Genomic DNA, 143,633 nt, shown 5'->3' with positions numbered 1-143,633 from the left:
TGTGGTCCTAGGTGTTTAAGGTGAATGTTGCTTATGTTGTCTGGTCCACAGGCAGATGAGTGCTTGACGTTGTTAATGATGTGCTTCGTCTGGTTGTAAGTAAAAGGTGCGTAGTCTGGGTCTGTGGGGAACTGTCTCTTACGTCGGATGATACGTCGGTCTTCGGGGTGGGGCTTTAGATGGCTGACTTGTGAAAAGTAATTGATGAGAGTGTTTGCTTGTTGTTTGTTTGAGGGTATGGTGTCTGTTGTTGTGATGGCAGCGTGTGATTGTGTGGTGTTACTGTTGGAAAGTGTGATGCTGTTTAGTGTTTTGTAGAGTTTGCTGATGTTTTTGTGGTCAAGTGTTTGGAGGTAATGTTTCCAGTTTAGTGTTTGCTCTTCTGATATTTTATTGTTTATCTGAGTGTTGAGTTCTTGTATTTGTCGTACGGGGTCTTGTGTATGGGGTGTTGGGGAGTGTCGCAGTGTGTCCCGTTGTCGGATGAGGCCTTGAATTTCTGGTGTGAAGTAGGGGTTGTCTCTCTTTCTGTTGCCTCTAGGGATGTGTCTTTTGTCTGCGTTTTGTATAATTATATTGAAAGTGTGCACAGCGGTGTTGATGTTTGTGATGGATGTACTGTTTAGTGTTTCGAGATGTTCTGTTTGTTACAAAGGCCTCCCAGTTGGCTCTCTTATAATTAGTGTATGTGTGTTTGTGGCCAGCTGGGATGATTCTGGTTTTGGTAGTGATGATGATTGGGAGGTGATCAGAACCTAGGGTTTTGACCACTCTCCATGATGTAGTGGGGGCGAGGTTTGGGGAGCAGAAGGTGATGTCTGGAGATGATGGGAGGGAGAGGGCTTGGTGTGGGATATGGGTATGTTGGTCTAGACTGTTTAGTATGAAAAGGTGATCTGTCTGGGATTGTAGTACCAGCCCTCTGTCTGTGTCAGGGTTGTTGACATGCCAGGCCGACGACTTGGCGTTGAAATCACCACCCAGGATGATGATGGGTATGTTAGTGATGTGGTGTATCTGTGAAGAGTAATTGTGTGGTACTGTGGGGGACGATTGGGGGAGATATGTATGTGTTAGCGATTGTTGTGTAATTTGTTGCCAGTGCATATTTTAATTGATTGTATTTCTGTTGTGGTGTCACGTGGGGGGAGAAGTGACTGTGTGTGTGCACTGGTATCTGCAAAGTTGATGGATTTGTGTACCAGGGTGATGAGTCCACCGCCACCGCCGTCGGCCAGGTCTTGTCGAATGGTGGTGAAGTTATGAAATGTTTGCAAGTAACTTGGCCATGTGGAGAGGATGGAGAGTGTGACTAACGAGGAGAGTGTATGTGAGTGAGGAGGAGGGGACTAAGCATAACAACAGAGAAGGTAGAAATATAATAGACTGGCTTCCATGTGTGGTGTAGTAAGTTTGTTACCTACATCCTATCTATCTCTTAATTGCCATACGCTTTAATCCCGTTTGGGGTGGCCACAAATAAATCGCCTCCACGTCACCCTGTCCTCCGTCATTTCACTGCCCTGCTCCCAACTCACACCCCCCTCTCTTATATACCTCTCCACCCCATCCCTCCTCCTCATCCTTGGCCTCCCCCTCCCTCTTCCCCCCTCCACCTCACTCACAGACACTCTCTTCGTAAGTTTCACCCTCCATCCTTTCCACATCCAATATTTTGTAATATTTTAATACACAGTGGCAAAATTACAGATCAAGGCAACACCCCTTATGGGATTGTAAGGGATTATCTTGATTTATGCAGCAGCTCGTGCCATCACAGAACACCATTTCACAACAGAATCACGTAGCACAACTAGGCACAGAAAATCACACCCATACAATCATTACCAAAGCCTTTTAAGCAACATAACACTTCCAGACACTCCTATACAAACAGTATACCCTATAGTAATTTACTGTACTCACCCACTTCACATGCTGGGAAATACGCCTCGATTAGAGCACTATACTATAGTATGTAACAAGACCCCCTCAAGTGGTAAGTGGTGGCAATCATCATCCATTCACTTCATGTACGGTACCGGTAGTGCTTCCCACTTCTTCCTTTACCTCTGCCATTCCATTTCTGTGTCTTCCCTTCTCTCATCCTACTTCTCCCTTTCCTGTAATTTTATTCCTCTTCCTTCCACTCTACGTGGCTCTACACTGAGTGACAAGTCTAATGTTTCCTGCAGCCCAAGAAACCATTTACAATGCTGGGTGGTCACCATATATCCAGGCAACATGGTGACGTGGAGCCTGCTATGGTGCCCCTGCTAACCAGGTGGAGATGCAAATGCAACATCCATCAAAAAACAAAACCTCCATACTTTTCCCAATGTCTTGCTGTTGCAGGGAGCTGTCAAATGCAAAGGAACCAGTTCACTGCACAGAATGACCTTACAAAGGTGTCTGGTTCCTTGCAGCTGATAGGTCTGCTCAGCCACATTGACCGGGGTTGATCAACGACAAGATCTCTCAAAATCCACCCATCAAAATTATCATTAAATAAAGATGACCGAGTTCACCTGGCTATGCTTAGATCAGGTCACCACTCAGCCCTCCTGAGCTACCAGCTTACTGTATATCTGGGTAGGGTGAGGTCACAGACAACATATGTACCACTTGTAGGTATGACACATATGACATGATACACATAATGAAGCACTGCACTGCACATGATACACTAAGATACAGATATAACAACAACAGCATAGGGAAACTATGCCCCCAAAAGGACAGTTGATTCTCTGTGATCAATGGGTCTGCTCATGCAGACATACCAGGGTTAAACAACAATTACTTGTTATGCACTGCAAGGATAAATATTAAAAGAGTAACTAATGTTGCTTATTTATGGTGGCATATCAATCTCTGCACAAAACTGAACATTTAAAATTCACTGCATGATTTACAAATCATCAATTCATATTCACAAAGGATATGTGAACAGATTTCATGTTATTAAAATACCATACAGAAACTAAACTGGTCTGATATCAGGACACATGAATGCTAAGTTGACAAAATCCACTGAACCTAATAATCAATTTTGTTAAACCACACTGATCTAGAAAAAATAATACACATGTGGTTTATTATGCTACTACAGTACAAAAATATCATAAATATACAGTGAGCAGTGTATATTTGTATAGTCACACTTAAGAAAGGTATAAATAAAACATAATTTTAAAGTATTTAATGATTATATACCAAAAGCCTTTGGTATAATTTACAGTACTGATTTTCAGTTTCCAGCATGTGCTGTTGGGACTCCCATTTCCACTCATATCTGTAGGCTGCATACCAACTTCCTACGCCCATGAGAAGCACTAACCTATAATGACAGCGAAGATAAACAGAGCACAAGTTTTCATGACATACATTAATGTTATTTTCATATCACCACATTATATAGAAGACCCTCAATTTAATGGAACTCAGCTGACCAGATATCGGACTTAATGGACGCTACGGAGGCCACCTGATATCCCTCAGCCATGACGAAATGTCCATTAAATGGGTTGCAATGGGCTCCAATACATGTTTCCAACCCTTTTTATCCAACCTGGCCTGAAATTGCCCACTCCCCACCATGACAGCTGAGTTGTCATAACAGACAAGAGCAATACTAGTAATGAAGAAGTGTTATGACAAGGATGTGAAATAAGCTGCACAAGGGCAAAACAGTGTAAAATTGGCATAGTTTTCAATCTTAGTACTAGAATAGGCTGCAGCCAAGCTTGAAATTCTACCTCGGAGGGGACCATCGGATACAACAGATTATCGGTGTCATTGGATCCAGCTTCCCTCATTAGTCCATTACAGCCAGGGTCTACTGTACCTATATACTCATTCTAGTTACACAGCACTGTAAACCTGTGCATTAGTAGTGTAAGGACTGCAATATTAAATACTGGGGCTAGTTAGAACATGTGTGGTTATGTACAGGGTAGATTTTTTCCCCCCTCCCTTCTAATTTCCAGATCTGACAAGGACTACAAAAATAAATCCAACCCTGTACAGTATATACTAGCTATCATCATACACAAGCCTGACAACATTATATACACATACTTGTACTTTAATGCCACAACTGTTTATTTCATTTTAATGTTATCACAGATAATATATTGTGACATTAAAAAATCCCTATTAAGCTTAAGTAAATATAGGTCATATCATAATGCAGTTCTAAAAAAAAAAAGGACAGAGATGCACAAAGATTAAAGCCAGTTCACAGTTCTCCCAATATTGTAATGCATATATTGCAGATCTTCCAACACTATCCATCTCCCTATCTTAAGAAAAAAATAATAATCATCATCATCATCCAATCCTACGTTGCCCCATGAGGAGTGTAGGAGCCCGGGGCTAGGCAGTTGGTCCTGACATTTAAGATGAGAGTGACCAGCCTCACTCATCCCTGAGTGGCATTAGGTGAGCAACAAATCCCAACCATCCCTTGGATATAAACCTTCACCGGCTCAATCTGATTGGAGCACAATAATTACCCACTAAACCACCAGGCGCCAAAATTGGGTTATATGGTTACCACCCAGCATAGTAAATGGTTTCCTGGTGTACAGGAAACCATTTGGCTTGTCACTCAGTGTTGAGTCACCCACAGGCAGAAGGATGAGGAAAGAATGAAGGAATGAAAGACAGAAGAGGGAGTGCAAAGTCACCCATAGGCAGAAAGAGGAGGAAAGACTGAAGGAAAGAAAGACAGAAGAAGATGGAAGGAAAGAAGGATGGATAATAAAGTTAAACTTAGAAAAGACTTTTATGCAACTGAGATAACTTTAGCAATTTCATACTTATATCTACTTCCTGTGACTATGAAAACTCTACCTTCCACGAGCTCAAGAAGTGTGGCTTTTTCTGGATGGTAAAAATACCTAGATACAGATATTTACAATCTTGTGGATATCAGTTACAGAGCAATAACATTATGTAGAAAAATTGTTCTCAAAAGTTTGTACTACAATTATATCTGGCAAAGAAGAAGCACAGAGGATGATCAACAATCATTCACCTTTACTTGCATATTTACACTTTGTATGTACACTGGATTTACGACAAACACAAGATAACCCACATGTGACTAACCTCTTCCACTCCCCTGAGCAATTTTTCATGTAGTGTAGGGATGACCCAGTCAACCCATCAATGTCTAACCTGCATCAGTGTATTCATTTCCCTCTCCCACTGCACCACCCACACCCATATCAGCAAACTGAACCATTTCCACAACATATAAGATACCATCAAATGAGTGTTGAGTGGAGCACTATTCACAGGCCACCCTGTACACATCACACTTTTCATAGTACAAGAAACACAAGGTCACACTATTCAGTTGTATGTATGGTTGCATCTTTGTAGCCATGTCCAAGAAGGTACCGTACATAAGAAAGCCTATTATGACAAGATCAAAGGCAAAATGGAAAATACTGTACAAAGGTTTCTATGTGTTCTATCAAGACTGGATTCAGTTTAATATTGCACAGAACTACAGTGATGTACTACTGACTATTTTTACCTTATGAAAATGTATTCAACTAAAGAGAGACTGTTTCAGACTGGAAGGTTTAGAGTTAGCTCTTACTGATCCACTCAGTAATGCCTTTCAGGTTTAATTTGAAGTTTGATAATAAATTCAAGGGTTTCACAGTAGCAAAACAAGCATATATATATATATATCATCATCCGGACATCTTTTCCCACCCTAGGGCTGTGTGTGTGTGTATATATATATATATATATATATATATATATATCTAGAAGGTACCGGTATGATTAGAGAATGAAATATTGATGACATGCAGTCTGGGTTTGTGCTAGGCAAAGGGACCACTAATGCCATATTCATTGTTTGACAGCTTCAGAAAAAATATATGGGAAAGAAACTGTAATTTGTTTTTGTTGATCTGGAGAAGGCCTTTGACAGTATCCCTAGAGAGGTGGTGAAGTGGGGAATGAGAAAGCTTGGTATCGAGGAGTGGCTGGTTAGAGTGTTTATGGCCATGAATATGGGTGCTCGCACCTAGGTAAGGGTGAATGGAGATTTCAGTGATGAGTTTTCCATGCATGTTGGTGTGCATCAGTGGTCAGTTTTGAGTCCCCTGTTGCTTATCATGGTACTTGACGCCCTCTCACGTGACTTCAGAAATGGACTCCCGTGGGAGAAGTTGTATGCTGATATTTGCTGTTGATTACAGAGAATGAAAGGGAGAGGGAGGATAGATTTAGGAAGTGGAGAGATAGTAAGGGGCACAAGGGCTTAAAGGTAAATGCAGATAAAACAAAAGTGATGGTCTCTAGGGCTGGTGGCGGTACTGTCAAAGGAGAGTGGCCATGTGTGATTTGCCACAAGGGCGTGGGAAGTAATTCCATCTTGTGCAATGTCTGTGATAAGTGGATGCATAAGAGATGCAGTGGTATTAGAGGCAGACTGCGAGACAATGCTGATTTCATGTGTGCGGTGTGTCAGGGAGAGCAGGTGGAGATTGTCAGGCGTGAATGGACTGAACTTGCTGCTGAGTTTCTTGAGCGTGAGGAAGAGTTCTGTTATTTGGGAGACATGTTATGTGCTGGAAGTGGGGCTGGAGCTGTCTCTGTGGCTAGAGTGAGAAGTGGTTGGAAGAAGCTCAGGGAGCTGTTGCCTCTCCTGACACTGAGAGGGCTCTCCCTCCGTGCTATAGGATCTTTGTATGCAGCATGTGTTAGAAGTGTAATGCTGCATGGCAGTGAGACTTGGGCAGTAAAGGAAGAGGATATTCGCAGGCTCAAAAGTACAGAAATGTCAGTGACTAGGTAGATGTGCAATACGTCCCGGAGTGTGGGGCCTGGGAGGGGGGGGGGGTAGGTTTACGATGGAAGAGTTGAGGAGTAGGACGGGACTGGTGTGCATTGTTGTAATAAGGAGAGGTAGACTGAGATGCTTTGGGCTTGTGGAGATGATAACTGGGTGCAGAAAGTGAGAAGTGTTAAATTTAGGGGTAGGGCTGCAAGGGGCAGACAGAAAAAGGCCTGGAACGAGGTCATTGAGTGTGACCTCAGGGATATGGGACTGAATAGGGAAGCTGCCAGAGATTGAACAGCATGGAGAGCCGTCATTAGGTGACCAAGGCTGACGCATGCAAGCATGTTGGAGCCTTCATTAACGAATGAACAAATATACACGCATGCATGAACGCATGCATGAATGTACGCATGCATGCACACACACACACACAGTAAACTGTATGAAGTACTGTGGGAAATCAAGAACAGTCAGAATGATATGGAACACTAAAACTCAAGGCATGACTCTGAGCACCTTCCTGCACACTGGCACCATTGTCAAACTCTACTGGTATGTAATTTTTGTCCAGATCTGTATCTCACTAACACTTTACATGGTTCCTAGAAAACACCAACTGTATGTTTGAGAAGATCACTGAGAAATTATATGTCCAGCATGAGAAATACATTCTCATTAAAAAAATAAAGTAACTGTAAATGTGATTTGTTTCAACACTGATCATTCACTGGACATCATGGTGTGCTGTGTGAAAAGTATTTCCAGGTTGGGTACCAGTTTTACTGTGAAAAATGTGTTAAGTTAATATGGAATCACTGTAAACTTATGATTTACATTACATACATCAAAATAATAAAGTTATTATTTCAGAACCATGCACACAAATTAATTATTATACAAATTATGTTGGCTAAATAAATATAGTAATCTACCTCTTATTACAAAAATTACCTAATACCGATACATAATAGTTCCATCCATCCATCATCCAGTCCTACGTTGCCCCATGAGGGGCGTAGCAGCCCGGGGCTAGGCAAGTTGGTCCTGACATTTAAGATGAGAGTGCTAAACCTAAAAATGCTCTTTCAGGAAAAGTAACTAATGGTGCAACCCTACAAATGCAAAAATTTTCCAAAAGGGCAGCAGCATTGTGCACTTATATATGTACAGTATATAAAGTTCACCACAACTTGCAAATGGTGATATTTCTGTTTTGATTATCTCTGCTTATGCTGATGACAAAAGGCAACACAATGTCATGAATGATAAACATAAGAATAGTAATTAGCCATAAGTGTTACATTCATGGATCTACAAAAGCACATACTGAACTATTCAAAATGACACAATCCTATTATTTTTAATAATCACAGATTCATCAAAATATCTCCTCTGCATACCTCAAACACTTGTTTCACTATTTCTTTAGGGCATGGCATTTAAAACAACTGGTTACCCCAGTAAGTGAAGCTGGTCATGCAACACCAGGAAAACTGTCCTGGGTAGCAGCCAAGTGATTCAGTGTATGTAAAAAGTGCAAGGCAGAGTTCCTGATTACATGCCAACCTTGAATATCATTACGAGTATGTAGTTCAATGACAGTACTTCATGGAAGTACTTCTACACTATTTACAATTCACATAAAAATAAAGTGTGGTTGGATTTCACTGTGAGGTGGAGCAGAGATTTTGAAGCTGTGAATGATAAATGAAAGTGCATGGATGTGTGGCCCATTTCACTGGGCACTGATGATACTTTAAAGTTTTCATCCTATTTCTGGATCCTATCTGCTTCATATTTCTAAGGGAAATAGGGTAAGAGAATGGTATAAAGTCTGTTCATCATTAAGTCAGTTAATTATGACTGAGGACTCTGTGGAAAATAGTCTGGGGGAATTTTGTTTTCAGCTTTAAGGTGGCTGAACATTTCAGCAGATTTCTGGAAGTCCCACCCATTCTGCTCCAAGCACCTGCAACAAAATATAAAGATACAGTGGCACTACTGTATTTGTAGCAATCATGTGTGCATGCTTTTATTTGTTTATTTATTTATTTATTATGACACCATTACAAAATCACACTTCCTCTCCCCATCCACCTTCCTTTCTCCTTTCCAATCTCTCTTCCATACTCTTTCCCTCTCCCCTTTTTTACCATTCTATCCTTCTGTCTGAAGAAGCCAGCAATAGGGCAAAACATTACACATAAGAATATATAAGCCCTTACCTCTAAATGGTGCTCTGATTAACCACTTTGTCAGGCATACTAGATACAACATCAAAAAGATTAGTGTAAAATAAACAAGATGAACTGGAATGAGGTTAAAGAATTATCGTATGTACAAAAGCAGAATGAAAAAGAATGACTAACTGAACCACACTAACACTGTACATAGGTAACGCGCATTTTGTTCAGACATGGGGTCTATTACTAGGTTTCTATTACTATTACTTTCAACTGTTCCCCATTATATTACTATTACTTTAGTTGTTATCTATTGTATTACTATTACTAATACTTGGTCATCTATTACTAGTACTTTTAATATACTATTTGCAATAACACTAGTTATTTAAATTGAAAATGGTTATCATTTACATTATTGTTGGGAGGCTGTATCACGTAATGCACAAGTATATCTCGATCATTTGATGGCTAGTAGGCCACTCTCCATTCTGCATGGTCTCCTGTGGTCTACCTGCATCATGGAGAGCAGCAAAAACTTAGTGATATTATTAGCTCTGTGCATTAACTTTGGGTGTGTTATGTAACCTGTAGTTGGTTATTGTTGTTGTGGGAGATGCAGTTGCCAGACAGCGCTGTCTTTCATTGATGTTGTGGGAGATGAAGTTGCCAGATAGCCCTGTCTTAACTCAGTATCAATAGGTTGACACTGCATAAATAATTTATTCTGTTGACACATGAAGACTATGTAAATGTCTGTAATAGGAAAGTCCATCCATCCATCCAGTATCCAATCCTACATTGCCCCATGAGGAGCGTGGGTGACCGGGGCTAGGCAGTTGGTCCTGACATTTAAGATGAGAGTGACCAGCCTCACTCATCCCTGAGTGGCATTACATGAGCAATCAACCCCAACCAACCATTGGATATAAACCTTCACCGGCTCAATCTGATTGGAGCGCAATAATTACCCACTAAACCACCAGGCGCCAAAATTTGGTTATATGGTTACCACCTGGCATAGTAAATGGTATCCTGGTGTACAGGAAACCATTTAGCTTGTCACTTAGTGTTCAGTCAGCCACAGGCAGAAGGAAGAGGAAAGAATGAAGGAAAGAAAGACAGAAGAGGGAGTGTAAAGTTACCCATAGGCAGAAGAACATGGAAAGAATGAAGGAAAGGAAGACCCTTCGATGGAAGGAAAGAAGGATGAAGGAGAGGAAAGGGCAGACACCCAAGAGCAGTACTACATCGAGTGAGTGGATGGTGAGCTCCCCCACCTACCACAAAAAGGAAAGTAATATACAGTACCCTCACGTCCAACACGCGTTTGTCCAGAACGATTCGCATCCAGCACGGAGAGCAAAAAATTAGTACAATTTAATACGATTTAAGAACTGTAAAACGGGTGCTAAGCATAACAAGGACGGAGCTCCGAGAAGTGGGCGAAATCCACAGAGTTCGCCTCTAGCACGATCACCCCTGGTCCAACACGGTCATACTGGACGTTCCCGTGACGTTGACAGCCAATCAAAACTTCCGATCAAGTAGCCTCCCTCGCCTGCTATCGTGACGAGATCGTGATGTCGCCCAATGAAAAATGCTTCTGCTCTCCCATGATGTTTTGTTTAAATTTCTCCCACCACAGCGCCACTCAGTCACATATTTCACATTGGATGGTGCTTTTTTCTTGCTGCATTTTCTGCCCTTGCTACTGCATTTTACTCAGCTCATGATGCCTAGGAAGCCTTCTGAGAACCCCGAGAAGTGGCTCAGGCCACCAAGCTAGAATTCATCGAGAGGCAGAAGAAAGGGGAGAGGAATTTCGAAGGATTTATGAGGGAGGATGAGGAGAAGCAGCAGCCATTACCCACTAGTGATGCCAGCAGGCATCCTCCGGGGACCCAGTAGGACTACCTACATCCGCAGATACCACCTTCCATTCCCAACAAGCCCACCAACACTATCCTAAAAGGTTAGTTATCATTCATAGTACAGTACCATTCATTATAATTACAGCAGTACTAATATATGTATAGGTATATGGTATGTATATAAGGTGACTTTTCCTAGGGTTGCTGACATAATTCATTTTTCCCCATAAGCTCTGTTGTTTGTCCAACACGTTTTTGGTCCAACACGGGACCCATGCATGACAATATTACCATGTTGGACGCGAGGGTACTGTACTATTATCTATAACTCTGCCTTCTATTACTATAACAGCCTTGATTTTTAATCTATTACTATTACTATTACTCTGAAAACCTTGTAATAGTCTATTACTATTACTATTACATATTACTATTAGCCCAAATCTGGTTTTGTTACAGCCACTCTACGTAATACAGCAACTCTTAGATGTCATCATCATCATCATCACTGTCACTCACCATCACCTTCATTATACCAATCCTTATTCCAACCATCACCTTCATCAACATCCCATTCCCTATTCCAACCACCACCATTGCCGCCACATCCACATCCACAGCCGCCGCTGCTGCTGCCACCACCACCACCACCACCACCACCATCATCATTGTCCCAACCCTTATTCAAAGCTTTACTTACATCTGAGAGTACTGAGGCAGCATTCCAGAAGCCTCAGAGAACTTGATAATCATCTCCTGTTTGACTGCCTCACTAGGATCACTTGCTGCTGCTGTTGGCTCCGCTGCCGCATGTGTGACTGATCCCAATGCCACCGCTGTAGCTGGTGGATCTTTGAATGCCCTCTAAAAGTACAAAAACAAAATTCTGTTAGCATATGTGAAGTCTTTATGAAGTCTGCTGTTTTATTAAGTTTTCAGTCATGAACAATAGTTGCCAAAAAACACTATACAGTAATGTAATTCACTACAATACAAAAAAACACATGTCTGTTGTCAAAATGCTCTATGGCAATGGGCTGTACGCATGCCTACTGACTGCTGTAATTTTGTTCATTCATTCATTCATTCATTATCTAATCCAGTGTTGCCCCATGAGGAGCATAGGGGTCCAGGGCTAGGCAAGCTGGTCCTGACATTTAAGAGGAGAGTGACCAGCCTCACTCATCCAAGTGGCATTACTTGAGCAATAAACCGCAACCATCCCTTGGATATAAACCTGCACCGGCTCAATCTGACTGAAGCGCCTTAATTACACAATAAACCACCAGGCACCATAATTTGGTTATATGGTTACCACGCAGTATAGTAAATGGTTTCCTAGTGTACAGGAAACCATTTGGCTTGTCATTCAGTGTAGAGTCACCTGTGGACAGAAGGAAGAAGAAAGAATGAAGGGATGAAAGACAGAAGAGGAAAAAAGGGAGGAAACAGCAGGCACCCGAGAGCAGCACTACATCAAGTGTATTATATTGTATTAAACCATTCTTTTTCTAATTATCTTTCAGGTGTTAAGTACAGCACTACGGATGCTGAAAATACACATTATGCACATTTTAAATATATGAGGATGAGGGCAGGATGCTACGATTTGGAATCATTTAAGCTGAAATGTCATGTAATAATATGGTCCTCTGAGGCCAATTCCCAAATTAATTATCCCATTATGTTAATAACCCCTTCAACCTAATTTCTTTTTTTTACCTGATACAAGATCATTTTATTCCCTTTAAGTTGGACTTTCTGAACTGAAGAGGTTTGATACAGTATAACCTAAATAACTACTCTACTAATACAAATTCTTCCTGAAGTTTAACAAAATCATGTATCTCGACAGCAAATAAATAAGTAAATAAATAAATAAAAATGCACCACTGAATGGAAGGGGGTTACATACAATCTGTTAATTTTTAAGTAGTTTTCTCAGGTCCCCCAAACCATGCAAGTGGCAGTCTACTGTGCTCTGATTATCTCTAAGATTTAAATTCAAGGGCATAAGAGGCCAAAATTGGGGAGCAGCAGATAAGCATATGTACTTGTGACCCGTACCTTCCTCAAATCAGACTGAAATGCAAAAAGAAGTCTGTTGGTCAGCATGAGAGGAATACACTTTCTGTAATGGATTCTTTTTCCATATCCACAGGCTGTTAGTCAAGCACTTCTTAGCACAGAACATACAGGGGGTAATGTATCTCCTTAATAGTATGGTATGTGGATTAATACTCTATGAATTTCTCTCAATACGGACAATGCTTGGATGACTAGTCAGACTGACAGAGAATTATTTTTGTGTTTGTCATTTTCCTTATATCATTCAAAGCTGATGCTTTTCAGAGGGAGATGCATCAGTTATTCCATGTTATTCTTAATATCCACTGGCAATAATTCTACAGACCTAAATACCAATGTACTGTATAAATGCTACTGAGTAGTAACCAATGTGAGGAAGATGTTGACATCATGATGGCTGAGAGATGGGGTGATTGTGATTAGTGTAGATAGAATAAATGAACAGCTGCCTGACTAAAAGTTGGAAAAAAGGCCATGACTGTTCTCGGTATAAGCACCAGTGTAGTACGGATGACAGAGAACAGGAAAAGATCTATGATTGCTTAAATGAGAGTGTGGTAATGATAAATGAGGAGATGACAGTGGTCACAGGTGACCTATAAGGAAACGGCCACATGTGCAAGTGCAGTAATAGATATAAAGGTGTAAACGGAGGTTTCGGTTATTGCAAAAGTAACACCAAGGGTGTAAGAATTCAAGAATTTGGAGATGCCATGGAAATGTGTGGAGATATAACAGACATACAACACATCAATCAGGAATTGTACTGGCTAAACTGACTGTATAATTCTGAATAAAGCTGACAAGTTGGTTGATAACATACTTTGACCTGATCCACAGTTGCAGTTGTAAGGTACAGTTGTTCATTAGCAATACACAAGCCGGACCCCTCTGGGACGATGGTAAGGGTGCGTGAGAAAAAGCGGACAGGTGGTGCACGATCAGCTAACTGTCTAAATACACCACTGACCACTGCCACCATCAGCTGAGCCTGGGTTGGGTAACATAAAAACTGGTCAGTACACAAAAGAAAAATTAGCACTACACAAAACATGGACATGAAAAACTCATCACTTAAGCAATAACCACTCATAAATATATGTGAAAATACTGTAAAAGACTTATTTATCTATTAATAATATAAAATGCTGCAAAGCGGCTGCAAAATGGAGAAGCAGCTGGGGTTGATGATGTGTATGCGGAGATGATTAAGTGTAGTGGAGAGGGCGGAATGCAGTGCTTCTTGGAGATATAAGAAGGCATGGACGAGTGAAACTGTGCCAGTAGAGTGTAAAAAGGCAGCAATTGTTCTTCAGTACAAAAATAAAGGTGAGCAAAGTGAGCACAAGAATTATCATGGCATAAGTCTACTGAGTGTTGTAGGGAAGGTACATGGAAGAATTATTATAGAGAAAGTAAGAGAGATATCTGAAGTCCTAGTGAGTGATAAACAGGGTGGCTTTAGGAGTGGCAAAGAATGTGTGGATCAAATATTTGCAGTGAGAGAGAGAGTGGAGAAGGCTTGTGAGAAGGACTATAAGGTGTTTATGGCATTCATGGATCTGGGGAAGGCATACAACAAAGTAGACAGACAAGGATTGTGGAAGGTTTTGCGCATGTACGGTGTACCTGGTAAGCTGCTAGGTGCCGTCAAGAATTTTTATGACGGTAGTGAGGCACATGTAAGAGTACATGGGCATCTAAGTGAATGGTTCATGAGCAATGTGGGCGTGCAACAAGGTTGTGTGATGTCCCCATGGTTGTTCAATGTATACCGTATATGGATGGGGTGATGAGGGAAGTAAAACCACGTGTAATGGAGATACAGATGGCGTTGGTAATGAATGGTGATGGATGGAATATCTCAAATTTGTTGTATCCTGATGTTGCAGTACTATTTGCAAATACCAGACAAGAGCTTGGTAGACAAGTGCAGCGTTTTGTATATGTCTGTGAGACCGTGAGCATTGTGCCTTGAGAGTAAAGGTAGAAAAGAGTAAAGTGATGGTTACTGACAGAGAAGGTGACTCCCACTGTGATATTAGAGTGAATGGAAGAGACTGGAATTGGTGAGAGTTCAAATACCTGGGTAAAATGATAAAAAAAGAGAAGAAAATGTGCAAAAGAAGTGGAAAATAGAGTGAAAAAACGAAGGAAAGTAGCTGGTGCTATGAAAGCCTTGATATGAAACAAAGGGCTTGAGTGTTGCAGCTATGTGAGGCTTACATGAAGAAGTGTTAGTGCCAACTTTAACATATGGATGTGAGACTATAGTGTGGCATGAAAATAACAAGTCAAGAGTAAGAGCAGTAGAGATGGGACTGCTGAGGAACATACGTGGAGTGCAGAGAGTGGATAGGATACGGAATGATGTGATTCGTGAAAGATGAGGAGTGAGGAAGTCTGTGGACACCAGAATCTAAGAAAGTGTACTCAGATGGTATGGTTACCTGTAGAGAATGGATGAAGAGAGTTGTGGAAAAGGTATATCTGAGTGATTCTGAAGGAGGCGAGGTAGACAAAGAAGGTGGAGGGATATGGTGGATGAATGTGTGAGGAAGGGAGGTACGGAAGTTGGTGAGACTACAGGACAGACAACAGATCGAGCTGGCTGGACGAATTTTGAGAGGGAAGTGCATAACCAGGGATTTGGCACCCCTCTCTAACATGACAGTGTTCAGATTGGCTCTACCAGATAGGTATATGTGATGCTACAGAATGTGGTGAAATTTTTTTGACCTATCTGATGAAACCTGAATTTTGAGCACTTGAATGATCAGTGAATGGAAGCCTGGCCCACTGAAATGGACAAACCTGGGCTGTCTGGACACTGCTACCCCCTCACCCTGCCATGGGGTGGGAAAGGAGGTCCAGATGATGATGGTGATGATGATTATAAAAACCTCCATAATATGTAAAGTACAGTAATCCCTTATTTTTCATAAGCTTTTGGATATTTGGTTACTCCCCCCCCCCCAAGGGAATTAAAAATCTCACGCCACAAAAGTTTCTGGGCCAAGCTGCAAGGTGATTCACATTCACTTCATCCAAAACTGATCTTTCACAAGTCGCCCTATCGTGAGCTCTTAGTCCAGTACATTTCACATCACCATCACAATATCATCTCATCTCATTCCGTCATGTTAGCATCTCATTATCATCTCATCAAATCATATGCATCACCATCTCATACAATCATCACATTAACTGTCTGAGAAAAAGTAAAATTTACTGGCAGGGGATTAATACTTCTGATTTGCACTAAGTTAATCAGCTGATCATGTTAGTTTTGACAGCTCTGTTTACCTCCAGACTGCTCAGTTTTGTGTGTCCCACTACACAACTTGCTACATGCGCTTGTGACTGCTTGCATACACTCGTATAGTGACACCACATGTGGAGCGTCACCAGTTTCCTTCACCATTTCAAGATGTCTAAATTTCCTACAAGTACTTCTTGAATCTCAAAGACCAAGATGGTATATCATACCTTGTGGAGGAAGATGATGATCAAAATAAATAAATAAATAATAATAATAATAATAATTTTCCACAGAAGGACCTACAGGCAATAAGAATGGCTTGTTATTTATTAAAAACAAGGGTGAGGTGCACAACTGGGAATGAGTTGAGTGGAAAGCAGAAGACTAGTTATGTACACAATACAATGGAGACAAGCTGACGTCACCTGCATGTGGAACAGTGGAGTGCTGTACCGAAGGGCCACTGTTGTAGTGCAATTAATTGACTAGTCCAGCTGTTTAAATTTACTCTTATATATCTGTATATATTTTTCTATTAACATTTACTTAAATTAAGCACAATAAGAGATATTCCATGTTTATTTTTTTGAGGCTGTTGTCTCTCCCATCTTTTTTCCCATTTAAAGAAATACTGTATAAAATGCTTAATAGTCTAGTACAAGTACAGTATCTCAAGGTTTCTACTTCGTGATATAAAGTGCCTATTGTACCACATGTTGATTATGTACTCCCATGCTGCTGTACCATACTGTTACTGTATATCCATTTACAGTAAAATGCCTCTTACTCAAGAGTCTTTCAGTTGGAAATACAGCTAAAAAAAATATTCATGTAAAAAATAGCTTTGAATTTTGACAAAATACCGAAAAAGTCAGAAAAAGTACTATTTAGTCAGTAGTGTGCCATCTATTGGAGATCCAAACTCGGCAAGGCATCAAGCCACTGCGACGCAAAACTTCTCTTGTTCTAACATTATGCTACGAAATAAGTTGGCAAGTCAAGTCCCTGTCCCAGTTCTGCCCTTGCCACTGTACGTGACACATCACTGCCTCACTTGCTCGTGATTGTGACAAAGTGTTGTTCATTTTTTAAGTGTTTTAAATTTTTATGCTTCATCATGAGGCACTAAAAATTAAAGGAAAAAATATTATTTCTAACAGAGAAACCTTTCATAACTTTTCAAACCAACACTTCTCATGGAAGGGTTGAAATCTGAATACTGAATACCAAGTGCTTCCTTCAGTAACTTCGAAGGATTCCAGTTGATTAAAAATCTCCCATGAGTAAGCTATAGAGAAAGTACTATAACTGAAGGTCTTTAGTAGAAATGGAATCTCTTCAGATCACACAATGAAAACTAAATAAGTGAACAGAGAAACAGAGTAAAAATCTGAATAACTTGGGGCCATTGATGGCTACTACTAACCTCAGCTACAGGAACATCAACTGTGAATGATGCTATGTCATGTGTGGTGAGTGGGAGGTTAGAGAGTGCTGCAGCAACTGCTGCCCGCCCCTGCACCACTAGTTTCTCACGCCGCTCACTGTTGCTCACACGACGCAGATTTCGGTTCTCGCTCATGTACAGCCCAATATATCTGGAGGTGGGTGGTAAATTAGTTGCAATTATCAACTCTTCACTCCAAATTACATGAAGCTGGAGAAGAACACTTGCCTGTGGTGGCACCGACACATTTAGGTAACTTCACATTCTGGTTATACTAACTTGCCTCACTCCTTTCCCTATCCCCTAAAAGTTGAATGTTGCAGGGGAATGGGGAAAATTTAGCCTGCAGTCCACTGGGTCTGCATTCAGGTAAATCTTAGGTTACAACAGTATACTACTAGTACTACTTCAAAAATATGGTTTTTCACTTTATTCAGCCTACCACCAGATGATTCTGATCTAGTCAGGAATGAGATCTACAAATGAATGAAAAGTATGCCTAACCCCTCCAATTCCAAACACCTTTCCTACATTTAATAAAACTGCCTAGTGGTAGCAAGAATGAAATATAAAATATGTCACTGGATGGAGGCTAGAGAGAGATCTGAGAGGTGGAGGAATAGGATAAAAGAAGAGAGACTGAAAGTAAATATAATTATACTGATAAAACAAGGCCATGGTGAGATAGTGTGAGGGTGGTAATATTGTGGAACCAGGTGTGTGGCCTTGTATAGTTTTCAAAAAGGGAACTGAGAGAATTCTATTGCTACTGTGAACAACTTGTATATATCACAATCTTTGTTTGCTAAAAGCCACGACGCCTGGGAAATCACCAAACAATATGGTGTTTGGCTTTAACGTCAAGGGTCTGGTACCAACTAGTTCATTATACTGAGGGTGAACTGTGTATATAAAATTACTACAGTATACTCCTTTCACTCCATCCATCCATCATCCAATCCTACATTGTCCCATGAGGAGCGCAGGAGCCCAGGACTAGGCAGTTGTTTTCGATATTTAAGATGAAAGTGACCAGCCTCACTCATCCCTCAGTGGCATTACATGAGCAATCAACCCCAACCACCCCTTGGATATAAACCTTCACTGGCTCAATCCGACTGGAGTGCAATAATTACCCATTAAACCACCAGGTGCCAAAATTTGGTTATATGGTCACCAACTTGACCTGAAACTACCATCTCTCCACCTTCATTTCCAAGCAGTAGCGATGGAGTAACGAAAATAATGCTAGTCGTGAAAAGGTGCAATGAGAAGGATGCAGAGCCACGGCATTGACCTTTTCTGCCATTTAGTTACATGAAGCAAGCTCCAAAAGACCAAAACCTGGACCCAATTAAGGTGAAAGCACTATACACGTAACACCACCAAGATTCACATGTCAAATAATCTAGAAAGGAAGACTGAAATTTTGATAATCCCAAACCAATGACATCCATCCATCCATCCATCATCCAATCCTACATTGCCCCATGAGGAGCGTAGGAGCCCGGGGCTAGGCAGTTGGTCCTGACATTTAAGATGAGTGACCAACCTCACTCATCCCTGAGTGGCATTATGTGAGCAGTAAATCCCAACCACCCCTTGGATATAAACCTTCACCGGCTCAATCCAATTGGAGCACAATAATTACCCACTAAACCACCAGGCGCCAAAATTTGGTTATATGGTTACCACCCAGCGTAGTACATGGTTTCCTGGTGTACAGGAAACCATTTAGCTTGTCACTCAGTGTAGAGTCACCCATAGGCAGATGGAAGAGGAAAGAATGAAGGAATGAAAGACAGAAGAGGGAGTGTAAAGTCACCCGTAGGGAGAAGGACGAGGAAAGAATGAAGGAAAGAAAGACAGAAGATGGAATGAAAGAAGGATGGAGGAGAGCACAGGGCAGACACCCGAGAGCAGCACTACATTAAGTGAGTGGATGGTGAGCGCCCCCACCTACCACACAAACTTGTCTAATAATTCATACAAAGCAAATGGTTGATGAAAGCAAATGTGACTCAGCGTTAGGTATTGGTAAACAGAGAGAGATTTACATTAGCGGAAGAATTTTGATACCTTAGTAAAGTACTGGAGTGGTAAATGTGCAAAAGAAGTACTAAATGTGCAAAAGAAGTAAAGAACAGAGGGAGTCATGGAAGAAATGCAGCCAGTGTTATGAAGACCTTGATACGAAGCAGGGTTAGTGAACACTTTAACATACAAGACATGAGACAGATGTGATATGAAGTGTTAAAAGTCAAGAATAAGAGAAGTGGAAATAGGATTCTTAATGAATCTGACTGGCCTGCATAGAATGGACAAGAAAAGAAACAGTGATTTGTGTGAGATGAATACTAATGGTTATCTTCTGCAAGTGAAATTTATTTTACTAAACAAACCACCTTCTGACAGGATATAAATTTTTCATAATCCACAAAAAACTATGGTTTTAATGTGAATCTCTCTCTCTCTCTCATAAAAACTTAAACTTCCAAAACAAATGAAGATATAGGGTCTCACCTAGAAGCAGGTCCAGTTTCTGGGAAGTTACATGAAAGGGAGAAGACCGCATGCTCAGAATATGCTGCTGCCAAAGGCTGTCGGTTCTCTGTGTCAAATATCTGCAAAAATGAATTATCATAATATGTGATGGTAAATAGTAAGTTTCAAAATGTCAAAACAGGTTAATAAAAGCAAGGGTAACCATAACCAGCTTCAGAGACTAATGAGCATCCACTATATCAGTATAATATTGTACAGTTATCTCCCACCTTTACTACAGTAACTGCCCTCTCAATTCACAAATTCCCATCTCCATCATAATTTCTCTCACTTGGTAATACTGCTGAATAAAGATGGTGATAAGCTCCTTGGCCTGGTCCTGGACGTAGTAGCAGGGAATGGAGGCTGGCAACGTGCTCACTTCATCATCCACCTCAAATCCTATTGGCTTGGGCAACTCTTGACCATCCTAAGGGAGTCAAAATTTACTGTGATTCTTGTATGTATACCATATGTATTGTAACTGCTGCCTTAAGTCACAAAAGTATCAGTGCACAACATACGTGAAACATTTTGGACGACAGAATGAAGGTCACTGAAATATTAAGTGTCCAACCTACCGGAGATGTCATATATCGCCAACTAGCAATATCCTCTTGCACATGTACAGCACATGTTATGTTTATATAAATCGATACTGTTTGTACACAATGCGACGTTGGTAAACATCAGCAGTTGATCAAAATTTTTTGGCAGGCATCAGACCCCCATGCACTGAAACTTTAGTGACCCATAGTACACATTTGACACTGGTGAGCAGGTCTTCTATGCTATACACATTCAAGTTGAATCTTTAAATTACACAACAAAGAAGAAAATTTCACTATTTTTCCTCTAACATTTTGACATGCAAAAATCAGAGGTAAAGCCTTAGCCCCTTCACCTTGAGTACACTGTCATTTATATTTCATTCCAGCTGCTACCAGGGATTTACTTTCAACTAAAAGCAACTTAGTGATGAAGAACTTCACGAAGGCTATGTCTAACTCCTGTAGTTCGCAAAGTCTCTCCTACACTGAAATAAACAATCTGTAGATAACAAGAACACTCCAGAAAAGATGTACCAGTACTTGAGCTCAATGGGTTAACAATAATAAGAGGCTGTAAAAACTGATATTGCCCTTTTACATCACAAACTCCCTTGATGTAATGCTGCCTACTTTCTTTTTTGTCAGTTGTCAGCCTTCCTCTTTTTGTATTTCTCTCATCCTTCTTGTTACTTTTTATTACTCTTCTTTCAGGTGGCTCTACACTGAGTGACAAGCCTAATGGTTTCCTTGCAACTCAGGAATCCATTTAAAACACTGAGTGGTAACCATATAACCAAATCACAAAGTGATCTGCAGCTTACTATATATAATGACCCTGTTCCATCCAGGAACCAAACTTCTGCACTTTTCCCTGTGCCTCACTGTGGTGAGAAATTGTCTGCTGCAGGGAAGCACTGGTTCACTGTACGGTATGGCCCTGCAAGGCAGCTGCTTGCTTGCACCTGACGGGTCTGCTCGGCCAGACAGACCTGGGTGACTCAACATTATGCACACTGTTTTTGGAGCAGTTATAGACATTTACTGCACTGGGTGGTAATCATATAACCAAATCATGGAACCTGGTGGTTTAGTGGGCAACTAAGACGCTCCAATTAGATTGAGCCTGTACAGGTTTATATTGAACGGGTGGTTGGGGTTATTGCTTACATAATGCCACTCAGGGATGAGAGAGGCTGGTCACTCTCAAATGTCAGGACCGACTTGCCTAGCCCCGGGCTCCTACGCTCCTCATGGGGCAACACAGGATTAGATGATGTATATATGTATGTATAAAATCTATAAAAATCAATGTGAGGAGTATTGGTCTTAAAGTTATGGTAAATGCAAAAACTCCAATTTTTCTGTATAAAAATACTTGTACTAAATACCACTCATATGCGAAAGATAATGCAATGGACTTAACTTTTTCTACTGAACATCTCATAAGTCTCAGAAAATTAAAAAAAAATAAATCTGCCATAAATGTTAACCCCTTCAATCTGACGACAGACTTTCTTCTTTATTTTTCTACCCCCACAAAAAGTTCCAGATTTTTTAAAACTAGAAGAACATCAGCCACATCAGCATTAGGATGGTCTTCTAAATGAAATCAAATAATTTAGTAGCTGCAAAATAAGTCACCGGACTGAAGGAAATATTTACAAGTGATGAGTTTTGTTTCCACCCACACTGTTAGAAGTACAGTAACCCAAGAACAACCTAAAGCCGTCCAGGATTAGCTGAACCCACTCTCTCATGGGAAACCAGCATGTGCCCAGTCTCCTGAAGCCAATCCAAAATCATTTCACTCTACATGGTGACTTCTGACACTATTAAAAGGGTTGCCATGACTTGATCAACTGTGGACCCTACTGCTCATATGCTTTAAATCTGCTTCTGGTTTAGCATTATACAGTACACAGCAGTACTTAAAATGTTTTCACCCTACCTTCTGCTGTCTGGTACATCATTCAGATAATAACTTCTGATGTGTCCTTTCAACTGCTACTTACCTAAATCAGGGTCTGGGGTACATACCTCAAGGCCTTAGTGCTCTCTCTCTCTCTCTCTCTCTCTCTCTCTCTTTAAACACACACACACACAGATTTTCAGCCATACTGATATTCCCTCAAAAAAGTGAGTGACAATGATCATATGATACCTGGACTATCCATCCACCTATCCACCATCCAATCCTATGCTTCCCCATGAGGAGCACAGAAGCCCAGGGCTAGGCGAGTTGGTCCTGACATTTAAGATGAGAATGACCAGCCTCACTCATCCCTGAGTGGCATTACGTAAGCAATAAACCCCAACCACCCCTCGGATATAAACCTGCACCAGCTCAATCCGATTGGAGCACCTTAATTACCCACTAAACCACCAGGTGCCATAATATGATTATATGGTTACCACCCATATAAATGGTTTCCTGGTGTACAGGAAACCATTTGGCTTGTCACTCAGTGTAGAGTCACCCATAGGCAGAAGGAAGAGGAAAGAATGAAGGAAAGAAAGAAAAGGAAGGAAGGAAGAGAGGAAAAGGCAGATACCCAAAGCAACACTACATCGAGTGAGTGGATGGTGAGCGCCCCCACCTACCACATTATATGACACTATATAATTTTTCTATCTATCTATTGCCAGACGCCTCAATCCCGTTTGGGGTGGCCACAAACAAATTGCCTCCAAGTCGCCCTGTCCCCCGCCATTTCACTCCCCTGCTCCCAACTCACACCCTCCTCTCTCATATACCTCTCCACCCCATCTCTCCATCTCATCCTCAGCCTCCCCCTCCCTCTTTCCCCCTCCACCTCACTCACATACACTCTCTTCGTCAGTCTTTCACCCTCCATCCTCTCCACATGGCCAAACCACCTCAGTGTGTTCCTCATAACGCTTCCTATCACATCCACATCAACACCACAACGCTCCTTTATATCCTCATTTAGTATTTACCAAATACTAAAAACCACCTGGATTGCTCTCCAGGCCCCCTAACTAAGCTTGGCTCCTAGTGTTTTGGTACAATTAACACCCCCCTCTTGTGGGCCCTGATCTAAATTAATCAACAGCACAGTACTTGAACAGAAAAGGATACAACTTACCAGATATGTAACTTTGGGGCATCTCTTCCTGATGGCACTGGGGGAGACAGGATGATAAGGTCAAAACTGGTGTTCCCTGCACCACCACCACCGCCACTACAGGTTACTGAGTGGGTCATGCTCAACAGCAACAATGGTGAGTGTATACATGCAATATCTGACCTAACTTGCAAGTGCCTAATAAACTTATTTTCTTGGCTACATAAGATACTTAATTTTCTTCTCCTATCTAATTTTATGCTATTTACTTTGCAGTTTATTCAATATTTACCACTATGCTGTAGTTACTGACTTTAGGTACACAAAACCATAAGTACAGTACAGTATATGAAATGTTTTTACTAAACATTTGTCTCAGTCTGAAGAAATGCACTAAATATGGAAGCAAACAATTACTGCACTATCTCAACACCAATTAAGGTACAGTACATTATATTCCAATACATGTCCTAATTACTCTTGAAAATTTTTACTTTGTTCAAACTAATGATGGTTTATAAAGATGCCAGCTATGAGAAATGGTACAGTATGCACTTCAATACCTTCTTGAAAAATGCAGCAACTGATGTATCTTTCACATGACAGAGCTAAAGTTCAAAAGGAAATGTTACATCCTACATACCTACTGTCTTTCCATCATTTCATAAACAACACAGGCATAACTCAAAGCCTTCCCATAATTACATTACTTATCTAAATTAAACTGTTCCTATTGGACTGAAAAAGAACATTCCAGTTTCCTTGTGGCAAATAAACTATTCCTACTGGACTGTAAAAGAAAATCCCAGCAGAACAAGTATAGAGGAATACTGTTGTTGATGTGATGTCTTCAGTCTGGAGATCTTGTGCCATGATCTGAAATAATCTGAGAGGAGCTACAAAGATTGAGTGCATTAGACACAACTGCAAAGACAAATCTCAAATTTGCATAAAGTTCAGTCACAATACTGCCACACATACAGTACATCAAAAAGAAAATAGTAAAGAAGACAAACATCAGCTGGAACTGTAAAGATTGGGAGATTTCATGTACAGGGGTGTCATGAAGAAGAAATAAGTTTAATACTGATATTTATAAACATTAGGAAGTCGGGAATGCTTGAAACACCAGGTTCACAAAGAAAATGGGCTGAAAATACATTACAAAGTGCACACATACACACACACACAAGCACATCCCCCCCACACACCCACAAACACCTCCCCCCCCACACACACAAGCACACCAGCATACATGCATACATATTAAAAAATACTGAAAATAATAGCAATGGCTGATGCGGTACATAAGAAAACATTGAAAAGGGGTAAGAAGAGAGGTAATGCATAGTTAAGAGTAATACAGGTATAACCCTGATGCAGAAAAGAGGCACAAAATAAGAGGCTTCACACAAATATAACTTATGGAGTGAGTGATAGAAGAAAAAAGCAAGGTGTCAGACATTATGATGATGATGATGATGATGATGAAGAAATTACATTAACCTCCTTCATGGTCATCCTGTTCTCATCCATATTAATATCTACTTACTGCCTCATATAGCCAAGCTAGTTTGAACAGTATAGTAGCTGAATACTTTGCTGTCAATCTTTTTCCATCCCTGACATATCAAATCACATCAGCACATAGTTAAGAATGACCTAGGCACTTAACTACAAGTGTAATGGGTAACTAGTTCATGAAATTTTGTAACTGTGGCATTAGCTAATCAAATAGTGTTTAAAGGAAAGAATATATTAATAATTTATATGATAAAAGGCTATGGTGCTATAGATCATAGGCATTTCGAATTCCTTAGTCCCCGTGTATCCAGTGCAATTTAACCCCTTCAGTTCAATGACATACTTATTTTACTGTTGCTACCTGCAATCCACTGAATTCAGATATGGAGATCACTTTTGAACTCTAAGGGATGGATACGGCCTTCATTAACCCCTTCAGTACAACAGGTCTTTCCCAAACTGACTGAAATTATCTGGAGGTACTCGGAATAAAATAAATGATAAAGTACAGTATCAGTATGTCATAGTAGTGAAGGGGTTGAGTGGAAGATAACCAAAGATACAATACTGAAGGGGGCATATTATTTTTTAATTCTTCCTTCCACTTCAATGAACTGTAGTAGCATATAGTCCCAAGTTCAACTGAATGTGAACCCAGTGAACTGCAGGGTGAAGAAGCCTCTCTCCTGCAGTCCACCATCCTCCTTTTGGGGGACAGGAAAGGAATGGAACAGTTGGGGACAATGTTGATCTACTCCATCACAATAAACAGCAAGACCAAGAGCAATAACTATTAAAACGAATTCGAGAGATCTTCAAAACCCAACAAATTTTGAAGAATATCCTGCAAGTTTCATAGATGTTTGCTTCAAAAGTGAGATGATATTACTCTGCAAATGTATGATACAAATTATGGCATCTATTTCTATAACTGATCACTCCTATTACTGTACTATGATTTACATTTCAAGACGGTCACTACAAAATCATAATTCAAAATTTCCTTTTATCCCTCCCCTCCCATTATCCTTAACATTTTAGGTCACAGATAATGTGAAAACTCCCTCTCCTAAAGCCCTAGATTTGCCCCTGGCAGTGCTTGTATTCATGTCCTACAAAGAAATAACACGACTGGATTTTAATCAGCGATAGATTATGATACTGTATTTGATTTGATTAGAGGTTAACTTGAATCATGGTTATGAGAGAGACATATTCAACTAAGAGCAAGAGTAGCCTGATATTCATCTTCAAATATTTTGGTAGCAGATTACTCACAGATAACTATATACATATTAATATACATATCTTTACAGCTTAAAATTTTGTTTTTATTATAAAATATGAGAACACTTATCTTGACCTTATGCATTACCATTTCTCAAGACTATATAACTGCTTCCTGAATATATTTTGCATCAGTAATGAATGTCCATTATTGGAATAACCTCTTCAATCTGGTGATATACAGTATTTAATATTTTACTCCTGCTACCTCCAGATGATTCTGTTCAGGTCTGGGGAGATCTCCTGGAATGAAAAGGTAAATTAAGGCTACATCTAACCTCTCCACTTCAAAAAGTATCTCCCAAGCTGATTCAATTATCCAGTGGTGCTGTATCACAAATAAAATACAAAATGCAATCACCAGAGCAAGAGGGTTAAAGCAGTAAACTGTACCACTGATGTCCAAATTTTCCTTCACCAGTCATCACCAATGCAGATCTTCACACTTGTGTATTCAAGTCTGTTCAACAATTATATGATACAAATGAACTTCACTTGAAGTTATAAGATTGTTTAACCCCTTGAATCCTATGATACATTAATTACAGCATCTTATTCTTCCTATCAGCGGATATTTTTTTCTCCTTAGATTTTCTTTTTCTTTTTAACTGGAGAGTTAGACATACAAGTACACTTGATTTACCCCTTCAGTAAAAAAGGTCTTTTCTAAGATGAATAAAAATGTCCAATGGAAGCAAGAATAAAACTGCTCTAATGTATCATCATCTCCAGGGTTAAAACTACTTTTGAAGTTCTCAGGTGAAAAGTGAATATGAAATATTATTAACTTCTTCTGCAACAATTCGCTACAAAAAGAAAACAAATGCCTGCAGCTCTGTACTTAGAAATATAAAAGCAAATCAACAAACAAATTTCTGACATGTTACTGCAGCTGTTGAACTTGCTAACTTAGTTGAGTGTTTAGTTTTTTTTTTTTTTTTTTTTTTAGCTGTATTTTCTTTTTTTCTTTTCTTTTTTTTCTACACACCTTTCTTTTCTTTTTTCCTTTTTTTTTTTTTTTTTCTCCCAAAGCTACCAAGTTCAATATTGGTTGCAAAGTACAGGTATTCTTTTTACTTACATACATTTTGCACATTCACTCCAACCAGTAAAATTACATCCAGCAATCCAACAGAACATGCCCTTCAACTGATTTCTTTAGCTTTATCATATTTTTTCATTACAACACAAAAGTATGATGAATTATCTTTTCATACACACATGCACATCCATACATTACCTTCTGGCATGCTGACATGAAAAGATCATATCTCATACTTTCTTGCTGTATGATCAAAAATTCATTCATAAGGCTTTAAAAAAAAAAAAAAAAAAAAAAAAAAAAAAAAAAAAAAAATCTATGCTGGAACTAGAAATATTTTGATGAACAGAATTTCATTATAACAAAGTATACTCATCTTCCACAAGACCAATGCCACAGAAACCATTCCCATTAATACTACTACACAAATTCTGAATGAAAAATTCCTAGTAATTATTCAATATTGATGGTGGGTATTAGTGGCAAGGTGGTGACACGTGAAGGAGTGTGGCATACAGGAAGACTGCTGCCCCTCAGGGAACAGACTACCAGATCTATGCCTAGGGTAACTTCCGATTATCTTTAGCTTAGCTTGTCACAGTGCCTTAGATATTATGTACAGTATGCAATATATATATATATATATATATATATATATATATATATATATATATATAATATATATATATGTGTGTGTGTGTGTGTGTGTGTGTGTGTGTGTGTGTGTGTGTGTGTGTGTGAGCTGACAACACTGAATGTTAATTCACCAATACTCTACCTGATATCTACAACAATGTGACAATCTAAACCAATAATAATTAAGTTATATAAAATGCAATTATATATTCAATATCATAAAGCATCTATTAATACAATGTTCTGTTGGATTCTTGGAATACTCAATATGTAATGTATAAGGTACAATATTCCTGAACTCTAACTAAAAACTACCCTAATTACCTAAAGAATACAATGAACTGCCCATCTTTAATTTCTCAGTACAACATATTAGCACATACAGTTATATATTATTATTTCTGAAATAAAACTGTATGACCAGAAGCAATTTTTCAATCCCAGGTAGGTGAATGTGAACTGTATTGATAAAGAAAAATCAAATAATAATAAGAATAAAAATAATAAATACAGATGGTTAGGCTGGTGAGATGGAGCCAGGAATCCAGGGAGTTTGAATAAACCATGGCCCATTTCACTCCATATGCTGTTGACGGTTCTTCAACTTCCATCCTGTCTCTTTCATTGTTTCTGGATCCTATTTCACCACATCTTTGGGCAGGAAAAAAGGTCAGGGCAATGACAATGATGATGGCAAACCACACCTTAGTTTAGCATTTTACTATGGCTAAATTTGATTATCCAATTTAGCTAAGGGAAATCTCTCACCATCATGGGGGGTTTCCAGTCAATTTGAATTATCATCATCACCAACACCATAGTCTCCCCTGGGATCCACCAAACAAGTGACAGAAGAGACAGTATCACTTCCAGGATACTTGTCCATATACACTTATATCATTTGCAGTCACATCTCTTCTTCAAACAATGAGGTATTGAAACAGATTTTATTTTTCTTTCATCCCTCACATTTCTTGGTATGCCTTCTGCTGCAACTAGTAGCAGTCATGTCCTTATTTTTTCTCCTTCAACTGTACAATACAAGGACACAGGGATTTCAAAACTGGCAACACTGTTCATTAAACCAAATACTTCAATGCCACCTTATTTTTTACTCACATGATGTAGTTTTATTAACATTTCTTGAGCAAGTAATGGATGATGAGAAATTCCTTCAGCTTCTTTCCACTACCACGAACAACCTGGCATCCAAACTTAATAACCTACACCAAGTTCCTGCTTAAACTTGAAAATATTTCTTCCTCAAAACAAAATATTACTTTCACAAAATTGTTAAAAACGCCTATTATTTTGCTGTCGCTTTACTGACACTGTAACTGCTTAAATGTTCCTTGGAAAAAATAAATAAATAAATAAATACAAAATAAAAAGTCCCTACTCTCCCTCTTCTACACCGTAAGCTTAAACAAAAATTGCTCTATACTAGCGCTTCACGGGCCTATCGAGCCACTCAGTACTTGCTCAGGTGAAAGTAATTTCCGGACCGCACTTCACTCTTTATTAACCTATTGATTTATGCGTCGACACTGGGGCAAGTGCTTCTCGAAGCAATAGTTTGTCCCTACAAACAATGGGAACTGGTCCAAATACTCCTTAAAAATTTCAATCAACATGAAATTGAAAATGACCCATCTGTGACCCAATTGCAAGCATCCTGTCACGTTTCATCAAAATCCTTTTACCAGTTTTGGCTGCGTTACACACACACAAACACACATCCATGATTATGGTATATTATATGCACTTATTTTCAATTCTTTCTTCAATCATCACAAATCAGAAGATTCTGATCTACCAGGCTTGAATAAGTACTCTTCAGCTACTATCATTAAATGTACAAGCTCTGATAACTTCACAGGAAAGTTAACTATCCTAAATGGCTGACAGCTTCTGTGTCTTCTTTCACAGAAGCTTTCTTCCTGGGATTTTTGGTATGAACTCACCTCTGACAAAATTAACCCCTTTTATCTAATGGCATATTTTACTGGTATATTCTTCCCACCTCCAGATAACTTTAAACATCTTACGGAACGCTTTCTGTAACAAATGGGTCAGCGAAGGCTAAAGCTAGCCTCCCTAGTTTGAAATGCATTTCCTAAACATAATAAAGTCACTTGGAGATAGCAAGAATATAAGAAAACAAGTCATTGGACACAGGAGGTTATCCATGCAAAGATAAGCATAAACATACTGGGTATGTACAGATTCACCAACAATGTCAAGCATCCTGCGATGGTAATTACAGAATCAAGTCCAGAATTATCTTCTAATGATGTACTACAGGCTTGGATATCACATTATCACATATACAAGAGTTTTAGTGTTGTAATCTCTGTAATTCATTTACATTATCATCCAATCCTGTATTTCCCTATTTGGCATTGCATAGGGGCCTGGGGCTAGGCGACTCAATCCAGACTCTTAAGATGAAAGTGAACAGTCATTCTCTCTAAGCAGTATTATGTGGGTAATAAAATTCCCTGGATCTGAATACTTGGAAGTTTTATGAGACACATCTGGCTGAGTCGCCTAAATCCGCAAGACTACCATGCATCCATTCGTTACCTGTAAATTTAGCACCCAGCCTAGTAAATGGTTCCCTGGAACCAATTAGTGTAGCACCAGTGTAAGCAGCATTACATCTGAGTGAGCAGATGTCGAGTATTCTGACATAAAAGGGGATGCTGGGCATCATCTGGAACACACAAATTTATGCTACATATTCAAAGCACTACCATACAACGGATAACCAAAGTGGGCAGTTCATGTCAGACAAGTACAGAGAACCAAATTTTCATTATTCATTTAAGATGTCAGTCATTTTTCATTACGACAGTTTATTCACACAAAATATATATTTTTATATTCAGTAACTTTTCCAGACAATAATAACTAAACACATCAAATAACTGAAAACCAGAAACAGCCATCATAACAGAATGTTGAGGCATATATATATATATATAATTTATAATATGATGAGAGGGTGTGGGGTGGCATAATGCTGATGCTGTTGTTGTTGTTGTTGTTGTTGTTGTTGTTGTTGTTGTTGTTGTGGCCCCAGGCTCATCTGGATAATAACTCAGTGGACTGTAGGTTGAAGTTGCCCTTTTCCTTCAGTCCATCCTCCTCCTTTCAGGGGACAGCAATAGAGTTGTAAGACATTTGAATAACTGAGCAACAACAGCTGCCTGGTTATAATGGTGCCACTGTGTGAAGGCATCACTCACATAAAATCTTTTCCAGAGATGATGAAATGGCAGTGTGCTTCTCCATCAATGTCTTCTTTCTTGATATCTGTTTACACCTATTACTGTTCCTCCTGCTCCTCCTCCTGCCAGATGATTATCAGGTGGTGTGGCTGTGGTTGCATGTCCTCCACTCCTTCTACACCACTACAGTACTCCTCTCCTTCTCCATCTTTGCTGAACAACCATCTTGCCACACTGTATTGTGTCTTCCTCTGTTCTTGCATTCCAGTGTTATCTGAAATCTCCTTTTCTCCTCCTCCTCCTCTCTTGTGTCCCCCATCCTTATTTACCTCCATCCCAAGAAACAGCATCAAACACGAATCTCCAGTACGACCTATTTCTTAGGATTACATTCTGTCACTCTGGCTGATAAAACTGATAAACTCTTGTCTTCAAAACTTAATAATCCCTTCATTCCACTGACATTTTCAAGCTTCTACTATTGCTATCTCCAGATGATTTTATTCAGATTGAGATTATTCAAAGAAGAGGGGATTAATATAGCTTTCATTCACCCCAAAAACGAATAAAATCAGTTGGAGGTAGCAAGAGTAAAACCAAAATATTATGTCACCAGAATGAATGTTAAAATATAAAATCATCCAAATGAAACAGAATAAAAGTTACTAACTTAGTATGCAATCCCTTCAATCTGATGATATGTTCAAATGATATATTCCCACTATTTCCAAACAATTCTATTCAGCTTTGAGGAGATCTCTTCAGTGTAATAGTAATGAAGGTTATTTATCTCTCCTATTCTCAATCTCTTCAAAGCAGAATTAAACTATCTGTACATGGCAAGAATAACATTAAAAATTTGTACACTTTCTGTTCCCAACAAGCTCTGGGAGGTGGTAGCAATAGTACCCATGCCCTGTCGCTGGCAACTACCACGACCCACTATGTATACTGTAGATCATATATGCCTGACAAATTACTGTCTTCTAGAGGGAGGAACCCCCTCCATTTTGTGATAACTGGTCCCATGAATGTTCCACTCTAAGAAATGTTTGCTTTTGATATATATGTCTCCAAGTTTAAGGAAGTAAAGGGATCTTATCATCATTCCTCAGTGATTGGTGAGAAAGTGCCACCTTCTCATATGTTGAGGTAGTAGGTCTCCTTGGTCAGCTGTATAGTTTATTGCATGTAGTTTTGTAATGTGTCTTTGATTGTGTATGAAGTTTAGTGTATGGGGTCTGTATTTTCATACTGTATTTCCTTTAATTTGATACTTTCTGTAAGATGACAATGACCTTATACACAGCACTTTCTGGGGATCGAGTGTACAGTCATTCACCAGACTGAAGGGTTCTAGTTCTGAAAAAGTTACTGAAACAGACTGACATTTTGTGAACCAGACGAACTAACTAAAACAACCTATCAAAACACTGCTCATCATACCAACATGTTTATGAAAGTTTGCATATCATATCAAATGATATGTGACAAATCGTTTAAAAAATACTGATTCTCATGGTTAATATACTTCATAAAACAAACCAGGTATCATACACAACAATCAGATTTGCTTTAAGTGAATACGCTTCAATTTACTTCATAACTTATAGTGGGTCAATTTTACAGTGTACCTCATTAAACTATATTTTGACAAGCAGTAGGGGAAAAAAAAATTCTACCTGCCTTTTCTATTTATCAAATAACTGGAGAGAGATAGAAAATATTAAAATTTTTACTTTATAATGTTATCTTTTAGGGAACAATTCCTATCCTATTTCCCATTACTCGTATATTCACAAAAACAACAAATCCTAATTGTGCATGACCATAGTATGAAGTAAACTGTTGTAACAATGATTAAAAAGCAAGAATGTGTGTGAACCAGTAGTACATAGAGCAATACAGTACAGGTTTATTGTTCATGATATTCTTACTGTACCGTATGTTCATAACACTTACTAATGTATGTACCATGCAACCATATATACTGTATATATACATTATTTTATTTCAGTCAAATAGTGCATACAGTAACATTGTCACAATGCATCTACATTCATAAAAAGAACACTCATTTTTATGTCAGCAGAATTTTAAAATGGGCACAAAATGGAAATTTACATCCATGTCAGGTAATAAAAATATAGAGCTGTTTGTAAAGACAATGAGATAAAAAGAAAAATGGAACGCACAGTGTGAAGATCACATGGTGAGAGGAATTACTATGCTGTGTATAGATTCTTTACTTCTACCCTATGCCAACACAAATATTTTAAACATTAAGACATCATGTACCCAATATAATATATATATATATATATATATATATATATATATATATATATATATATATATATATATATATATATATATATATATATATATATATATATATACATATATATATATATATATATATATATATATATATATATATATATACATACATATGTATATATATATATATATATATATATATATATATATATATATATATTGGGTCTGGTTAGTACTTGGATGGGTGACCGCCTGGGAACACCAGACGCCGTTGGCATAACTCCCTACGTGTTAAGTGGGGTTGGTGGAGAATTAGTGCCCCTCCCTGTAAAACAATTAACTCTAAGCCCTTGACCACCCTGTTTGGGATACATGGCGTCTGGCAATGAATGAAAAATGAATATATATACACACATATGTATATATTTTTGTGTCTGACTCTGGGCATAGGCTTCACAGCCTGCTCTCAAGGCCCAGTAGTCCTACATACCATACACCTCTCTACTGTACATATAACCAATGAAGTACTAAATAACTATTACAACTATATGTATTGTAATTAAAAATCTTGCATCAGATTTTCCCACACATGGAATAATAAAATACCAACTACCAAAATATCTGAATGAATAGTCTACACAGTTCTTAAAAAAAAAAAAAAAAAAAAAAAAAAAAAAAGAGGGGGGAAGGAGGAGAAGGGAGATTTGGAAGTTAATGTCAGAAGTCTATAAAACTTTGTGGGATCTAGTTAAGGAAGCAGGAAGATGTTTTCAATCATCAAGAAGTAGCTGGTTTTCTAATGTCATTGGGAAATATACACCACTGTGACGAATCTGGTACTAACGAAAACGCAAGTTTCGAAACATGAATGCCTTCACTGCCAATGCAATGCAAATGGATGTGTCTCAATTACCATTCTTAATCTATGCAGATAATATCAGTGTGAAACTGTTAAGACATCACAGAGTAAAATGTGCTGATGCAATAAGAAACTATGTAACAAAGTAACCAATAAAATCATGAAAACTGGCTGTTTTCTCCACGATATGCAATGTAAAAATTATGGATAACACATTTAGGTTAAAGGGGGGGGGGGGCAAAAGAATGAATGGTATGAAGTACAGCCAATGCCAGTGTCAGATCACACATTCCCACACTCCCTCTGCTCTGCCATACATACTGCACAGCCAAGGCCAATGCTGCAATAAATGACCATCATCATCATCCTAAACCCCATTAACCGCTTTAATCCTATAGTGTAATTTGTTCAATATCTCATTGCTATGTGGTAGGTGAGGGCGCTCACCATCCACTCACTCGATGTAGTGCTGCTCTCGCGTGTCTGCCCTTTCCTCTCCTCCCTCCTTTCCTTCCTTCCTCTTCTGCCTTTCTTTACTTCATTCTTTCCTCATCCTTCTGCCTACAGGTGACTTTACACTCCCTCTTTTATCTCTCTTTCCTTCATTCTTTCCTGTTCCTTCTGCCAGTGGGTGACTCTAAACTGAGTGACAAGCCGAATGGTTCCTATACACCAGGAAACCATTTACTATGCTGGGTGGTAACCATATACCCAAATTATGGCACCTGGTGGTTTAGTGGGTAACGGCGGCACTCCAATTGGATTGAGCCAGTGAAGGTTTATATCCATGGGGTGATTGAGGTTTACTGCTCACATAATGCCACTTAGCGATGAGTGAGGCTGGTCACTCATCTTAAATGTCAAGACCAACTTGCTTAGCCCCAGGCTCCTACGCTCCTCATGGGGTAATGTAGGATTGGATGATGGATGGAATGGATGGACCTTACTGTTATCAGACTGTTTTATTTAGTTGAAGAGAAGATACAGTACTAGCATTAGACGGGCTAATGAGGGCTACATCTCACACCTCCATATTGAAAAAATTCTAAGCAAAACACAGTTGTCTGGGGCAGCAAGAATAAAGTGCATACTACATCCCCTCAGACTGAAAAAGTTAGTCACCAATACCTGGGGTTCTAATAATCAAGAGACAGGAATAGGAAGACGAGAGAACTTATATCATGAACACAGCACACAGTGAATTGGACCCCACAATCATACATACATCCAGACTTTATACAGTGCTTCATAAATACATATACAGTATACACATGCAAAATTTACACTTCATACATACATACATGCAAACTTTATGCTACATACAAGATCCATACATGCAAACTTTATACTTCATACGTACATACATTAATACAGACACAAATATCTTCCCAAAGTTTCTTGAATACATAGTGGAAAACTCTAACCATTAGAAGAACACACCAGTAGAAATAGCGCTGTAAATGTATTTCACTGGTTGAAAATATTCCTAAGATGGAGATGTGAAGATGGTTGTTTAAGTGATGGTATATACACACACACTTCAATCCAACCACTTATTCTTTCCTTTATCAATTCTTTTCCATCCTCAGCCTCCATAACTCACCTATTCAACATTCACTTACTAAATCTTGGCCTTCCACACCTCATCCTACCCTTACACAACTCACAAATACATACCCTTTTCACCATCCTAATCACACCCATTCTCTCTATTTAACCACATCATTGAAGCATACTCTTCCATCCTGTAATCAACATATTTTCTTACTCCACATCTCTCAGGAGTCTCTGTTATCCAACCTGTGCAACGCACAAAGTCATTGACAACTAACCTTCACGCATACAATCAACAATTCTTTCATAAGCTGTATTCAGTACTAAACAACTAACAGTAGAAGGGAGCTGTTGCTGCTGTTGCTATTGTTGTTGTTCTGACCCTAGACTCATCTGAATTTGAACCTGGAGAACTGCAGACAAAGATGCCCTTCTCCTGCAACCCACAATCCTCCGATCGGGACACAAGGAAGGAGCTGTAGAATGTCTATATAACCGAGCATTGGAGCTGGCCAGTTATCTGAGTGCACCATGTGAGGGCACTCCTCTCCAGCACCAACAGTAGTACAGATATAACCTGGTGAACTGCAGGCAAAGATGCCCTCCTTCAATCCACAATCCTCCAATCAGGACACAAGGAAGGAGCTGTGGAATGTTTTTATAACCAAGCAATGGAACCAGTCAGTTATCTGATTGCCACCACGTGAAGACATTCCTCTCCAGCAACAGCAGAAATGATTACAGATATAACAGAAAAAATGCTTCAAATGACACCTTCCTCATCTTAACTGTCTTCTATATTTTCAAGGAGCAAAAGACCTTAAGGTTCCTTAACATCTTTACAGATATAAATATGAAGAGGTAATCCAAGTTCCATTTCCCTCATTGTGTTTCAAGGAAGCTACAAGGCTGCTTCCACCACAAGTGGAAAGTGGTAAATTTATTACACTCCTTCACCAATTGCATTATTGCATTAAAACCTACTACAAAAACTAACTGCAAGTTGTTCTAAAATCTTATCTGAATCCATTCAATCAGCTATACAGTTAAAAACTCACTGTGGTCATGGATTAATTAAGCCAGCTGCCTGAAAAAAGAGCCCTTCATGGTTTACACGAACATGAACCACACAGTATGAATTGAGGTTCAATCAGTCTACTTTTTATCATTTTGATTACCTTTTGGCTGGTCTCCAGCATGCATTAACCTGCTCTCTGTCAATGTTACTGCAATAATCAGGTAAGCCTCTCTCAATGATCAAGTAAAATATAAAGCATTATTAACTTCTGAAACTGGCATTAGCAGTAAATCCTTATGCTACTGCAGTGGGAACTGATTCATCCACAGACAGTACTTCCTATAATCAGGCATTTTGCTCAGTTTATCCTCCTCCTAAAAGTACTTGGTGAATTTAAAACACAACTCATACTTCATGAGAATGAATCAAAAAGCTAGTGGTATGAGTGATACTTTGACCACAACAATTCAACCGGGTGGGTCCACCTGCCTGATGTAGCTCTCAGGATCCCGGAACCTGTCGCAAACCATGTTGCCCTCCAGGATCAGCTCTGTGATGCCAAGCCCCGTCAACTTGTCTAAGGTGCTCTCATTTACAATCTGTGGTACACACACACATAATCAGTCCATGGTGTGTCATGGAGGCAGAATGTGGGACAGCAGTGTGTGTGGTGGTGGTGGTGGTGGTGATAGTGTGAGGAGGCGGTGATGTGTGAAGAAGAGGTTGCATGTGTGGTGCTGATAAAAATAATGGTATATGTAGGATGATGATGGTGGTGCTGGTGGTGTGGTGCTGGTTGCGGTGGCGGTGGTGGTGTATGAAGAGGTTGTGGTTGGATATCGAGCAGTAATGGTAGTTGGGTGCAGAGAAGAGATTGTGGCTGGGTGTGGGGTGTGAGACACTAAGCAAAGATACAATACTAGATATTTTTCGTCCTTCTCCATGAACTTCTATTCCCAGTTCCAATTAGAACTGTACTGGGTTCCATTTCACCAATAACCTGCAGCCCAGGGAAAAAATCTGACATATCCCTGGTGTGAATGAGGGGAGGGGGGTTCTGATGTTTTTTCTCTTGTACACACACACACACACACACACACACACACACACACACACACACACACACACACTTACACACACACACAAAACCAATCTACCAACTAACCTTATTTTTCTTGAGTGAGAGCCTGGTGAGTGCTGGGCATGCAGCAACCAAGCGGTCCAGTTGATCCAGCGAGTTTATTTTGTTGAAGCTCAGATCAATCTCCGTCACTTGGGGAACATTGCTAACCACAATGTCAATTACTATCTGCATGTTAGGCTGACGGTACAGTGGACAAAAGATGCCCTCCTTCACCAATTCTTGGAAGCAAAGAGACAAAAACATGTATATAATCACCATTATCCTCATCTCAATGCTATCTTACACTAACAGGGATGACAAAATTCCAGAAAAAATTAAAAATGCAGAAGTATCAAAAGTGGTGACATCACAGGGGATTAGGCTGGTAATCTATCTTTAAATGCACTGCACTATGAAAGCCTAGCCTCAGGACCCTACACTCTGAAGGAGTAATGAGGAACTGGCTATTACTAGTACTGTTTTTGTATACTCATGCAATCATTACTTGTTGACAGCAACAGTCAATCCTATATTACCCCTTGCAGGTCCACAGGGGCCCCAAGGCTAGGTTACTGTACTCCATATTCATGCACTACGAGACAACCATTCATTTCAGGCAGTTTTGGCCACTCACATATTGCTGGAAAAAAAAAAAAAAAGGCAGTCTAACTGTGAAGTGCATCACAAACACATAAATGGGTGGATGGAGTACTGGAGACAGCCAACTCACTTGGATCATTATGGAAGTTCTTGAGATCTAAACGCTTCAGTTCCACAGAGTAGCGTTCACTCATTACACGTGTCACCACCTCCCTCTGCAAAATGTTACGCAACTGATTAAGTAAAAATCCATCGCTAGGCGGGGAATCGTAAATCGGAGACAATTTAACATGTAAAGTATAGGGATGTGTTCTTGAGATTTGGGTTTCCCCCCCAACCAAGTCCTACACCCACCCAAATGAGTAAGAGTTTAAAGCCAATCTAAATGGCCTAACAGCTGTAAAAGTGGCTAACCTAAGCCTAACACCTGTAAATAACTCACTAAAACCAACAAATAAAATCTGAAAATAATGAAAAACTGTCAGAAAATATCAAACACCTCTCATCACTTACAGTATTTGTTGTAAGTCCATGTCCAGTCCTGGTCGTCATCCCTGCTATCCCCCCCCCCCCAAGGCTAGGGGACATATGGTGCTCCCTAGTACTCACTCATCCTCATCAAAGCCCTCAAACCCCACCTACGGGGGAGGGTCGGGGGAAGCCTGGTGAGATGGGGTGACGGTAGCGTGAGACTTAACGGACCCATCATTAAACCGGGGCTCGGCAATCGTTAGGCAGGGTAGGGTAGTACTTTGACCCTCATCACTAATCCAGGGTATCGCATATAGGGGTATTGTAAATCGGGGTTTGCCTGTACTAGGGTGATTTGTTTTTCCTGGAGACTGGCTAAGAGACATGATGAATACAATCTCTTCACCAAAACATATACAAGGCACAGCGCAGGCAAACAGCCTTCACCCCTGTATGGTGAACAAATTAAAATCTGTGTATGGTCATGTTATTGCAGTCTCCCTTCCTCCTCCCCCCACCCAAGAACTTATGGGTGTTTGGAGCTGCCAGATGTTTGAGTGCTGTTTAACTGGAGTTCAACTGTATTCCATTTGCATCCCTCACATTGCTTCTTCAGTAGATCAAAATAGATACAGGGTACTTCAGGGACACATGCACCGGATTTAACCCTCCATTCTAAAGTCGAGATTTTGAAGAGTACAGGTATTCGTGTTACCTCCAGGCAATTTTAGTTTCAGCTTTGAGGTGAGATCTGCTAGTGAAGTGGTAAATGAAGGCTGTACCTAACCTATCTAGTTCAGAAGGTCTCTCCAAAGCTAAATAAATTCATTTGGGAAAAGGAAGAATAAATCACGTCAATGAAGTGACGAGCTTGACAGAGGAATTAACAAAGTTTTGCGGTTATAGCAATAATACAATGAAATATACGATATTGATAATGAAAGGCGTTAGTGGTAAAATTAATGGCTGACCTGCGCCTGTGTGAGAGGCCTGTTGGGCGGTGGAGAGCGGTTGCTGTGGATGGTAAGGCGCTGACCACTGGGCATGGTGATCCGGCGGCTGATTTCAGTGATGGCTAGCGATGCTGGGGCATTATCTTCTAGGTAAAATACAAGGTTCTTCCCCTCAACTTCATACTGCATACACAAGAAGAGACTCAAGAAGTATATTACGCAAATCAGACAAAAGTAAACGGCAAATACTATTATCCCTTGACCTGAAATAAGGGCTTCCCTCTGCTAAATACCACAGCAAGGCTGCAGTCAATATAAACTCTTGATATAACACGACCGCACTGGCAAGTGCAAATCAGTAAATAGTTTTTCATCCTTTCTGAGAAAGTATCATTCTAAAGAAAACTTCATGGAAGTTGTTAACTGTAATTGTGGTTCACTCCAACTATAAGAACGAAAATAGCAGTGAAAATTAAAAGTAGTGACAACAATCAGTCATCAGGTGACAATCTACCAATTTCTAAAAGTATTCACAAATAATAATTCGAGTAAAATATATTGTAAAATTAGTGTTACATTCACCACTACATCTTTCATCTGGCAATATAACTCATGCTTCCTTCCTACTTTTAATTCCTTCTCTCCGTCACCTCTGTAACTTCAGTAAAAGTAGGTTGTGACTATCTGCTAATGTTAATTTAGAAGAACAGTATGTACTAACAGTATGTAAATACTGTATTGGCACTCATGTGGGGGGATAAACATTAGTAGCTATGGGACCTGTCAGAAGTGTAGTATATCACTGAGGGATAAATTTCACAATACACAGATGAAAGATATGTTGGCTTCTTAAAGTAACAATGAGGCCTTACAACACAGGAGGCTATGGTGGTTTGAATATGGGGAGGGACTGAGGGAAGACAGTTGTCTGAAGAAGTGCTAATGTATGAATATAAATGGAAAAACACTGAGACTTTTTAAAGAAACCACAGGATGGGATCCTCATATGCATTCATTCCATCTGTAAAAAAAAAAAAAAAAAAAAAAAAAAAAAAAACTAATTGGGGGAAATTACAATAAAACAACCAAATGCATCAATGCTAAAGTTACAAAAGTTCTTACCATAACGGGGATGAAGGGCTCATTCACTAGATTCCTTATGGAGTCCAGCACATCCTGCTTGTTAAGACTGGCAGCATCTCGAATCTGTCATGGTGCAACAACATTAACCCTGGTAAACATTCTTTTTTTTTTTTTTTTTTTGTACTCTACCACATTCATGGTCACTACTGTGTACCAAATAAGAAGAAAAAAAAAATACCTGGAGTTGTTTTTATTAAACTTACAAGGTATGGACTTAAAATGTACTCTTAACACTACAATCTGGAAAAAAAAAAAAAAAAAAAAAAAAAAAAAAAATGTAATCCTCCAGGAGTAACTAAAGACAATTTTTAAAAAATTAAGTACAGACTATAGGCACGAGTATAATGAATGGATCCCGATGTCAGTTGACCAGTGGGCAGTGGGGGCGGTGGGGGGGCAGCAGGCCGCCTCCCGTCTCCTGGCAGAAAAACATCAATTTTGTCCATGCACTAAATGTCTAGTACTGTAACACATTCGTGGACACTTTTATAGCCCACATCTGAGTTATATGAAAAACCTAGCCAAGGAGCGCGCACCAACTACCTTCACCTGACACGGCGCATCATTTTAGGAAGCTACTAAGAACACCAACCACTTGGGCCACACAGGAAGCAAGGGCCATGTGGCCAAAGTTTGCGTGGGTCACAATAGTGTCCTTGAAAGCATTCCAGGGTTAATACAGTCTTGTAACTTGCTTCAAACTGCTGTAATTTTTAATATGAACTAAATATGCCCACAACTTAGAATTTGTGTTCATTTCTCAGGTACAATTGTTTCAAACAAATTTCAACCTTCTTCATGTCTGAACAGTACGAGAAAATCTCTATGTGAATATGAAGGTACTATGGTGTATCTTACACCTGGAGAGGGTGTATCAATAAAAATGACGATCACCTATGCATCATCCCATCCCGGTTTCTCACAAGTGGTATAGGTGGTGGTGACCATCATCTACTCATCAGATGTTGTGCTGCCTACTTCTTCCTTCACCTTTATCATTATTTTTCTGTGTCTGCCCTCCTTTCTTCCTATTCTCCAATCCTCATGTCCCTCTTTTTATTACAGTAAACTCTCAATTATCCATGGTCACAATATCCGGCACACCTGGCTGGGATCTATTAACCCCTGCAGAGAGGGGTCTTGCAAACATCCCCCATGATGTGGCAATCTGGCAATTTTGGTCACTGTTACAGACTTCCGTGAAATGTATATCAGTGGCTAGGAAATTGCAATGCTCAGCAACCCACAGATTTTTTTTTTTTTTAATCGGCGTAGGTTTGTTAAAGTAATTGTAAGAAATTGTACTTCCAGCAGGAACACGAAAACTACGCTTTGAGGAAAAGGGCAGGTTTGGGATTGGGGGGTTGATAGGGTACCATGAATTTATCTTTCCCCCCCCCCACCATAAATATGGTACCCTAGCTGGATGTACCAGTAAACATATCAGTGAGTTGGCATATTACTGCTAACGATGTGGTGAACATAGTATTTACCTAGCGTTAGCAATAAAGCCACCAACCCTAGATATCTATCAATCGGTGAAGGCCAGATGATGTTCCCCCCATCTTAATGACCCAGCATTGCTAGATACCCTGAAATGGGGGCTACCAAGCTGCAAAAAAATCTTGTTTTCTGGGTCAAGCCTTTCTATGGTCAGAGCCTGAACTGACTAAGACCTCCCCCCCTCCCCTTAAAAAAAAATTATCCCTGCCAACCATGTGGGAACCAACAAACTTGAACATCACACACCCTTGCCTCTCCACTCAAACATCTACATTCTACCTTTACATGTTTCTTCAGTGAATCAGACAGTTTTCCATTCCCCACTATAATGTACCATTCCGGTCAATACTCTCTGGATTAAATTAATTGTATTTGCTAAAGTGCCTTTTGGCTGAGCTTGTGAATGAAAGGAAAATGAAAACTGGGTTAAAACAACTGATTAATTTTTAGGTTACAACACTGTATTGGCAAGTCATGCTTTAAAAACGCTTCTCAAGATTTTGCTCCACAGATTCTGATCACAATTTTACATATGTAACACCTTTCAAAATATCTCCTTGTTCATGCTGCCATATATATTTTTCATGATCCGCAGCTGCCTGTCTTTTTCAAATGCAGTCTCTCTCTCTCTGCCTGACCACAAATATACATTTTTTTTTTTTTTTACACATCCTTTTCTGCTTGGGAAACCTCCCATTTCATCACCTCCTAATCACTCTAATATACAGTATACCTCCCCTCTCCTCTATTATACTGTTTTTACTCTAACTTCACCAAGATTTTTGCCCTTTTGTACCTTATTTCATGTCGGTCAATGGCAGAAAAAGTTTGGCAATGGTTCTACATCCTTTCCACAAAAATTTTTGCAACCAACACCATATTCTACTATTAATTTATTGTTATAGTTCAAATTTCAAGGTGGAAGATGACAATTTTTGGATGTTAAAATAAAAAGGTCTGATCTTCCATCACAATTAATATAAATTTCAGCAAGGGGTACACCTGAATCACTATCAGGATGCTTCATTTAGTCAAAATCAATACTTATGATCAGTAATATCAGCACAAACATGTACAGTCTACTGTATTATACTCTTAAATTTGACACAATCAATACCCTACGTGTCAGCAAGTGGGTTGGTGGAGGGTTAGTGCCCCTCCCCATAAAACAAATAACTCAGAGTCAAATTGCCACCCCTTGCGGGATTATGGCGTCTGACAATAGATAGATAGAATACCCTACTGAGTTTTTCCATCTTCCTTTACAGCATTCTTACAGTATTGAAGAAAGCCAACCCATTCTAATGTACTGTACTGTTTATTTTGCTTTGTCCATGAAAAGTATGGATATTAATTAAGGTACATAATACGACTTTTAAATATAAACATCCTCTCGTCAGAAACATGCAGTACATGAACAGCAGTAAGTTAACTGACAAAAGTATTACTGTATTTGTGTTGTATTTAGCATACTGAATAAAGGTATATTATATGACCACAATAGTTCAACCTGTGATAAGATAGTTTAGTTCAATGCTACCATCAATATTCATGGAAAATACATATTGGCATTCCTAAATAATGAGCACTGAACTCACCAGGATCTTGTGCCATCCTAGCTTACTCTTGGGATTATTGCTCAGCACACGGCTGTTACGGTAGTCTCGGTTGTGCCGACCCTGGTTCTTGTACATGTCCTGCCGCCTGGGAGAAGTAGAAACAGTAAGTAAAGATCCATCCAAGTGTTTACCAGCACCCATTACCACCTCCCTCCCTCCCTTTCTACAGAGCATAACCACAGCAGAAATGGTCATGCTTCTCTGGTTTTCTCTATTAGCTTTCTTTTTCCCATCACTACCATGCAGTATTACACTCCTAAAATGTGCTGCATATAGGACACCTTAGCGTGGAGGAGAGTCCGCTCAATGTCAGGAAAGGCAACTGCTCCCTGAAATAAAAAAAAAACACAAAAAACCATGGCCAACAGTGTCAAAGCCTTTTTATTCATCCTAAAATTCCACATCTGCCTTGAGAACTTTCCATTATACTCACCAGATGACACAACCACCATTTGTAAACATACGCTGGGAAGGGCTGTGAGGCTGTCCCGGACAAATTTTCTTAAATCTACTATTTCAATACTAAAGTGCATCTTGTTTTTCATAATATATATCAACACTTTTTATTTTTTCCCCTATCAAAACTGGAGCTGAGTACTCCTGTCAAGGAGGAGCAACTGCTACTTCACTCTTTGAGCAAATGCTCCCTAACCATCCCTGCATCCTGTGAGGAGGACCTCAGTCAAGCTGGTGGGGCTATTTCTCATGCACTGGGGCAGTTGCTCCCTAAACCAATTTTTGTACAAAGGGTAATGACTCTCCTCACACTTACCAGAGACACTGATAGGAATCCCACACAACACCACAGAACATGGGTGTCACACATGCAAAACCTTCAGAAACTCTCCTTCTGTCACACCCAAACACAACCGCACCCACCTCATGCAACCCTTCATCTAATTCAACCAATGCCTCCACAACTTAGTTCTTCCCAAAGACCCAAACTACAAGCACACCACTATGAACAGGTAACATGTATATATTACAACTCAAAGTTGATGGCTTTTGCACTCAAACACCACAAACTGAAGACTTTCTTCACAAATACAACATACACATTGTACTCCTACAAAAAACAATGCTCTCATGCATACACAAAACACAACACATCAGACATTACTTAGGCAGCTGCACAGATCTGGTGGTCATGGAGGAGGTATCACATCCATCCTCTACAAACAAACAACACAATCACTTTTCCACAATTACATGACATTAAAAACACAGCCACTCAGTATCAACTTTGGTCACAAACAAGAAATCAACATTCATAACCTCTACATTCCCGACATCTCCCACGCCGTACAAGTGCAAAACAATCCTTAGTTCCTCCCCCTATCACAGACATCTGATTCTATAATTGCTGAGAATTTAGCCTGGTTTGAACACACACATCAAATAGTGAAGAATGAAATTGACACTGGTGTGTAATAAAATTATGACAACCCAACCTGTTAGTATTAGAGCCTCCCATTTCCACGTCCTCATCTTTGTACTGAGGTCCTCGGTGGCCATGAGGTCCTCTCCCGCCCCGCCTTCCAGCACGCCAGTGACCCTGTTCGACGAGGTCAAATACTTAATATATCACCATCATCATCCTGAAACCTTTTTCCCACCTATGGATTTGGTGTAAGTCGGGTCCAGTATCAAGGAAAGAGAAAAATATGGCAAGACAGAGACTTAAAAACAAAAGCAAGCCCAACAAATTGGTCCACATACTCATTCACTCAACACTGAAGCCCCCAGAATACTAACTCCATCTCACATGCATAGCTCTACCTGTAATACAAATGCCAGAAAGACAATTGTGGCAAATTCAACAACCCCAACATATTGATACATGTTCTCAAAAGTGGGGCAAGGTAGCTACTTCTTCTTTTTTTTAACTCTATTTGGAAAAGTACCCTAAATGTTGTACAAAATAGTATATGCATCATGAAAGACCTTTTTTTTTTTTTTTTTTTTTGCCCTATCTGACGAAGCCGGCATTCCGTGGGCTTGAATGATGAGTGAATGAGAGCGTGGCCGATTGAATTGGGCAAACTTGGGTTGTTTGGACGTTGCTACTCCTCACTCTGCCCTAGGGTGGGAAAGGAGGTCCTGATGATGATGAAAAAGACAGAAATCACAATGTCTAACACGTGACGAACAGGGTGATTTCCATAGTAATAAAGGATGTATGCATTATGATTGCAGTCAAAATACATTAGCGAAAGCACATGAAAATTATAAAGATGTTTTTGGCATTTACTGACCTAGAGAATACATATGAAAGGGAGAAGAGGGCTGGTGTGGGGGGATTACAGGTGTTATATAGCAGTATGTACTTATATGGTGTGGTGTGGTGTGGTGTGGCAGAAACACATGAATGCTTTAGAGAATGGTTCAATATCAAAGTTTGAGTCAGACAGGGGTGTTCCCATGATTGTTCAATCCAAACCTGTACAATACATATGGATGAAGTTAGGTGGTCCAAGCAAGAGTTATGGAAATGGAACTGAATGCAGCAATGAATGGTGTAACACTGAATAATTTACATTTAATTCATGTAAATGATTATATGCAGTCTCCAAGTAATAAACATGATCTCTGCAGATTAGTCCCTCGTGTCTAATATTCTTGACTGAATTTCCCTGACAAAATACTACATACACTCATGTTTCCTTTGCAATGTTAGTACAGCAAATTTTATGATTGCATAATAACAAGCAAGTAGACTTTTCTGAATCAGACAAAATAAAAATCTAAAAGGTAACAAAATTGTAAGAATAATTACACCTTAGCAAAATATTACAATTGCTCTCACCTCTGGGTAACGCCCACTTCTGTCATCATCCCAGCCAGAGTCCCTGTTGTTTCTGCCTCCTCGGCCTCCAGGCCCACGGAATTTTCCTCCACCACGATGAGCATTCCTGTATAGGTAGCTTCTTCCTCCTCCATCTGAGCTCCCACCACTACGGCTTAACCCTCGGTCATCATGCTCTGTGTGAGAGAATGGAAATTCTTACACTACTACATTATACTGTACAATTCACCAGCAAGCATTTATTGCTACTTGGAAGCTATATATATTTCATAAGGAAGTGTTCCTTTCTGCTTTCCAAGCACCACTTTCATGCAGCAGTCCACTTCCCTTAAAAATATCATTGGCATGACCTCACTCCTAGTTTTCCTTGGTCTGCTGGCAGGTATTTTCTTACCAACAATTAGGTCTATGCTGCATTTTAACTCAATGTGCTGTCACATCTTCTCTCAACTGTTAGTATAAAAAAAATAAAAAAATAAAAAAAAATCATCCATCCATTCATCATCCAATCCTATATTCCACGGGAAATGTAGATGCCCGGGGCCAGGCAAGTTGGTTCTGATATTCAAGATAAGAGTGACCAGCCTCACTCATTCCTGATTGGCATTAGCTACATGAGCAATAAACCCCAACTACCCCTTGGATATAAACTATCACAGGCTCAATCTGACTGTAGCGCCTTAATTACCCACTAGATCACCAGGTGCCATAATTTGGTTAATTGGTTACCACCCAACATAATAAATGGTGTCTGGGTGTACAAGAAACCATATGGTTTGTCACTCAGTGTAGTCACCCATAGGCAGAAGGAAGAGGAAAGAATGAAGGAATGAAAGACAGAAGAGGAAGTGTAAAGTCACCTGTAAGCAGAAGGAAGTGGAATGAATGAAGGAAAGACAGAAGAGAAAGGAAGGATGAGGGGAAAGGGCAGACACCTAAAGCAGCACTACAGTACAGTGGGTGAATGGATGGTGAGCACCCCCACCTTTAAAAAAAAAAAAAAAAAAAAAAAAAAAAAAAAAAAAGCAGGGTTAGCCATGGGTTTCTTCTTCCTCATCATCACCATCTCCAACACACTGCTCCCTTCACAGAGCCCAGGGATGGTCATGACAGAAAGGTTTCCACACTACAGTACTCTCACATACCTCATTCACTCTCAGAAACTTCTTTTCCCTTTCCTTCTCTCTCACCTATAAAGCTACTGTTTTGCTTTCTTTTTCCATGCTACATAACCTCTGCCTCTACCAACATTACCCTTAATCTCCTTTTCACAAACTTTTTTTGGGAACCCTATCTATGTACAGTACATTCTTTGTACTGTGTATGTCCATGCCATTTCAGTGTAAAAATATAGTGCTCTTTTTCCTCTCCTCACTAATTCCACTTCTAACTCCTATAGCTTGCTTCCATTCCATAGTCCAACACCAATATGTTTCAATATTACAGTACCCATCCTCCTTATGCCTGCATATATTCTGACAAAGTCATTTCTACAATCTGCAACCTACACAATTCTATTACTCACTCCCCAGGTTTCACTACAACCGAAAATATCAATAATAAAGCACTTTCACACACAGCTCTCTTAAATTCCATAATAGCCTAAATATCCTACCTTTCAAAATACACCCAAGCCCTCTAAGTACTCTTCGCCCTTGAAGTGATCTTTCCTTAAACTCACACTCCATTTTGTCACATTTACCAGTACACAATACAGCTCCTAGATATTTCAAATTATCAACCTCCTTTAGCATTGTACCCCCAACCTGAACCCTGCAATTCACTGTGATTCTTCTCTCTACCTCAAATCTATTGTCACAGTTTACATCTGACTTTTCTTCAAATTCACTTATAATTTTCTATTAGTGCAAACCCAATAATAATCATTCACTGTTTTTTGCAAACCACGCTCACTTTCCATTATCAAAACGTCGGCATACAGGCAAGTTAACACATTCTGTTCGCTGCCATTTAACTTCAGCTTTGCTCCTATACCTGCTGTCCTCACCTTTATGCCTACCTTCATATATGCAATTCTACCCTCATGAATTATTTTGATGCCCTCAACAAACTCCCACATAAAGCATACAAGCCTAACACCCTCCATAATCCTTCCCAATCATAAACCTTCTCCAAGTTTATGAATGCACCATACAGCTTCTTAGTTTTTGTACTATACTTCTCAACTATGTGAATATCTGGTCCATAAATCCCCTACCTTTCCTAAATACACCCTGTTTCCCACCTATGACATGCTATGCTATGCACCCTACCCTATACCTTCCCTTGTATGGTCAATAAACTAACTTCTCTGTGATTCTTACATACTTCTTAGTTCCACTTCCTTTCAACAATGGAACTATGATCCCATTCCCTATATCCCATGCCCATCTGCACACACTGCATTATGCTGACAGCCTCATCGCTACCAAACTTCAATAATTTTCCACTATTTCCATCTGTTCTTGGTGCCTTGTGTAGTTTCAGCATGTTAACCAGCTGAAATTCCCCTATAGCTACTACAGTAACTGGTCCCTGTTCCACTATTATACCAACTCCCTTGTTCATGCCCCAACCAGTAACAACTGTATTGCACTTTTCTTATCCACTACTGCCAGTGATAAAATATTCTTCCCATCACTAAACTACTGTGTATCATTCTCAGCTTTTCACATTTTACAGTAGTAACTACACTCTGAATTTTTTCCACTACCCCTCCCTTCACTTTCAATCATCTAACTTCCTGAATAGAAAGGTGGAAGCAGTTCCTGAAAAGAGGGTAGAAGAGCTGCAGAAGGCTAGGGGGAAAAAAAAAAAAAAAAAAAAAAAAAAAAAAAAAACGAGAATTAAAGGTGATTGGTCAGATATGATTTGAAGCACATGGAGACAGAAAGCATGTGTAAGATATTCACAGAAAAAGATGTGAGGTAGTGTGTGGGGCAATGAGAAATAATGGGGTGCACAGAACAGCATGGTGGAATGAAAAGGTGAAACAAGCTGTAGCAGCGATGCTTTTAACCTTTTAATGGCTGCCAGCATCGAGCATCACTTTACCATAAACATGAAGATGACACTGAAATAGCGCAAACTATAAAAAGCTGCAAACAACTATGGGATGGGAATGAAGGTCACTGGTATGTTTACTCCAACCCTACTCTCCCATCCCAAGCAATCAGGCGAGCACTTTTTCTCAGATGTTTACATCCATATCTTTCCACGTTAATGGCACATGCACAGTACCCTAATTATACTGTATATTATATCTTCCGCGAATCACGGCGATTCACAGGATGGGTTTAGGAAGCTAAAACACACATTGCCAGGTGAGCCAGATATTTCTCTTCACACCTGTGAGAAAAAGAAATTGATTTTATAACCCTGAAAAAACGATCCTAGGGCCGGCCAGGGGGGCCCGCAAATATCTGAACTCACAGCCACTGAGGGGTTAATTTCTTTTAAAAGTACTGAAGCATTTAAAAAACAGTGTTTGTTTACAATCCCTGACACCACCACAGACAGACAAATGCCACCCTGTGGTGCATGAAGACAGATGAACGCCATCTTGTGGTGCACCAAGACAGACGGACACCATCTTGTGGTGCATGAAGACAGACAGAAGCCATCTTAGAGAGCCATATTTAAAAAAAGTTACCCTTATCAGTGTCTTTTTAACCAATGCTAACGTAAACTATTGCAACTTAACCAACCTTGATTAACCTAACCTATTTTATGCTAATTTAACTAAACTTATCGTAACCAAACCTAACCTATCTACCAGTATCTATTTTCCTTGTTTAATGAAGGGCTACCTTAAAAAAAAATAAATAAATAAAAGAATTACAGAAGCATTTTCGAGTATGAAGAGAATCCATCAATTAACAAGAAATATGATTAAATAAGCAGACAGATTGGGTAAGGCTAAGTTTTGATAAGCTAGTAAATAGGTTAGACTGAGATAAATAAGGTTGGGCTGATGTGAAAATTTTGGTTAAGTTTGGATAAACAGACATTGATAAGGGTAATTTCTTTCAAAAATGGTGTTCTAAGATGACGTCTATGTCTTCGTCCACCACATGATGGTGTCCATGTCTTCAGCGCAAATAAAGATTGTAAACAAACACCACTTTGTAAATGCTTTCACCACTTTTAAAAGATATAAAAAGCATCAAAAGCTGAAAATGCACTCAAAAAATACTCAAAATTCCCATGAAGAGCCAATGTAAAGAAAAAACACAAGAAAATAGCAAAATAAGGTGGTCCTGCGTCTCCTTAAAGAGTACCAGTGATGGATCATCTTTACACTCAAACACACACTGTTGTCCACCTTTACAAAGGTACTGAATCAATTCCAAGGTAGGTAACAATTTTGCTAATTCTTAAATGGTGGCCCTATGTCTCTTTTATACAGAAAACAACCATGAAGAAGAAGAGCTGAATTAGTGTTTCTGCTGCTTAAACTAAACTAGAAAATGTATCCTATAATTATAAACTCTGGGAACTAGGAAAAAAGACATTAAAGGAGCTAAGCCAGGGCTCTTGCTAAATGCTGATGGTTGCGAGCCATTTGGCTCCTAAGGTTTCAGATTTACGAGCCAAATATAGTTTAAGTAGCCAAGCTGACTACAAGCCGAAATATTTTACGAGCAACAAATATATTTATTTATTTACACAACGTGATGATTAGAATCATATAATGAGGTTTTAAACATTCACACTGGCGACAAGGGAAGACTTAATAATCAATCACAATGTGCTTTTTTGTTGTTTTAAGTAAGATTTACTTATTTTGTAGTTTACTCCTTGTCAAAGTGGATGTACTTTCTCCTCACCAAAAGGCGTTCTGCGTGTAAAATTTGTTCGCCAAAGGGAAAAAATACTCACAATTGCCAGCTGTAGCTTGCCAAACAAGAACCCTGTAAGCACAACACAGTGAATGCAGGATATAGGACCAGAGTTCAGGAGGTGCTGTTGAAAAGGCATTACCACCGACAGTCATCTGATCTGATCTAAACCTTAACTTCACCAACAGAAATTGTCAGAATACTGAAATCCTAATTATCCAATTGTAGGCAATTTCCTCAACAGATGATGAGTCCAATGGCCATCTTGGGAAGGGCTACTGGTAGGCTCATTAATTAACTACTGGTGTAGCAGTGGATTTCTTTCCCTGCTTCCATGTTCTGACCACCTTTGGTGAGGAATGAACACTGACGAAAGTTAAAAAGCGATAACATCCATGCATAAAAACTTGATTAAACACCTAAATTAAAAGACCACGTTTGCAAAAGCTACAACTACATCAATCACAGGCAAGTAACAAGTGGATACGGTGTTATGTCTGGTAATATAATGCTGCAACATATTGCTCGCTGCAAAACCTAGAAATGCGCTTACTTTTTATGGCCATCAGTTGTTACAGTTCCTTGATTTAAATATGCTAATCCAAACTCAAGTAAACTGTGTGGCTTCAACTTACCAAAATATTGACGAGGGACATCAAATTTAGTGTGGATAAGCAAAGATTTGGAGGAATATCTGTTTGCGCCTTTACCACTCATGATGCTGATGTGTAAACTACGAGCTTAAAGGATCTGTATTTCCGGTAAGAGATTCACTTTCCACAAGGTTATTTCTACTCTATACTTGAAGAAAAATATTATGTATTTTGCGATAAATATTCTAAAGCTTTGTTAGCAGATCAAATAAATCTATGAAACACTGATCCTGACACAACTTATGAGCCATTGCAGGGTTGTCATTCAACAGCAGGAAAAAAAAAAAAAAAGTAAAATACTTTTGCACTTTCAAGTACCAAACTTTTCTTCGGTTCATTGTTTAACAGGCAATTTTTTTTCCCTCGTTATCACTTTCCAAAGTAATGAGCGTTCGCCATCTCTTCTATGAAACGCAGAGAAAATCATAGCTTGAAACAAAAGTACTTTTGTTTCTCCAAAATCGTGTCTATTTTAAGCAGCGATTCGTACGTTTTCGGACTTCATATCTTATGGTGGATTCACATCTTGTGAACAAACGCGAACAAGCCGAATGAGTTAGACCAGTCAAAGTAGTGCTTGAAGCCAGTGTTACAAGCAAGTTCGTGCATGTACAAGGTATTCTATTCGCTAAAGTACTCTATACTACATGGAGGCAGGGTGGCTCAGTGGCAGAGCGTCGGACTTGGGACTGGGGGTCGTGAGTTCGAGCTACGCCAGGTAGCTGCCATGCCGGGAGGAGTAGCGCCTTCCTGTTAGCAGTGTAAAGGCCCAAACTGAAACTTAACAAATTAATCACTGGTCTGGCCGGGAATTGAACTCAGGCCCTCACGCTTCATACGCGCGCACGTTACCACTGAGCCAAAACGAGGATCACCACATTGCCTCTAAGCAACGTGGGCTTTTATATACCCCATTACATCACTCTTTTCTCCCCCTGGTGATTAATTTGGTCAGCTTCGAACACATGTGGTAGCATAGCACACTGGAGGCCACCACTGGGAATGCACACGAACCACACAGACAGCTCACCCCTGGGATGTAAGGCTGCCAACAACTATATCAATGCCTTCAAGGCCTTCGCCTCACATCCCACCGCTGCCACCAATGTAAAGACCCAAACTGAAACTTAACAAATTAATCACTAGTCTGGCCAGGATTTGAATGCAGGCCCTCACTCTTCATATGTGCACATGTTACCACTGAGCCAAAGACAGGATCCTCACATTGCCTCTAAGCAATGCGGCTATATGATCTAATAAGGTCTGGCTTGGGAGAACATTTCCCTTTTCTATACCACATGCTTGGCCTAAAAAGGTATATTTTGTGCATGCACCAACTGTGTGCATGCAGCAGCAGATTCTCACAAACAGCTAAAGACAATCAGTCGTGGCGAGTCAAGTTATAGGGTTAGACCATTTTTAAGACTTTTTTTTTTTAATCAGTCATTGCAGGTCCATTGTGGTGTGGGCAACGTTACTATAATGCAGGCTGAAGATTTTGAGTCGAATTCTAAGTAACATCGAGGTTTCGTAGCACCTCTTCCTTAGCAACTTATTTTGCATAAAGCATCTTCACCTTCCTTTCCGAGCAATTCGTAGCACCTCTTTTTTAGCAACTTATTTTGCATAGTGCAACTGAACCTTCCCTTCTAAGCAAGTTATAGCTTTCATGTCAACCAAGTTTGCATCAGTGACACACAAGAGGATAGTAATGTGGAGTATGCAGTTTAAATCGCTAATGAAGATGTGTTACGAAATCCCCAAAGCCACTAAAGATACTACCCATGATATAGTTTTGGAGCGGCCTGGTTGACACATGGGAGATATCAAGGGAAGGGAAGCATAGACCTCTTTTTATACTTTTTCTTTTTACTTTTCATTTTTTTTTTTTTTCAGCTCTCAGTTGTGTCCTTCAGTAACGAGGGATCCTGCCATGGGACGCCTCACGGGATGGCGGGATACGTAACCTCCTCCACCACGACAAGGTGACTGCCAGGGGAGAGATTTTTTTTTTTTTTTACACAGATTTGAGACAACAAATACTGACTAAAGGAATCAGGAGACTTCAGTCAGTAGAGAATGTGGGGGAACCTCAGTCAGTAAAGGGCTTGGGGGACCTCAGTCAGTAGAGGACATGGGGAACCTCAGTCAGTAAAGGGCTTGGGGGACCTCAGTCAGTAGAGGACGTGGGGGACTTCAGTCAGTAGAGGACGTGGGGAACCTCAGTCAATAGAGGATGTGGGGGACCTCAGTAGAGGACGTGGGGGACGATGTGTAAGTCATTTCATTTCAGACGAGTTTGTCAGCATGGCCGCCTCTGGAAATAACTGTTCCAAAAAACTCTTGTAGGGAACTGTCCACACCCCAAGACTTTTTCGTTTGCCTGCCTGGCCCTTGCCTTTCGCTCCTCCTCCACCACCTTCCTCTTTTCCATCACACATTTCAGTCTCAGCCACCTTTCTCCTCTCCTCCATCAGTTTTCTCTCAAGAGCCTCCAACTGTTTCACATCCTCCCAGTTCTGCCCGCATGCCTTGGCAAGATATATCTGTTCTGCCCTTCTAAGCATCTATGTGTCCCTCTTCCGTTGAGCTGCCTTCCTCCTTTCCTCCCTCCACTTCTCCACTTCTACACTCTTCTGCTTCGCCAGTCTTCTCACCTTCTCCTGCTCCACTTTCCTCTTCCTCCACTTATCTTTCCTTTCCCTACCTGTATTGGGGAATACCTCCCACTCTCAGCCCTCCGCCTCTGCCTCCTCTTTCCTCTTCTTTTGCTCTTTCTGAGTCGTCTGAGATAAGGGTGAGGGTGAAGGTGCAGATGTGGGTGTTGGTGCAGGTGAGGATGTGGATTAGGGTGAAGGAATGGATGTGGGTGAAGGTGAGGATGCAGATGAGGGTGAAGGAGTGGGTGAGGGTGAAGATGAGGTTATGGATGAGGATGGACGAGAGGATGAGGGTGAGGGTAATGGAGTGGGTGGGGCTGTAGGCGCAGGCTTGGCTGCAGGTGCAGTGTTGGCTGTAGGTGCGGGCTTGGCTGCAAGAGCAGGCTTGACTGTGGTGGCAAGTTTGACTGTGGGCGTAGGCTTGGCTGCGGGTGCGGTCTTGGCCAAGGGTGCGGGCTTAGCTGAGGGCGCAGGCATGGATGCAGGTGTGGGCTTGACTGCGGGCTCAGTCTCGGATGCAGGGGCAGCCTTGGGCGAGGACTTGGATGCTGGTGCGGACCTGGACACTGTTGTGGGCTTGGCTGAGGGTGAGGGGTTCGTCGCAGGCATTGGCTTGGATGTAGATGAGAGCTTGACCGCTGGCGTGGGCTTGGCAGCGGGTGTTGCCTTAGCCATGGACGCAGGTTCGGCAGTGGGTGCAGGCTTGGCCATGGGCGTGGGTGCAGGCTTGGATGCGGGTGTGGCCTTGGCCGTGGGAGCGGGTTTGGCTGTGGGCATGGGCTTGGACGCTGGTGCGGGCTTCACTGCGGCACAGGTTTGGACGTGGGTGCAAGCTTGGCTGCTGGTGCGGCCCTGGCTGTGGGTGCAAGGTTGGCCGCGAGTGTGGGCTTGACTGCTGGCACGGCCTTTAGTTATTTCTGTATTTTATATGTCCTTAATTGGTTCACAGTAGTGTTTTGTGCTAGATTGGCTTGAGTACTATATTTGTTAACGACTATGGCTAAGCTGTGGAAGACGTAAGCTGTTTAACTTAACCTAGCCTAACTGTAGCTACTTAATATTTTATCCTCCAGTTGGGAAACAGGAAACGAAATCCTAAGTCTAATAATACCAAGTCGGGTCACTTTCCATGAGGGTGCAGGGAGGCGTGGCTTGTGTTTGACGTCAGTTGGCTTACGTATCAGAAAATGTATAAAAGGGCAGACTCAAATTAAACATTTATAATGTGGGAAAACGAGGAAGGGGAAGTGATGACTCGTTTAACCCTATAATATAGCAGTAGGTTCCCTCACACATTTCAGTCCCCTCACTTCTCCGGACTGAAAAAAGAAATGAAAAAGATTATGATCTGGTGACTGGTGCAAGCATCCACTCACCACCATGGTCAGGAGTCAACTGAACTGGGATTTCGTGCCCTTCGACGTCACTCCGATGCTCCGTCCCCTTCGCCAGCTTGGAGCCGTACATGTTATAAGTGATCCTTAGACGAAATCCACCAGTAGAATTAATTTCTTTTCGAAGATAGACGCCTACCTTACTCCTGAGGGCGGTAGAGATCTACTGAAGAGAAACAGAATTGACAGGAAAAATCATTTACGCTCATAAAAGTAGTTAAAAAGAATTTAAGTAGGTTTGAGTAAATCTTCCATTACGCCAACAGCAAACACTCGTAGGTACGGCTTTAAGGAACGTAATGATAATAACAGGGGGTGGGAATCAGCAGGAAATGGGCATTTACTACCCTAAAGATAGTGGTAAGTCAGAAAAATCCAGAAAACAAACTTGACGATTATGAATTGAATTGGTAAGATCTTTCTGCTCCTTAAAAAGCGTACATTTACCAATTTTTCTTTGAGATTTAATTTTTATTCAGGTACTCGGAATATACGAAAATTAATGCACTTCTTTTGGACATAAGAATGTAATTAAGTTTACATTAAACAACTTCCGTTTTCTTTAACAGTGATCATGGCTGCCTCAGCTGAGAGTGTAAACACGAATAGTGACACTCCCACTTGTCAAAACCAGTCCGAAGAAAATGACAGTGTAAAAGTTCCTTCTTCCACACAGAGGGAACAGTGGCAGACGTATGTTTCGGACAGAAATCCAGTTTCGCACAAGAAAGTCTGGAAAAGTGAGTATAAGACACTTATTTTGGTATCCTTTATTTGTGTCACTTCGATAATTGCTATTTACCCTCTCTATAAATCCAGATTTTACCATTATTTTGATCCAAAATGTTGCTGGTAAATTTTAACAAGTTTCCTATAATAGGTTTGGACGTGAAACTTGTTTTTTTTCTGATAAGTGTGATTCAGTCAGTTCTCATAATGACGTTTCGTCGGAAACAAGCAATTTTTTTATTACCGGTATGACACTATCTTCCATGACGAACTTAAGCCAGATCAGAAAAGTAAGTGAAATTTAAGAAGCCATTTTTGACAGTAACCTATGAAGATCACACTTAACCTAACCTAATCCCATATGATTCCAAACCTTAGCAATATTTTTGGAATATTGTTTTGGGGCAGCACCATCAGGTGCCTTGTTTGCAGGGTGGCAATGTAAACCTGCACCATTATGGGCAACTTGCAATAAAGAGCAGTGTTTCCTTTATGATAAATCAAAAGATCAGTCACTATTTACTTTTCAGGATCCTTTATTTCATTTTTTTTTCTTTTTCACCTTGTTTTTGCCCAGTGTGGATTGAATTGATGTTGCAGGTTCTCAGTAATGTGTTTTTAGATATTAAACTAACCTCATCTGTTCCAAGCATTAATCTGACCCAACCAGGGCCTACTTCAGCCTAGGTTAATATAGCTTGGTTAGGTCAGTACATTAGGCTATATATTACTCCCTGGTAGGTTTTAGGATTTCTCTGCCATGATACGGTACAGGAAAGAGTGAATCCAGCAGGAGTTCAGTGTAGGTAACCCTCATTAGGTGATCTTTCAGTAGCTACAAGAAACCCCCTGGTATCCAAATGTCCAAAATTCAAAGTTTTGTCTATCCGAATTGCCATTTTTATTTTCTCAATAGTTTTTGTTATATGATAGGGTAGCTACTGAATGCCTGTTTATCCAAATCCTCAATGTGAAAAAATACCCCGGCATAAGAGCTTTCCTCTTCTGAATATGGCCCCCTCTCACTACAGCATCCATGCTCCCCCCTTCCTCACTTGCAACATCCATGCCCCCCCCCCCTCTACTTATACCATATAACATATTAACATCTGTGGTTATTTTGTGTGAAGAGGCAAACTAAGCAACATCACTCAAAGGAGTATGGTACGTTTGGTATGAGATTATCATAACTCAGTTGATTAAAAATGTAGATACTCTGTAGGCTATGCACATACAAGAGCACTTAAATATTAAATTGAAAACTTTGTGATGAAAGCTGTGTGGCACATTTGATATTGCAGTTTTGCTGTTAAGTGTTTATTTTTAAAGACTGAAAAGGTACAGAAGAGATGCTCTTCCATCAGAAGCTGATTACAGTATGCTTTTTTCAGTTTCATGCTAACAGGCTTGAAAAAAACTGTTTTGCAGAGGAAAGTAGACAAGACTGAAAGAAACACACAAAAGACAATTTGCTGATATCAAGATAGTGTCCCATTCGTAAGCCCAATTCCATCGAGTTCTGTGTGAAAGTGTGTATGGCAAATGAGTTTCTTCTACATTTGAGTAATTGACCTTGCACTACCTGTAGGTGCCCTTTACAAAAGATGGTTTGACAGAAGATTCCTCACCATTAGTACCTCCAGATAATTCTGTCTATCTATTTATTGCCAGATGCTACAATCCTGTAAGGGGTGGCCATTTGACCCTGAGTTTTTTGTTTTACGGGGAGGGGCACTAACCCTCCACCAACCCACTTGTTGACACGTAGGGAGCACATATGGTTTGGTTATATGGTTACCACCCAGTGTTGTAAATGGTTTCCTAGCTTACAGGAAACCATTTGGCTTGCCACTCAATGTAAAGCCACCTGTAAAGGAAAGAAAAGCAATAAGAAGTGACAGGAAAGATGGGAGAAATAGGGAGAGAGGAGGGTAGGCACAGAAAAAGAATGATAAAGGCTAAGGAAGAAGTAGGCAGCACTACATCAAGTGAGTGGATGATGGTCGCCACCACTCCAGATGATTAGGCTATTGGTATTATAAAATTTTATCACCAGTTAGCTACTTAAGATATTTAAGATTACCCTATGTTCCCTCTGAAAATGTAGGCAGTCATGCCCCACAAATTGAGGACCACTGATTAGGTACATTAGATTGAATATGACAAGGAGTCTGATTGATTACTGGTATGTGTTTGTAAAGTGAAGGATACTTACTATTATGGTATTATTGATACAGTTAGAGAGAGGCTGCCATATATTTGTCCAACCATACAGTTGTGATATCTGTCTAGCTGTGTACATCCAGATGCCACAAACAAATCACCTGCTTCCAGTTATAATTCCTTGTGATGACCTTCCTGTAATTCATTATTGCCTCATTCACTTGATAAGTGAGCATTTGACTATGATATTGTTCTCCACTTGTATGTTACTGGGTTCTCATGGGTCCCAGTCCTGCTCATAGTTAATGATTTTTCTACCACAACCTGTGTGGTAGCCTTGTTCTGTGCAGCAACAGGAGGAGCAGGGACTTGTTTCCTTCAGGCAGGGTCTAGTGAATCAGGTGCCTACAAATTCACTCTGTGAGTAAGCACTAGGTTTGTGGCCTTTCATAAACTTTTTTTTCCCCACTCTGTGCTCTGTCATTACGAGGCACCCTTGAGGAAGAGTTCCCAAGGCAGATGGAGGGAAAGCAAGAGTGAGAAAGCCCCAGATGTCATTTGCTTGAACTTAAACTAGGGCTGTTTGGTGTGTCTAGTGAGATGACCAGAGTGGGATGGACAACATCATACTGTGTGAGGTTTAGCCCACTGATATTTCAGTGAAGTTATCTAAGGGGGAGGGGATTAGATTAGTTCTGTGAGCACTGATTAGTCTGCACTGGGTTGTGCCCTGTAAGGCCAAGCCAGGGATATGGTGTCCATCCAGCCCAGATTCTTATGTGGGCAGCCCAGCTGAACTCGCTGTGGTATAAGGAGAGAGATAAACACAAAGTACTGTATTTGGCTGCTGAAATGAGAATCAGCAGTTGAATTGTGTGTACAGTTCTAGCTCCTACAGAGTGTAAAGAGGAAAATAAAGAAGTTTTATTACAAAATACATCAGACATGGAGTTGAAAAGGGCCCACCTTGAAGCACAATCATGATGGCATGTATGAGGAATAAAAAATCGTAGTCTAACGCTCCCAAAGGGGACAAACTAGTGATATCATGGAATAGTAGGAGAGCCTAATGACTGCAACAGTACTTAAGCTGAGGTAGGAATGTGCTCTTCAGGATCAAGATTACTGAGGAGGAATCTCCTCTTTCCCAAAGGGGTTATATACCATATGTCAAGGAAAGTTATTTTGAATTGGTTTAAATGGGATTACATTAAGTGTCCATTATCCAGGAGGTTGACTGGGCATTTGTTCATGTTTATCAGTCTGTATACAGTAGTTAGAAAAATCTTTTGTATGGGTATTTTTCACAGTGAGAATTTGTGTAAAATATTTCATTTTCAGGCCAAAAATTTTACTTTCCCACACTTCATTTTTGCATGAATAAGTAACTAATGTCTTGAAATGGATTATGTGGTGGCATTTGTACTTTTGTTTTGCTGCCTTCCCTTCTTGTCTCTCCCCCTTCACCTTTATTTTTTTTATGCAGTCCTCTCTGAAATTCAAATCTTGAAACATCTTCCCTGACTTTAGGATACTGTACTATAATAGATATGGGGGTAAAAAACAATGGCGTACAGTACTCCTATTTTAAAATAAGCTCTTTCATCTCGTTCATGCTAAAAACTGTGAGCAATAAAAATATGTACCGTACTGTATATGTTTTTTGTGTTGTTAGACAGAAATGACCAAACTGTGAGAAATTCTGACTTTAAGTTGCAAGCACTTCATCATGTTTTCTTTCCTATCAATAGAAGTACCTGTACAGTATTTTTTTTTTCTTCCATCTTTCCTATCACTTTTTATTACTCTCCTTTTCAGGTAGCTTTACATTCAGTGACAAGCCTAATGGTTTACTGTAAGTCAGGGAACCATTTATAATGCTGGGTGGTAACCATATAACCAACCCATATGTAATTCCTGTGTCACAACAAGTGGGGTGGCAGAAGGTTAGTGCTCCATCCTGTAAAACAGCTAGCTCAAAGACAAATGGACACCCTTTGTGGGATTGTAGTGTTTGGCCATATCGTAAAACCTCAATATAACTTACTTCAGTATGCTGGAATTTTGTTTTTATTGGACTTGAGGAACCTAGCTGCCAGACTGAATTCGTATATACAGTATAAGGAAAAGTCAGATAAAGCCTGAAGTGGTCCGGACTGCATGACCTCAGTCCAGCCTGGGCAGGGGGATGGTGGAGGATGAGGATGTTTGGGTAGGCTGTCGTGACCTTGATGATGGGCATTGGATGGGCACTGGGTGGTTGTGGTGACCTTGACGATGGACGTTGGATGGGCATTGGGTGGTTGTCGTGACCTTGAAGATGGGCACTGGAGTGGGTCAGGATCTTGAGGATGTAGATTGCTGGATGTGAGATGGATAATAAGAAATGAGGCAACAGTGCTAATGAAAAAAGGTGCAGTCCAGACTATCAGATATATTGAAAAAAGTCTGGGTTAGCATGGGGAAGTCCAGATGTCACTTTTATCAGAACTTTGCTTTTTTCGAAATGGCTTGGGCCCCGATTAGTCCGTTATAGTGAAGTTTTACTGTAGATAGATAAACAGATCGACTAAATCCTAATGTTGTAATTCATAGGTTAAATTTTGATGTATGGAGGGGGGGTTGGACACTGTACTTGAAAATTGATAGGGCTCACCTGTAGCATAGACTGAGTGTCTAAAGCTGCATACTCAGAGGCAACACAGTCGATGAGATACTGTGACTACAAAGGGTAATGTGCTGTGGGTGAAGGGTGGGAGAGGAGGGAAGCACCTGGAGCTTTGGTCTTTACTATGGTCCTGTTGTGTGTGTAAAGTAGCAAAACTGGTGGTGGTTTGATTAACGTACTGAGATACAGCCTCCATAAATCTGTGGAGCATGGGAGGTGGGGGAATGGGTGAGGGGATTGTTCATACACACGAAATTTGATGTAGCTATGGGGGTAATAGCTACTGGCTTGGAACAAAGGAGGATTTAGAAAGGGTGTTTGACTTTCAGTTATTTTCTTCTTTGATGCACTGTTTTTATGATATGCCCATCAGAGAAGCTTTTACCCTGGTCCTGTTTTGGGTATAAGGTTACACAGCAAAAGGTAGTCAGCTATTTAAGTAGCTATGGCATCCACAGGCTGATACACTGAGGGCAAGGGGAAGGGGTGGACCTGTTGCCTTCAAAATATATAGAACTGCCCTTTGTCATAGACTTGTTTTCTGTGTAAAGCAGCACAACTGCTCTTATGGTTACTACGTCATCCACAAACTGTAATATACTGCATTGTGGTGCAAAGGAAGGGGGAGGGTTTACCTTGAACCTTGAAAATTGATAAACTTTACTGTAACCATAGGCATACAGTTTGTAATATTGCACAGTGAAAGGCAGCTCGGTTACTGAATTGTGGCATCCATGAACTATGATGCAAACAGGGGCTGAATGGGTGGGTTGGGGGGTGAACCTAGAACTTTGAAAAATTTATAGTATTCACCTTAGCCACAGTCTTGTAATTTTTTTTTTTTTTCTTAATGCAAGGAAGAAGGAACCAAAGGCCAGTTGGACATCAAAAGAGGCTCAGTTATAAACATGTGGCTTCCACTGCTGATACTTTGGGGAGAGGGGGAGTGGCTGGTGGGGAGGGGACACTAAAACCTTGAAATCTGATACTGGAGAGAGAGAGAGAGAGAGAGAGAGTGTGTGTGTGTGTGTGTGTGTGTGTGTGTGTGTGTGTGTGTACATAAATAAATAAGGAAGGAAAGTTGCCAAACATAAGGTGGCCTGGTTACTAAGATATAGGATAAATTTTGATGCACCATGAAAGGTTAGAGGGAGGGGGATCTGGAACCTTGAAAATCAATAAATAGATATCGGTATTTGTCATAACCATGGACCTATTATGTTTTTAAAGTTGGGGAACAAAAGATGGCTTGGTACTGAGGTATGGTGTCCACAAACTAATGTGCTGGGATGAGAAGGGGGACATAGAGCCAAGAAGGGTGATAGGCTTCACCTTTACCATAGGCTTGTTTTGTGTGAAGGTTGCACAGTATGACTTGGCTTCAAAGGTATGACATCCACAAAATGGTGTGTTGTTGGAGTGGGGAGAATCAGAGCCTTGAAATGTTGTAGGTTCAATGTGTATGTGTGAAAATTTGCAAACACAGTAGCCTGGTTTTTGAGATACAATGTGCAGAAGCTGTGAGGCATTAGGGGAGGGGGGCAGATGAAGAATATTGATAATCCATAGGCTTTATCTGTACTGTAGGCCTATTTTATGTGTAGAGTTGCACAAACAAAAGGTGGCCCAGCTACTGAGGTATGGAGTCCACAAGTTGTGATGAGTGACAGTGGGTCCATCATAGCCACTGGGACTGGCAGCATGCCTACACCAGGGGATGCAGTAATGAAGCACTTGATGGAAGTAAGGAAAAGCTCCTCATACAGCCATACAGTCAGTTACACACAAGGTGAAAATCAAGGGTCCTTCTCAAGTACTGTATTTAAAAAATATCGTATATATATAAATATGTTCAAAACATGTATCAAAATACTGTATGGAAATTACAAAGGCTGGTTAACCAAGTAAGGAATAAGAACACCTGTAAATGCAGAAATGGGAGTTTTAAAAAAGGATGGCAAATGGAAGTACAGTACACAACTTCAGGAGTGGAAACATGGACTGTAACAAGGTCTTTGTAACATAATGGTGCTCAAATAGGGACTGAAAGAATTATGTTTGGTGTTATGGAAATCATATTATCATATTGTATTGTTTACAAAGGCTCCAACATGCTTGCATGCGTTGGCCTTTGTCACCTAAAGGCAGCTTTCCACACTGTTCGCTTTCTGGCAGCCTCACTACTGGTGAGGGAAACAGAGAAAAATATAAAATATATTCACTACAATAAAAAAGCAGAAGTTGATGTTGACAGGTTATGTCCTTTGTAGAATAGAAAGCATATGAACAACCAGGCTAGCTGAGTGGCAGTCTTGAGATGGAATGAGAGGAAGAGCCAGAGAGAATAATGGTGATATTTGCTGGACCAAATTGGAACAGGATAACAAGTAGATCAGAGTAGACTGATTGAAGCTGTTGCAATTGCTGATGATGACTAATCTTTTCTACACTCAACTAGCTCCTTCAGTCACAGTCTTGCTGTTTAAGTAGTTCCATCACTCAATGCCGGTGGGTCATCTTAAGAAGGGATATCTGTGGCACTATAGCATTGGATGGGGTGGATTGGGAGGTCTTCAGGCAGTACTGTGACTCTTCCTGGAATGACCATTATTTTCCTGGCAGGGAACCTTCTGGTTGTGCAGAGCCTCCTAAGGGGGTTATCCTCTGCAGTGTGAATGTATTACTGTACTTCTTTTTCTTCCCATCTGACAAATGCCAGAAAACCTTGGTATCAGCGATAACAAAGTTGCTTTCATATGGTGTCATCCCCATCGTACCTCCAAATCATGTCCATTGATGTGTTTCTGTTCATATTTCTTCTAAGTCTGTTCCTTATGTAACTGAAATAAAAAACAGGCATTTGCCTACCTATAAACCCATTTTTCTGTTGTTACTGAGAGATGGAGACACCTACTAGGAAGGAGGGTCAGACCCTACTCAGTTAAGTCAGGGAGAAGACATTATCAACCAGGGAGGTTGAAGCAAGTGGATGAACAAAACTGCACTTTGCCATGAAAAATAGAGAACCTTTCCCTGGATTTCTGTTGGAATGTGTGAGTAAGCATATGGTAATTCATTAAAGGAAAGAGATTAAGTACACCCTCCAAGCAAGTCAGGGATAGGGAACTATAGAAAGTGCTCCTAGTCTTCAAGTGCAGAATAGCTATCATTTTTTTCCAAGGTTGCTTCAGTGAATGGAGAAGAGCTAGTGAAAATGAAAATCCTAAGTTGAGGGGGGGCAGGGTCTGAGAATAAGAAAATGAAAAGGATGTGTGTAACTTTATGACATGTCACCTATCATAAAGTTTAATACCTATAATATCTGAAGAAAGTTCTGGGCTTGGTCCAAAATATTCCTTTGGGTTCCCAGGGCACAGTGAGTCAAAGTGTAGATGTTGAATCAGAGGGTGTGATGAACCAGTATGGGTGTGGGGAGTATGTGGGTTTTGTGTTTGGTGAGTCAGTGAGAGGCTGGTCAGTATGGGAATATGGTTTTGGTGAATCAGTGTGTGTGTGTGTGTGGGTGGGTGGGTGGGTGGTGAGTTAGTGAGTGGGCTTGGTGACTCAGTGAGTATTGGTTGTAAATTAGCGAGTGTGGGTGTAGAAAGTCAGTTTGTGTGTGTGTGTGTGTGTGTGTGTGGTGAGTTAGTGAGTGTGGGTTTGGTGACTCGGTGAGTATCAGTTGTAAGTCATTGAGTGTGGGTGTAGAAAGTCAATGTGTGTGTGTGTGTGTGTGTGTGTGTGTGTGTGTGTGTGTGTGTGCAGGCATGAGTCAAGCTCGTACTGTTCCGTGTATTAAACCGTTTTTATCATACATATCCTTAAATTTATGAATAGTTTTGGCACACACTATTTCATTCGGCAGTGCATTCCACTGATCAGTTGCCCTGTTTGGGAAACTGAAATTCAGTATGACTTTGTCATCTCCCTTTTTATGCAGGTTTTTGCAGTGTCCTCTTGCTGATGCCTCACCGTAGATTATATACTCATTGATGTCCATTTTCTCTTTTCTTGAGATGCATTTATATAATGTAATCATTTCTCCTCTTTTGCCATCTCTTGTAATGTTGGCAGGTTCAGTTTTTCTGGTCTTTCTTCATAGCGTAGATCCTCTAAGCTTGGTACCCATCTTGTAGCAGCCCTTTGTACTTTTTCAGTCTTGATCTGTGTGTTTTTTGAGATGAGGATTCCAGACTACTGATGCATATTCGGATATTCCAGGGTTGGTCTGATGAATGATGTTATTACCTTTCTCAGCATGTTTTCATTTATATATGTGAATGCTGTTCTCATTAGCAAGCAGTGTATACATGTTCCGTATACCTTCTCATTTGTGTGTTCTTACCTACCTAATTGTTCTTACCTAATTGTATCTTTACAGGAATGAGTCAAGCTCGTACTGTCCCGTGTCTTAAACCATATTTATCGTACATATCCTTAAATTTGTGAATTGTTTTGGCACACACTATTTCATTCGGTAGTGCATTCCATTGATCAATTGCTCTGTTTGGGAAACTGAATTTCCTTACGTCTTTATCACCTCTCTTCTTATGCAGTTTTTTGCAGTGTCCTCTTGCTGATGCTTCTCCATATGTTAAGTAATCATTTATGTCTATTTTCTCCTTTCCTGATATGCACTTATATAGCATTATCATGTCACCTCTTTTCCTTCTCTCCTGTAGTGTTGGTAGATTCAGTTTATTTAGTCTTTCTTCATAGCTTAGGTCCCTTAAGCTTGGTATCCATCTTGTAGCGGCCCTTTGAACTTTTTCAATCTTGTCTATATGCTTTTTGAGATGAGGACTCCAGACTACTGATGCATATTCCAGGGTTGGTCTAATGAATGATGTTATTATCCTTTTTAGCATGTCTTCATTTATGTATGTGAATGCTATTCTCATATTTGCAAGCAGTGTATACATGTTCCGTACCTTCTCGCTGATGTGGTCAGCCGGAGATAGTCTGTTATTGATAATCACACCTAGGTCTTTCTCTCTTTCTGATGTGTATAGGGTTTTATTTCCTAACTTATAATCCCAATCAGGTCTTTTTCCACTTTTACCAAACTTGATTACATGACACTTGTCCACATTGAATTCCATTTGCCATGTACTACTCCATTCATGAAGTTTATTTAATTCTTCTTGTAGCTCCCTACAAGAGTCTGTGCTAGTAATTCTCCTTTGTATTTTTGCATCATCTGCAAACATATTCAGATAGCTCTCATTTCCAGTGTTACTGTTTATATCATTTATGTACACTAAAAACATGATTGGTGCCAGCACCGAACCCTGTGGTACTCCACTAGTCACTTCTTTCCATGATGAGTAGTTTCCTCTTAGTACTGTCCTCATTTCTCTTTTCATGAGAAAGTCTTGCATCCAACAAAACAGTTTGCCTCGAATTCCTCCTTGATGGTACAGCTTCCATAAAAGTCTCTGGTGTGGTACTGTGTCAAAAGCTTTCTTGAAATCTAAATAGATACTGTCCACCCATCCTTCCCTTTCCTGTATTGTGTTTGTTACTCTGTCATAGTAGCTCAACAGATTAGTAACACATGATTTTCCTTTTCTGAAACCAAACTGTCTTTCTGTTATCATACTGTGTTTTTCTAGATGATTTACCCAAGCTTTTCTTATAAGTTTTTCTAATACCTTGCTTACAACACTAGTCAGTGATACTGGTCGGTAGTTGAGAGGATTTTGTCTATTTCCTTTCTTGAATAAGGGGACTATATTTGCTTTTTTCCAAATATCAGGTAGTTTCCCTTGACTCAAAGATTTCTTGAAAATTAAAAATAATGGTTTACTTAACTCATTTGCACATTCTCGTAACACCCAACATGAAATTTCATCAGGACCACTTGCTTTTCCTCTGTCTAATCTACTTAACTCCTCTTGTATTACTTTTTCTGCTATTTGTATATCTGGTAGTATGTGTGGACATGCGTGTTCCACATAGTCTCTCTCAAAATTTTTTTCTTCTGTAAAAACTAATTGGAAATTCTTATTTAGTGCTTCACAAATATCTTTCTCTTGTGTATAAGTGATTCCCTCGTCCGTGATGGATTGTATTATATCTTTTACTTTGGTTTTGCTTCTGATATAGCTGTAAAACAGCTTTGGTTGATCACTACTTTTATTTATTATATCCTCCTCAAACTGTTTTTGGGCTTCCCTCCTTATTCTTGTATAGTCGTTTCTTGCCTGTTTGTAATTATTATATGCCCTTTCACTATTGTGTCTTCTGTATCTATTCCACAACAAATCTCTTCTTTCTTTAGATTTTTTACATTCTGTATTGAACCATTTCTGTATTTTCTTATCTGCTTCTTTGTGCTGTGGGATGTAATTCTGGACTCCTATTTCATAAAATTCACAAAATTTTTTATATACAGCATTTAAATCTTGTCCTCTAAGCTCATTTTCCCAATCAACTTCTAAGAAATACTTCTTTAGGTCTTGATAATTTCCCTTTTTATAGTTTAGTCTCTTTTTGTAACTGTCAGTGCTGTTTACTATGTCATATGCTATCCTGAAGTTATAAGTGTGTGTGTGTGTGTGTGTGTGTGTGTGTGTGTGTGTGTGATGAGTTAAGGAGTGAGGTGTAGTGAGTCATTGGATGTGGTAGGTGTGTGTAGTGAGTCACTGTGGGTGTGGTGAGTCAGTGATTGTGGAAGTGGTGACTCTGAGTAGGAAATGATAGTCAGTGTGGGTAGTATATGTGATGCGTCACAGTGGGTGTGGTGAGTCAGTGTGTGGTGAGTTGGTATGCGTGGGGTGAGTCAGTGAGTATGAATGTAATAAGTCAGTGTCTGTGGATGTGGTGAGTCAGTGAGTATGAATGTAATGAGTCAGTGTCTGTGGATGTGGTGAGTCAGTTAGTATGGTTTTGGCAGGCCTGTATGAGTGTGGTGACTCTGAGTTTTGTTTTCAGGTTGGGAATAATGAGCCATTGGGTGAATTTTGTGAGTCAGTTAGTGAAGGTAAATGATTTAATGAGTGAGTTTTGAGAGTCATTATCCCTGCGGTGGCTGAGTGGTTAGCATCTCTGGCTGCGAAGCTGACGGGCCGTTAGTGCCAGGGTTCAGTTCCTGGTGCGGGCAACTTGGGTCGCTTGACTCAGGTGTCCTTCCACTCTTTGTGGGTTGTTAGGTAAAATGAGTACCTAGGGTAACACCCTGGGGGGGCAACTGTGGTGACCTGGATGATCAGGGGCTTTGTATCCCAGGTTATTGGGTGAATAACCCACTACAGGCTCAAAGGCCTGTGTTACAGAGACGAGCACCACGCCTAAGCACCTCTTGGTGTATGCTCCCATCTTTACCTTTTCATTTTTGTGAGTCATACGGGAATGCAAGTAAGTGAGTGAGGAATACAAGTATGTGAGTGCGTTTGAGTCAGTGTGTGGGGACGAATGGATGAGTGCGTTATGAGTCAGTGTGTGGGGACGAATGGATGAGTCATGAGTCACTGTGTGGGGATAATGAGTCAGTGTATGGGGATAATGAGTGAGTTTGAGTTAATGAGTGGGGATAATTAGTCAGTGAGTGAGTTGTAAGTGGGGAAAATGAGTGGATAAGTGAGTTTTGTGAGGAGTGGGGATGAGTGGGTGAATGAGTGTGATGCTTCAGTGTATGGAGCGGACGTATCCAGATTTTGGCGAGGATTTACAAAATGGAGTGGCCAAGGCTGCTTTAGGATGGCCCACAGTAAACCATTCGGGGGGTTTGGAAGGTTTACCCTGGAAATTTGGGGTAGCCACGTATATTTCAGGGGTAATCAGTGCCACCCCTCTGTTCACGTCACTGGTTTGGTGTTGTCAGTAAATGCAAATGTAGTGAGTCGGTGTGTGGGTGTGGTTAGTGGCGGATTTAGGGGTGGGCAAAGTGTGCGACTCCACAAGCCCTGCGCATTCTTAGAGTTCCCTAACCTGTATTGCTTCGTTGACGAACAAGATATGCAGAGATACTTAGATTTATTAAGGCTTATTTATGTTTATATTTCGTTTATCATTAGGCTATCTAGTGATTGTAGTGCTGTGTGTGTGTGTGTGTGTGTGTGTGTGTGTGTGTGGGGCGGGGAGGTGTTCGGTAATGTGGTTAAATGAAGAAATGCAGGAGTCCTAATTTAAAATTAATTTTGTATAGTAGCCTTATCGTAGTGTAACACCTGTAGCTTAATAAGATGCGTAGCTAACAATAGTATCGGTATAGTCTATAATGGTTACCTATAATTATGTATGTAATGATCTAAGACTGTAGGTGCACAAATAAAATCCGAAGGTAATAGTTTATATTGTCACAAGATATAGCTAGACATATGGGCCATTCAAAAATCAGGTTACATAGGGAAGCAGTGTATAATGTAATGGTACAGGGAACAGTCACAACACATGTACCGGTATACCATGTGGCCATCGTCAACGGCATTGCACCTGTATAGACATTGCTCCCAGTGACGTCACACTTTCATTAGAGTCATATACTCGCAGAGAGAGAGAGAGAGAGAGCACAGTACTTCTTTATGTAATCTGACTTTTGCATCATCCCGTACAATTACTCATACAAAAATAAGTAAAATAAATCCCCCTTTACACCCGTCTGGCCTGCAGAGCCCCCCCCCCTCCCCCAAACCTACGTTCCCCTCTGGGTGTGGTAAACGTGATGTGGTGAGTCTGTGACGTGTGGTGGTGTGGGTGTGGTGAGCCAGTGACTGGGTGTGATGAATCTGTGGGTGGGTGGTGAGGCAGTGAATATGGGTGTTGTAAGTCTTGAGTGCGAGTTGGTGAAGTTAGTATGGGAGTATGAAGTTAGTATGGGTGTATGAAGGCAGTAAGTTTGGGTGTATGAAGTCACTGTGAGTGTAGGAAGTTAGTAAGTGTGGGTGTAGGAAGTTAGTAAGTGTGGGTGTAGGAAGTCAGTAAATGTGAGGGTATGAAGTTAATAAGTATGGGTGTAGGAAGTCAGTATATTTAAGTGTATGAAGGTAGTAAGTATGGGTGTAGAAAGTCAGTAAGGGTGAGTGTAGGAAGTTAGTGTGGATGAGGGAAGTCAGTGTGAGTGTAGGAAGTCAGTAAGTGTGGGTGTGTAAAGTAAATGTGGGTGTAGGAAGTCAGTAAGTGTGAGTATGAAGATAGTGAGTGTTTTTGTAGAAAGTGTGAGTGTGTGTATTCCCTTTGAGTCATTGTGTATTAGTGTGCTTTCAGTGAGTGTATGTAGTTAGCAAATGTGGATCTAGAAAGTACGTGTGGGTGTGTTTTGTGAGTGTTTGTACCCATAAAGTGTGCTTTCCATACGTGGGAATGTTGTAAGTATGGGTATAGGAAATCGGCAAGTGTGAGTGCGGTGAGTCGGTGAGTGTAGGTGAAGTGGGAGTTGAGTGTGGGTGATGTGAGTGAGCGTGTAGGTGTTCAGTGCGTGAGAAGTGAAGGAGCACGTGTTGCCAGTACGTATGATCCCTATGAGTAGTCAGCAGCGAGATTACACATAATGACAGGGGTGAACGTGTGGCTGGTGAAGGCAGGAGGGAGTGAGACAGAAGCAGCCACTATTGATCAACACTGCCCCGCCCCTCTCACTCTTGGGACTCTGCGCACCACCCTCATTCCCCCTCCCCTTCCTCCTCTCTTCTATGAACTCGTGGTCGATAATTGGACTTCGTTGTGTTTCAGTGTTATCTTTCTTCTTTTTTCTTTATATATATGTATGTCCAGTAGCTCTGTTGTTGTGCTATAATAATTTAATAGCGACTTCTAGTTTTCTCGTGATGTATTCCTCAAGGTACCATTTTCTTGGCTGGCTACTCGTTTCATTAGTTTTACTCATACTAGTTGGAAACAGCTTTAACCCAGATAGACAGTGATTGTGTGGAAATTTCTTATAGAAACGAATGACCGTGTGCGTAGAACATGTGAAAGTATTTGTCAATGGGGGACGCAGGCGCAGATAGGATTTTCCTGGCTGCGTGTGGAGATGTTTGAGTTGGAAACAGTGGGTCGCGCGACGTATCGGTGTTCGGTATATATTCTTAAATAATTTTGCCAGTTGCGCTTTATATAAATGTATTTCGGTAGCTTTGTAACTATGTAGGGTGGGTGTGGTAATGACTGGAACGGGAAAAGGAGTAATCGGTATGGCGGGCGGGACATTGTGCAGAAACATGTGTCAACGAACGATGTGACTCCGTCAATGGGCATCCTACAATATAGAGATCTTGTGAAGTATAAGAACAGGTTAAGAGAAATATTATTCACTGTCAGTACAAATAATGACAAAGGCTGTGGAGGAAGTATAGCATTGTATGAATTTACGGGATATGGATGACTGGGTTGAACACAGTTGCATAAAAGGCAATGACGATTAATTTTAATCTTACAATCTTTGGTCTAAAGCTGAGGTGTTCAGGTCAAGAATAGAAACATCATTAGTGTACCAGGGAAATGGCCGTAATTGGAAACATGAATAATTTATGAAGTTTTCCTTATTATTGTTTTCACGATGAAAGTTTGCTTTTGAACAAAAGCTTGGCCTCTACCATATGGCTCGGACCATACATGTTTGATATGATTATGCGGCATGTTTAAGCAAATAAGTTTTGTTTGTACAGTATTTTGTAAAGATCAGTAGTTCTGGCATAAGGCGATGAAACAGTGACAGCCTGTATACTTGTGTGATCGCCGTTAATCAGCCCCTAAAATGCGTACCATGCAAACCTGAGGCACGAATGGATACGCGGCCAGGTTACGGAACGTGATGTTCAAGTGCTTTTCGCCAGATTATTGTACTAAATTCTGTTTAATGGTTAATAATTAAAGATAATGTACTGGACCGCAGACATTCGGAAAAAAGTTCCAGAGATTTGAGCACAGTTTACTAGAAAGTATTAGGGTCAACTTTGTACATCATTTTACAGATAGAGACCTACAGTCTGGGCTCACTAGTTTTTAATATCGGGCCAGCAGTTGCATGTAGTATGTTACTGGTACTTGCAGCATTTTTCTTAATCGACTGAAAGCATAGTATTACTGTATACTGCTTTCCAATGAACACTAAGATTCCAGCACTCTCAAAGCAATTCAGATTTTTTAGTACGTAATATGTGCATGGAGAGATATACGAAGGGACAAGACAAATATATGTAAATCACTGAGGATGGCTAAAAGGAGCAGTAGCTGGGAGATGGAAATTCTATCAGTGTTTCAGTGTGAATAAGGGATGTTGTGGGGCCTCAGGCAATCAGGTCAATAGTATATATGCTTTCCTACCAGTTTTCTTGACTTGAATTCAGTCCCACATATGGGCAGACATTGAACAGGGTGCAGAAGTACTTAGTGTCTTTCTGTCTGTTCTCAGTCACATCCTGTGAGGTTTCCTTAATAACGCACACAGTACAGACACTGCCGCTCAAACAGTTTCCACATGCACTTCTTAGGCTAGTTACACTCCAAAGACCTTGCATACCTATACCTATGTGTAAATCACTGGATGGGGCAGGGTCACTTCTCCCTTGATAGTGGTGTTCCTTTGCCCTGTAGATCACTAACCCTTCAGGACCTGTAAACACAGCTAGAACTGCATAGTAGAGTTGTCCACTGATGTCAAGAATGTGCAAGCCAGTTGCTACAATACATACAAATAAATACAGATGTGGTTGCAGACTGCATCACAGACTAGCATTGAAAAGGGGATTGTGTACTAAGGTTTCCTTTTCCTGCTGATTTATGACCCCAATGCCATAAAAGAACTTCACAGATCTTCCCACCCCATGCAGATGTGGATAAGTGGGTTAGTATGATTAATGATACAACGCACAGCCATGCAACATTAAGAGTATGCAGTACCAGATATTGTATTACTAATACAGTTTATGAATGTGGATCAGCCATATCCATTTTTGTAAGCAGACACTGTATTAGTTATGGTGTTGTATGATTATTTCTGTCAAGTACTCCGCATTCAGATGAACTTGACAACCCCAGTTCTAGAAATATTGCAGTCCTATTGAATGCACAGTAAACGTGAGGCAGAAACAGTTATGTATGCGACATACCGTACATATTTAGTCCGGACATTATCAGCGTGGATGCTCAGATGAAGTTATGTTTTGGAAATATAGTCAATGGCCTGATCATTGTTCTTGTGCAAAGTAAGGTGTTAACTAACCTGTGGGATGTGGTTGGTGCAGCAGGTGTAGAGGTGTAGGATGATGCAGGTGTGGAGTCGTGACTGTACAGTCCTGAGCGAGTAAGATGGTGGTGGTTGAAATGGCCGGGGCTGAGGACACCATCTACCTGTGCAACTTCCGAGTGTCTGTGGATGGTGAATGGCTGTGTTTAAAGGAGCTAGCAGAGGGTGGCAGTGGCATTGGAGCCTCAGCCCGTCAGGAGAACTCCACCTCTGCATCCCCCGGCTCCCCCCCGCCCTCAGGTGCCTACCCCCGCCCTCCCCTCGGGTCTTCCCCCCTGCACGCGCTCACCCCGCCCGATCCCGCCGTCATGGAGGGCGCCCGCTCCTCCTCCAACAGCCCTCCACCCAGCCCTAGCCCACCTTGTGAGGGCAGGGCTGCGGGTGAGGCTGGGGGTAGGCCACTCAGTCTACTCCCCGGCCTCCCCCCTGGGCTCTTCGCGCCCTATGTGCCGCTCACATGTGGTCCGTCTGCACGCTTTCTTCTTTATGTTGCTACACTCAGAATGAACACATCAAGCTAATATTCCATACTCCCACAGAGTTTGTAGCTTACAGTAATCAGACACTGGATTTGTGGTATACAAGTTGTATAGTACACATAGCCTACCATACTAAGTTTCATACAGGATTGAGCTTGTCACATTATGTATCAAATTAATTAGTTGATAGGTCCTGTATTTGGTTGAAGAGTAACTACCTTTTAATAATGTCATAACATGTACCTGGTATTTGTTGGATTATGAGTACTGTACAGTGTAATACACCACAGGCTTATTCATGTAGCCTATCTGAGGTAAAACACTTTAAAGTTAAATAGGTAAAAATAACCTGCTCTACAGTATTAGAATTCTGATTGTTACATGATTGCCTGGATGTGAATCAGTTTCACCGTCTGTTATTGGCCCAGTGTGGTACTCTACTTGTTCCCATGTAGCTTGATGTGTTCATCCAATATACATACTGTTATTTTAATTAATGAAATATTTTGCTGTAACTCAATAGAATACCTCTTCTTGCTGATGCCAATAAGTTTTAACATGGGAAGGTAGCTATACAGCAGTTCTTATCCAGTACACTGATTACAAGTATTTAGGATATTCACACTCAGTACTTATAAATTTATAGCCTACTTTGTGCTGCATTATGTAGTTATGCTGCACATCAGTACAGTAGATAGTTAATTTGCTAGTTGTATAATGTGGTAAAGTACATGCATACTACTGTTGTAGTGATACAATAATAGCTAGCTTATATATTTTAATGTAGTGAGGCTGCATTATGGATTAGTTGTATGATAGTATCATATTTAAGGTGAACATCATTGAGTTAGCTCTGCAGAATATCTTTGAATACAACTTTTAATATGTGGCACCTGTAACAGTAAGGTTTAGTACTTGTATACTGTATGTAGTAGGTACATCAGTTGCCAGGAATATATTGTTGCTGCAGTGCATCACAATTCTTGGTGGACTGTATTCAACATGATATTGTTTCATTTACAGTAGAATGTTGTAGGTGAGATGCATGCAGAAATAGTGATAATGGTTATGGCCATAATGAAGTATTTTCAAATAATACTACAATAATACATGCAGTGTTGATCACTTAAAGTACTTGCTCGTAACGGTGATAAATACAAAGCTAAATCAGCTTGAAGATACTGTAATATTTAATAACATATGCAGTTAAATTATGCGGGGAGATAAAGGTTCCTATATCATTACTGTTGATCATCAGGTAACCTTGTCTATGGCAGTTTTGTCCATTTTTTTCCCCTGCCTCAGTTAAGTACAGTATGTAGTACAGTATACTGTACTGTATTGTATCTATTGACTTCCATTAAAGAGTCACTCCAGTTCATTGCATACTGGTAAGGATTAGTGAATGTTTTGCTTAACTTTTATCCCATTCCTGGCTGTGAGGGAGACTATGTTGGGTCACTCTTGAATGACTAACTGCATGGTTCCTCCCTTATTAGCCTAGGCTATTGTATGATCAACATCCCAGCAGCTTCTTACATTCATTTGCTGCCGCTTTGATGTGACACATTTTGTGTGAAGCACACAGCTACCTCACAGGTCTTGTATGGCAGTGTAACACTGGGAAAGATTAAAAATGGTAATTGTTTTTTTTTTGTGCTTTGAGTGATGTTGCCACAAAATACAGGACTGTTCATCATAGAGGTGAGCAATTCATTGTTTGTGAAAACTGCATAATGTTTTGCAAATTTTTTTTTCTTGTTCTATATTTTCTCTTATCTGTTAGCCTATCAGTCCTTTGCCCTGCATCACTGCCCTGCTGTTTATGAAACATATGACCATAAGCATTGTAAAATGTCCCTGATTTTTCAGAAGCATATTTTCTTACTCTAAAATGCTTGTATTTAGCAAAACCAAAACCCTGATCTTGCAGTATATATTTACATTTTTTTTTTTTTTTTTTTTTCCATTAACATGGTATGGCCAGAGTAATACAAGTAGCTGTGGTATATATAGTAGTTATTTTAGCTGTTTGATTCCTTCAGCCCCATGATGTATTTTTTGCTTTAATCTTGCTGTCTCCAGATAATTTTAGCCACCACTAGAATGACTTGTTGAACTGGATAGGTTTGGTAGCTACAGCATTCACTGACCCATTCACAACAATAGGTCTCCCCAAAGCTGAATACAATTATTTGTAGGTGGCAAGAATAAATCAGTAAAACACATCAGTGAATTGAAGGGGTTAAGGTCAGAGTTACAGGTTTCCGGTTTGCTAGTTCAGTATCTACTTAGTGTATGCTGTAGTATTTCTTCTGATAGTCTAACCCTTCTGTACAGTGGCATCTTTTCATATTCTGACTGCTGTTAGGCAATTGTATCAAAATTAGGAGAGAAACTTCATACTGAAGGGAATAGAAGCAATATCCATTAACTTCTTCCCCAGGATGTGGTGTATTTTGTTTTTAGTTTATTCGTAGTACCTCCGTACAGTTTTTTTGAGCATTGGAGAGAACATTTTTATTGGGGGGGTTAGAATAAGTCTCCATTATGGTGTTGCCTTCGCAACCCAATTTTTCTTCCCAGGCTGAACAAAATTATCATATGTCTATCCATTCCTCTTTCCTTCCTTCCTCTTCTCTCTTTCTTTCCTTCATTCTTTCCTCTCCCTCGTGCCCACAGGCGGTTTACACTCCCGCTTCTGTCTTTCTTTCCTCCATTCTTTCCTCTTCCTTCTGCCTATGGGTGACTCTACACTGAGTGACAAGCCAAGTGGTTCTCTATACACCAGGAAGCCATTTACTGTGCTGGGTGGTAACCATATAACCAAATTATGGCACCTGGTGGTTTAGTGGGTAATTAAGGTGCCCCAATCAGATTAAGCCTGTGTAGGTTTATATCCAAGGGGTGGTTGGGGTTTATTGCTCACATAATGCCACCCAGGGATGAGTGAGGCTGGTCGTTGTCATCTTAAATGTCAGGACCAACTTGCCTAGCCCTGGGCACCTGGACTCCTCGTAGGGCACCGTAGGACTGGATGATGGATGGATGAATGGTAGCAAGAATAATATAAAAAAATGTGTCATCTCATTTAAGTGGTCAGTTCCATCAGTACAGTGGTTTATTTATTCACACACACATTATCTAATCCAGTGTTGCCCCATGAGGAGCATAGGAGTGCGAGGATAGGGAAGTTGGTCCTGACATTTAAGTTGAGAGTGACCAGCCTCACTCATCCCAGAGTGGCATTACGTGAGCAGTAAACCCCAACCACCCATTTGTTATAAACCTGCATTGGCTCAATGCAATTGGAGTGCCTTATTTATTTATTTATTGTTACTTTTGGCTTCTGTCAGTGTAAGAGGGCTCTCATAATGAAGGGGATCAGACATTTTCCAGTATTGCCTTCAGTACTAGAACATTTTCATGTAGATAAGGAAAAAGTCATCTTTATTTAGGAGTGAATATACACCATCATATTGTATTGGTATCAGTTGAGTTTACTTCAGTAAATGGTGCAGACCAATTATGGTAATTATAAGCACTGTCCCTGGTTACTTGTTGCTGTACATATTTCACATGCATAGTGCTCTAATGGTACTGCTGTATATGATTCTTAACTACTAAAAGCACTTTACTAGATTTAACTCCTTTAGTCTGGTGACAGTATTTTTTATTTTACTCCTGCTACCCACAGACAATTTTCTTCATTGTACAGGGAGAGATCTGGTATGGGAGGAGTTAATAAAGGCAGTATCTGAACACCCCAGGTTAAAATAGCCTCTCTCTAGCTAAATAGATTCATCTGTAGGTGATAAAGGAAAAAGTTCATCATGGGAGAGAAGGGGTTAGAGATACTGGTATTCACCTTATATACTGTATTTTGCAACATAGCATTGCAATAATTGCTCCTCAGTGTATGGTTTAGTATGGTTTATAAATATGTGTAAGTTCAGTACCAGATACAGATAAATTTGAGTACTGTACTTTATGCCTGGTGGAATACTGAACTGTACTGTAGTTATTTTTATATACCTGTATAAGCATTTTTCTCAATGGCTTTCTGTGTATCATCAAAGAAACTGAAGCTGTTGTACTTGTATTTACTTGGACAGTAAACAGTAATTTTATTATATTGCTATACTAGTAAATGTTGCTTTACTAAATGGAACTCCATTTGCCCCTGTTGACCTGCTTTAGAAGACTCCTGACTGATCAAGCACTGTAACACACTACACACAGTACAGTATAATTAGACCTTTGCCGTACTGTACATGTACAAAGTATTTCATCAATTCCTGTGGATAACAGAAAGTATACTACAGGTATTACGGTACAGTAATCTGTACAGTTTGTGGCATAAGTGGCGAGTAGGTTTTTTTTTTTTTTTTCCCTCAATAAATGCAAGGAAGAAGGAACCAGAGACTAGAAGCCAGCATGATTGTTTCCTCCAAGAAAAATATAATGTAAACAGGATAACAGAGAGCCAAATTCAAGATCTTTCATTTCGTGTATGGGAATAGGGGACTGAAAATTCCCCTCCCCTGTCTCATCTTGCCAGATGGATATGGTGATCTCACTTGTGGCAGCATTGTGTTTCATAGCTCCAAAGACACACGAGAGTGGAGATGGTCCTGGAGCATGTCCGCTGAGTCAGTACAGTATTCAAAATAAAGCTAAGGAGCCTTTGCTATTCAAAATAAAACTAAGGAGTCTTTGCAGTGGATCCCCCCATCTGGTGTGAACAAAAAAACCAGGATTACGATGATGATGGTAGTAATAGGTAGGTTAGCTGACTGTCCACATCTCATGGCTCAGTGACAGTGAGCATTGCAGGTTTTTGTTTTCTTATTTATTTTTCTCCCATTTCTTGATCTGTGCAGTGTTGCTTTATGTTCTATTCAGTACAATACAAATACAGTACACACATGGTACTGTACTTTATCACATATTGAAGTACTGTATTTTGTTAATGATTTAAAAGTATCTGTTAAATTAATCAGCTTTAGGTTAAAAAAAAAAAAAAAATCAAATTACTGTATAATGGGTTTTTCACAAAAGAAGAGGGGTCCCCATGAGCAGCTGCCAAACATACCATATTAGTACCTGCACAGTATCATGCAGTACTGTACAAGTATAGATGTGGTGGTGGTTTGCTGACAAGCTTACGGAGCTTAACTGCTGTATGACGATACTGTATTCCAAGCACTTTGAAAGGTTGTCAGTGGTAACAGAGCATTTACTGCAGTGCTGTATACAATTACCCCTTGGTTATTGCGGATAATTGGTACTGAATGTGACGCGTGATAAGAGAATTGTATGATAACAAGTACATAGCCTAGAACCATTGGGATTTAGCCTATCCCAGTTGATACCAGGCATCCCAAGTGCAAGCCAAAATTTTTCCTTTTACAACAATTTAGACCCACTAAATACATGGGCATGGTTGGGTTAATATAAAGCGATGAAAAGGGCATAAGGAAGAAACACTAATCATAGAGACTTAGAGTTGGGCTTGAGATAAAATGTTGAGTAGGGCCTCATCTTTCAGTCCACGAAGCCATCAGATTCCACTGATGTAGCATCATCATTGTTGACAGAAACCAGCTCAGGTGAGCTATAATGATGTTTTTGAGCAGAAAAATGTGCTGTAACAGCAGGAGTGCAGATTTTCACTGTATTGTATCATTTATAAATGCTCCAACGTGCCTGCATGCGTTGGCCCTGGTCACCTAATGGTGGATCACCTTGCAGTGACAGGGCTCTTGCTAACTGCCAATGGTTGTGAGCCATTTGGCTCCTAAAGTTTCAGATTTATGAGCCAAATAAATTTTTAGTAGCCAAACTGACTATGAACTGAAATATTTTATGAGCAATAAATTATTTATTTACACATTGTGATGATTAGAATCATATAATAATGTTTTAAATATTCACAATGGCCACAAGGAAAGACTTAATAATCGATCACATGCTTTTTTGTTCAAGTGAGATTTAATTATTTTGTAGTTTACTGGGTTTTGAAGTGGTTGTATTTTCTTCCTGCCAAAAGGTTACTTGCATGTAAAATTTGTTCGCCGAAGGGAAAAAATACTCGCATTTGCGAGCTGTGGCTCGCCAAACAAGAGCCCTGAGTGATAATGAACACCTCTGTAACCAAGTGCGCTATAACCAAGGGATCACTGTCTTGTTAAAATTGTGCTGTGCAACCATTGCTTGCTGAACCTCCTTTTCATTGGCAGGTATATGGTAAATTTGTAATAGCTAACAATTTTGATGATTTTTACAAACTTTTTAAAGATGACAACTAATGAAGGCTGCTACTGTATACTGTTTTCAACATATATATAGTTAACATACTTGCAGTAACAGTGTAGTGCAGCAGCAGTTCAGATACTTAATTAATTCATTTGACTGTTTAGGTACAGCACATCCTTGTAATACATGTGTTTGCAGTGCACGGGGCACTTAGTACACGATGAGGATGCAACATTTTCAGTCTGACCTTGAGTACGTGATATTTATATAGTTATCCCCCACTTTCCAGTGGGGATATATCAAGTAAAGTCCTAGTGGGTGTTGTCTATTTCATAGCAATGACAATATAACGTAGATTAGATGGGATTATGTCAGGTAGTCATCAAGGGTTACTCTTATGTACCAAGTCCATAGCCTTTCATAATGTACTCACTAAACACTTCTACTAGCACAGTATGTGCAACATAAATTCAGATACCTCAGTACTTCAAACAAAACACCGGAACACTTATCAATATGTTTGCAATCATTGTCTCTGAGGCCAGAGGACTCACCATTCAGGAAAATGGGTGGCTAGTACCTCCTAGTTTATCCAGGTTTCATTATACTGTATTTATTTTATCCATAACCTCCAAGAACACAAAATAAGACACACATTTTGTCAGCAGAATTATATTATTAATCCTTGATTTTTAGCCTCAGTAGTATTAATGTGTCATTTGCATCCAGTGCTATGACCAGTTGCTCATACAGCATTTCTTTTAATTCATAGGCTAGTCTTCCAAGAGCAATGTTTCCAGACATCTTAAAATGAGCAGATCTTGAATTTGCCTCTCTCTCTCTCTCTCTCTCTCTCTCTCTCTCTCTCTCTCTCTCTCTCTCTCTCGCAAGGAAGAATATTGTAGGCTTCAAGCCTCTGGTTCCTTCTTTTGCATAAAAGAAAAAATGCCTGCTGTTTGGTTAGGCTATACTGTCATCTTCATACTAATGGCCAGCACTAAACACCTTAATAATAAACATAGGGAACTGGAGCTGAATTGAGGTACAATTAAATGCAGGCACTCCATTCTGGCTTGGGAGCTAGAGGACAGGTGTCATGAGTGAGGGAGGGTGAACAGGAGAAACAAAGTGGGCATAATGGATTGACAACCATTGGTCGGGGTGTGCAACATTCAGGCAGGGTTACCAAGTTAGATTTTTTTTTCTAGATCTAGAGATAACATACAGTATTAATTCCATTGTGCTGCCATTTCTAACGTGTAAGGGCAAGAAACCTAGTAGTTTTTAGAGACTTACAAAGTTTTAGCAATATTCTATTGCTTTATGACTTTGGGGGGGGTGTTTTTTTTTTTTTTTTTTTTTTTTTTTTTTTTTTTTTTTCATATGGTGACATTCTAGTGGTTTTTCAGGGTTAGTTTAGTGGTATTTGTGAAGAATTTGTTACCGCTACTTTGCCTGATGGTAGGCAGGGTATTTCATTGTATCACTCAGATCGTATAAGTATTTTCATTGACGTACTACACTATGTATATACATTCTGCATACAGTATCTATGGTACTGTATACAATATCATCATCATCATCATCATCACATCACCCATTACCACCCAAAGATGTGGTGAGGTAAGATTTAGAAACAAGGAAAGAGAAAACAGAAGAACTGTTAACTGCATGCCCAGTTAAATTTGTCACACTATTATTCACATTTCATGCAAGCCCTTTGAATACAGGTTACACCTTACAAGCATAAACATCTGCACTTTTTTTTTTTTTTTCTTTTTAGAAGTCCTTCACATGCACCTTTCAGATTTGCAGTAGTAGATTCAATCCATTAACTGTCAGATAAGAAAAGGGGGATATATATACTGTATATAGCTGTAAATTTTTTTCATGTGCAACTCCATACATATTTCATCCATTTTGATCCCTTGTCATTGCCTTCGCTTCATCAGCATTTGTACCATGCATTCTCTTACACATTTAATGTACAGTATCCATCCACTTTCTTCTTGACCTACCACACCGTCTCTCTCTCTTTCACCTGTACCTGTATCACCACCTATCTGTATCTGTTGTCTCCATATAACCATACCATCATAGCAGACTTCTGTGCTCCACTCATCATTCATGAAGCACCATTTTCTTGTTAGGTGTATCCAATCAGCACAAACACTTATTCCCTAACAGTCCCATATCCGCTGCTTTTACTCACGATTTTTCACTCATGCAATACCAGTCTCTCACCCATATGTTTATGTGGCACTGACATACCTTCTAGTAATCTTCTTACAGTTCATTATCATCTTGAAATCTCCACACTCAGATGTCTGTTTTGTATCAAGGTCTTCATAGTGGCGCCCCAGTTCTTCCCTGTGCCACTGTATTGCACATTCGTTGCATATTTACTTCTTTTCTCTTACTGTACCAAGGCACAGTACTTGAATTCCATTCATCAGCACATCACACTGAGAATTACTTTCTCTTTCAGTAGCCATTACTTTATTTTCATTTACCACTACCATGAAAACAAAGTGTTCAGAGATTCTTACAAAACTCTGAACAGTTTTGCAAAAGTTTTCTTTTATGTTTGTAAGAAACACAGTGTCCTCTGTTTACATAGATTCGAGATACTCCAATTTTTGTGAATGATTACCGGTACCATTCCCACCTACCACCTAGCTCTCAACAACTTAGGTTTAACTTTTTTCACTTCATAAAGGTTATAAAATATTTTGTCTGTGTAGTGTTCACCTACTTATTTTATTATTAGAATTTAGTTGAATACAGGATTGTGTTTGATGAGATTATGCAGTACAGTAATCCCTCGATTATCAGGATGTCCATTATCCAAATAATCCATTGCCTGGACACTGTGATCTGGCTGTTCGAAACCATTATTCTTACATTTTTCCATTTTATCTGAACAAAATGCTTACGTGTGGGTGGAAGTTATGGCCATGCAAACATTTTCGCCTGCCCGGGCTGGTTTTTTCTTGCTTTTTTTTTTTTTATGTCACTGCAGGTTATGGCCCTGCAGTGATGATTACTTGTCTGTGGTTGATGGCTCTGCTTGACCATGGTAATTGCTTGGTTGTGGTTTATAGGTCTGCTTGACCAGATAGAGTAGTGTTAAATGACAGGAGCAAGTGTTGTATGATGTACTGTAGTGGCATTTTACGATGGCATTCAAAGTTAGGTTACCGTATGTACGAAGGGGGATCAGGGGAGAAGTCCATTATCCAGGCAGATCCACTTTCTGGACATGCCTTTGGGTCTATTACGTCGGATAATTGAGGGATTCCTGTAGTTACCGAAGTACTGTATTACTTTAAGTTGGTTTAGAAACTGCATGCTGGTATTAGTGTGCTGTAAGTATTTTAGTGTAATGTATATATTTTTGTTACATGTAAGATTATTAAAATGAGGTGTACTGTGGTTATTACTCATAGTACTTTATCCTTCTTTACAAACAGAACGAGATCCTGTAAGCATTGAGCGCAGCAACTTAGTCAACATCTGTAAGTTGGTGGTGAAGGAGCTCATCGAATCTTCACTAAAGTTTGGCCGCCAATTGGACTCTGACTCTGTCCCTCTTCAGCATTTCTTCATTGTCCTAGAACATGTGCTGCGTCATGGCCTCAAGCCAAAACGGGTTAGCTGATGTTTAATATTCCTTTTGATTTTCTTGTCATTTTCTTTCTTACTTACTGTACCATTTTACCTTTGTACAGTAAAACCTCACCATGACGGACTACTTGGGGCAAAAGCCATTCCGAAAAAAAGTGAAATTCCGATAAAAGTGATATCCAGCCTTCCCCTTGCTAACCTGGACTTTTTCTGATGTATCAGACATTAGTCCGGATTGCACCAATAGTTTTTAAACTGTTTTCACTACCATTGCAGTAATGTACTGTATTGTACATTCACTACAATAATCAAATGGTATAGTATATACAGTATTATAATACTGTACTGTACGCTGATAATCATGTCGTTTACTTACCTTATTGTCGTGAACATAGCTGAAGTGGTCAGGCAGTCCAGACTGCTTCTGGCTTTATTGTACTTTTTTCATTATATAAGAATTTAGTCCGGTAGGTCCTCGATTCCGATAAAAGTGAATTTCAGTCTATTGAAGTCCGTTAGATTGAGGTTTTACTGTATCTAACATGGACCTCATTTTAAGAATTCAGAACAAAGTTCTTTACTGTAATAGCAGGATATATAAAGATCATATACAGTACAGTACATATACAGATGATCTTTACTAAAAAGCAATAGAATCAGCATTATAGCTTATCTACAGCCTCATGAATGTAAAAAGCTCTGAGTTTAGTACTTAAGCACAAGGTGCATCCCATCTTGCAGTTGTGTGCAGTACTGTACTACACCAACTTCATCTGTAAAAAATAAAACAGTACAGTAATGTAGCTAACCATACCATCATATTATCATTCAATTCTATGTCGCCCCACAAGGAACTTAGGAACCCGGGGCTAAACAAGTTGATCCTGACATTTAAGATACATAAAATGCTTTGAAGATATTTTGCTGCCACCATGTAGCACTGCACAGGAGAAGCAGATAATGTACACAAACATGTGGCCACCATAGCAATACAAAACCTTCAACCAAATAGTAATCCTCTCTGAACCTCCCATAGATATTCATCCCTCAAAAATTACCCCTCCCCCCCCAATACAACAATTCACTGTGGCCGACCATGATGGGACTCTCACTCTTTACATCACTGTCCCATCTCACAGATAGTATAGTTGACCATTTACTTGTGTAACTTACCTCACGTGAATAGTACAAGCAGAGCTTTAGCATATCCTTAAACAAAAACTCTCCTAAGTCTCTCAGCCAAAGGAGCTGGATTTCTGCATTCCATTAGAGTCTCATCCAGCTGATCCTGGAAATGACAACAGATACTAGAACAGCTACCCAGTATAATGGTTTAACACTTCTCATTATCTTGAAATATGCCCAAATTCTGATTGCTGAGACAGTTGGAACTTTGTAGAACTTACTCTCCATTAGATGAGGACATTTCCCAGATACAGTAAACTCTCAGTTATCCATCGTTGCATATCTGGCACTGCTGGCTGGGGACTGTTAAAGCAATATCCAATGAAGTTGTGCAATATCTGGCACTGAAATGGGACATAACCAGTGGTTCTGTGCAATATCTGACTTTGAGACGTCTCATCTGGTTTGTAAACGGTAGTCATCCAGTGCTGTATTATTGTATTGTATCATTACTTTTTTGTATTTTGTGCATATTTTAAATCTTTTACTCATGGTAAGTTTTTAGGATAGAGGGCTGAGATGGATAGTAATGCAATATCCGGCTCGATGCCAAATATTATGCTGATGGGGGGTACTATTTAATATCCGGCATTTCACGTAATTCGGCATAGGACTTGGCTGAATTGCGCTGGTATTTGAGAGTTTATTTAATAACTTTCTTTGTTCCAGGTCATGTTTACACATAAGGCATCTATTTAAGACTGTGTATGATTATTTTGTCAGGGGAATCTTGGCATAGGCCTACCTGAATTAGACTTCACATCTCAACACCTGAAACCCAGAGATAACTTACCTAAGCTGAGTATAACAGCATAACGTAAGCCAACATAAAATAGACGTTCCCTAACTCAGGTTAAGGATGTTTACTTCTTGTACTATAAGAAATACAATTTCAGTTGGTTTGTATTTACCATTATTGATGAGTTAGTTTGTATTTTCTGTGTTTGATGTAGTTAAGATATCCTGAAACAGTAGAAGATAAAGCATGTTATATTATCAGTTTAAATTTGTCTGTCCTACCTTTACAGGGCATCCTTGGTCCCAAGAAGGAGCTGTGGGACTTGTTTCAGATGGTGGAGAAGTGGAGCTTTGAGGCGCAGGACATCACTGCTAGTGTTCGGGACCTGCCCACTGTCAAGTATGTCACATTATTGGTTGGAGGAGATGGTGGCTGAGATTTTAGAGAAGTTGTCTGTTATCTGAAAGAATGTAAATTCAGTCCCAAGCTGCAGCAGGGAACAGTTTTATGATTAAATTTTGCTAAATCAGGCTTTACTGTTATTCCACAAAACCCACCACTGTGTCGTAAAATGCTCCTGCTAATGTTAGTCCTTGTCAAAAGTCACCCTTTTTAGGGTTGTTTTGTTGTTGTGTTTACAGTTAACTAGTGAAAAATTGCCCCTTTAAGTTCCATTGCTGATTTGCCAGTTTCCCTCAGTTTGCAATACTGTACTAGTTGTTTAAATGGTTGTGATATTTTAGAGCTCATTCCTGACTTAGGATGAGAACTGCCTGTACCATAACACCGGTTCTGAATAAGACAGCCTTAGCATGTATTCAGTTTTGATTGTGGGTATTGGTGTCAAAGTGATTGATGTGTAGATTTGTGGCACGTAGGAGGACTGCTTAGCCTCAAAGGAACAAGCGATTAAGTCTGTGCTCAGAATCTGGGGGGGAAAAGAAAGCAAAATCAAATCACCTCCAGCACAAGCCTCTGCAGCACAAAACCTGCATTCTTACTGTATATGAGTCTTTGCATAAATTTAAGTCAGACAGCCTGCTTGTAAGGGTACAGAACTACATATGAAGCATTTTGAAGAGAAATAATTACATTATTTGATTAGAAATGGAAGACATGCCAGTTTTGGATTTGGTATCCAGTCACCTTCAAATGGTGATCAACGTTAACATATGAGTCTGACTACTGTTACTCAGACATCACTTTTAATATGCCTACATGAAACAAATATGTATAGAGTTACAGTTTCAGCTTCTCTGAAATTAAATTTTCTTAGCTCCTTCTCTAAGAAATAAGATGAGTTGGGTATTTTTCTGTTTTAAGCATCACTGAAGGCAGATGTTTTTCATTAAGCTTTAACTCATTATTTAGCTCTTCCCTCTGTAGTTCATTGGGTTCCCAATCCTGTATCTTACTTAGTTTTATGTGTGTTGGTCTTTTTCTTGTTCAGCATCTGAAATTGTAAATGACAGTGTGTGTGACCCATTTCATTGGACATGTTGATTAGTTTTCCCACGAATGCATTCATTTCTTTTCCTAGACTTCTGTACCCTACCTCACCCCACATGCGTGTGGGAAAAAGAGGCAGGATGATGATGATGATGATGATGATGATGGTGATAGTGAAAATCCAGAAGTGATTAGGTAATACAATATTGGAGTGATTGATTATTATCACTTCTGCTCTATTCACCATTCTGAAAATATCTCCCAAGTATCATGTCTCATTTCCTGGAGAGAGGCACCTTGCATAGTGTTACCAATATAACCAGGTCAGTTATACAAATGTCTCACAATTCTGTTTATATCCTTTAAAAAGGGGATGATGGACCGCAGAGGAAGGGAAACTTCTGCCTGCGGTCCACTGGGTTCGCATTCAGATGAACCTGATACAAAAGATAGAACAAACTAATCAACACTTACCACTCAGGTCATCTCTTTCTACTCCTGTGGCTTCCCCCATACTCTAATACAGTGCGCCTTCTCCTCAGGACTCACATAGGGCGAGCACGTGCATGGCTGCGTCTGGCATTGATGCAGAAGAAACTGGCTGACTACTTTCGCCTACTAATTGAACGCCGTGATGACCTCCTAACAGAATTCTATGAACCTGGTGCTCTCATGCTAGCTGATGAGGCCATAGTAATCATGGGACTCTTGGTTGGACTTAATGTCATCGACTGTAACCTCTGTGTCAAGGTCAGTGGGATATGTGCTTTGGTTTTGCCATAAAATGAGGATAAAAATTATTTCAGTGTGAGGCAGTGGTAAAGGGAGAGAGACTCAAATTGGTGAGGGAGGTTAAGTGGCTGGATGCATTGGTAGAGAAGAGAGCTAAATGTACAAAGGAATAGAAAGTGAAGTAGCACAGAGGAGGAAAGTGGCTGGTGCTATGCAGGCCTTGTTACGAAATGGAGGTCTGAGTGACAGGAGGCTTGCTTGAACAGATTTTAATGCCCTCGAACATATGGGTTTGAGACTGGTGGGGCATGAAAATAGAAAGTCATGAGTAATAGCACAAGAAATGGGGTCACTGAGGATTGTGTGTAGAATGGAGATAGTGGATGGAATAAGAAATAATGCAATTCATGAAAGGTATGGAGTCAGGAATTCCATGTACATTGCACCTTCGATATAACAAACTAATTGGTACCAGACCCTTTATGTTAAAGCCGATAGTTTGCTAAAGCCGAACACTGTGCTGAATGGTAATTTCCCAGGCATTGTGGCTTTAACGGAACAAAGATCGTTGAATGTAGTGTCATTCATAGTGTCATTCAGCCATGTCATACACAGTAACATACAGTTATGGCTCTCTTTCACAATAAATGCTCTATTTATGGCTCCTCACAATGTTGGTCACCCAGAGACTGATGCGGCATTCTGTGGGTTGCAGAAGAGCGTGTGTATGTGTGTGTGTGTGTGTGTGTGTGTGTGTGTGTGTGTGTGTGTGTGTGTGTGTACTTACCTAGTTGTATTTACCTAGTTGTGATAGGAAATGAGCTACGCTCATGGGGTCCTGTCTCTTTTTCTCATTAAGTCAAATTTTGTTTTGAACTTGTTTAAAATTTTAGACTGGATGATCACTTTGTGTGTGTGTGTGTGTGTGTGTGTGTGTGTGTGTGTGTGTGTGTGTGTGTGTGTGTGTGTGTGTGTATAATTTTTTCACCGGGTCGGTCAGGATCACTTGATGGTCATGATCGTCAGCTCTTACTCTCCCAGAAAGGAGCTGAGAGCTCATATAGTCCGATCTAAGGGCAAGGCTGTGACCTTCACACACGCACACACCCATCCCCTTGCTCAAGGGGGACAGTAACCACCCACTTCGTCAGTGAAACTTTTCGCAACCTGAGCGAGGCGCGAACTCCCGTCCACCAGTTGGCAAGCAGGAATGTTACCACTGCACCAGCGAGCGGTGTGTGTGTGTGTGTGTGTGTGTGTGTGTGTGTGTGTGTGTGTGTGTGTGTGTGTGTGTGTGTGTGTGTGTGTGTGTGTGTGTGTGTGTGTGTGTATTTACCTATTTGTATTTACCTATTTGTAGTATACAGGAATTGAGCAATGCTCGTGTTGTCCTGTCTCCATATCCACATTTATCAAGTCTACCTTTACACACATGAATGTTTTTCTCATGCACCACCTCTTTGTCTAAGTCGTTTCAAATATTTAAGAATATACCTAATTGTGATATACACGGAATGTACTATGCTCGTGGGTTTCCGTCGCTGTTTCTCAGTAAGTCGAATTTAACTTTAAACTCGTTTAAGTTTTTAGACTGGACGATCTCTTTGTCCAGGCTATTCCATAAGTCTATACTTCTGTAAGGAAAGCTATATTTCTTGATATCCTTCAAGCAGCTTGACTTTTTCAATTTCATTCCATGTCCTCTTGTTGCTCTCTTATCCCATACAAACAGATCTTCTTTGTCAATTTTATCTACTCCCACCATGGTCCTGAACACCGCAATCATGTCTCCCCTCTTTCTCCTTTCCTCTAACGAAGGCAAATCCAGTTTTTCCAGCCTCTCTCTGTATGACAGGTCTGTCAGACTGGGGACCATCTTGGTTGCTGTTCTTTGTATTCTCTCAATCTTGTTTATATCTTTCTTTTTGTGTGGGCACCACACTACCGCTGCATATTCTAACCTGGAGCGGATCATGGCCACTATCAATTTTTTCATCATTTCCTCATCCATATAATGAAATGCTACTCTTATGTTAGTCAAGAGCTTATAAGTCTCTCCAACTATCTTGTTAATGTGCTTTTCTGGTGACAAACTATCTTGGACCAGCACTCCCAAATCTTTCTCTTCTCTCCTTTTTGTGATTAATTCATTACCCAAAAAATAATTCAGTGATGGTCTCCTGGTACTTTTACCCATTTCCAATATTTTACATTTCTTTACATTAAATTTCATTTCCCACGTCCGGCTCCAATTGTGTATCCTATCCAAATCCTCCTGCAGTATTTTACAATCCTCCTCAACCTCTATCTTCCTCAAGATCTTTACATCATCAGCAAACAGACTCGCATAACTGTTCACTCCATCTACCATATCATTTACGTAAATCAGGAACATTACTGGCGCCAACACTGAGCCTTGAGGGACTCCACTTGTTACTTCCCTCCATCCAGACATCTTTTCCTTTATTACTGTCCTCATTTGTCTGTCTCTCAAAAAGTCTCTCATCCATTCCAGAAGTTTCCCCTTTAGTCCTCCTATATATTCTAGTTTCCACATTAGTCTCTTATGAGGTACCTTGTCAAAGGCCTTCTCTAAGTCTAAGTACACACAATCCACCCAACCATCTCTCTCCTGTACCACATCAATCGCTTCTTGAGTAAAAGCTCAACAAGTTTGAAACACATGACCTTCCACTTCTGAATCCAAACTGACATTCAGCCAAAATATTCATCTCTTCCAGATATTTTATCCATCTGTCTTTCAGGATTCTCTCACACAATTTTGTGACCATGCTGGTTAGAGACACTGGTCTATAATTCAGGGGTTCTTCCCTGTTTCCTCCCTTGTAAATTGGTACCACATTTGCCCTCTTCCATTCTTTTGGCACTTTCCCCTCTTCCAGTGGGCATACAATTAAGCTGTGAATTTTATCCGCCAGTTGTTCTCTGCATTCCTTCAGTACCCAATTAGAAATTCCATCAGGTCCTGGGCCTTTCCTTACATCTTGAGTTTCCAGTAATTTATACACTTCCTGCACTTCCACTTTTATATCTTTCATCACCGGAACATTTCTAATCACTCCCTCCCCTTCCACAAGCTCCTTTTCTTTAGTGAAAACTGACTGGAAACGTTTGTTCATTATTTCTGCTTGCATTGCCGCATCCTTAAAGACCTCTCCATCTTCTTTCAGCTTGGTGATTCCTTCCTTTTGTTTCAGTTTGCCATTAACAAATCTATAAAACAGTTTGGGTTCATCCTTGCATTTGTCAGTTATACCTTTTTCAAAATTCCTTTCTTCTTCCCTACGTATTCTTGTGTATTCGTTTCTTGTTCTTTTATATTCTTCCTTTGTTCTGTCGTTACCTCTCTTTCTCCAGTTGTTCCATGCCTTATCTCTCTCTTTTTTTGGCTATCATACACCTTCTATTAAACCACTCCTTTTTCCTGTTTTCTTTCCCTTTTACTCTTGGTACAAATTTTTCCACTCCCAAGTTATAGAGGTCTAGAAAGATATCCCACTTCCTCTGTATCTCTCTTGTTTCTCTGAATTTTCTCCAATCTGCATTTTCAAAAAAAGTTTCTCAATCCTGTAAAATTTGCTTTGCCAAAGTTGTATCTTCCCTGTCTATGAAGCTCGTCTCTTGGCTCGACGTTTCCTATTAACATCTGGAACTCAATGACCACGTGATCACTTTTTCCCAAAGGACAGAGATATTCCAATGATTCTATTATATCGGGTTCTTTGGTGAACAGTAAATCTAACCTTGCTGGTGTGTCCTCACCTCGAAACCGTGTCTCTTCTTTGACCCACTGCGTCATCACATTATTCATTATTATATTTAATAACATAGTACCCCACGAATCCTCGCCGCCTCCCGAGTACCATTCCTCCCAGTTCACCTCTTTACAATTAAAGTCACCCACCAAAATTATATTATTGCTTTTCTCAATTATTTTTTGCAAGTAGCTAGCCATATCTGACAACATCTCATGGTATTCGTCATCCTTCCATGCTCTCGTCTTTGGGGGAACATACACTACCGCCATATCTCTCTTAACGTTCTCTCCAGTTTCTAATTTCATATATATCACTTCAGCCCTGCCTTCTCCCATTTCCACAGTATCTACATTTATGTTGTTCTTCACTGCTATCATCACTCCTCCTCCCTTTTTTTCTTTCCTGTCTTTTCTCCACAGTTTGTATTTACCATCTCCCAAATGAACATCAATATCTTCTCTTAATTTGGTCTCTAAAAGGCACATGACATCAGGTTCATGTTCTCTCAAGAAATCATTAATTTCGATCCTTGTCGATATGAAACCATCAACATTAGTATATATCACCTTCAAATTATTTTTGACATTATTAATACCCTCTTCTCTCCTACTCTCTGTCTGTACCACTTCTTCAACTTCTGATCTTTCACAACCATCCCCCCTAGTTTCCTTCACTTCTATTTCCTTAAATACCATTTCCTTACTTTCATATCCAATACTCTCCAAAAAAAAGTATTACGTTCTTCCTCTGTCCTCTTATCATTTTTTTCCTTTACTTCTTCCTTTAATGATTTTAAAACTTCTCTTTCTTCTTCATTCAGATCTTTTCTTATTATAATATTTTCCATCCCCACCTCTTTGCTTAATTTCCAGGTCACTTTAAGTACTGTATCTCATTTATTACACTTTCTGATGTAAACTTGACTCTCATTGGTCTTGTTTCCCCTTTCTTATAAGGCCCTATCCTCCTTACTTCCTCAATTTCTTTTACCCACTTGTCTCCTTCGGGGTCAATCTTGCCTAATATTCCTCTCACCATGTTCGTGTCTTTCTCGAGTCTTGCGAACCTAACCTTTTCTTCCTTTTCCCTGTTTCCAAATACTACCACACATCTGTTCCTTTCTACAGTTTCTCTCACTATTTTCTCTTTTTTCTTCAGTATTTTCACTACATTTTCTTCCATTTCTTTCTTGTTCATTTCCCTTTCTTCCTGGATGATCTCTCTTAAGCTGACCACTTCTTTCTGTTCTTCTTCTACGTGTGCCCACTTTGCCTTGTGTTCTTCTAGTACATTACTCACCTTCTCCGTTTTATTAGTACTCTCTTCAAGTTTCCTCCTCAGTTCAACATTCTCCCTCTTCAAATTCTTAATCTCTTCATTGGCTGTTTCGTTGGACTGGATTAGACTCTGTATGGTGGTTTCCGTATTTCCTGACACATCCTTTATCACTAGATTCTCTACTTTTTTTTCGAGTTCACTAATCCTCATAATTAATGTTTTCACCAGGTCCATGACATTAGTATTAGCATCAAATCCTTGAAATTCCATTCCCTCATTGTTTACATTTTCGGCCATCTTTAACGTACCGGTAAAGTACCTAAACAGCTGTTACCGAATAAGCCACAAACATTCATGTATACTATTGCCAACAAATCTTTACATTTTTGGTAGTCTGCCAACTTTCATTATTTTAAATTTAAAGAAAGACCCTAGGAGACAGGACAGACAAAATTCCTGAAACTACTCAAGGTTAGGAGCGATGCCTGGGACGACCTCTCTCTCCGGCTGCTCGTGTGTGTGTGTGTGTGTGTGTGTGTGTGTGTGTGTAGGGATGCCACACTGGTTGGTGTTTCCCGCACTTCCATTCTTGTACTAAACAAAAATTGTGTGTGTGTGTGTGTGTGTGTGTGTGTGTAGGGGTGCCACACTGGTTGGTGTTTCCTGCTCTTCCATTCTCTTACCAAACAAAAATTTGTTAAATGAACATAACGTTAAGCCAGCTCAAAGTGGTCGATAAAAACAAAATTGGGTAAAAGAGGGTTCTGTATATCGAGGGTTTCCTGTATAGTAAAGTAGAAGAGTGTGCGCTTAGATGTTATACCGTAGTCATGTAGAGAGGGTGGATGTAAATAGGGTGGTGAAAAGAGTTTATCTAAGCAAGTCTGAAGCTGGGAGGAAACATGGCTGCCCAGATAGAAGGTAGGTAGATATAGTAAATGAATTTGGGGGAAAGTAAGTGCAAATTGAGAATCTACGGAACTGATAGTAAAAAGAGCTGAAAGTATTTCATATAGAGGAGTGCATGTCAAGGGGATTTGTATTGCTTTTTTAGCTTGACAGCCATCAGGTTGACTCTGACAGGTTATTTTTAAGTAAATATATGTGGAAAGTATCCCTATGAGGTGGATTCAAAGTTTTGGGGCATGAATTGTAAGTGAATGAGTGAGTGATCCATTTTGTTGGGTATGCTGTTGATCAGTTCTCCCACTGTCATGTTTCTTCCTTTTCCTTGCTTTCCAAATACTTCCTCAACCCACCTGTGGAAGAAGAAGCATGATGATGATGATTATGATATTTTATTCAGCATAGGAGAGCCCCCTCAGGGTGAAGAAATGTGAAACAACTTTTAGTTATTCTTTCAGCCTGAGGATATATTTTATTTTGTCAAATACCAGACAGTTTTATTCAGCCTTGAAACTTCATGAGGTGAAAAGATTAATATTTAATGGTACAGGTATTTTAGTCAGACCATGATGTGAGGAGTTCTCTGTGGTTGAATGTTTCTGTGATAAAGATTATGAGGGCGTTAACATATTTAGGATGTGAACTTGATGAAGAAGTGGGAGAGAGTATCCAATAGGGCAGTAAAATTAGTAGTGTACAGCACCGAAGATCCTAGTACAATAGAAATGCAAGATGAAAGTACAGTAAAATGATCCCAGGATCCCAACTTTGCCTTAGGGCAGTGATAGAAGAGCTGAAGTTACAGTGTAGAGCATTAGAGAGGAGTTCAGTTATTTATATATTAAGTTACCTGAAAAGATGGATGAACAAATGCTTGTGTATGAGTGTGATAGAAGTTGATGAGGGAATGAGGACAGGAAGACTGGGAATGAGATTGAAGAATTAAGTGGAAAGCTACATGTAGTCCTTGCTATAAGTGAGGGATGAGTTTTAAAATTCTGTATCACGTCTCTTTACATATTCTTTTTCATGTAAATTGGGGAAAACTATCAAATCAGACTCATGGGCAGCAGTGGAACTTTGATGGGCAATTTTTCTCTAATTTGCTGAGAACCTAATAGGAAAAAAAGGGGAGGAGGGTACTAATAATGGGGACTGTCTGTACCTGAGGAAAGATGGCTTGTCTTGGAGGGAAGGGCCAGATATGTATGATGATGGAGGCATTTACAGGAAAGGCATTTTTGTCATTAAAGAAAATGCATTTTTTTCATGGTTGACCTCATACTGTCTTTGCATTGGAAAAAAGGCCAGGATGATTGTGATGACTAACCTTGATATTTGTAATAAGGCATCTTGCAGTTCATCAGATTCACTTTTTTTCTTTGAAAATTATTTTATTTATTTATTTTTTTTTTTCATTTGTCGCACAGGAAGAGGACCTTGACAGCCAGATGGGTGTTATTGACTTCTCGCTGTACCTACGTAACGCTGCCTCAGATGCCAGTCCAGATGACCCTCTTGATCATAACACTGACATGACTACAGTGCTAGACCAGAAGAACTACATTGAGGAGCTCAATAGGCATCTGAAGTATGTTGAGGGTCTCTGAGGATGGTTTTATGTATATCATTGCGTGTGCATGCATGTCTTATCTATTGTATATGCTTTACTGTATAAAGTACAGTACAGGTTTAGGAAACTCCTAGTATCCAAGTGACTGTTACCCAAATTTTTGCTTATGTGGATGGCCATTTTTATACCATTTTTGTTATATGACAGAATTCCAGTTAATGCAAATCCTCAGTATGAAAAAAATGCTTGTATGCAAGAGTTTTCCAACTCACACAAACCTCATGATATGAGGAATGCCGAGTCAATTCCATGACTGTTCAAAGCTTGTTTGGTTCCAGACTACATACCGTATCATAGCATCGCCTAATGCACAACTTGCTGCATGGCAGTATATGTTTGTACAGCACTTGAACTGTAAAGTGTTGTTATATCTGCAGTAACTGTTGAATGAGTGTTGCATTGTTTTCATTGCAGATACAGTATTGTACCATCACTTTTCACTAAGTTAATGAGCTGACAGTCAAAGTTTAGGAAGCTTGTCTGTTTAATGCCACCACAGCCTTGCTTACATCAGTGTTGCCCACTACAGAACTCAGCACATGGCCTTATATGTTAATACAGTATTTGGCCAGTGAAATGTATTATTTCTGTTGCAGGTATTCTGCTACCATAAGTTCTTATTGTGTGTTGTGTGACCTTTGTTGCATGTATTGTACTGCTGTAAGTGTGTAATGAATATGTAGTACAGTAAGGCACCAGCTTTTGTGACATCAGGATTGGCAAAAATTGCATTTTTGCAACAGCCATCAAATCTTCCCATGATTTTACAGCCGACAGCAGAAGTTCGTCCCTCTTAGCGTGCGTGATACGAGCCTGTTGATCTGGTAACACTGTATGAGATAGAGTTGACAGGTACGCTTTAAATGGCTAATATTAAAGAAATGTGTTCGGAGATAAGAACACATTCTCTAATGATAATATTAATTTGCAGCAGGTGGGATAATAAAGTTATTGTGAAATGTTTGACATTGGTGTATGAAGATTCTTCGTTACGGACACAGACGCCTAGGATTACTTGGACTGGACTGATGTTGCCAGCGAGTATTATATGAAATATTATAGAACGATTGCAGTCTTAAAGGTGAGGTTGCAAGAAAACACTAATTACGATGTCAGTTACACACTAAACAAACACAGAAACTGCCAGTTCGTGTTTCGCCAGTATGCGATTTTGTTTTATAAGTTAAGTCACTTCCCTTTCCGACCTCTCTCCCCACCCGTCTCTCCTCTTCCAAGTCATGCTCTGCCATCATCCACGTTTTATCGTTAATGTTGAAAATCGTATGTCTGTAGGTAAACTGTGGGAAATAATATAAAAGTGTCAATGAGCTTCTTTTCCTCCATCGCTTGAAGTGTTATCAATGACTTGAATATAAATGTTAGTAACATGAATAAATAGTCAGTGGTGGTTAGGAGACATTTCTTGTCATCATTTATGTAACACTTACCTAACTATCGTTCTTACAGTGCCCAAAATACACTCCCTCTCCACCCCCTCGCCGTCTCCTCCCCTCCCCCTTCCACTGTTTCCATCACTTCTCCCCCCTCCCTCCGCCCCCATTTCCAGTAACTTTCATTTCTAGCCTGCAACACTCCGAATCCCTCCCCACCGTGTTATTGTATTGACCCTGCCCAACTTCTCTCCCTTGTCATTTCAAATGTCTTTTTCTCTCCCTTTTTCATTTTTGTTTCGGGAATCGAACAACATAACGATGTTTGGGTCATGTTTTTGTATAGTATCCTTTAATAATGTGTAATATTATAATGACCATGACAATGGCGGTCAAGAGGCATTAACTGTTCAAAGGACGGCAGTCAGTGCCTCAGTTTAATGATCATTTTATTTCTCCCCCTCTAGCCATTAATATCTTGCTTACACTTATTTTATAAATCCCAACATACATAAAATATGAAGCACAAACGTCCTTTTCACCAAAAAAAGTATAAAATGAAAAATAATCATTGCGTATGTTGTATGACTGAGGTGGTTTGGACATGTGGAGAGAATGGAGAATGAAAGACTGACTAAGAGGGTGTATGTAGGTGAGGTGGAGGGAGGGAGAGGGAGGGGTAGACCGAGGATGAGGTGGAGGGATGGAGTTGAGAGGAATATATGGGGGAGGGGGGGTTGAGTTGGGGGGAGGGAAGTCAAATGGTGGGTGACAGAGCGACTTAGAGGCGTTTTGTCTGCGACAACCCTTTCTGGATTAGGGCGTCGGGCTATAGATAGATAGATAGATAGATGTTGTATGATCTACACGCATCCAGAAAATATTTTCTTAAAAGTACTGTCAGTATTCTTGGTGATAATTTGTAGATCTTCAGTTACGATTAAATATAGCAAAATAGATGATAGTCACAAAAGCTGTATCCTCATACATTTGGCTACCATAATCATCGTAATATACGATGAAGGGGGATTATACCCCTCTGGATGAGTAGATTAAGCCCTTATCGGAATATGCTTGTCATGAGCCTGGACAGCAGGCAGATGTAAGTGGAAGTATGAGATTGTCGCGGTGTAAGGGTTAATTATGGTAAAGGTTCGCTTCCTATCCATCCGAGTCCTTGTCACTCCTGTATCGATAATATCGGCAGTTGCAGAACAGATGTTCAGGGCGCTGACGGACAGCCATGCCGTTACCTTTTGTTCTGACCATGCAATGCAGCTATGGGAATGGAATGATAGGGATAATCTTGCTGACTGCATTCTCTGACCTTGTAAGATCATGCGTTGAGGGAGTTCAGATCAAAGTATGTCGATGGCATATTGTTTTAAATTATATATAAGTAGACGTATCTCATAGGTCTCACTTTAGTGCGGAACACAATGTGTGGGGGGGGAGGGGATTATGGAAGCAGGAATACTTTGGGTGAGGGAAGGGATTACATATATTACAAGCTGGGACAGATAAATATGTTATAACGTGAAGGGAGGAGTGAGGGATACAGAAAGCGGGAAGGAGGCGAGGAGGGAAGGAATCTACAAGGGGGGGATGGTATTGAACACTGATAGTTACGGTGGACATATTGTTATGTAAGTAATTTGGTTACTTGTGTGTAATACAGTTGGCAATATAACATGCACGAGTATTGTGTTTATAATGTCATTACAATTAAGACTCAGAGTCCTGTAAATGGTAATACTGTAACTGTATTCAAATTATGAAGAACCGATCTAGTTAGGGAGGTAAACAGAAGCAGAGTCAGTTAAATGAAATCGTTGGGAAGGGTTGGGGGTGTTGAGGGAGAGAAACAAGGGGTACTGGTAGAGGGGGGGAAGGGAGGGGGGAGAAGTGATGGAGACAGTGGAAGGGGGAGGGGAGGAGACGGCGAGGGGGTCGAGAGGGAGTGTATTTGGAGCACTGTATTAACGATGGTTATATAAATGTTATATAATGTGACGAGTAATGTCTCCTAACCACCACAGTGACGATTTATTCATGTTACTAACATTTATATTCAAGTCATGGATAACATTTCAAGTGATGGAGGAGGAAATGAAGCTCATTTGACACTTTTATATTGTTTCCCACAGTTTACCTACAGACATACGGTATTCAGCATTAACGATAAAACGTGGATGATGGCAGAGCATGACTAGGAAGAGAAGAGACGGGTGGGGAGAGAGGTCAGAAAAGGAAGTGATTTAACTTGTAAAACTAAACCGCATACTGGCGAAACACGAACTGTCAGTTTCCGTGTTTGTTTAGTGTGTAACTGACATCGTAATTAGTGTTTTCTTGCAACCTCACCTTTAGGACTGCAATCGTTCTATAATATTTCATATAATACTTGCTGGCAACATCAGTCCAGTCCAAATAATCCTATGCGTCTGTGTCCATAACGAAGAATCTTCATACACCAGTGTCAAACATTTCACAATAACATTATCCCACCTGCTACAAATTAATATTATCATTAGGGAATGTGTTCTTATCTCCGAACACATTTCTTTAATATTAGCCATTTAAAGCGTACCTGTCAACTCTATCTCATACAGTGTTACCAGATCAACAGGCTCGTATCACGCACGCTAAGAGGGACGAACTTCTGCTGTTGGCTGTACATTAGCTACTAAAAAACGCACTTTCACAGCCATTGGCAGCACAAGGTTAGGATTCTTGCCACAGCGACACCAGCACCAACACTTAGTTTTGGCCTGTTTCCCACACGTATTTGGTGTGTCCGCAAATTGAGTGTTAAACTCACATCCTTGATTAATAATTAATGGAAATATGTCATCTTTTGCTTCAAGTGGAGGTGGAGATGGACTGGGTTACAATGGAAATGGTGTAAGAAGGCATGAACCTGGAACACCAGGCAGTAAAGGGAAGGGCAAGGATGGCTGCTGCAAGGGGATGAAAAAATGCAGGTATGATGATGGGTTAAAAAATAAAATCGTGGCAGAAATGGAGAAAGGTGCTCTTAACCCTTAAATATGCAAAATGTATAATGTGCAAGAGTCAACTGTATGTAGTATGAGAAAACAGCTGAGTGAACTTACAGCCTATCTAGCCCCTGCGAAGAAGTATTTTGAACCAGGCCCCGGAGGTAGATGAGTGAAAAGTGACCAAGTACAGCTGAGTTACATATTGTATTTAAGTGTATATTATGATGTTTTTATATTTTTGGATAAGTTAATGTTACTTTATGATTATTTTTTTATTTTTTATTTTTTTATTTTTATTTTTTTTCAGACTCTGGGCAAAGGCTCAGGGCCTATTTCTTGGGGGCAGTCACCTATCCCAAGGCCCAGTAGTCCTCCTACACCTCCACATGTCACCACTTCGGCACTAACACGCACCATCCATATTGAATACATGCTAGGGCTGTCTCATGCAGGACTGGTGTATTGGTATTAGCGGGGGTACTTTTACGACATGTTGGCGGGTCACCTGGTAGATCAGGAAAGGCTGCTTTTTAGGAAATTCAGTGTGTTAATAGCAACATTTTAGGTAACTTTAGGATGTATTTAAAGTAAGAAATACACAAGGGGGGTGAGTTATCTTTCGGGCCCGGTCCCTATAAGCTTATTTCCCATAAGGTGAATGCCTCAACTTTGGCTGAATCAACTTTGGCGGCACTTTTCATGGTCCCTGTTAGGTGCAAAACCCGGTGCTTTACTGTATTATGATGATATGTACACTTGGTAACTCTTCCAAATGCTATATCTTGGTTCTCTTGGAAGGAGAGGTTACATTCTTTTCTTTGGTAACAACACTGAAATGGGGATTTGGGGTGAGGACGGTTGGGTCAGTGAGGTGTTGGTGCTGGAAGTAGTGGGTTGCCATGCATTGTACATGTAAGATAACCAAAAAATGAGTCAGTTCTTTTAAATACTATATGGACACTACCTATGGGAACAGTAACCTTGGTTGGTCCCTCAGAAAACCTCCTACTCTCCTGTCACATCCCTTATGCCCACAAATGCATTACCACAGTGGATGAAAAGCAATAGAATGCAGGTTGATGAGGAAAGCTGTAGTTTTAAATCTTGAGTTTCATTCTGTGAACCTGTGAAGCACTTACGAACTGTATTAAAGTGTTGCTTTCAAAGTTTGTTTGTTCATTTGTAAAGGCTCCAATATTTTCCACCCATTGGCCTAGATCACCTAGTGGTGGCTATCTGTGCTGCTCAGTCTCCAGCAGCCATTCTCTTCTGTCTCATATCCCTTAGGTCACACACTGTGACATAATCCCTTAGCTCATTTTTGTATAGCTACTTAGTTTTTATTTGTGTGTGATGGTGACTCTACACTGAGTGACAAGCCAAATGGTTTCCTGTATGCCAGGAAACCATTTATTACCCTGGGTGGCAACCACATAACCAGATTATGACGCTTATTGGCTTAGTGGGTAATTAAGGCACTCCAATCTGATTGAGCCTGTGTAGGTTTATATCCAAGGAGTGGTTGGGGTTTATTGCTCATGTAATGCCACTCAGGGATGAGTGAGGCTGGTCACTCATCTTAAATATCAGGACCAACTTGCCTAGCCCCGGGTTCCTATGCTGCACATGGGGCGACATAGGATTGGATGATGGGTGAATAGAGAATACTAGATAGGTAGATTATTATTCACCACTGTACACTTATAGCAACTCCTGTTTCAGTGCCACGGTAACCAACCTGCAGGCTAAAATGGAAACTCTGACCACCACCAATGCTCTTATGAAGGAGGATCTGGCTATAGCAAAGAATGCTATTCTGCATTTGGAAGAAGAAAACGATAATCTACGCAAAGAAAGGGGCCTACCGACTCATCAGCAGCAAGAACAAATGAATAAAGAGGTTAGTATTGTGGACACTCAGTTGATAGTTCTCCTGTTTTGTATTTTCCTGCTCCTGCTTCTGTATCCTATCTGCACCATAATTCACTGGAAGGTGGTTTGGGTGATGGTGATAGTGATGATGGCGAGGATGACGAGTAATGTCAAGTTGATGGTTGATGTAAACACTACTTAAATAAATAAGTTTCGGGATCTCAGCAGTAGGCCTGATATTTGAATGCTACAAAGACTTTGTTACTAAAAACATTCTTTTATTAAATACTTTCAACTAAGGTCTCAGGCTAGGGAGCCTGTTTCCTTAGTCTGATTGTTTTCAACCCTATGGCAGTGGCTTGCACAACACTTTTTAAATATCATAGACATTTCTGTGCTCTGGGAGCTTCCATGGCCAGGTAGGTTATGCTTAATCCTTTCTTGACATAGCAGAAAGCAAAATTATATAGTTGCTTCTGAGAATGGCCTTTCCTGCTATTTTTTCTGAACTGGCATTTAGTTATTAGGATTATTATTGGTTGTGTTTGATCTGGAGAGTGAGAGACTGACAAGGAGAGTGTATTTGAGGTGGAAGGTGGGGAGAGAGAGGGGGAGGTCAAATGTGAGATGGAGGGATGGAGTGGAGAGGTATATGAGAGGGGGGTGTGAGATGGGAGTGGGGCAGTGAAATGGCAGGGGACAGGGTGACATGGAGGCGATTTGTTTGTGGCCACCCCCTTACGGGATTGAGGCGTCTGACAATAGATAGATAGTTTGATCTGGAAAATATGCATGCATCTTTATGTACCAGTACCTTGTAATACATCCAGTCAGGCTCAGCCATGTTAGTTCAGGGCCATTTAATTCAGTTCAGATCCAGCTGTGTCTGTTTAAGTAGGTTGGGATTATCCACATCCATTTAGATTAGCACAGATATATTGTTTTTGAATTCCAGCTATGTTCAGACCTAAGTACATCAACTTAGGATTTAAATCCAGGGGCTGGTTTAGGTTTATTACTATATGATATCTCCCAAGGACAAACAGCTAGTCACTTGTAAATTTTTGGAAGAGTAGCCTAGCCCTAGGACCCTCTCACCCTGGTGGGGCAGAAATGGATTTAACGATGGGTGGGAGGATGGGGAACAAGAATGGGGGAAAAATAAGCATTGTGTTGCTCTTATATACAGTACCTGGTTCCTCATGATGTGTAGTAGTGAAAATAATGGAGACCTCATAGTGTCTCCACATCTGGTAAGAAAACATTGCCCTGTGTAACGCTGCTGGGAAGGATAATGAATCTGAGTCATGATTTTGCACTAGTGCTGTCAGGCCTTGCTATATCAGGGATGTGTCCCAAAATATCACATATTTTAATGCACTGCTATTGTAAATAGAGGGATCTAGTCAGTCAGTTTTATAGGTATCAGTGGAACTTTAATGGACAGTATGTTTCTAATTTACTGTAGACATAAATCCAAAAAAAAGGGCATAAAAAGGGTCAGATATAGAATAACTCATTGTACTGTACATAGGCTTATCTACATTAAAGCGAGTTGACTAGATTGTTTTTATCTTTGCCATGCATACTTTATTCAGAAGAGTGTATGTATTGTGCTAGTGGTTCAAAAATGGTAGCCACAGTCTGTGAGATACATGGTCGAGGGTGGGAACCTAGAACTCTGAAAGTCATTCATTCATCATCTAGTCAGTGTTGCCCCATGAGGAGCATTGGAGCCCTTGGCTACACAAGTTGGTCCCGACTTTTAAGATGAGAGTGACCAGCCTCACTCGTCCCTGAGTGGCATTACGTGAGCAATAAACCCCAACCACCCTTTAGGTATAGACCTGCACTGGCTTAGTCGGATTGGAGTACCTTAATTACCCACCAAGCCACCAGGTGCCATAATTTGGTTATAGGTTACCACCCAGTGTAGTAAATGGCATCTTGGTGTACAGGAAACCATTTGGTATGTCACTCAGTGTAGAGTCACCAGTAGACAAAGAAGAGGTAAGAATGAAGGAAAGAAAGAAGAGGAAAAAATGAAAGATAGAAAGAAGAGGAAGTCACAGCGCTTATTTTGTGTGGGGTGGGGGTGGGTGAGGGAGGAGTTGTACAAAGAAAGATGACCTTTGTGGTGAGGTATTGGCCACAAACTACAGTGTATTGTGTTGGAAATGAGGGTTGTATAATAATAAACCATAGTATCCTTCTGTTCACTGAGGAATACAGATATACCCAGAACCTTCCTTATTCCAGCCTAGTTAACCCCATGAAAGGTTGTGTCCGAAATACATGAGTTATAATTCTTGGGTGTCTAATGTGAAATATTAATGTTGATATCCTCAGACAGTTAAATATTTCTATAATGCTGGTACTGTATTTATGATGTCTTAATGGAATCTTAACCATGTTTTACTTAAGAAATCTTTTTCTTATCCAAATCTGCAGGCTAAGAAGGCAAGCAGAGTGAGCGTTATTGGGTGTGAGGAAGAGATGCAGGACCTGAGACGACAACTAGAGGAGGAGAGTGCTCATACTCGACAGGTTGAGAAAGAGCTTGAACTGCAGATTCAGATGAAGGCTGAAAGTGAGATGGCTGCAAAGTTGCTCGAGAAAGACATCCACGAGAAACAGGACACTATCATTTCACTCCGCCAACAACTTGATGATATTAAAGTCATTAATCTCGAGATGTATCGCAAATTACAGGTAAGTCTTGAAATAAGAGGTGAGAAAGTGTTAGGTTTTCAGTTTAGTTTGAATTATTTGTAGTCATTTGTATGGTTTGAAGTTATTTGAGTATCTTCTGGCCAAATAGTATTATTTTCCCCCACATTTGAGAAGTTGCTGGAAGCCTCACAACTAGTTGAACATGTGTCGTTGTGGCTTTTATGCATTCCTCTATAATTTAAGATTTAAAGCAAAGTCTGTCAACATGCACCTTCATTCGAGTGGGTAGTTGGATTCCCTCATGGGACTCTTTGACATAATAAGAAACATGGGGATGAGGATACCCTCTATGTACATTATTCCCTGCATGCTGTGACTCAGGAGGCAGCTAAAAGGGAGGGATTGGTCTAAGGTGGAAATCCAAATGCTTTCTGAACAGCTGCCCAGATAAGATTACAAAGGAATTTTATCTTGTGTTCAACCTGTAATAAATGGGTCCACAAAAAGATGAAGTGGTGTTAAATAGATTGGGGGATATGAGAAGTTTTCGATTTGCGATATGTTGGGGTGTTTGGACTGTGGACAGTAAATTGGAAAATGTTGATTTGGAGACAGCCACTTCGATTGCATGGAGGAGCAGTTGCTCTGTCGCTAGAATGAGAAGTTGTTCGAAGAAATGTTTCCCCTCTAGACCATAAAGGGAATTTTATCTCATGAAGGTACTCTACAAAAATACATGAGAAATATTATGCCATATGGCAGTGGGATGGGTTGTACAAGATTATCTATTCAGGCTGGGATGCACAAAGATGATAATGTTGATATGAATGAACAGGATTTTCACTAAGTGATATGACAGAATAGTTTGCTGTAAAAAAGATTTGACATAAGGTGATGCTGACCATTGCTATGTGGAGTGGCATAGCCAGGTCTTCTCAGTTGTGTAGTCCCAAGTTGGGGCCAGGCCCTTTTCTGAGGGGATCCACTGCTATAATGTGTGCATATTTTAAATAATTGAAATTTCAACTGGGGGGGGGGAGTGGCAAGGATCTGACTGGGCAGGGTCCCTATAGCTGTGTCACTGTGTGATAGCTTGGACACAATGAAAGGAAGGAGGAGAAGGACTGAAGGACTATCTGATGAGGATTACTGGTGTGAATGTGGAGGAAAGAGTGGCACAGGACAACCAAAGGAAGATGGATGATGTCTTGCATGGAGACCAGTAGACATGGACTGGACAAAGAATTGGATCAATATTGTGCTGCCTGGAGATCTGCCACGGTTGTAAGAGTGGAGTGAGCAGTTATGAATTTATTAACTAAGTGTTTTGTATACATCAGAATTAAACTTGACGTGGTTAACCTGTATTGTGCTTGCTATTTTTGAGGTGTATGGCTCAAAAGTGCTGGTTATTTTTTAATTTTAATTTTGTATTCTGCTGCTAAAATAAACATGTTTCACCAAAAAATGAATACTCACAGGTCATGGAAAGTCAGTCAGATTGCCAGCCCAATATCAGAAGGGGGCATGGCCAAAATGCCCTTCACGGTGCCTGTTGCCATGTGACATGCGTGTTTGTGATCGCTTTTGCACCTGTGTGATACCTTATGTGTTGACCCTTGGGTGCATTTGGGGTTGCATACATTTGGGTTTATTTGGGTTTTTAGTACTTTTTCTACATTTTCGGGATATTTTCAATTCAGTCAATCAATCAGTCATTTTCTGTGGCACCCCACGGGATGCATAGGGCCTCAATGAACTCTCTCCACCAGTATTTGTCTCTTGCCATCTCCTTCAGGTCCCACCAACACTCCTCTCCTGCTTCTTTTTTCATTGTCCTCAACCAGGTTTCCCTCAGCCTACCTCTACCTCTTCTTCCTCTAGCAGTCCACTCTGGCACATCCTGTATTAAACTACCTTCTTTTCTGTATATGTGCCCCAGCCACTTCCAGCGAGACAGTCTCACATATTCATTAACTGGTTCCACTCTCGTAATATCCCATACTCTTGCATTTGTAACTCATAATAATTATGAAGGAGTAAGATAGTTCACGTAACATTATTAAATGATTATTTGGTCTCGTTACATATCACTCAATAGCACAGTTCACTAAATTTGGGAACATCTGATACAGTAAGTCACTTTTGGTAATTGTGATACCAACTCTAACGTACGGAAGTGAAGCTTGGACATTGTTGAAAGGACACAAGTCAAGAGTGAGAGCAGAGGAAATGAGTTATTTAAGAGGACCCTGTGGAGTCACGTGGAGAGACAGGCTGACGAATGAGGATGTAAAGGAGCGTTGTGGTGTGGATGTGGATGTGATAGGAAGCGTTATGAGGAACATACTGAGGTGGTTTGGCCATGTGGAGAGGATGGAGAGTGAAAGACTGACGAAGAGAGTGTATGTGAGTGAGGTGGAGGGGGGAAGAGGGAGGGGGAGGCCGAGGATGAGATGGAGGGATGGGGTGGAGAGGTATATGAGAGAGGGGGGTGTGAGTTGGGAGCAGGGGAGTGAAATGGCGGGGGACAGGGCGACTTGGAGGCGATTTGTTTGTGGCCACCCCAAACGGGATTGAGGCGTCTGGCAATAGATAGATAGATAGAGATTATCTATATATTTTTTCTTTTTTCTTTTTTATAGTTTCAATCTCACATCACACATCATACATTTTATTCACTGTAGAACCTTCTTAGGGTGTGATATTCTTCAAAGCAAGGCTCTAGACATAAGGAAGTGTCACAGGCAGCAGAAGTAGGTGGTGTCCGTTCTTATTGTACCAGAACACATGTGCGTTCTTGGCATTTTTGGACCCCCACCCACGTAACGCATACATGCATTATTGACGTGGTATGGGATAAAGTGGCTCTTATTTTTGCATTATGTACCTCCTGTTGACAGAGGTATGGAATAGAAGGACAGGTTTTGGGAGCAATTGGGTACAGTGATAGAAAGTATGCAAAGAGTTGATAGTGCTGTGTGATAGGTGATGTAAATGTAAAAGTAGGGATGCTCACCATCCACTCACTCGATGTAGTGCTGCTTTGGGTGTCTGCCCTTTCCTCCCTTCCTTCCTCTTCTGTCTTTCATTCATTCTTTCCTCTTCCTTCTGCCTATGGGTGGCTTTACACTCCCTCTTCTGTCTTTCATTCCTTCATTCTTTCCTTTTCCTTCTGCTTATGGGTGACCCTACACTGAGTGACAAGCCAAATGGTTTCCTGTACACCAGGAAACCATTTACTATGCTGGGTGGTAACCATATAACCAAATTATGGCATCTGGTGGTTTAGTGAGTAATTAAGATGCTCCAATCGGATTGAGCTGGTGCAGGTTTATATCCAAGGGGTGGTTGGGGCTTATTGGTCACGTAATGCCACTCAGGGATGAGTGAGGCTGGTTACTCATCGTAATTGTCAGGACCAACTTGCCTAGCCCCGGGCTGCTACGCTCCTCATGGGGCAGCATAGGAATGGATGATGGATGGTATGGATCTTTGATTGATGAAATTGATCATTTTGTTGTGCCAGGAGAAAACAAGTATGGATGGAACCTGAAGTCAGGAAAGACACATACATTAGTAGCTTCATATACAGAGATGAGAGGAAATGTTGAAAGGAGTCAAATTGACAATGTACATTTTAGAGAGGAGAATGTTTGGGAGTCTTATTGATGTGAAAATTGAAAAAGGACAATGCGAGGTTGTATCTGTCCATATAGTGTTGAGTGGGGAGAGTTGGGACAAGTAAGTAAATTTTGTTCCCTACCAAAAGCTGTAAGAGATATTCATTTTGAAATATGAGAAGTATCATATATCACTGATATACTGTATTATGTTACAAAGTTACATAATTAAAACAAGCATAGTTAGTTACAGAAAAACTTACATTATTGTAAGTAGGCAAACTGGGCACAGTTTACACTGGCCATAGAAAAAGCACTAAAGCAATCAGGATAGACTCTTCCTCATCCATTGATAGAGCATTCATCACTGTCTTTGGAATTATGTCTATGGCCAGCAAATCTTATATTCTTAGTAGCAGTATTAAAAAAGTCAGCCTTAACTCCTCTTCCCATTTCAAGTGAGTCAAGGAAAGGAACAGATTAAGGTAAAAAGAAAAAAAAAACAGCAAACTAAAATAAAAAGAGAAACTTCAAACACTTTATAAAACACAAAGTGATAAGAGATTATAAGCAAGGTAACTTGAAAAATATTTTGGACACCTGAGATAATAGAACAAAGAGCGGCAGATTTTAGATAATAGTAATAGTCATCTGCGCATAAAAAAACACACTCTACTATCTCATGTAGCCTTGCTGGACAGTAGTATAATGTCCCCAACAAGAAGTAGGTAGTGGACAACTCTAATGTGCTATTTTTTGCATATGTAAACTATGAAAACATCACTCCATGAAATAATAAAATAAATAAATCATCATCATTATCATCATGGCCTCTTCCTCTCTTTGCCCCTTAGGATGAGCTGAGGTAAGATTCAGAGAGCAAGAAAAACCCAATACAGGATAGAGGGAGAAGTTTAAAAAAGTGCCCAATTGAATAGGAGAAATAAAAAAAATTGCCCAATTGAATGCTTTTGACAGTAATAAGACATAGCTTGATCAATGAAAACTTTGACAGAAACTCACAAGACAGTGACAAGAAGTGGCTTACCAACTTCCCCTCAGGTATTTAAATTCAGTTAAAACTCCAAATTTAGAATATTCCTCAACACAGTCTCACAGGGTTCAGGCCTTACACCCTCAGACATTTTTTTTCTATGACTTACTAACCCCATGTCCTTGTGTATCAGTTTTGTCATTGGCTGAAGACCTGATAACTGCTTTACAGTCCTCTAAAGCTCACCCTGCAGCAGACCTCCAATACTACTTACTCTCACTAGAGCAGTAGCATACATCATTATCATCATCATCCAATCCTATGTTGCCCCATGAGGAGTGTAGGAGCCTGGGGCAAGGCAAGTTGGTCCTGACATTTAAGGTGAGAGTGACCAGCCTCACTCATCCCTGAGCGGCATTAGTGAGCAGTAAACCCCAACCATCCCTTGGATATAAACCTTCACTGGCTCAATCTGATTGGAGCGCTGTAATTACCTACTAAACCACCAGGCACCAAAATTTGGCTATATTGTTACCACCAAGCATAGTAAATGGTTTCCTGGCGTACTGGAAACCATTTGGCTTGTCACTCATAGTTGAGTCACCCACAGGCAGAAGGAAGAGGAAAGAATGAAGGAAAGAAAGACAGAAGAGGGAGTGTAAAGTCACCCGTAGGCAAAGGGACGAGGAAAGAATGAAAGAGAGAAAGACAGGAGAGGATGGAAGGAAAGAAGTATGGAGGAGAGGAAAGGGCAGACACCTGAGGGCAGCACTATATCGAGTGAGTGGATGGTGAATGCCCCCACCTACCAGCAGTAGCATACACAAAGTAGAATGACTGCTAAGCTAATGAACTCAACCATCACTCTCTCCACTCCAGACATAAATGATTCTCAGACACACCCTCATGTCACATTGTAGTTAACCAGTCTTACCCCTAAGAAAGAAGTTTATTAGGTAGAAGGTGAATGGTGACCATCATTCCATGGGAGTGGTGGCAGCAAAAGGCTGGAAGTTGGTCTTGTGCAGCACTCGCAGGTGGAGGACCCAGCCACAGTTACTGGGCTGAGATGACTTCATGAATTATATAGTACATAAAGCTCCAACTTCCTTGCATGTGTCAGCTTTGGTCACCTAATGGTGACTCTTGATGCTGCTTAATCTCTGGCATCCCTATTTAAGGCTGAGTGACAGTAAGGGATTTTGCCATTAAGAAACTTGCCCAGTCAACTTTTAGGTACACCAGTGGTGCTTTAGCCACATTGCACCCAGTATCATGGTTAGTTGCCATCAGTATGTGAAAAGATACACATCCATGCATGGCCAAGTGCATAAAAAATGTACTTGTATATTTAACCATAACTCTGGATGTGGGGTTGGTGGAGGATTAGTGCCCCTCCCTGTAAAACAATTAACTCTAAGCCGTTGGCCACCCCGTTTGGGATACATGGCGTCTGGCAATGAATGAATGAATGAACTCTGGATGCACTCGTGGATTTTTGCAACAAACAGGCAACATCCAGGCATAATCTTTTGAACTTGGTGTACTGAAAACATTTATGGGTGCTAGGTTCATAGGCAATAGAAGGAAGCACCAAAAATAATTTACAACTATTTCATTCCAAACAAGTCATATAATAATATGTAAGTCTAAGCTGGACCCATGCCTTAGCAGTCTTAAACATGGAGAAAAAAATATATAAGCCAAAACCTTAGAATAATAACAAGGTGTACAAAAACCACAAACTTAAGAAACAGAAGTCCACCCAGTCAAGGATCACATGAACAGAAAAGGAACGCAGATCACCACTTCAGCACAGGATCCATCCATTCTTGTAACTTTATGTTGCATCATTCCCTTCCCCCTCAAAAAATATTTATACTATATATATATATATATATATATATATACAGTGCTCGTCAGAAGTATTCAGCGTTGTCCGCCAGGCGCGCAATACTTATGGCCCAAAAAGAATCACCCATTCTGGGGGGTAAGAATTGAGCCACAAGTTTGAGCTCCGAGCATGACGTCACGGTAGCCTGGGGCCTTCCGACGCGCTGGTTGGTTCCCGCCTCAGTCGCCCACGGGCTGCCTGAGAGAGAGGAACTCCGCCGAGTGTCCCTCTCAAATTGCGCCATTTTTTACCGAGTGTCCCGCAGTGTTCTGACCTTCACAACTTTGTTATGGCACCTACCCGTGAACTATCGAGTGAAATCATATCCCAGATCATTGCTCTAAAGGAGGCAGGCCACCAGACAAAGGAAATTAGTGAATTGGTTGGTGTGGCACGATCGACAGTGCGTCGTTGGTGTGCACGGTTTCGGGAGGAAAACAGTGGTGCGGTTCCCACAAAGAAACCGCGGTCTGGTAGGCCTAGGAAAACTTCCCCAAGGTCTGTTAATGTTTTAAAACGTGCAGTGGAGTTTAATCCTCGTGTGAGTGCAAGGAAAATTAAGGAGAGCAACCCGGAAGTGTTTGGTGAGGTGTCAGTGAGAACAGTGTCTCGTAGGGTGCATGAGCTTGGTTACACAAGTCACAGGCCTATGAAAAAGCCTCTTCTCACCAAGAGCCAGAGAATTCGTAGGCTTTCCTTTGCTAATAAATATCTAACCTAGGGTGAGGAGCAATGGTTGTCAGTGTTGTGGTCTGATGAGGCAACGTTTAGTGTTACCTGTAACAGAGGAGCACGTGTGTATCGACGCAAAGGTAGTGACCCACTTGACCCACGGTATGTAGAAAGCACAGTAAAACATCCTGATTCACTCATGGTATGGGGTTGTTTCTCAGGGAAGGGTTTGGGGAAGCTTGTTGTACTTCCCAAGAACATCAGAGTGACTCAGGATGTTTACCTGGAGCTTCTGTGTGATCATTTACCAGACTCCTTCGAGCTAACAGGTGCACGAGTGTTTCAGCAGGACGGTGCACCTGCTCACAAGGCCAAATCGGTCACCAATTGGCTTCGTGACTGCGAGGTATCATTCATGACAGACTGGCCAGGAAATAGCCCAGACCTCAACCCCATTGAAAACCTCTGGTACCTCGTAAAGAAGAGTCTCCAAGGGAAAGACGTGAGCTCTCTGCCTCAGTTGGAAGCCGCCATTCGTGACTCCTGGGACAAAATACCCCTCCAGCACCTCAGGAGCCTCGCCCTTTCACTTCCAAGACGTCTCAGGTCCGTGAAGAAACGTAAAGGCTACCCTACGAAGCACTAAAGGTAAATAAAATGCATTATTTATATGTTTTTTCAATGTTGAAAGGTTTGTTTCTCAGGAGGGACGCAGGGCACTCTATACTTCTGACGAGCACTGTATATATATATATATATATATATATTGTATATATATATATTGTATATATATATAAATATATATATATAAGTAAGACCTCATTATAACGGACTAATTGGGGCCAAAGCCATTCTGAAAAAGCAAAATTCCGATAAAAGCGACATCCGGACTTCCCCCTGGTAATCTGGAATTTTTCCGACATAACAGACATTAGTCCGGATCACACCAACAGATTTTAAACTGTTTTCACTACCATTGCTGTACTGTACTGTATTATGCCTTCACTGCAGTAATCAAATGGTGTAATATATACAGTATAATAATACTGTACTGTACACTGATAAACATGTCTTTTATTTACCTTATCGTGGTGAACATAGCTGAAGTGGTCAGGCAGTCCAGACTGCTTCTGGCTTTATCAGACTTTTTCCGATTTATAGGAATTTAATCCGGTAGCCCCTCAAGTCTGATAAAAGTGAATTCCGGTCTACTGAAGTCTGTTATATTGAGGTTTTACTGTATATATATATATATATATATATATATATATATATCAGTGCCTCTCCTGACATTGAGTGGGCTCTCCCTACATGCTAAGGGATCTTTGTATGCAGCATGTGTTAGGAATGTAATGCTGTATGGTAGTGAGACCTGGGGGCAGTAAAGGAAGAGGATATTCGCAGGCTCAAAAATACAGAAATGACAATGATTAGATGGATGTGCGGTGTGTCCCTGAGTCCAAGGCTTGTGGGGGGGCTAGGTATATGATGGAAGAATAGAGAGGTTTGGGACTAGAGTGTTGTGATGAGGAGAGGTAGATTGAGGTGGTTTGGGTATGTGGAGAGAATGGATGATGATATTTGGGTGCAGAAAGGGAGAAACATTAATATTAGGGGTGGGGCTGCAAGGGGTTGACCAAAGAAAGACCTAGGACGAAGTCGTTAAGTGTGACGTCAGGGCTAAGGGGCTGAACAGGGAGGCTGCCAGAGATCGAGCAGCAAGGAGAGCTGCCGTTAGGTGACCAAGGCCGATGCATGCAAGCATGTTGGAGCCTACAAAAATGAAACAAATGAAATTATATATATATATATATATCATCATCTAATCCAGTATTGCCTCATGAGGAGCACTGGAGCCTGGGGCAAGGCAAATTGGTCGTGGCATTTAAGATGAGAGTGACCAGCCTCACTGATCCCTGGGTGGCATTACGTGAGCAGTAAACCCCAACCATCCCTTGGATATAAACCTACCCAGGCTCAGTCCCATTGGAGTGCCTTGATTACCCACTAAACTATGCAGAATACTTAAAAAAAAAAAAAAAAAAAAAAAAAATGCCTCCAGCACTTCACTAAACAACTTAACACAAGCACATGGCCACCATAACCATGCACAACACACTTACCTTACCTCATACACCTGACTCCCTTAATACAATCTTTCAGCATAATAATGATGATAATAATAATCTTTCAGCATATAGCTAGTGGATGGGAAACAGAGGCATGGAGGAAGTTGAGAGGCAGAGAAAAGAGTTTTATGTAGAGAGGAAGAGAAAGGTGAAAAGATTAGTAAGAGAGAGCAGAGTGGATGAGGAATTTGGAAGTTATTTGAGTGTAAAGTAGAGGGAATGTAAGAAAATGTTCTGGAAAGAGATGAAGAGAGTTAGGCAGGGACAAGGGTGATAAAGAATTTAGTAGGGGAATGAAAGATGAAAATGGTAGATTGACAGTGGAGATGGGAGAAGAAGTGAGAGATGGAGAGAATGCTTTAAGGAATTGTTAAACATACAGTATGAAAGTAATGTGAGCATTAGTGGCTGGGGAATGGCTGGGAGAAGGAGGGAGGTGAGAAGGGAGGAAGAGATTAGTAAGACGAAAGTAGTGGAAATAATGAAGACAGTCAAAGTGAGAAAAGCCCCAGGAATTGATGGAGTGTGTGATTGAAATGCTGAAGCATGGGGGAGAGATAGTATTAGCATGGACATGGAAGATGTGCAGATTGGCCTGGGAGGAAGGTAGAGTCTGGGAGGATTGGGTGTCAGGTATAATTATTCCCCTGTCCAAAGGAAAAGGGGAAAAAGAAGTTTGTGATAATCATAGGGGCATTTGTCTTTTTAAGGTACCGGTAATAGGAAAAGTATATTGTAGGATATTTACTGACAGAGTTAGAGAAGTAATGGAGGAATTAGTTGAAGAGCCAGGAGGATCTAGGAATGGAATAGGTTGTGTAGATCAGATATTTATCAGTAGGTCATTTGTGGAAAAGTTTCTAAGAAGGGAAAGAAGTTGTAAGCAGCCATCATGGATTTGGAGATAGCATATGACAGAGTGGATATACAGGGAATGTGGAAAGTATTAAGAATGTACGGAGTAAATGGGAAATTGTTGAATCCCATGAAGAGTATGTATGAGGGTGCTAAGGCTGCAGTGCACATGGATAGTGAACTGAGCAAATTTTCTTATCTGAATGTTGGATTGAAACAGGGATGTCTCATGTTTCCATGGTTGTTCAGTCTCTATATGGATTATAAAAGAGATGCAAGGTAGGGCAGTGGATGTTGGAGTGGCCCTAATGAGAGAGGGCATTGTTTGGAAACTTCCTGTATTGTTATTTTGCAGATAATACTGTATTGTTAAGTGAAGACAAAGGGGAACTGCAAGGCATGGTGAATGAGTTTGGGGATTGTGTGTAAGAAATGGAATCTAAAGGTGAGTGTAGAGAAGAGTAAAGTTGTGGTTGTTGAGAGGAATGAATTCAGTGAATGTACAGTGAGGTTGGATGATAAGGAAATGGAAGATGTGAGTGCATTTAAGTACTTGGGTAGTGTGATGAGTAAGGATGGAAGTTTGGATGATGAAGTGCATGAAATGGTACAACAAGGAAGAAAGGTAGCTGGTTCTTTGAAAGCAGTAATAAGAAATAGCAGAGTGAGCATGGAAGTAAAAGCCACTGCATGACAGCATTATGATACCAACTCTAACATATGGAAGTGAAGCTTGGACCATGTTGAAAGGACACGAGTCAAGGGTGAGAGCAGTGGAAATGAATTATTTGAGAGAAGCATGTGGAGTTAGATGGAGAGAACGACAACGAATAAGGAAGTGAAGGAGCGTTGTGGTGCGGATGTGGATGTCGTAGAAAACGTTTGGAGAAATACATTTAGGTGGTTTGGCCATGTGGAGTCAATGGAGAGTAAGAGACTGACGAGGAAAGTGTATGTGAGTGAGAGTGAGGTGGATGGGGGGAGAGGGAGGGTGTGGCCACGGATGAGATGGAGGGATGGAGTGGAGAGGTATGTGAGAGAAGGGGTTGTGAGCTGTCTGAAGATCAGTGAAATGGCAGGGGATAGGGTGACATGGAAGCGATTTGTTTGTGGCCACCCCTTACGGGATTAAGGCGTTTAGCAATAGATAGATAGATAGAAAGAATAATAGTTTTCATTCTTTCTTTCATCATCTAATCAAGTGTTGCCCCATGAGGAGCATGGGAGCCTGGAGCTAGGCAAGTTGGTCTTGACATTGAAGATGAGAGTGGCCAGCCTCACTCATCCCTGAGTGTCATTACGTGAGCAATAAACCCCAACCATCCCATAGATATAAACCTTCACCAGCTCAGTCTGATTGGAGTGCCATAATTTAGCTGTGTGGTTACCACCCAGCATAGTAAATGGCTTCTAAGTGTACAGGAATAATTTTAATAATAATAATAAAAATAATAATAATAGTAATAATAATAAAAATAATAATAATAATAATAGTAATAATAATAAAAATAATAATATCTGTATTAATAGTAATAACAATAATAATAATAATAATAATAATAATAATAATAATAATAATCATAATAATACTTATCATAATAATGGTTGATATATTTAGTTTCCCAAAAGCACTACTAAAACGTTAACTTTTTATAGTGCTCAGATCCATGAAATAACAACATGACTATCAGTTTATAAGTGGTATTACATCATACCAGTGGTACTTACAAAACCGAGTAATCCTCCATCACAGTACCATTAACAGGATCATAAGTTTTCAGGGATAGAGTAGTCTTACAGTTGTTTCTTAAGTGACTATAGAGGTAGGTTGCTGTACTGTACTGCTGTGGGTAACTTACTTAACCCAAGGACTGTGACTTACATCACAAAATGCACAGTAGGCAACTGTGATTACATCATGTGTTTCTGGGGGAAGGGGTAGTTACTTTCCACACTTCTCATTTAGGCCGGCAAGTGACTGATGACTTGATTATATGATGGCATCTGGAGCTCTTTCCAGCCACTTCCTCTCCCCCACCCATCTCTTCCTGCCTGTTCAAGTTGTATTTTTTCATACTCGTAGTCATCCTTGAAATTCAGATCTTGAAACGTGCCCTGACTACACTATTGCAGATATTGACCAATAAATTGGCATGCCATTTCTATGGCATGCAGTCATTGATCTTATCGTGCTAAAAAGTATCTGTGATAGAAATAAACCTTTTTTTTTTTTTTTTTTCCACAAATACCCTTGACCTTAATTGCATAACTAAACTACAAAAGATATTGACTTTATATTAGACATACACATTCTTCAGTATGTTCTCTTTCATACCAAGGAAGTAAAACTGGTTTCTGACTGATGTTTTTTGTGCACTATGGGATGGTTCGGATTTCCTAATGTTGCTGTCTCCATCGTTCGTTTCCATCGTTTTTGAAGGCTCCAACATGCATGCATGCGTCGGCCATGGTCACCTAATGGTGGCTGTCAATGTGGCATGATCCATGGCAGCCTCCCTGTTCAGTCCCTTAACCCTGAGGTCACACTTAATGACCTCATTCCACATCTTTCTCGGTCTACCCCTCGCAGCCCCACCCCAAATATTAACCCTTCTCACCTTCTGCACCCAATTATCATCCCCCATCCTCTCCACATGCCCAAACCATCTTAATCTACCTCTCCTCAACACAACACCAATACACTCCAGTCCCATCCTACCTCTCAACTCTTCCATCGCAAACCCAGCCCCCCAGGCCTTGCACGCAGGGACGCACTGCACATCCACCTAATCATTGTCATTTTTGTACGTTTGAGCCTGCGAATATCCTCTTCCTTTACTGCCCAGGTCTCACTACCATACGGCATCACGTTCTTAACACATGCTGCATACAAAGACCCCTTAGCATGTAGGGAGAGTCCTCTCAATGTCAGGAGAGGCAAGAGCTCCCTGAACTTCTTCCAACCACTTCTCACCCTAGCCACAGAGCTAGCTCCAGCCCCACCTCCAGCACATAACATGTCTCCCAAATAACAAAACTCTTCACACACTCAAGAGACTCACCAGCAAGTTCAATCCTTTCACGCCTGACAATCTCCACCTCACTCTTCGACACACCGCACACATAAAATCTCACATTATCTCACAGTCTACCTCTAATACCGCTACATCTTTTTTGCACCCATTTATCACAAGCACTGCACAAGATGGAATTACTTTCCATGCCCTTGTTGCAAACTGCACATGGTCACTCTCCCTCTTCTTTGACTGTACTGCCACCAACCCTAGATATCATTACTGTGGGTTAATAAAGTGGGTGCTGTATATGAGGAAAATCATGAAGCAAAACTAATATCTCTGGGAGCACGTGGCTGAAGTGGCTAGTTTCCTGTTGTCCTTGGGGGTTCGTGTCCAACCAGATTTATAAAGGAAATACTAGACCTCTGGTACCGTAACATTTCCCAGAGGCATCTATTAAACCCATACCAGACTCTATTACCATCATATTCACAGAGCCTCTTGTAATGCTTGGGTAAGGAAAAAGCCCTGGTATGTCCTCTGGCAATGGACATCACTGTTCAGTGAGAAAGGTACATCCATAATGATTTTGGCTTTCAGCCAGTTTGAAGATATTTAATAAACCTTATGCTCAGTACTGTAAAAATGTTGAAATTAATACAATATTATATATATACAGCATTATATTATGGGATTATGGAATTCATAAATATGTTGTTCATCATAAACATAACTTTCTTGACATGGTTTAACAAATCAGTTTATTCATTTTTGTTGTTATGGCTCTAGGTTGATCAGGATGTGAACCCAGTGGATTGTAGGAAATCAGCCACTTCAGCTGAGTGCCCCTAGAGATACTTTGTTGTGGTCGTCTTGTAGGATGTGTTGTGATTATGATGTGCTTAAAGTATGTAATTGTGCTGTGGTGTGAGGTGCTTCTTTGCAGTTAGGGCATTGTGGATTGTTTGCCAGTTGTACTTTGTGTTTCTACTGAAGCATGGAAGAGGCATGGCTCCATTGTAGTCTGGCTAGATGCACTCATGTGTCTTGGGGATGAATGTGTGGTAGGGGTTCATGAAATTTGCTGGTTGACTGGAGGTTCTGGATGGCTGTGATGGCCATGTGTTTAAGTCTCATGATTGTGAAATAGTGTTGGATGGAGGAGAAGGGATGTTGTTGAAGCATTGTGTATAGAACTTAGTTATTTATTTTATGTTTCCTTGTGGTGAGGGGTGGTGCAGCATAAAGCTATAAGAGTGGGATGGATCCTGTGCTCAAACAGTGAACACTGAATTGTGTATAGAACCTCTCATATTCAAGTTGTCCTTGATTGAGAGTACTTTTGTTTCTTGGTGCAAATGATTTGCATATATAGTCTTCGTGCATTCTGTTATTACCTTTCATGTTTTCCAGTGTGCATTCTAAGATTTTCCATGTTTGTGGCATTTAAGGTGTGGCCTCTGCTTAGTCATTGTTGTTTGGATGAACTGTTTATAGACAGTTGTAAGTGGTTACTACTGTTATCTGAAGGTAGTACATGTGAGTATTGTCAGGGTATCGAGTTTACGAGATACCTTTTCTTAGATGATGTTTGAATGTTGAGAAAAAGTTATGTGTGTGTTCAGAGTAAGTCCAGGAATTTTGTAATATCTCTCAGTGGAGTATTTGGTTAAAGAGGGTTAGTTGAGGGTGTTGTTTTGTGTATGTCTGAAGCAAAAACAGTAATACTGTATTAGATTTTAGTTTTGTGTAAGTAGAGTTGTAATGAGAGCAGGTATTATTGGAGTTGGCTCGCTGCTTATTGAATTTTCAAGTGGTGTGAATTTTTTGCTTGGTTCTCAGCATAGAATAAGACTGTTACTATAGGTGGTGCAGGGGGGGGAGGATGTTTATAGTTCAAGGAGGAAAAAGTTAATAAGGAGGATGAGAGGACAGAGCCCTGTGGGACAATGCTGGGGAATATTCTGAATTTGGAACTTTGGTTTTGGTTGACTAATGGGGCTTTTCTGCCTGAGAGGAAATTGGTTTAGATGCTTCTTGTCATCATTTTCCATGTTCAGGATTTTGTTTATTAGGATATATCATTGTACTGTGTCAGAAGCTTTATTTATGTCCATTGTTACTTGATTCTCAGTTGCATATAATGAAACTAAGGAATCATTTGTCTGAAAATATGCTGATGAACTTGTAGTGATGTATGAAATTAAAAATGGAATCAGGTACAGTAAAATTCCAGTAAGAATTTTTATGAGGAGACAGCAGGAGATGGCTTGTATTGACCCAGTTGTGTCAGTCACTGATTGACACCATGAGGATGAATTTTGTTACTGGACATAGGAAAAAGGTAGAGCTTGTGTCTGTAGCCATTTGCTAGTTATAGACAGGCTGATATATAATGCCAGTCAGTTCACTTTTCAAGACAGATTACAAATCTCAAACATACCCTAATGAAAGTTACCATTAGAGGTTGTGCAAAATTTGTACAGGAAGTAGCTGGTGATGCTGTACTTAACATTAAATACTGTACAGAGAAAATAACCTATTGTTAGATTTATCATTTGACATTAAGAAGTGATAGGTGACTTACCTATTGGATTTTAACAAAATGGTGGATTTTGGAGTTTGCTGGCTCAAATGATGGAGTGCCATAAAGCTACACATTCATTGCTGGGCATAGAATAGTCTTCCAGTACTTCACTTTGCTCGATAAAGAGTAGGGTATTTTCAAAGGAAGAAACTATGGTGGGAACCACTTCCCATTACAGCCCTTTTAGGCCCCCAGAGTGAGCCCATAGGCATGATGTGCTGCTGTTTTGTTTACCTTTTGTTCTAATTTCATTTACCTATGTAAAAGGTATGAGGAGATGTAAAGGATGGCATGAAGAAGGGAAGGGAAAACTTGAAGGTCAGAGAGGGTGGTATTATGGCACTACACTTTTTGAGCCAGTAAAAAGAGCATTTTGTTCTAAAAACCCCAAATTTACTGGCCTCTCAAGATGTATTGTCTCAGAGCTACAACTGCCACTTTCTTCGGGAGAAACATGCAGCTGGACCATGATACAAGAAAATAAGGAAATTTTCTGCATCCATGACCCCTTCTCTCTTCCTCCCCCCTCCCCTTCTCTCATCCTTTTAGCAAATGAAAGTATGAGGAGGGTAAGCAAGCCCTGATGTGGAGACTAGCAGGTACTGTACCATCTTTAAGTGAGAACAAGTAACCTGTTTAAGTAGAGACAAATCTCCTGAGTCAGTCCCTAAAATAACAAAGCTACCTAGCAACCATGATTGGCCTTGTGATAAACCCAAAATGGAGAGTATAAGTAGTGTTCATGGAATGAGTGGACCTTGCTGTCCCACAAGTAAAATGTAAGACTGCAGGTTGTAAATATAGTTTGCAGAAGGTATTGGGCTAAGCCCAATGACATTTAAGTAAACCTTCTCTATAAAACTTACCAGTTGGTAGACCAAAGCAAATAAGCTTGTAGAAATATTGAGTGGTGTCCAGTCTGCCAAGACAGGATAAAGTGGAAGAGTGGTTCTGAAATATCCCATTCACCCCCACTTGGCATTAGACTGACTGGATATGGATGGGGGCAGCCGAAGGAATGGCATTTCTGAATGTTGTCAGACTCCTTTAGAGATTGGGAGGAAATCTGGAAAATCTTTCTTGTCTGAGTGTGAATCTGATCTGTGCACTAGGGAGCTAGGTTAACCCATACCAAGAGGAGCCTGGATCTGTGATGTTTTAACCAGGATTGTAATGTCTTGTGAGTCTGTCACAAGTTCATAGTAACAAGAAGGTAGGAGGTCTGTCAGATATGGCTCGCAAAGTTTGCAGAATAAGTTAAAATTGAATGAATACCACAATTCAAACCAGACCATAAAGCTGAAGACTGAATATATTTCTTGAAATAGTGTTGTGAGAAGAAGGTCCTGCTCTTTTAAAGTGACTTTATTGTCACAGGGAATAATAGTACATGGAAATGTCTCATCCAGGGAGATTGAAAGCTGCCATTGATGTCCTGGATGCTGTGGACCCAGGCATAGTTCCAGGATAGAGTTGGACCAACTCATGACCTTGCTTCCCTTCTGTGAATGCTTTTCAACATTTCTGTCAACCAAAGGGATAAGAGTTAAACAGAGGGAAAGTGGGAATTGAAGAATAAGAATTAATTTCTAATAGAAACCATGCCCACTTTGTCAGTGATATCATAATGAGATGGTGGAAAAACATTGGATTTGCCTGAAATGCCTCTCACATTTTGTAAGGATTAAGAACCTGATGCTCAAAATTCCATGAATATTGTCTCCTCCATTAAGATTGTAAGGAGATGTTGGCAGTGAGAGCATCTCTCCAGATTGTAGCAGCCTTCATTGGAGCATTGGAGGTGGTTAGTATGCCAAATTTGTGCTTCCAGCTCATGAAAGTTGAGAAACTCTCTGTATTTTATTGGCTGTACAAGATGATAAAATGAAAGGGAATGACAAATCAGATTAGAAATGGCATCACATCAAAGAGCAACCCACAACATGTCCATTAAGGCCAAACTTCAAGGTGGTTGCAAGAGAGCATAAAGCTAGGCATGTGTGGTTCATTATGCAAATCTTCACAGCAACTCATTCCAAGATGTGATACATCATAGAGACCTGTGACCAGAATGAGGGACCCATAGCTTACCATGTGTGATGTTGCCTTCTTCAAAGTACCGTAGATACTTTGCCGTATCAAAAGGTGCCAAAAATCCAAAAACATCTTCAGAGTCTATCCATCTAGTTATAGCCAGATGCCATAATCCCATAAGGAGTGGCCATTTATCTCTGAGTTAGTTGTGTTACAGGAGGGGGCACTAACCCTCCACCTAGTAGGGAGCATCCCATTAATTACTGAAAATCGTCAAATATAAGTCTGCAAAAAATCAAGCTTAGTAAACTGTACCCCAAACTGACAATGTTCACCCCACCTGTGGCTAAAACACATTAATTTAAGTCTAAAAACAGTTTATAAATCAACTAAAACACACAATTTTAGTCTAAGATATCATCAGAATCAGTAAAAAAAAAAAAATCAAAACCATCGTTAAACTGGGATTGGGTCATCGTTAGGTGGGGTATGGTGGTACAGTATTTCTATCCCCATTGTTAAGCCAGAGTATCGCATCTAGGGGTATCATATATCGAGGTATACCTGTACTGTGTGTGTGTGTGTGTGTGTGTGTGTGTGTGTGTGTGTAGAGAGAGAGAGAGAGAACAAGCTATGATAGAAAGGAACTCTGTTAACCCCTACACCGCGGGCTTGTTTACCAATTACTTGCGTGTGCCGCGGGGTTATTTGGGCTCCGACAGACTCTCAAAAAATATTTGCCAAAAATCAGTTATTAGTCCTAGAATAATAAAATTACATATGCTTATGGCACATACCTTCAGCTTTCTCCTGGAATGATTGTTGAGCCTTCGTCGGTTACCGTAGGACTTGTGGAGACCTCTGAAGTAGGGTAACAAAGTCTCCACTTTACACTTCCCAACAACCCGTAATATGATTACCACAGCCAGATACAAACACTATAAACACTATTCTACAATTTTCAAGTAGTTTGGGATCCATACTAAAAAAAAAAAACACTGTGAAAGCAATGGAAATTACGAGCGCGTCTGATCGTCGCACTGGCACTAGTTCGCTCATGGTAGTCTGTCATTTATTATTCATAAAACCCCTCACACTTTATATTTCTATTACTATATAACATATATATCTACAGTCTTTATCCATAAGTTTCCTTCTGTAGTATTAGTTTATTGTCACTGTAGGGATTCAATTTCTTTCAGTAAAATACGTAGCATTCACTTTCTCGTCCTGTATACTGGCATTGAGAGTGAATGTCACTTTCATCTTCACTCTCATAACTCATAGCATTCAGACATGCTAGAGTGAAACTTTCACTTTCATTACTCCTAGGGTATATACTCGTATTCTTATAATACTACTCATTTACATTTCTATTTACGTTCTCTATTTTATTTACGTTATTTACATTTCTATTTTATTTACAGTGTTATGCACTGTCACTTGAAATAACTTATAAAACTATTTTCCATTGTTCACGTATATTTACATTCATTACTTTCACTTGCTGTTTACACATTATTTACACATTATTTACAATTCCACTTGCACTGTTTTACTCAATAGAAAGATCGTAGTCACTCTTTTATCAATTGTCAGCCCTTTACCTCTTTCCACACGAGGTTTAGTAGGGGGTAAAGGTCACAGAGCCATTTGCATGGGGGTGAAAAAAGGCCTTGAAGTCAGCAAGATGAAACATACGTCCTCTCACTTCGGAAGATGAGACTACACTGATAACGCAGTTGCCAGGCCAGCTAGCCTACTGTAGAGGCCTGCTTTAGGGGTTATTCAGAGTTACCAATATTACTTCTTGAAACAGCTAAGTCTAGCACTGATATGATTGGCAGGAAATCTAGACAATACATTATAAATTTGGTAGTTCCAGGTGAATGTAAATATCATTTAGGGTTCTCCCTTCCCTCCTTACAGGTATATTTATTACGAAAATAGATTAGAGGCCTACTTAGGAGATATATAATCAGAGCTACCAATGTTATATCTTGAAACAGCTTTGTCTAGCACAGATATGATTGGCAGGAAATCTAGACAATACATTATAAATTAGGTAGTTCCAGGTGAATGTAAATATCACTTAGGGTTCTCCCTTCCCTCCTTACATGTATATTACGAAAATAGATTATAGGGCATATTTCAAGGGGAAAAAAACAGCGAAAATTAGCGAACGAGTGCACGTGAGGTGTTGTCAGGTGATAATTAGCCAATTCCAGGTGTATGGCACTCTCACTTACCTTATTTCTTTCTTGTATATATTATTTGGTATAAGAATAGGACATAGGGCTTATTTCAATGGATGAAATCAGTGAAAAATTCCAGGAAAGATTTACTTAGCGTAGCACGGCCGGGCAGGCGAGAGGATAGGGTAATGGAGGGGGGGTAGGGAGGGGAGTCAAGAACGGGGAGAAATGGCTAAATTGTCAACAATGGATGGGAGTACAGATGAGATTAGGAGTGCTGACTAGTGTTGGACATTGGCAGTACCGATAGATGATACAAGCCCCCACTTGGAAGCCCGGGTGAATTCAAAATAACACAGAATCACAAAAGCGACGCCCCGCGGTATGATCCCTTGCTCCCAAGCGTCACGAAAGTGACGCCCCGCGGTCAAGGGGTTAATGGGAGATGAATAAAAAAAAAAAAGAAAGAAAAGAAACAGCTTGCAAGGGGTGGTGGTGGTGGGGGGGGGGGGATTACCAAGGGCGACCAAGCATTCCACAATATGAACACCAAACAGACCAAAAAAAGAAACTCACCCTGGATAAAAGAATGGTACAAAAGAACTCTGAAGAATCAATCAAGCCATACCACAAGAGAAGCCAGAGAACATACTCAAACAAGGCCACAAAAAGCCAAAGCAAACATAGAGAGAAAATAATGGCAGATTGGGTCTCATCACATGGTCTAAGATGAAAACGAAGGTAAATAAAAGTGTGGTGATTGGTGCATACAGTATGTGGCTGTCTACAGTGGCTATACTGAGAGGAGGTTCTTGGAGTGAGTAGTGCCTTGCCAAAGATCTTACCTTTGGAGCTCATCTCTACTTAGTAATTTAATGTATAGTCACTGGAAGCCTATTCTGGGCCTGGCAGGAATATGCAGCTTTGTGGTACTACCTCCAGAGAGGCCAGTAAATTGGACAGGTAATATGCATATTTGAGCTGAGTTTCCAAAATGGCACCCAGTTGCATTTTGCTGTTTGATTAAGATAACAGTATGTAAGTTAATCATTAGATGTATGAATACCTGCGAGGAATTTTTATTTTGTAACATGTGTTTTGTTCATTTATTATTAGACGTGTGAAAAACAGCTGTCAGGCTAAAAATTGAGCCAGGGTTAAAAAGCTCTAATAGTTTAAGACTTTTGGAATCCTTGATTATGGAAAATCAGGCATGACTATTTTTCACCAGTTAGTAATTTCATCAGATGAAATCAAATGAAATGAAATGATGCCTTGCTTCCTCCAGAGGAATTCCCAAATTGAGGTTGGCCATGGAACAGCTGATGTTTTTTTGAACAGGAAGCTAAACCAAGTGCCACATTTTTTTCTGTACTGAAATTACATACAGTATCAGAGGTGTCACAGATGGACAACACAGGAGGGAACAGACCTGTCGTTTTCGTTTTCCTTTTTAAAGGCTCCAACATGCTTGCATGCATCGGCCTTGTTCACCAAATGGCGGCTCTCCATGCTGCACGATCCATTGCAGCCTCCCTGTTCAGTCCCTTAGCCCTGAGGTCACACTTAATGACCTTGTCCCATGTCTTTCTTGGTCTACCCTTCATAACCCCACCCCCAATATTAACAATTCTCACCTTCCTCACCCAGTTATCATCCCCCATCCTCTCCACATGTCCAAACCATCTCAATCTACCTCTCCTCAACACAACACCAATACACTCCAGTCCCATCCTACCTCTCAACTCTTCCATCATAAACCCAGCCCCCTCAGACCTTCACTCAGGGACGCACTGCACATCCACCTAATCATTGTCATTTCTGTACGTCTGAGCTGGCGAATATCCTCCTCCTTTACTGCCCAGGTCTCACTACCATACAGCATTACACTCCTAACACATGATGCATACAAAGACCCCTTAGCACGTAGGGAGAGTCCTCTCAATGTCAGGAGAGGCAAGAGCTCCCTGAACTTCTTCCAACCACTTCTCACCCTAGCCACAGAGCTAGCTCCAGCCCTACCTCCAGCACACAACATATCTCCCAAATAACAAAACTCTTCCACACACTCAAGAGATTCACCAGCAAGTTCAATCCTTTCACGCCTGACAATCTCCACCTGCTTTTCCTGACATGCCGTACACATAAAATCAGCATTATCTCGCAGTCCAGCTCTGATACCAGTACATCTCTTGTGCACCCATTTATCACAAACACCGCACAAGATGGAATTACTTCCCACATCCTTGTGGCAAACTGCACATGGCCACTCTCCCTCGTCTTTGACAGTACTGCCACCAACCCTAGATATCATTTGCCAGTCAGTCTTCTAACATCAGAAACTTACAAACGGCATCCCCCAAGGATCTGTTTTGTCCCCTACACTCTTTAATCTATACATGCATGGCATACTCACACCCCACACACCACAGATACACATAGCTTCCTATGCAGATGATAATAACACATGTACACACCAAAACTCAAACACAGCTGCACACATCATTCAACCTTACCTCAACACACTACACGAATAGTTCACCACAAACAGGCTCAAAATAGCCCCAGCCAAATCTACAGTTACTCTTCTCACAAACTGGACAGCAGAACACAGTCACATCCCACACCTCACCATAAACAACACTCCACTACCACACACACACACCCAAAATCCTTGGTGTAACATACAATACATCATTGTTATTCAAACAACACATCACAAACATTAAAAATAAAATAACACCAAGACTCAGTGCTTTGAGGTCACTTGCCCATACAACATTCGGACACAACAAAGAAACCACCACCACAGTATATTAACAATACATACGTTCAGTGATGAATTATGCAAGCCCTGCCTGGGCTTCTAACCTGACCAAAACACACTACAACACTCTACAGACCATACAGAACAAGGCCCTAAAAATAATCACAGGCTGCACGGCTACTACACCCACAGACCACCTACATCAAGAAACCAAAGTCCTCAAGGTCAAGGATCACCTAGACATGAGAGGCACCCAGTTTCTTGCTGCAGCCTCCACAAACCCACAACATCCACTACAGTACATGGCAGCACATCCACCCACACCAAGGAACATCAAAAAAACACCCAGCACACAATACCATACACAAATACTGTCATCTCTCCCCCCTCGCCCACCTCAGACCAGCTTCCAGAAGCATATCCACACTCAGATCACTCGCCGCTCCATTCAGTCACTTAAAGACAACACACAGCTGCATGCACGGCCTCCTGACATCCACCCTTCTGAATCCTATCTTCCTCGTGAGGACAGGGTCCACCTGGCCAGGCTGAGATGTGGGCACCGTCCAGCCCTCTTAAGCTACCAGAAGAGGCTGGATGACTCCGTCGCTGATGCCTGTCCAGGATGCAACACAGCACCCCATACTATTAAGCACATTATGGAAGACTGCATTGCACACAATCACCTATGCCAACAACACAACTACACTCTTTGAGAGCTCTGTGGGAAAGTCCAGTCTCGGCCATGGCCTTCCTAAGGGACTCGGGGCTGTTCGGCCAGACTGCCTAGGGAACAACTACTACTACTACCCTAGATATCATCACCTTTGTTTTATCTGCATTTACCCTTAAGCCCTTGTGCCCCATACCATCTCTCCACATCCTAAACCTTTCCTCCACCTCCCTTTCGTTCTTTGCAATCAACACGAAATTATCAGCATAAAACATCTCCCACGGGAGTCCGTTTCTGAAGTCATGTGAGAGGGCTTCAAATACCTGTCATACACTAAATTTGATATTCACCACAGGAGATGGATACCAGCGTATAGTTTGTTCATTGTAACCAAGCATGACTGTCATCTTTTCATCTTGAGTGCTGAACTATAACAAAAAATACTGAGTGCTGGGTATGGTGCTAATCATGGAAAAGTGCAGTTTTAATAGAGTAGAACCTTAGTGTCATATTCTGCCATTGAGCTGCAGGAAATAGATTGCAAATGAACAAAAACCTCTGACAAGTTAAAATGAATGACCTATTGGTATCATTTGGCAGTACAAAGAATATACTATAACTGACGTAATAATATTAAGAGGTTAATTACAGTTGATTCCAGCCCTTTTGCTACAGGGATATTGTCTAATCTAAGTAAAATTTGTCTGGGATTAGTATTTCTGTAACTGAAAGGAAATAGGAGGAAGGAATTATATGATGATAAACCTTTGTTGTTATTGTCCAGTTAACTTTTTTCTTTATGGTACCTTTTTTTTTTTTTTTTTTTTTTTTTTTTTTTTTGCCTCAAATACCTCCAAAATGTAATTATATAAAGGAGAAATAATTCACATTACTGTATATACAGTGTGTGTGTCCATAGTACTGTAACTAGAAATTTATGTGTTTTATATCATACATGTACTGTATCATGTTCAGTGATTGTTTCTTCTCAGGTAATTTGATTTTTCATTTTAAAAGTATTTCTAGGGTGTGATTACTTAAATTTATTCCTTGTTACATGTAATATTTTTCTTCAAAGATTTATTATGCTTTTGTTGCTAAAGGGCATTCACCACCAGTATAATGTGTAGTCATAGACTGATATTGTCATACTGATTCATTTAGGGTACAGCATTCACTGCACACTCCCACATTTCAGGAGCTCACTGTCTGTATGTTTCTCTTATTTCCTCACATGTAATATTGTAATACATTATCTGACTCAGTTGGCAGTGTTACATGATTTAGCAGAATTAGTCACTACTGTCAGACTATTCTTATTTGCTGCCCTTTCCCTTAGACAAGCTTCTCCCAGTGATATGAAATTTAAGAACTTTGCATTATTACATCTGATTACTTTGATTATTATACAGATCTCCCTTAGCTCCCTCCCTTCCCCCCAAAAGAGAATAGTGGACTGGAGAAAAAAAGCAACTTCTGCATGCAGTCCACTGGATTCATGTCCAGCTAAGCCTGTCCCCACAGCATTAACAACTGTGATCAAAATTCCAGTGCTTGACAGTGGTGACATATTGCATGATGTGTAGGTAAGCTTGCTTATGCTAATATGGCCCAAGTTTTTGGTTCAGAAGTCTTTCTTAGTCACACAGATGCATTGAGTTTCAAATAATGTAGTTCACAGATGACATGTATGAAGTCTAATGTTTTCCAAGGAATTATGGTCAGTATTACCAAAAACTATGGGCTCCCAAGTCACTGTGTTCTTCCTTTTGTTGCTCCTTTACTAATGCACTACCTTCTCTATTCTCTAGGAGTGTGAACAGGAAATTTTCGAGAAGGGCATTTTGGTGGAGCGGCTGCAGGAGAAAACCTCAAAAATCAGTAGCATGCTCATAAACCTTAAAAATTGCTCTGAACCCGTTAGCATCCCCCAAAGTAAACAAACGTCTTCATCAAGTCCCCCTGGCCAAGTGTGAGAGGCTATGTAAATAAATGATAAGATAACATTTTGGTATGGAGACCATGTGGATGTGGGTGAGGTTTTTTAGGATATTTAAAGTGGCAGAAAGTAGTCATAGTTCTTGAATATAGATTTCTGACATTACTTAACAGAGAGATGTGAAGTGGTTTTTCTTAACATTTTTCTCCTCTCTGATCTTGTTGCATGCCTGTGAAGAAGTATGTTTAATGTGTTTTTTTTAACTGTGTTGACAAGAAGAGTTGATGTAAAGAATTTAGTGTATAGGTTTTGATGTACAGTTTGCAAATCAACTACTGCAGTATGTGTTGACTTATTCATAAGATGTTGTCTACGTATTGTCTTACAAAGCACCCTTCTTGTACTTTGCTCTCAGTCCTTACACCCTACCTTAACCTTATTGTCTCTGATTTTCTTATAAAGTTGTATGTACAGCCATGTCTGTGGCACCAACAATGCTTCCTCACACTGCAGCTGGTACAGACAAAACTAAGTGTATTATGTTACTTTGCTGAACAACCACTGTATTTAAAGTAACGTGCAGTAACTTTGTGTAGAGGATAAATTGATTGGATCATCATATCTTAGTCCATTTTGTAGTATAGAATAGGATCTATATTATTTGTAAGTAGCTTTAATATTTGTGCACAGTAATTGCACCATTCCCTCAATCTCCATGTTTGTGGATATGACAGAGGAAGGAAAGATTGGTGGTTATATAAGAAGCAAGTATATTCTAGTGGGAATGCTTTTTGGTATCCTATACTGTATATTTTTCAGGAGTGCGAGAGCTCATTAAAAGAGAAAACCGAACTCATCGGTCGCTTGGAGAGCAAGGCAGCAGAAATGGCAGAGACAATGCGCAATTTGAAGTCACAGTATGTATTCCAGGGACCCCAGTCTCCTAGCGAACCTCCACTGAGAGCTCGGTCCAAGTCATACTATGAGCCCCCAACGCAGAGTGAGGTGGAGGAGGCTGAGGGAGAGGGAGGGGAGGAGAAAGTAGGGGTGGGAAAGTCAGTCAGCATGTGTGAACTTCAGAATAGGGCTGTGGAAAAGTTGTGATTAGGAAACCTCACCTTGGGTTTACTCATCTGATGTCATGATGAGAATGGGAACTGGTCTCATTTTTTGCTGTTGCTTATTAAGTGATTTATGTGCTATGGTTCTCCTTCCTAGCTTCAACTCTACCCTACAGTTTTGCAGTATTTAATATTATGTATGAGGTGCTTTAATATCCAGTGTATATTGAATTATAAAATTGTTTAATGCTACTTTTGATTACAATCATTACATGGTGTAAAGTGAAGAGACTCCAGTACTGTAATTAAATTATGCTTATTCACGTAGCCATTGTTGTCTTTCATAAGAAATGTCAGTCAGTTGTAGATTTTTGTATGTAACACATTTAGCCAGAAAGGTTTGATTGGAAGAGTAGGAATGCTTTACTGTACTAGATAAACAAAAATTGGCAAACCTTCAGCCAAGTGTCTTTACATTATCAGCTGAGGCAGCCGTGATCACATGTACCATCTTATTTGTGCTGATAAAATGAACACATTGCTGCTGAAGTTATGCCCACACCTTGTTTGTATGTGACAATGGTGTAGTATTTAACCGTAGACCCCGCATGTACCACCTCAACCAGTTATTGCCAATAAATGAAGCCATACCCTGGTGCAGTTTCATTATCACTCCCAAAGTCAGTATTTTCTCATATGTTTGGTTGCCTCTTTCCCTTGTTTGGTTTGTCAAGTTTTGTTTATCTAATATGCAATACATTCTGTGCTCAGAGGTGTCCTTGGGCGCATAGTTTTTGTCATTCAGTGTTCCCGTAATTATTAACCTAATTTACACCTCTCTAAATTTTAGATTTTTTTTTTGTTTGTTTGTTTACTCTTTCCTTTTCCATTCACTTATGTAGTGTATAATTTAAGTTTTATACCTTAAGTTTCAACCACCAGGTATGAGGAGTGTGTGATACAGAAAGATGCTGCCAAGGAAACAGCTAAGAAGCTCAGTGATAAGGTTAGTGTCCATATATGCAGTGCATTAACTTCAGTGCTTTAAAGTTTTGCTGTGGTGAATAGTGGGATATAAAAAAGCTGGACCTAAATGAGTGGCAGGTTCAGATGGAGGGTTGTAGGCACCCATGTATGATAGGATGACAGTTAAGGGAGGAAGAGGCCTCATCAGTGCTGTGTTGTGTTGTGCATGTAGATCAAAGCATTGTGCATAGAGCTGAGCATGAGTAGGATGTGATTGTAGAGACTGCCTGGTATTTCTTGTTAAATGGATGATGTGGTACCAATATTTCACATTGCCACCCTCTGTGATATCAGAAATATTATGTTTTCTAATGTAGGATTGGAAATGAAACCAGATCATTTGATACTGAGTCACTGACTGAAGTCTGATGCTAGCTGGGTAATACTGGGGCTGCTGTTGATCCCAGCCATTGGAGAAAAGTCATCTAAGGGGACACCCGGTCAAGAAACACATTCAGTCTCATAAGTCAGTGAGCTATGTAGCCAGCCTGAGAAACCCTTGATCTATGAGACATTGGTGGGAAACAGCAGATATGATCCATACAAGATCTTTATAAACTCCTAGCATGAAAGGTTTCCTTTGTTAGTGTGTGATGACCGAAATGAAACGTAACAAATTAATCACACTGTTCTGGCCGAGATTTGATCACAGGCCCTCGCGCTTGTCATGTATGCACATTACCACTGAGACAAAGAGAGGATCCCTGCTGTGCTTCATAGCAATGTGGGCCTTTTTTTTTTTTTTAAGACTCCAGTACATCACTCTTTTCTCCCCTTGGTGATTAATTTGGTCAGTTTCAAACATACGGTAGCATAGCATCGGAGGCTACCATTGGGGACACAGACCACACCGAACAGCTCATCCCTGAGATGTAAGAGCTAGGATGCTGTCAGCTAACCAACAACATCATTGCCTTCCAAGTCCCGCCTCACATCCCCCACCGCTGCCAATCAGCATAATAACTGATCTGAAACTAAACAAATTAATCACACTGTCCTGGCTGAGATTCGATCTCAGGCCCTCGCACTTGATACGCGCACATGTTACTACTGAGCCAAAGAGAGGATCCCTGTTTTTTTTTTTTTTTTTTTTTTTTAAAGACCCCATTACAAGTGTTTGCTTCTGCAGAGTCATTTTGAGTTAATTCAATTGATGTTCATGGGCATTGTAAGGAGGTGCATGTATGGTAACTAAAGAAATAATTATATTTGTAATAATCTGGTCTTTTGTTTCTCAAAAGTGCCAGTTCTTCATAAGAAATTCACTAGTGCTCTACACGCATTCACACTTGCAGTCAAGAACTGTGATATACTTCATATTCTATACAAGCCTTATCAACAGAAGTCCATCACAACATCTCTCCCCCTCTTGAAAAGAGGCTCTGAACTACCCTTAAAGGATTCAGTGGAAGTTAGTTGCCTCATGGATAATGGCAATGTATAATTTGGGATCTGTATAGAAAAAAGATTGATCAGAAAAAAAAATATATGAACAACTCTAGGCTCATCAAGGTGCAAGGGATAGTCTTCACTTTGTAACATAACACATGGATGTGCCAGCAATTTGGCAAGACACTGGTTCAAACTTCAACAACCTTCATAGTACAGTAATAAGGCAGTTTAAATTCTAGCCCTTATTGGTAACCCCTTGATGAGGGCAATGAAGATCAGCCCTACCAGTTATCCAAGTAGTAAAGGAGATTGGCCCCACAGTTGCACTTCCATTTTCTCAGGGGATACATTACACTCTTACAAGCGAATAGCAAAAATCCGCAAGCAAATGACGTCCCACAAGATGCCTTCTGCAGTCATAATTTAGCATTGATTGCTTAAAAAAGCCTTTGCAGTACCCTAAAACATCATCACATATTAGAAATTACTTCTCTGAAGTATATTGAAATTTGTTATGAACCAGCAGAATTGCAAGTAGCTAATATGCAGGTATGGAGACCCAACTACAGTATACTCTAGTTCCTTCTGAATCGCAGTGGTCAGCTGTATGAGTACTCTAGAGCCAAAGTTGGGCTGAGAAAGTCCCACAGTAAATTTGTAATTGTGCCACCCTGCTGTGATCCAATGTACTTTTGGAATTGGTGGTTGAGGATGAACGAGGGGGTACTACGAAGGTCTGTAATAACTAACCACACATCTGGATAGAAGGCTGATTGTCAGCCTCTGTGACGATGCAGAGCTTTGGTCAGATGATGGGTCAGGTAAACTAACAGCAGTTCCAATAGGTATTAGACAATGGTATACTGTAGTTGTTTAAGAAAGGACTGATTTGATTAGGGTGTTGAAAAGGTTATACTATATGCAAGTGATTTTTGAGGCTGGGAGAAGGTGTAGCAGACCAAGAATATGACAGGATGTTGTAACTGAATGAATGAGAAATTGAGGTATAGAAGTTAGGAACATAACTGTGGTTGCATGTGTGTGTTTTTTTTTTTTTTTTTTTAAATAGCCATGATTAGAATGGTTTTATCCAAAAAGTGTTGCTTGGGTGACAGTTTTATAAATCTTATTGTTGCCTTTGAGGTAGAGCTGAGAAATTTGAAGGCTTGAATGATGAGTGGGTAAATGTATGTCCCATTTCAACAGGAACATTGTTGGTACTGTAGTTCCACTTTAATGCTTTCCTGTGCCAGTTTCTGAATTCTGCCAATCCCAGTTTTAGTCATAGGAAAAATTTGCTTTATACATTTTCAGAAGCACATTGCAAGGGTTTGGCACCACTCTTTTAATTTGATAGATGATGGATTGACTCTGGCAGGTATATAATGTAAAGTGCATTGTAAGGAAAAAAAAAATAAAGTACTCCTGGTTAAATCTGTGAATTGAAGCAAAGATTCTAGGGGCTTGAATGGGGTGTGAATGAACATTTTGGCCATTTTACAGGACTAGTTGTTGATTCTTTCTCTTTCATGCTTTGTCTTGTTTTGTGGGTCCTACCTAACCTCATTTGTAGGTAGGAAAAAAGATTATAATGATGATGAAATTGCATTATAACTCTGACTATACTTTGTTGCTGTATCAGGATAACAGTTTCTTTAATGCTTCTTACATCATTATTTACAGGTTTCAGATAAAGAGCTACACACATCAAACATAGAGACTGATTTGAAGATTGAGAGGGAGTGGCGGCAGTCCTTGCAGGAAACAGTAGTAAGGGAAAGTGAAGCCAAGGCAGAACTCCAGCAGCAAATCTCAGAGCTCTTAAAATTACAGGAGGTATTTCACAGTTTGCATTAACTTGTTGTCAGTATCTTATCTCTTTTTAATTTAATGTTAAACTAGTACCATGCTGTGTTAAAAGTTAGCATTAACAGTGTACTGATCATCATCCTAAGTTGACATTGTTTGTAGTATGATATTGTGGTAGAGTGTAATATTCACCCTTTTCCTTGTTGTGCAGGAACATGAGATCTTGAAAGGAGCACATGTGCAACTTATTACCACAGTAGAAAATCAGGAGAGAACCCTAGAGGAGCTTGGAGCACACTTGTCCGAGTCCAAGCTGAAGATGGCAGACATGCGTGATGTAAGCAAGTCCCTGCGCGAGGCTCACTGGGCACCAGATCGTGAAGCCACCCACTGCCGGTTGTGTGAGAAGGAATTTAGCATATCTCGGCGACGACACCACTGTCGGCACTGTGGTAACATCTTCTGTCATGGCTGCAGTGACAACACCATGCCACTCCCCTCCTCTGCCCGCCCTGTCAGAGTCTGTGACACCTGCCACACTCAACTTCTCCACCGCTACTCCAATTCCGACAGCTAAGGTGTTATACTACACTACTGTTCTGACTTGCATTTTCTCCTGCCAGTTTCTTACAAGTAGTTTAGCTTTTCTGAATATGCTTAAGATCTGATTGACTAATGAATTAATTTTTACATGAGTGATTGCTCAGATGAACATGGTAAATCCCTGTGTTTTGGACTGATCATGGAAAGATCTCTTCTGGACGTGCCATTTTTTATGGAAGTACTGTTGCTTGGATGTACCAGGCACTTCTGGAATTCTCTGGAAGTACAAGGTGCAACCTTGAATATGTTAAGCTTTTGCTGTAATGTATTACTGACATGCATGATGTCAAGAAAGGGTAAGGAAATTACTGGATAAGAAAGAACACAATACAATTACACCTTATATTCATATGGTATCGGATGGTTGTGAGAGGACATGATGGTAAGAACAAGAAAATATTAAAGGCATACTTTATATACTACCTCAATAGCTGTACAGACAGTATCATATATGCCATTATAGTATACTGACCCACTTAACTCTCACTGATAAGCACAGTTATTCTAAATTCAGACAATTTAGCTACCCTTCCAATCATGAGAAGTTTTGAGGAAAGAACGCAGCATATTATAAAATGCCAGACTATAACGAAAATATTAAAGAGAAAGAATTCAAGGGGGGAAAAAAATTCCAAGACCAGTAATGAAGGGAACAGGAAAATATTCCTCCCCACTTAACCTAGAATGACTTCCTGCTTATGTGCCTGAGAAACACTTTTTTCCTTTTCCTTACAAAGAAACCCAGGTGACATTATGTTTTTTTTTTTTTTTTATCTCAACTTTGCTGCTTTGATACTATGGTCCTTGCTCCAGCTCCATTTAACTCCTCGCAGTTGCAGCACTATTTTACTATCATTATACAACAGGGATTAATTTAGTGTTTCATTGACTGTGCTCACTCCAGTCTGTTTTCCCCTCATATTTATCATGAGAGTTGTTAGTTCACTCACGTTTTCTTCCCTCTCTCCTCAGTAGCAGAGTGCAGTGGATATTTATTACAATGCAGCAAATGTTGTGCAGGCCTGTAGTTGGTATGCATTCATTTGAGAGAACTGGGCCATTTCCACACCATTGATATTAAATTGTGGTGGCACAAAATTTTATACAATAAACCATAATTATGAGATGGGAATAAGTTTCATGGTTACTGTGTAAATTGACGCTACAGTCAGATTGCACATGGCCATCAGTTGAGCTGAAATGTGTTGGAGATCTTTGTCATACTAAAACATTTATGCCACAGGCTGAACAGAATCACAGGGCTTGAGATGAATAACATACTTTACATGTTGACTGCCACGTTATTCCTCACGTACAGTATCCAGGGAATGTTTTTGGTCAGGATAAATTTTACCCGTTTTAAAATATATTGATTATGGCACCTGGGGGTTTAGCGGGCAATTAAGGCGCTGCAATCAGATTGAGTCGGTGCAGGTTTATATCCAAGGGGTGGTTGGGTTTTATTGCTCATGTAATGCCACTCAAGGATGAATGAGGTTGGTCACTCTCATCTGAAATGTCAGGACCAACTTGCCTAGCCCCAGGCTCCTACGCTTCTCGTGGGGCAACACTGGATTAGATGATGAATGAATGATTGAGTGAATGTTTACTGGAAGCAAGAATAACATGTCCAGATGATCTTTCTTGTGTAGAAGCTTTGTAATGCTGAAAACAGCGAGATCCCAAAGCACAGGGATTTACTGTATATGTCTTGTTCTAAAGACTGTGACTTGGATCAATACAGTATTCTGTTAAAGCTGAAAACTGAAACTTCTAGACATAGTGAAAACATTTAAGTATGAAATATTGATATGTAGCCTAATTCCATTAAATGACAGCCTTAGGGTAGTGTGATGATAACACTGAGTACATTTGTCACAGATGTATTGGAAAATACTTAGTCTATCCAATCAGGTGATACTTTTTTTTTCCCTTTCAAATTGCTTCCACCAGACAATTTTTTATTGAGTGTAGGAAGGATCTCTAGGTGTGAAGGGGTTAATTAAGGCTATACAATATGTCACCTCTCCAACTTGATTAGCTTTCCAAAGATGAATTAGATTGTCTGAGGGAAGCAAGAAGAGAAAGAAAAATATGCCTTCAGGTTGTAGGGGGTTGATAGGACGATACAAGCAGTCCTTGTTTTAAATAAGGGATGATTTCTAAATTATCACAACTTGCTATAGTCGTGGTGCACGACTCTGAGGTTGTCATTATTGTACCCTGGCAACCTGCCATTCAAAAGTGCGTCTGATTTCATATCATATTATACACAAATCATATTATTATGCATGAATATATTATACATGAATGTTATTATACACAAACATATTATACACGAATCACATGCTTCTCATATTATACACGAAATCAGATGCACTTTTAAATGGTAGGTTGCCAGGGCATGATAACAACATCAGAGTGGCGCGCTGCGACTATAGTGTATTATGTACTAGTATTATTTCGGAGAAACTGACAAATCAAGTTTATAGATAGGAATGAAACATGACTTAGCAACTGTTATGTTACTCCTTCAATCCAGTGATATGAGTTTATTGGCTTATTTTTTATACTTCCAGGCAATTTTGTTCAGATTAGGAATGGCCTCTTATACTGTTAGGGTTTATTCAGGCTATATGTCACCCCTCCTGGTCATAAAGTCAGTCCTCAGTTGAATGATATAATCAGGAGATGGCAAGTATAACATGAAAGGATGTCACCTGGATTGAAGAGATTAATACTTAATGGATATAACAGGAAAAAAGCCTTAAAAAATGGGGGTGGGAGAGGCTGTATATAATATTGACATGGTGTAGCACATCTACAGGGTGCTTCAAAAAATATTAACACTTACATAAGAATAACATCTGTAATGGAACTACTGACACTGCAGTACAGCCGATCAGGATAACAGATGTATGTCAAGGAGTCAGACAGCCTCCATTTTTCTTCTTTGATCTGGTCACATTACCATTTTAGTCAACTGCAAAGAAAAGTAGGATATTAAGATAACATCCATATAAGAGTTAACATTTTTTAAAGCACCCTGTAGGTTGGTGCAGCAGAATTTCACATGTAATTATTGTACTATACTATGTTCACTTTAACTTGGCCTAAAATTGCCATTCTTCCATCTTGGATGATGAGTTATAGCAGGAAAATAATGTTAGAATATGGTGCTAGTTGCAAAGAAGTGCTGTGGAAAGGATGTAGAGCTGTAGTATTGTCTTATTCTTCCACTGAGCTCCAGGAAGTAATATACAGAAGAATGAAAATGTCCGCCAAGTTAAGGTAAACGAACCATATGCGTTGTTGATAATCTGGTGCTTCCTGACTTACAGTTATGGTGACACATTTTTTATGCTGGGTATTCATTCTTATACTGTATAGCATTTATTGTGTTAAAGACGGTGATTTATTCATACATCCATAATCCAGTTCTTTATGGCTGTGTCAGTAGCATGGGGACCTGGAAATAGGCTCCTTATTCCAGACATTTAAGGTGAGAATGATCAGTTGCCTACCCTTGAGGTGCATTATACCACCACAGTCTCTGACAACCATCTCTGACTGACTCCTTTGTGGGCCATCTCCAGTTTGAATGTCTGAACCCTCTAGACCACCAGGCATCCATTTGTTGGCTATATGGCCATGATGTAAATGGTTTCTGGTTTTACAGGAAACCAATTTGTTTGTCATTCAGTGTCAGAGCACCTAAACATAGCACTACATCAAGTGAATGGATGGTAAGTGTCCCCATCTAATGATTTATTGCCTTGATTTGATAATGAATTTCAAAAGTATTGGTAATTAATCTGGTACAGTATATTCATGAGCCAGTAAGTCGGATGTATGGAGGGCGAATGTTAATGATTTAATATTGACGGTGGAATGTAGAGTACTGACTGACTCCATCAAAGCCAGTGTGGAATGCAAGGGTTTTCAGTGTATGTTCCTTTTGTAACTACTTTACACTGTCACACTGTTAAACATACAACCTCGTTTTAATGAGATATATACTGTATAATAATGTTGAATGACATAACACTTTCAATCTAATGATGTAGCAGTTTAGTTTATCCATGCCACCTCCAGGTGATTTTGATAACTTCAAAGAAGCCATTTGTAGAGGTGGGGTTAGAAATCTTCTTCAGTAACCATTCCTTATTGCTAGGTGTTGGCTCCTATATTGGACCTTCCTCATAACTCTCCATAGTATCACCCTCCATGAGCCCAACATCTCTCAGATCTCTCTCAATCACATATCTCCACCTTATCCATTACCTTCAACTTGACCTTCATCCATTCATTGACCTTCTTTGTATTATCTTAATAAGGTCTTGCTTGATGGATATATATATATATATACATACATGCAGTATATCGATCCCTCCATCATCCAATCCTGTGTTGCACCATGAGGAGCATAGGAGCCTGGGGCTAGGTAAGTTGGTCCTGACATTTAAGTTCAGAGTGACCAGTCTCACTCATCCCTGAATCCCTTAGTGGCATTATGTGAGGAATAAACCCCAACCATTCCATGGAGATAGACCTTCCAGGCTCAGTCCAATTGGAGTGCCTTAATTACCCACTAAACCACCAGTTATATGGTTACCACTCAACATGATACATGGTTTCCTGGTGTACAGGAAACCATTTGGCTTCTCACACAGTGTAGAGTCACCCACAGTCAGAAGAAAGAGGAAAGACTGAAGGAAAGAAAGACAGAAGAGGAAGGAAGGAAGGAAGAGAGGAAAGGGCAGTCACCCAAGAGCAGCCTACATTATGTGAGCAGATGGTGGGCATCCCCACCTTCTACTTTACGTATACTGTATATATTTGTGGTAGGTGGGGACACTCACCATCCACTCACTCGATGTACTGTAGTGCTGCTCTTGAGTGGTTGCCCTTTCCTCTCTTCCTGCCTTCTTTTTTTCTATCCCCTTGTGTTGTTCTTTCCTTCATTCTTTCCTCTTCTGTCTGTGGGTGACTCTACACTGAGTGACAAACCAAATGGTTTCCTGTACACCAGGAAACCATTTACTACACTGGGTGGTAACCATATAGCCAAACTAGGGCACCTGGTGGTTTAGTGGGTAATTAAGGCACTCCAACTGGATTGAGCAAGTGTCAGTTCATATCCAAGGGGTGGTTGGGGATTATTGCTTACATAAAAGCCACTCAGGGATGAGTGAGGCTGGTCACTTTCATCTTATATGTCAGGACCAACTTGCCTAGCCCTGGGCTGCTAAGCTTCTCATGGGGCAACACAGGATTAGATGATGAATGGATGGATGAACCACAGTACAGTATACATAACCACTGACTAAAGATTTAGTTCTGAAAAATTGTATTCCTACACTGAAGTCTTAATCATACATCTTGACTGAAACAGCTATAAAGTGAACTAAATAGGTACAGTAAAAGAGAGTGAAGTATTTATGGAGCAGCAGTACTTGAATTCTAGAAGATATACAGTGTGCAATACAGTATTATGAGTGTTCATTCAAGCTGATGTAGAAGGGACCCTGGGATTTTAAAGTAAAGTAAAAGATAAAGCTAAAACTGAAGAAATACTTGGGTTATATAATGCAGTTACCATTTTGATTGGCATTGATGAGGAGCCATCATGTGCTGGCACAATGCACCCAGAGTGGAACAGCTGTGGGGTGCCACAGAAAGACAAATCTCACATTTTCCTGTATTTCACTGAGGGATGAACCTTGGTCTGACCCTGGTGAGATGCTGCTTGCCAGAAGGGGGGACAGGATACGAACACAGCGTGTGTGCTTTGTTGTACCTGTTCACTCACTAGATGTAGTGCTGCTCTCGGGTGTCTGTTGTTTCCTCTCCTTCCTCCATTCCTTCCTTCCTCGTCTGTCTTTCTTTACTTCATTCTCTCCACGTCCATCTGCCTACAGGTGACTTTACACTCCCTCTTTTGTCTTTCTGTCCTTCATTCTTTCCTCTTCCTTCTACCTGTGGGTGACATAGCACTGAGTGACAAGTCGAATGGTTTCCTGTACACCTGAGTGGTAACCATGTGACCAAATTATGGCGCCTGGCGGTTTAGTGGGTAATTATGGCGCTCCAATAGGATTGAGCTGGTGAAGGTTTATATCCAAGGGGTGGTTGGGGTTATTGCTTATGTATTGCCACTCAGGGATGAGTGAGGCTGGTCACTCTCATCTTAAATGTCAGGACCAACTTGCCTAGCCCCAGGCTCCTATGCTCCTCATGGGGCAACGTAGGATTGGATGATGGATGAAGAACAGCCCCACAGAAGCAGTTGCTTATCTGTGGTTGACAGATCTGCTTAGTGAGACAGACCGGGGTTAAGCAATGTCAACCAATAGGATTCATATATGTTGCAGATTTGTAAGATCTGCTCAGTGCAGTATAAAGTATTTTATATTATGTTATAGCATGTTTTATCTACTGGTATCCTGTACTGTACACAGTTCTGTTGTGTGAATGGTGACTGTTGAGTCGTGCATGCTATAGATTTTGATGATTAGGCTTCAGAGATATAGCTGGAATTCTGGCAACTTGGATGGTAAGTGAATAA

General features: G+C 40.3%; 2 protein-coding genes across 2 annotated transcripts; one reads left to right on the top strand and one right to left on the bottom strand.

The window, feature by feature from the left end:
* Positions 1 to 8,367: 8,367 nt before the first annotated feature.
* On the bottom strand, positions 8,368 to 53,055 carry LOC145400920 (nuclear RNA export factor 1-like). Its single transcript, XM_080273280.1, has 16 exons — positions 52,974 to 53,055; positions 47,498 to 47,673; positions 46,143 to 46,246; positions 44,671 to 44,776; positions 41,549 to 41,632; positions 40,445 to 40,609; positions 39,133 to 39,217; positions 38,445 to 38,641; positions 37,769 to 37,878; positions 23,868 to 23,904; positions 20,502 to 20,639; positions 20,189 to 20,289; positions 17,645 to 17,816; positions 13,780 to 13,947; positions 11,569 to 11,732; positions 8,368 to 8,780 (listed from the first exon to the last, which is right to left on the bottom strand). Exons 1-16 carry the CDS (start codon positions 53,053 to 53,055, stop codon positions 8,669 to 8,671), a joined length of 2,001 nt encoding a protein of 666 aa, XP_080129406.1. The 3' UTR covers positions 8,368 to 8,668.
* Positions 53,056 to 72,552: 19,497 nt separating this feature from the next.
* On the top strand, positions 72,553 to 137,039 carry LOC145401007 (RUN and FYVE domain-containing protein 2). The gene is made up of 12 exons (XM_080273371.1): positions 72,553 to 72,623; positions 74,791 to 75,254; positions 85,003 to 85,181; positions 87,370 to 87,479; positions 89,072 to 89,279; positions 96,655 to 96,815; positions 102,973 to 103,150; positions 105,574 to 105,834; positions 131,994 to 132,091; positions 133,178 to 133,241; positions 136,337 to 136,489; positions 136,674 to 137,039. Exons 2-12 carry the CDS (start codon positions 74,855 to 74,857, stop codon positions 137,037 to 137,039), a joined length of 2,178 nt encoding a protein of 725 aa, XP_080129497.1. The 5' UTR covers positions 72,553 to 72,623; positions 74,791 to 74,854.
* Positions 137,040 to 143,633: the final 6,594 nt, after the last annotated feature.

This window comes from Coenobita brevimanus, chromosome 54 (genome assembly GCF_032717465.1).
Source record: "Coenobita brevimanus isolate Jiangsu-jjx chromosome 54, ASM3271746v2, whole genome shotgun sequence".
Lineage (NCBI taxonomy): Eukaryota > Metazoa > Arthropoda > Malacostraca > Decapoda > Coenobitidae > Coenobita > Coenobita brevimanus.
The sequence above is the reverse complement of the archived record's forward strand: the minus strand, read 5'-3'. Positions and strand labels throughout refer to the sequence as shown.

Excerpts from the sequence above, each read along its gene's own strand:
- LOC145400920 (XM_080273280.1), bottom strand. The coding sequence starts at position 53,055 with ATGAGTGGTAAAGGCGCAAACAGATATTCCTCCAAATCTTTGCTTATC. Across the intron at positions 17,817-20,188 it reads GAAACTGGACCTGCTTCTAG|ATATATTGGGCTGTACATGA; the intron begins GTGAGACCCTAT and ends ACCCACCTCCAG. Across the intron at positions 8,781-11,568 it reads CTGCCTCAGTACTCTCAGAT|GTGCTTGGAGCAGAATGGGT; the intron begins GTAAGTAAAGCT and ends ATTTTGTTGCAG.
- LOC145401007 (XM_080273371.1), top strand. The coding sequence starts at position 74,855 with ATGGTGGTGGTTGAAATGGCCGGGGCTGAGGACACCATCTACCTGTGC. Across the intron at positions 105,835-131,993 it reads AGATGTATCGCAAATTACAG|GAGTGCGAGAGCTCATTAAA; the intron begins GTAAGTCTTGAA and ends TATATTTTTCAG. Across the intron at positions 136,490-136,673 it reads AGCTCTTAAAATTACAGGAG|GAACATGAGATCTTGAAAGG; the intron begins GTATTTCACAGT and ends CTTGTTGTGCAG.